General features: G+C 40.9%; 1 protein-coding gene and 1 long non-coding RNA gene across 5 annotated transcripts; one reads left to right on the forward strand and one right to left on the reverse strand.

The window, feature by feature from the left end:
• Positions 1-9,816: 9,816 nt before the first annotated feature.
• On the reverse strand, positions 9,817-85,045 carry LOC110016249 (uncharacterized). Its single transcript, XR_002291565.3, has 4 exons — positions 84,614-85,045; positions 84,472-84,533; positions 10,670-10,912; positions 9,817-10,274 (listed from the first exon to the last, which is right to left on the reverse strand). It is a non-coding gene; the product is annotated as an uncharacterized LOC110016249 (long non-coding RNA).
• zbbx (zinc finger, B-box domain containing) lies at positions 20,802-77,096 on the forward strand. 4 transcript variants are annotated; one of them, XM_020708420.3, is made up of 18 exons: positions 20,802-20,966; positions 23,727-23,840; positions 28,249-28,345; positions 28,435-28,492; positions 31,242-31,348; positions 43,531-43,732; positions 50,017-50,161; positions 53,002-53,102; positions 54,898-55,019; positions 55,206-55,261; positions 55,954-56,108; positions 56,626-57,195; positions 58,346-58,557; positions 60,417-60,573; positions 66,131-66,217; positions 72,917-73,144; positions 73,228-73,300; positions 76,953-77,096. In XM_020708420.3, exons 2-18 carry the CDS (start codon positions 23,731-23,733, stop codon positions 77,029-77,031), a joined length of 2,559 nt encoding a protein of 852 aa, XP_020564079.1. In that variant the 5' UTR covers positions 20,802-20,966; positions 23,727-23,730; the 3' UTR covers positions 77,032-77,096. The 4 variants fall into 4 exon arrangements, with proteins under 4 accessions (XP_020564079.1, XP_020564078.1, XP_078785747.1 ...); XM_020708419.3 differs by having other exon boundaries at positions 20,803-20,966; positions 60,360-60,573; XM_078929621.1 differs by lacking the exon at positions 66,131-66,217 and having other exon boundaries at positions 20,803-20,966.
• Positions 85,046-144,179: the final 59,134 nt, after the last annotated feature.

Here is a 144,179-nt window from a genome sequence, read left to right on the forward strand (position 1 = left end):
CTTTACTCAAAGGTTGAATTTAATGCTACAAAGAAAATACTATTCGTCCATTTCATTTGTCCATTTGGGGTCATGAGGTTGCTGGGGCTTATCCCAGCCGGAATAGGTGTGGTACACCCTTGACAGGTCACCACTCTATTTACAGGACTAAAGAAACACGAGTTAAAATAAAAATATTTTACTTTAAACATTGTCTGTCACCATAACTTCTGCTAAAGTCGTTGGGATTCACTCCAATGATTAATCTGTCCATCCATTTTCTTAACCGGCTGTATCCATTTTGGGCTCACGGGGTTACTGGAGTCTGACTGGGATACTGTTGGGCGAAGGCGGGCAACACACTGGACAGGTCGTCAGTCTGTTGCAGGGCAACACAATCACTCCCACACAAACTCACACGTACACACCTAGGGACACCCATAGGGATCAGAAGAAGAAATTGTTCTTTTCATGAAGACGCTTAGATGTTTGTTCAAGAAAGAGAACTTCAATTAATTTAGAGCATAAGAATCTTTGTACCACAATTTTTCCAGCAATCAAGTGTTGTAATATTTCTTCCAATGCGTGAGTGATTGAGAGGCATCGACATACAAAGGATGCTTTTTTATTGCAATCAGTGTTTCCACTGTTTTAGTGGAGATTAAAGTGTTCTTCAGATTCACATAACTGAAGGAATTCTATGTCCCATAAATGTGTGCTCTTTAGCTGCACTGTTATTGTGATAGAATTTGACTGGATTGATGGACGATGGCCTAAAACAAGAAGGACACTGGCTGTTTTTGTTAACTCAACAGATGTTTAGTTGAGACATTTCTTCAAAAAAGGCATCAGTTTCAGATAAAACCAGTAAACTTCTGTAAGCGCTGGAAAAGCATCAGAGGAAAGATGGTATTCTTTGAAGTTTGGCCGCATCAGACTTTTATCTTAGGGATTTAGTGCTTGTACATTTTCACTGAATAGAGACACGTGTGGAAATGTTCGTTTTCTGAATACCAGCTTTACTCTACTACCATGTTCCTGTTTAAGTGTTTGTGAGCATATTCTGAATAATGAAGCAGCAACAGGGCCTGTTATGAGGCAGTACTTTTTTTCATCATCAATCCCAGCTAAGGGAGCTGTGTGGATGTCACTATTCTGAACTCATAAGGCTGTTAGTGTGCCATTTATTCCCACAGTCCACATGAGTGTTAGTAAGAGTCCGAATTTATGGAACGTGGGGGAAAATGTATTTTTTTATATCAGCTAGCTGTGTTAAAGCGAGAGTAATCTGTCATGTACATGTCCAATGTCACTGGTGTTACATGCTGGAATATGAAATGAGCTCATCAAAAGGCTTTAACTAATATTTCTTTCATTACGGATTTAAATCCATTCAGGCTAAAGCTGAAGGTCTTCATCACCTGTAGCTATGTTTGGATAAAAACAAAAACAAAAAATCAGTGTTACCCCTTATACAGAGCTTTTTAGCTACAATTCGGCTTTATCCTTTGCAGTGACAGTACTGTCATTTTTTGCTCCTTAGGCACACTTAAAAGTCCTAAAATATTTTTTTAAAACAACAGTGCACCTAATAATCCAGAGAGTCTTCTATATGGAAGGTTGTGGTTCTAATGTCAAAGCGATTTTGAGAGGTTGACGGTGCTCTGACAAAATGCCCGGTTTTTTTTGTTTTGTTTTTTTACCAGCTCCAACCAAGGTTGGGAGTTATGAATATGCTAACACGGCTAACATGTAATGCTGTCGGACAGTGATTTTTTTACATTACCAACAAAGTTGGGAGTTAGCATAGTCACAATAACCTTTTTTTGTGTGGTATCAGTCTGTTTTTTTACATAGTGCAAACAAGGTTGGGAGTTTTTGTTGTTGTGAAGCTGACGCAGCTTGTGTTAAAGGTATTGTGAATAGTCTTGTGTACCGTAGCTTGTAACGCTTGTAACATGGTCACGAGTTCTGGAGTTACTGTGAACGCAGTTAACAAAGTCTGACTGATTGAAAAACGTATCTTTGACTGTTTTGTTTTGCCTTATGCTCCTTATAGTTCGATACACCTTATGTATGAATAAAAGTATGAAAGCAGAGCATTTATTGATGGTGCATCTTATAATTCAATGCAACTTGTTGGGCGGAAAATATGGAAGTCTTTTTCCTACACCTTTCATTTTTCGTTTTAGTGCAATTTTGCATCCTTTTCTTTTCTCTTCTCCTGTGAACTGTGTTCTGCTTCGCTTTAGATCTCGTCGATCAACCTCCGTGTCTCCTGTACAGAATCTTCGATTATGATTTGACGTTTGGTTTCATTCTGCAAGACTGGACTTATTTTTCTCAGGAAGTTTGAAATTTAAGAGATTAAACAAGAGAGCATTGTGTGACAATTTAAATGTCTGTCTAAGAAAAGTGTAAGAAGGGGTTTTACAGTACTAAACAATCTGTAATTATTCTTTATGGATTTCATTTATCGTGTTTTCTTTTTAGAACGTAACCCCCAACATAAACAAGGAAAAACTGTACATTCTGTTCCCTTATACCTTACATCTTTTTTGTATTTGGTCCCATAGGATGACTTCATAATAAAAGTAGAACAGATGTTAGAAAATGGTCTCCATGTCCACCTTAAGTTTGCGATTTTAATAATAGCACAAACTTTGAAGTGTGAATGTGTTTTGTTGAAGAAAAAAATTGAAGTATGCAACTCCAAATAGATCTAATCATGATCTAATTTCAACCATGCATACCGATGTATTTCCCTCCTGTTGCTGTCTTGCTACAGGTTCCCGGCCAGAACTTCTCATCTAACAGAAATAAAAACTATTTCCAACGCCTTCTCAGTTGCTGCAATTGCTAAATTGGCCCCAGTGGTTGAGGAAGATCAAAAATATAAAAGATTCAAAGTTACAAACACTCTACTGGAATGTATGGTGTTTGATGTTGACGTCCGTTCCTCAGATCATTGAAGCGTCCGTGCAGTATTCATCTGTCGGATCTCTGAGGGTAAAGGTGAAGAGCAGAGCACACGTAAAGGTCAAGCGTGCTTACTGTACTCTTGTGCACACATGGAAGTGGAGCACAACTGTGCAGTGTTCACTGCAGAGAACGTGGCATTCATATTCATTTATTTGTACTCTGGTTTCACAGAAAACTTCTGGAGTTCTCTACAGAGGGAGTTTTTCAAAGTGAAAGGATTTGTAAGTGCTTTATTATATCATAAAGCCATGCACTGTGTTTTCAGAGTGCACACAGTGCATGCACACGCACTTGGAGAGAATATTGTCTTCTCTGAATGTTAAACCCTTCTGAAGCTCTATAGTGTGAAAACCTATAGAATAATGCATGGGGAAGGAATGTAGAGAAGCTGTAGCAAACTGTGCACATCTAAACTGCTGCAGGCTGCCGGCTTAACTCCTTTCATTTGCTCCAGGCTCTCCCGACACAAACGCTCACTTTGTGTTTGCTCAGAACAGAGTGTGACAGTCTGGCCCTGTGGTCGCAACCCATGGCTGATATCCCCTAATAATCTTTCTCCGCTTCCCATTCAGCTGCTAACTGGAAGCATGTGTGGTCCATGAAAACCTCATAGGTTTGGTGTGTGCGGCGGAAATAGGACAGAGCTTGTTGTGCAACAGAACATGAGAGCAATCATAAATATGCAGTGTTCACAGATTTTAGTGGGATTTGAATTTTTTATGTGACTAAAATATTGAAGGCCTGCACCTGCCCGCAGTGTATATATTTTGCAGCCTCCCTTTTCCCCCATCTCCAGTTGGAGGATTTGAAATTCTGGCCAAGCCCTCAGATCTTTCTCTTTATTCGACTCACTTTCTTTTTCTCTTTTATCTGCCTTTTGCTCTGCCTCTTTCTCTGCCCTGATATCCTTTCCATCTCTGCCTCAGTAATCTCCCTCTTCAGCCGTGCCCCTCTCTTTCTCCCCCCATCTTCCATCCATCATTTCCATCTCCTTTCCTGCTGTGGTTTGCTTCGTTCTCTGTGTGTCCATCAGCCCCCCCCCCCCACTCCACCATTTTCCCTCTCCCGTCCGTGCATCTGTTGCCTCTTCTCGCGCTCCCTCCCTCGCTGTCTGTTCTTCCATGAAATTAAAGCCCTATAAGCTGCTGTTTAATCAGACCCTGTTTGGGGAAGTGCTGTGATGACAGAAACTGTCCAGCCCAAGTGCTGCGCCAGTGTGTACATGTATGCATTTTGCAGCATGTGCACATGGAAAGCTGTTTCTTTGTAAATATTGCAGGCATTGGAATCTCTCCAGGTTTCCTTTTGGCACTGTTTGTGTGTGCTGACAGATTTGTGTTTAGTTGGCCATTACTCAACAAATAAGCAGCGTTGTTAGGTGGTATCGCTTTGTGCTAGGGATAATTTAGCAATAGAAATCAGGAATACTAACTGTCTAGGGTTGACTAAATAAACACATATGGATCAAGTCTATTAAATACATCTTTATCATCACAAATATGAATGAGTGTTTGGAGGGAGAGGGAATTAGCAGCACAAGAAATCATCTTTAAATTGCTCTTCTGTTACATCTCCAGCTCAGCAGCTGCAGTGGTGCTAACAGAAATGGTCTGACATTTTGACAAATTCCCTTCTGGGAAACAAGGACTGATGCTGCCCTTATTGCCATCAAGTTTGAACAAGGTGATTATTTAGCTTGTCCTAGATTTTCAAAATAAATAGACCCATCACCTGGTCAGAAAATGTGAATCCCATTTAATGGCCGCAGAATGAAAATCCCAGCATTATTCTGAAGTGAGGTTACATTTGTGCAGTAAATTACTAATATTTTTGGAATAAATTCTACATTTACAAAATGTGGTAAAAAAAACCCACACAATTTCTTTAACACATTGATTTTGCTAATTTCCAAAATATGACAGACCCTGTCATGGTGCCTCTGTCAGCTCTCCTCCCCCTCTCCTCTCTGCTTGGCTCCTGATTCATCTCAGCTGTGTCCACTCACCTCATCATCCACCAAACCTTCTTGAGGAGATCCAGAACCAGCATTCATCGCCAGTTTGTTGCCCCAGATGGTGCATAGTCTGGTCTCATGTATATTCTAGGCCATGTGTTCTAGTTCAAAGAGTTCAAAGAGTTTTTACGATGGCGGCGGCGCGCGCGTGTGCAGCGGCTCTCAGCTCTCCAGCATGGCTTTTTGTTCTATTGTTTGTATTTTATTTACTTTTGGATTTTTGCTACGCCGATTTTAAATACCACCGCCAGTACCTGATAGACCTTGGTCTGAGACAAACCCAGTCGGTAACAAAGAACTTTCAGCAGCGCCACAACATCCCAAAGGAAATAGCGAGGCTACCGGGATCTCCGTGGATGGTAAGCCCACCCGGCAAGCGACGAAGGCGGAGGAGAGAGAGGAAGCAGAAGCGAGGCTGCCGGGCTGGCCCAGAGGCTAAGCTACGTAAACAACCGCACAGACCCGCAATTCCAAGCCTCCTCCTCTCAAATGCAAGGTCCATCATCAACAAGATGGACGAACTGGAACTACTAACAGCCAAAAACAGCTTCACAAGGAACTGCAGTCTGATTATCATCACCGAATCATGGCTTCAACCGCGTATCCCCGACGCCGCGATCGAGCTAGCGGGACGCACGCTACATCGTCAGGACAGAGATCACAGCTCCGGTAAGAGCAGAGGAGGGGGGCTTTGTGTTTATGTACACAACGAATGGTGTAGCAACAGCAGGATCACCGAAAGACACTGCTCTCCGGACCTGGAGGCTGTAGCCATCTTATGCAGGCCCTTCTATCTCCCGAGGGAATTCACGGCTGTTCTGGTGCTAGCTGTTTACATACCACCAGATGCTAACACTAGCACGGCTCTCAACCTCCTGCTAACTATCATCAACAAGCAACAGCTCGCCCACCCTGATGGACTCTTGATTATTGCTGGGGATTTCAACCAAGCACGTCTTAAAAATGTGCTCCCCAAATTCACACAGTATGTGAAGTTTGCCACCAGAGGAGTAAACACTTTAGACCAGGTTTACTCAAACATTAAACAGGCTTACAAAGTCACCCCCCTCCCCCATCTAGCAGGCTCAGATCACCTCTGCTTGTCCCTCACCCCCACCTACACCCCCCTAAGAAGGAAAACAAAGCCAGAAACAAAGACCATCAGGATCTGGCCCGAAGCTGCCCTCACACAACTGCAGGACTGCTTCTCAAACACACTCTGGGACACTTTCTACAGCCAAAATCTTCAAGAACACACGGACACAGTCCTTTCCTATGTAAACCACTGCGTAGGCAATGTGACTGTGAACAAAAGGATCAGAATTTTCCCAAATCAGAAACCATGGATGACCAGCGAAGTAAAATCTCTCCTAAAAAAACGAGACACCGCCTTCAGGTCAAGGGACAGTGACTGGCTCCAATACAGCACAGCCAGATCCGCCCTAAAAAAAGGCATAAAGAAGGCCAAAATGGCCTACAAAAAGGAGATTGAAGAGCACTTCGCTGACAACAACCCCAGGAAGATGTGGCAGGGGATAAACCACATCACAAATCAAAGGAGCAGCAACACAGTGTCCACTGGAGCGGATGCCTCCTTGGCAAGGGAGCTAAACCATTTCTTTGCCAGGTTTGACACGCAGAGGCCCCCAGCAGACATGCCACAATCATCACCACCCCACACCAACAGTACCCTAGTACTCCAGGAGCATGAAGTACGACGGGTGCTTAAATCAGCCAACCCCAGGAAGGCAACGGGACCAGATGGAGTACCAGGCAAAGTACTCAGCGCATGCGCCGACCAGTTAGCAGACGTTTTCACCAGAATCTTTAATCAGTCCCTACAACAGTGCAGCATCCCAGCCTGCCTCAAAACCTCCACCATAATTCCGGTTCTCAAAAAGCCAGCAGCAGACAGCCTCAACGACTACAGGCCAGTCGCCCTCACGCCTGTAGTCATGAAGTGTTTCGAAAGACTGATAGCAAAACACATCAAAGATAATCTCCCACCCACCCTCGACCCGCTCCAGTTTGCCTACAAACCAAATCGCTCAACAGATGATGCTATTTCCACCACTCTTCACTCTGCCCTGAGCCACCTGGACCACCCAGGGAACTACGCTAGGCTGCTCTTTCTGGATTTCAGCTCAGCCTTTAACAACATCATCCCAGACATCCTGACAGAGAAACTGCTTCACCTGGGCCTTTCTTCCCCCATCTGCTTATGGATTAAAGACTTTCTGTCAGAACGACCACAATCTGTTAAACTTGGACCCCACCTTTCATCCACCATCACCATCAGCACAGGATCACCACAAGGATGTGTACTGAGCCCTCTCCTCTTCACACTCTACACATCGGACTGCACGCCGACCCACCCCTGCAACACAATCATCAAATTTGCTGATGACACCGCTGTGGTCGGGCTCATCTCAGGGGAAGATGAGACTCTCTACAGGGATGAAGTCAGCAGACTGGAAAAGTGGTGTTCAGGAAACAACCTCCACCTGAACACCACCAAAACCAAAGAAATAATCCTGGACTTCAGAAAGGGGAGAGTGGACCCGCCCCCGCTGTATATAAATGGGGTCAGCGTGGACAGGGTTCACTCTATCCGCTACTTAGGTGTGCTGATCACAGAGGACCTCTCCTGGACTGCAAACACCACTGCGGCAGTAGGGAAGGCCCAGCAGCGTCTCCACTTTCTGAGAATACTCAGGAGGAACAACCTGGACAAGAAGCTGCTGGTGACCTTCTACAGAGCCACCATCGAGAGCATCCTCACGTACTGCATCACAGCCTGGTATGCAGGATGCTCGGCCGCAGACAGGAAGGCGCTGCAGAGGGTGATCAACACAGCCCAGAAAATCACCGGCTCCCCCCTGCCCAGCCTAGAGGACATTGCTGGCTCTCGCTATACGAGCAGAGCCAGGCAAATCATCAAGGACTCCCACCATCCCAACCACCACCTGTTCCAACTGCTACCGTCAGGCCGACGGTACAGATCGCTCAAGGCTCGCACAAATAGACTCAAGAACAGTTTTTTCCCCAGAGCAGTCAACCTCATAAATAAATGTGAATCCCACAAAAAGCTGTAACTTCGTGCAATAACTGTAACCAATGTGCAATATTAACAATTCCCAGTGCAATATAATGCAATTTAAAATAGTTATTTAGCTTTGTACATATGTATATTTTCAGTGAAACACAATTTTATTGTGTTTTACAAGATTATCTATTTTTATTGTTTAAGCAGCTGGAGAGCACCGGTAATCTCGTTGTCACAAGTTTCTTGTGTAACAATGACAATAAAGGCTTTCTGATTCTGATTCTGATTCTCGTCTAACGGTTTTTTATGCCTCGCCTTCAGGTCTTTCATACCACGAGTGGACACCTGAGTCTCCTGTTTACCGGAGCCGAGGAACCTCACAGAATTCCAAGAACCCTCAAGCTACGCCACGAGCCAACTCTGACCTCCGGCCAAGCCACGAGCCATAGGTACCTCCAGCGACATCACCTGTCGCTCTCCAGGCTTCAGCCATGTCAAGATCTCAGCCTCCAGCCACGCCAAGATCTCAAGCAACTCCAAATAATATAAAATCAATTACTTACCATCTTACTCAGTCTTATACCATCTTATACCATCTTACTACTTCCTTCCGGGTTCCAGCGCCTGGGTCTGACTCGCCTATAGCGAGCCATGACAGACCAATTCCGATTAAAATTGTGTTTTTATGTTTTTAATATGATCTCAACAAAAAATGCATTTTTGAAAAGGTGTATTTGTGACATTCCTCCTACATTCTGATCCATATACTTGGAGACAAATAGATCCATGTACGTCATAGTTTTCTTTGTCTGAGCTGGAATCGGGCTCGAAACTGTACAGCTGGATAGCTCCAATATTGCTCGCCATTTTTGTTGTACTGGTAAAGTTAATTTGGGGCTGTGAGAGGCTGTAAACTAGCTGTAGAGCATGTAAACAGAGAGCTCTCAGCAACAGGGAGTAAAAAGGGGGTGGTGGGGTTGCTCTGTGCCATCAGTTTCGACCACAACTCGGAGTCAGATTATTCACAAATTCCTGCAGCTTCGCAGAAACTACGTCCTTAGCTGGTAAAAGAGCTGGTACATATGTGCTCATGTATATATACCAGCTCTTTTACCAGCTAGTTCAGAATTGACAAAGCCTCTAGGATAAGAGGTGAAACGTCTTCTAACTTTAAAAACTAAGTCCAGATGATGGCCCTTAAACCTACTACTATGATGGAATCAACTTGGAGGAATGAGAGTCTTCATAGATATAGTCCTAGAAGACAACACAAGTTTTTTTTAGATTTTGGCCAAAAACAGCATTATAATAATTAAAGACCACTGGGAACACTTTAAATATATCAAAAGAGGATCAGAGTGGAATTTAACAAGTTTGAAAAACCTGATGAATGTTAGATTTCTGAATAAATTTGACTTTTTTAAACGACTAAAGCAACAACTGGAAAAAAGCGCTCAGGAATAGTCAAAGAATAACCCCCTGAGTCTAAGCTGATTCCTTCATTAAGCAGGTCTTACTTGATGTCACACATTGCAGTTTTATTTTTTTATTTGTATAGGAACTAAACAAATATAATTTGTAAACTTGAGCATCAGAGGTACGACCAGCGGGATTCCAAATCTTTAAAGCCAGCCAGGTAAGCTGTTCTTCCCCGCTTTGAGTCTTTACATTAATCCATGAGCTGCGCTATAAGCTAAAGCTCTATGTGATTTGGGTTCAAATTCAGGCGAAGAAGACGCAGGCGGATGTGTTTATGTATCTCTGCAGTGACTGCATTGTAAAGTTTCAAATAAAATCCCTGGTAGATTTTAGCTTTAATACAAGAAACAAAAACAAGCGAATCACTCAAATATTTTCTCTGCACATGTAGATATAGCCATATTACATACAAATCATCAGGCAGCGGTCTCCTGCTGATGGCATGGGACTTTATTCTTATTTATGATGGAGTTACACACTTTTTTCCCTTGCCTCCTAATCTTCATACGGGTCTGTTGCACATCACCATGATTGAACCATAGTTTTATATCAGGAGGAGAGTTAAAAAATTAAATTCCCCCAAAACAAAGATTTCTCCTAAGAATGAATAGTGCTCCCATCCCACCATGCAAAGCTCCAGCCCTCATTTTTTTAAGCTCAGGCTGTGGAGTTCTTTGACATTCGTCCATCTCGTTTTCCACCGATAACCCAGAGGTGGCAGTAGAGGTGCAGCCAATGATGTGAGACTTGATGCACGTCTGCAAAGTTGTGTCTCTGAAAACAGAGGAAGGAAAAAGGGTGCAAAAGATTGATCAAGAAAAAAGGAAGGTGAAAAAACTGATAGGTAATAGATTTTTATTTTAACTCTACAATCGTGTGCATCGTTTTACAATCGCTAAGGGATAGGAGAGGCATTGTTGGCTGTAAATCTCGTTCACAATGCCATTTGTTTCCATGATCTGTGGCAGAACAATAAGCAGATGTGATCAAACAGAACCAACTTGTTCCCTTGGTTATGAAATATCAAGTCTGACCCAGATTTGCATGCAACAGTCTCAGCCACGCTTTTCTGGAGTTAGATGTAATGAAATATAAGAAGCAATAGAAGAAGTTTGTCATTATTTGTTGATATTTTACACTTTCTTTCTTCTACACAGTTTCTACCTTACCTCTTCACTCTTACTTAATATTTGATGTGGCTGGATAGCTCAGTTGGTTGTGTGTTGAACTGGAACGGGGCAAACCAGGGTTTAATTCTCAGGGGGTGCGATGAGCTTTATCCTAACCATGTAGCCACATGGGGGGGGGGGGGGGGGCGAAGTCTAGGTCCGCCCTATGCCGGTCCCCAGCCCGGAGAAAATACAGGGTTGTGTCAAGAAGGGCATCCATTGTAAAAAATTCTGCCAGAGCACCTGTGCGATAAATGAAAGGTCATATGCCGAAAGGTGAACGACAACTCTGTTAATTATTACATCAGATTGTAACAACTGCTTGCCACCAGAGACACTCATGATCCAGATAACTGTGATCATCCACTTACCTGAACCTCGGTTGAGGTGTCAGTCTCCACTCGACGTGCTGCTGTGTGAGAGCCTGTCTGGGGCGTGACATAGAAAGACCAGCTTGTGCTACTCCACATGATGGAGAGCCTCTCACGTGCATTCCTCTGTGTTCCTCTCCCTTCTTGCCCTTTTGCACTGTCATCTCTTATACCCATCCGTCTCCCTTTCCTTTCCGCACTGAGCCTCTCAATTTTTCACTTGGCCTTTGCATCCAGGCCTCTGGCCTCTCTCAGCTCCACAGCAGCTCTCATTACCTCTCTGTCTCTTTCTCAATGACACGCAATGACCAGCCATCACTTATTGACACCTTGATATCCCGCAAGCACCATGGCAGCTTGCTTCGCCAAAGCTACAGCTCTCGCTGTCCCCTCTTTGACTTTCCATCGCCGAAACTCAATCTGCCTTTTATGTCGTCTTCTTGTCAGTTTTGCGCGAAGATAAATTGTCTTCTTTGCCCGTTTTTCCTCCCTTTCACTTGTTCTTTGCTCACAAAATCCCACTTTAACATGTTTTCATGACGGAAATGTCTTTTTGTTCTTTGTTCTGGTCTTTAGCTCCATTAATTTCTGCATTCTATATTGTCATTATTGGCATCTATATCTGACAAGCTCTGCTCTTGCATAGCCATCAGATAACCTTGTGGGACTACCTGCCAAACGGTTAAAGGATGGTGAGGTGTGTGGGTTAGACTGCCCCGATAGTGCCAAGGACCTGAATAAGTATTCTTGTCCATACTTCCCATCCCAGTGTGGCTTATAATGATCGCACTGAATCTCATTCTCGGCACTTGGCTGTCTGGCCCTGGTGCAGCTATAACACTGTGACCACCTGGCCCATTGAGCAGATCCTCCTCTTGTCACTAAAACAGCTCTGATCAGGGAAACAAATGACAAATGAGTGTGTACTGACTGGTTCTACGAGTCTTGTAATTGAAATTCAGGTTTATGTGATTTGGGTCTTTCCCTTTTACACAATTCAATATGCATCTCAATGTATGGACCACATATCGAAACATACAAGAATGAACTACCGTATTTTCCGGACTATAAGTCGCACTTTTTTTCATAGTTTGGCAAGGGGTGCGACTTATACTCCGCAGCGACTTATATTAGAAATAAATTGAAATAAATACATTGTTAACCCTCCTGTTATGTTCATTTGTGAGGAACAGAGATGATGTTCCTGGGTCAATTTGATGTATGAGGTATGTGAAGTGTTAAGAGGATGTTAAGTGACTCAGAGAATCAGCAAACTTTTTTTTACAGTAAGATCTTGAAGGCTAACAACATAATATTCTATTTTCCAATGATTTCATAGATTCAGAAATGCAATAAAAGTGAAAACTGTTTCTACAAATACAGGATGAAAACAGAGTAATAGTTGGCCAATGATGCTTCATGAAAAGAATAAATAAATAAGTTTGAGAAAAAATTACTGTGAAATTATTAGATAAACAGTCTGCTATGATTGTGTCATATAAGGTTGTGAAAGTTAAAATGCGACTTATAGTCCAGTGCGACTTATCTGTGTTTTTTTCTACTTTATAATGCATTTTTGGGCTGGTGCGACTTATACTCCGGTGCGACTTATAGTCCGGAAAATACGGTAACTTTGTGGCGATATGATACAGTCCAATTATTTTACCTAAATGAATTCAATGTGTTTAGTGCACACAACATGCATCCTTCACTCTGGTTCACCTTCAGCCAGTTGCAATTGTCAGTTATAACTGACTTGGTAAAAGCGAGCTTGTCATTAGACGTTTTCTTGTTTGCATCACATGTACATAAAAAGGCAGTTGAGAGAACAACAGGAAGAGTATCTAAATAAGTTTGCCAGAAATCGATTTTTTACTTAATGATTGATTTCATACCTTTTTACAAACATAATCGTGTTCATATCTGCGGTTTTCAACCGATACGGCTGCTAATCTCAGGACTTTTTCTTCGGTTTTTCGATACATATCTGTTATCCTTTACATTTCAAGTCTTTTCAGATCAAATGATCACCCTTTTTTAGTAAATTTGAGTCAATTTTGAGCTCTTTTCAAAGAGCTAACTATCATGTTTTTGAGGATCCCTCTGCAGGTGTCTATTTGCCCCATGCTTGGAAGATCATAATGGTTATTTGAGAGAAAAGTACCGGTATATTAAATCTACATGGATACAAGTTTTTGAATTTCTGTGCTTAGATGAGTTTATGACCTGCTCCAATCATCTTTTGATTTATTGTAAAAGCGTTCCCAGTAGTCTTTCAATGGTGATTATACAGTTTTTTGTTGTCAAAATACAAAAACTGTTGTTTTCTAGGACATAGTTTCTACAGAGCAGCAGTGGTTTATTAGAAATTCATCTCTGAATGACATGTTGTGGGTGAGACCATCGGCGTAGAGTAAGCCTGCCACCACTTCACTGCCCCCATCTGTTTGACAGGAAAACCAAGACACACATGGATCTATTTGTCTGCAAGTGGATGCATCCAAATGGAGCGGAGCAGGGACCTTATGGCATGTCAGTAGGTTCTACGTTCTAAGGCTTTTCAAACAGCTTTTTTTTGTGTCTGCTCCTGATTCACAATAATTTGTATAAAGAAATACTTAGTGTTGCAATTTTGAGCCTAATTTTCTTTAGATATGCTTTCCATCGTGAGAAAAATGCCAAAGGAACTTGCTAAAAACACCAAAAACAAGATTTATATCGGAATGGGACATTAAAGCCTGATGCCTGGGTTTTAAAGTCATAAAAAAAGGGACTTTCCTTTTTTCTGTTTATTTGGGAAAATCTTTTATAACTTGTGTAAAAAAAATACATTTTTGCCATTAGAAGCACAGTTGTAATTCATGTTGAAATTTCTTTTTTGCCTCTCAGGAAATGTAATTAGTTTAAATATTGTTCTTCACTGAGAAAAAGCGTTTTATTGATTGACAAAAATTAGAGTCCAAAAGGAAAAGCTCACTTGGTGTTAGCAGCATGACACACCTTATCTGTCTCCCACCCAGATGATTGACCAGCTCAGGATTCCTCAGTTAGGTATGGTGGGAAAATCAACGATAAGGATGCTTTAAAAGCAGGACCCAAAGATCACCTGGTATATCACTTTATAACTATTTATTGATCATTAATTAGACCCTTTCTCAGTGTTGTGTGTTTTTATATAGAATAGTTTAGTGAGTGCTCCTACATAATCCTGCCATTTTGTGCAGGATAATTTTTATTTCACTTTCAGGGTTTCTGAAAATTTCTAATTTTCCGCTTTTAAATAATAGTATGCACTATTGTAAACTGAAGTTGGCTGTTGTGTTCTGCTTTTGTTATGAACATCCTTGCACTTTTTAGAGGAGTTCATGCCTCCTTTTCGAAAACTCAAACTACAATCTGTTGACATCATGTCATGGCTGAAACAACATGAGCAGAATTCATAACTGAATTCTTATTTTGACTTACCTAATCATAGTCCGGTGCGCTAAAAAACCTGCTTTCATGTTCATGTTTTAGTTTCTGATGAAGCATCGATGGAGAGGAGGTCACTGAACAAGATCTTATCCATCATGGACAACTTAGACCGTCCTCTCCACCCGGTTTTGGACAAACAGCAGAGCTCCTTCTCTAGGAGGCTCAGACAGCTTCACTCCAAAACTGCCCGGTACTGGAAATCCTTCATACAATACAACAACCCTGTACAATAACTCACAATGCAACAGATAACCTTTGCACATTTTTCCTTTTTTTGCACATTTCTTTTGCAAATCTTTTTACCTGCTCTGTCTGTAAATAGCTTTTAAAATTATACCACCTTATTGATGGCATTTATGCTACATTTTTAATGTTTTATGTTATTCTTATTCTTTTTTCTCTCTTATGTTTACAAAGCTGTCAGTTGCTATGGTAACGAACAAATATCCCACGTGCGGGATCAATAAAGTAATTCTGATTCTGATTCTAATTCTTACCGTTGGTATGACCTGATGATGTGACCAAGCACAACTATTTCAAAAAATTTCTTAGTCTTGGCAGGTAAAACCCTGATTGATGATCAAGGGCAGAGAAAACTGTCTGATGTCTCATCCACCGAAAGGACACTATCACTTTGAACACCATAGGTTGCCATGGTTTTCCTCAAATGAAAAAAAAAAAAAACAAAACAAACGGCTCCAGATCTTGATATGTGCACACAAGTATCTAAGCACCTTTTGATCCTTTTCAGTTAGTGGATCTGTCTCAGTACTTGTTCCATTAAATGTGGCACTCTGATGGAACAAATGCAGAGATTTCTAATGAGATTCTAATTAAAGCAGTAACTCATGACAATGCATTAAACTAAAAACAAAGGGATCTACTTTTATTTTAAGTCTATAATATTAAAAAAACCAGAGGGATTCTCTCTGGGTAACACCCTATAAATAACTAGAGGGTAAAAGAACTCAAATACTCAACTGGATGACTGTAAATCATCCCTGCTAAATTTAAGCTGTGGAGATCCACAAGAGTTAATATTAGGTCCCACACTGTTTATCCTTTTCATTAATGACATACACACACTTGGTATCAAATACACTCAAATACTTTTTATATGCCGACAACACAAGTATAGTCTGTACAGGGGAGAATTTCAGGGAAATTGAAAAAACAGTAAATACAGAAATAGGGAAACTAAAACAATGGTTGGACAAAAATAAACTGTTACTCAGTGTTAACAAAACTAAATTCATTCTTTTTGGAAATCGCCACATTCCTGCAGATTTAGAAATAAAATTTCCCATTGATAATCATGTTCTGGAAAGAGTGACTGAAATCAAGTTTCTTGGAGTAATTATGGACCACAAAATAAACTGGAAACCAGAAATAAAGCAGGTCAGAGCTAAACTTGCTAAAAGCATAGCAGTGTTGGCAAAAACGCGCCATACACTCACTCACAAAGCCCGTTTACAAATGCATTCATTTATAATACTACCATATTTACGGTACAGTGTAGAAGTTTGGGGAAATACTTCAAAAACAAATCTAAAGTGCTTGTATATCTTACAAAAAAAGCTGTTTAAATTGTTCAATAAGTGGATTATGGGACACATACAAACGCTGTATTTTTAAAGTCAGGTTTATTGAAACTATGGGATCTAGTGAAACTGAAAACAGCTCTCATCACATATAAAGCCAAATACAACTAACTTCCAATACAGCAAATGTTCACAGACAGAGACGGGAGTTACAATCTAAGAAAACAACTGAATTTCAAAAAGCAGTGCATTCGCACAACAAAAGAGAAAATGTGTATATCTAATTGTGGTGTGGATTTATGGAATGGATTAGATGAAGGTTTAAAACAAAGCAAAAGTTTACATGTATTCAAAATAACCTACAAGAAGTCACTAATAGGTCTTTATAAGAAGCGATAAAAAAAGTCACTTTGTACAGTTGCAATGCAAAAATTGTACCATGAATGTTTTGTACATACCTGTAAATTGAAATATGCGCATCATCAGGTGTTGTAAAAAGGGGTGGGATCAGACAAGATTTCTCTTCAACCCACTCATTTTGAAGCGCACTGTGTTGTCTTATGTCTTTTAAGCCACTGTTTTGATTTTTCATTTGTGTTTGTGTTTCAAAATAAAAGAAACTGAAACTGAACTGAAATAAAAGTGTTTTCTAAGGTCTCATCAAAGTAGCCAGATTGAACTTCCTTTAAGATTCCAGCTTTATTTTTTTGTGACAAAATCTGTTGTAGTTAAATAATCTTTTTTTTTTAAAAACTACAATCTTTAAAAGACAGAATGTTCCTGTGAGTGATGGTTGAAATGTTCAGGACTTTTGATGCAATAAGTCTGAAACCACATAAGCACTTCAACCCTGTTCTTCATTCTGAGTCGTTTCAGTCTGAGCTCACTGGCTTGATGGCCTGATTCTTATTGTTCCCAGCATTTAAATTCAATGGAAATAGGAATAGTACTCTAACAGTCCGGACGGGAAATTGCGTTTCCTTGAAAAAGGTTACAGTTGCTTAACTAACCTCCTGGAGCAATCATTGTTGCAGAAGAGCTGAAGAAGCCTCAGGCTTTTCTCTCTTGTGTAGAAGATGTAATATGCAATGCATTATGTTTATCAGTTCCTGCAACTTTTCTCTTGGTAAAATCAGCTGGAGGAGTCAAACCAAGCACATGTCCAGATTTTATTTCTCTTTAACTTTATTTAGCTGTTGGTTTCGATGGTACCATCCCAATCAAAACTGTACAGTCAAAAAAAAGTCCAGCAAATACATGTAACACCTGCTCCAAACAGAACCCTAATTTGATTTTGGTATTGCAGATGAAAATATTTTGACTAGTCCACTTTGCAGGTTGACATGCTTTACCAGCTCCACCAGTTTTCCTTGGATTTGAAGTTCTGAAATCAGCTTGAGCCTAAATGAAAGACCACTGGGGCATCTTCATAAACAAGCAAACAAACAAACAAACAAACAAACAACTAAATAAATAAAAACTACCTTTATGCAATAAATTCACCATTATCCTTTTTGCTTTTTATTTGTTATTGTATATCTAAACAAAACACAGTTATGTCTCATGTCATGATCTGTCTGTAACATGGCCACTTTTCAGTGCATTTATGAAGGTTCAAACTTTTTTCTCAGTGATGCACGTCTCTATAAAATGTTGTTGATGTAGAGCGGTCAACCTCTGAATGGACTATTAGAGGTTTGATTCCCGCCTTGCCTACCTATGTGTTGAAGTGCTTTTGAGCAAGACAGGGAACCCCTTTTTGCTCCTGGCGGTTATAGGTTGGCGCCAGTGTTACAGATTTATATTTTAAAGCGATTTGTAGTTGCATTGGTCCAGGGGCCATTAGAGCGGAATCACCCCGATTGCTGGGGAATGTGACACCTGCAGACAACATCATCGGCAACTGGAGTTGTACGCTCATAGTGCAGTCGCCTGCAAATTGAGCCTACATTAGTATTAACCAGACCAGGGGTGGGCAGACTACGGGCCAGATCTGGCCCGCCTTTATGTTTGGTTCGGCCCCCAAAACAATATCAGAGCCGCATGATTTTTTTTTCAGTCTGGCCACGCGATCGAGACCCACATTGAACATATTTTATTCCACCTTTCTGCAGTCTGTGCCCCAAGGGGTGGCCGTGGTGCAGCGGTAGGGCGGTCATCCCATGATCGTAATTTGCAGGTTCGATTCCCACCTTGCACGCCCTTGCACGCCCATGAGTCCAAGTGTCATTGGGCAAGACACTGAACCCCACCTTGCCTCTGATGGTAGGTAGGCGCCTGTGTTTGGCAGCGGAGCCGCCACCAGTGTGTGAATGTGTGTGACTGTGTGTGTGACTGGGTGAATGAGTCCATGACTATAAACGCTTTGTCCTTGTAGGAAGAAAGGCGCTATATAAGTATATATATATATATCCTTATAGTCCTGTAGAACCAATAAATGAGGTTGTTCCGGTGCCAACACCTGTTGCTTAAACTTTTACCAAAGTCCTATTATTAATGTATTAATCATTTTTACGGTCAAACACAGCAACTGTCATTCAGTACTGCCAAATATTCATTGGGTTCCAATAATTTCAAAAGGATTGACACATGACTGTACTATGCTTGTCCTTCTCCTATGACCGCTCCGCTGTTTCATCATACACATTGTGTGGCTCTCTTGTTCTTGCTCTAATGTTGCTCCTCCATGTGCCCTCTGGCCTCTCACGATGCCCTACCACTCTGGTCCATTTCTGAACTGCTCATCCCTTTCTCCTCTCCTCAGCCGCCCCACTCATCGGTATGCCACCGCACGTCTTTACCGAGCTGAGGGAAAACGAGGGAAGGAGGGAGAAACTGTTTAGTAACTCAGACAGAAACCAGCTGGAGGGTCACAACCCTTAAATGACCATCAACACACACACACACATCCACACACACACAGAGGCGTGCTTGATAAGTCATACTCCAACACTTGGCTGATGGCAGGAGCAATAGGTCATATGCCAACAATGTTGGAAGAGACAGACACAGGGAAGGCATGGACAGGATTTATGACAGGGCTGTGCTTACTGAGCTGTACCGCAGTGTGATGTGCAGAAACGCTGCTGTATAGGAAGTAAGGACACAAAAATGTCAGTAAACGTGGGGCCAGTCCTTTTGGAACCATCACTTTTTTTAGTTGTTGAATACAAAACCCAAACTGGTTTGATCTTAAATGGCGCGGAGGAACTGTGGAAGACAGTTTAAAAGCCACCAACTGCAAAGATGTTGGAACGTATTAGTGCACATATCAGAGAAAACGTTGACATATGTGAAGCCACTGTGGTGTGAAAGAAGAGCCTGCCAATCTGTGACTCGAAGGCTTGTTTATCCCCCCCACTGTTAACTAAAATACCACATAGGTTGCCTCAGCGTGCTGTGCAGCTGAAATCCCTTATCAGGCAAAGACAGTCAAATCTTTTACATTTAAAACAATTGGCCTCCTGAGTTCCTGACAGCTGTAAAACAAATGCACCTGAATGCCTTAGCATTTGAATGAAGACAAAAACACTAAGCATATTTTTTGCAGCATATTTTTTAGTCAAACCATGTAAATTTTTTGATAATTAGCTTTTAATGACATAAAAGAAAATAAAGAAATAAAAACAACAGTATTTATTTCATTTTGATCCACAATAAAGATAATGTGTTTAATATTTATCCGCACATTGGTCTTTATTATGGGGATTTATATTTTGGAATGAGTTTGCAATAATTCCTGAAGCCAAAAAATATATACAACTTTTAACCTTGAATTTGCGCAGCAGGAAAAGAGATGAGCTCATTTTATCAGTCAAACTGTTTGTCTTTGTAATTTCCCTGACCTGGAAACTGTTTTGCTTTGATATAGACTGATTATTCTGAATGCCCTGTAAAAAAAGGTTACAGCTTTTACCAGCCAAACCCATCTTTTAGGGGTACAACGATTAATTGATTTATCTACTAAACGGTTTATCCAACCAGATAAATCTGTTTGTGGCAAACTTAATTAAATTGACCTACACCATTAAAAAAGTGCTTTGAAAATAAAATAAATTGATTATAATTTATTTTAAAAAATACCATTTGGATTAAGGCCCTGTGGGTTTATTTCATTATAAGGTAAAAAGGAAATCTAATATACTAAATTTATATTCAAGACGGTTTAACTTCTATTTCAAATAAGAAAAAAAAGGAGTAGGCCTGTTTTTAAATTTACCGTTTAAAAATTAACTTTCTTTTAAATACCTAGACAAATGCTTACACTAAACGTATGATTTCACAGTGATATTAATAAATGAAGTCACTTGAAGGCAGATGAACGCGCAAACCCAATTTGATCATTCCCACACATGCGCTCTTGGGGCTTTAATGAGGAATAATCCCGTCTCTGATCTTTAAAGCTTTGCTACATTAAATATCAAGAGAGTTTTATCTGATGACTAAATCTAAAGTGTCCGGAAAAGCTAAATAAATAAACAAAAAGAAACAAACAACAGTTCAAAGCGTTAATCAATGCTTCATTTTAACGCTGCAGGCATGATAATTGGAAGGATATTCCCTCTGCTGACGATTATTATGGCGGAAAGGGAATTTGATGCCTTTGATTTAGATGTTTATCCCCCCAAATTTACAAAGCCTTTGTGCAATAATCCGTAATTAAAAATTCAAGACTCTTTAAGAGATGCAGAAATGCCCGCAAACACAAAACTCCAACACTAACTCCATAAACTTGTCTGCGGAGTATCGCGAGAGCCACGGGTTGCCATGGTGATGACATCACAACAGAAGTACCGACAGCCTCTAAAGTGTCTTTTATACTCTTTAGAGGAGACATTACGAAGTATTTTGGAATATAGAAAAGCAAAGGTGAACCATCCGGTTAAGTAAGAATACTTTTGAAGTATTCAGGTAAGTTATTCCTAAAATACTCTATTTGTAAGTCGAAAAAACAAGAGAAGTTTCCGTTTAAGTAATTAATTAGATGCAATGACGTCCGCATCATGTCCGCGCTGCCACTATATGGCAACCACACAGAGTAAAAATAATTTAAATCCATTTGTACGGCTGCTCATGTACTTTCTAATTTACAAGTAAATGTTACTTAAACTACCTATGGGCTTTATATGTTGCCCACCAGCGGCTATTTTAAAGTAGCGGAGTGATTAAATGGCACACAACAATTACAATAAAAGTCTTCGGTTGTTTTTTTTTTTTAGGTTAAATCTGCCTAATCTCACAATAAAGAACAGAACAGCTATTTTTTTATGATGTTAATTTTTAGAGAGTGGGTTTGATAATGGAAACCTGGGATTTGGGGCTTTGCATCATCATCTGCTCAACATTAACTCTGCTTATGTTTTTTAAAGAAAACATTTGATAACAGAAAAGAAAAACAGGACAGGTGACACAAAATGCAGCCGCAGAGAAGAGAGTATCACTAAATCATTTTAGCTGTTTTCAAAATTCAAGAGATTAATTCTCATCATTAAAAATGTGACAGTTTTCCTTAATGTTTTTGGTTTAAATCCATTTAAAATAAATACATGACCAAAAAACTAAAATAAACATGCTACTGCAGTTGGAGGGAATTCGCGTTTTGTGGTTGTCCATGACGTTTGTGCGTTTAAGGCTTTGTGCTGCAGGGGGCGCTTTGACTTTACCAGCTCTGGGGAAAATGCATTTCCTAAGTCTCCCTGTCTTCCACACCTGAAGCTCCCTCCTAATGACAGTGGTATAAAAAGTGCATCACCCTTTCTTGCAGCCTTTTCTGGATTCTAGAAGAATTCCTTCACTACTCACTACTGTACTTAGTGCACCATATAGTGTGTTTCTCATTTTGTGGTTCAAATCCACAATTCCAAAATCCAGTGCCCCCAGAAATTTCCTGTCTGTGTCTGCGGGAAAAAAAAAAAAAAAAAACAGTGAGCATGGATGCTCTCTAGATATAGACCACAATGCATTGCATTGCACCAACTAAACTCAATTGAACAGGTAAGTTGAATGTTTATTGATCACGTTACAAATGTTTTGAAGCTCATTTGTTTGATTTACGATTTATTATTGTTTTATTTATTGCTTGGTGGTTCACATGATCTCTGCAGCCCGTTGATGAAGACATCTGTATGCCTGCAGCTGTCAATCCTTTCTTTCTCCATCAAAAAACCAGATCTCCACGTTTGTGTGATAATTCCATATGAGGAGGAGCACTTTCTGGCATTTTCGACGTTCTTCTGCTAATATAACAGACTATTTTCATTCATCTTTGTTGTTCTATGTTGAAACGGGACGTATCATCTGGAGGAGGGGTGTATACAGTTCACACATTGGTCTTCTGCGCATGACAGGTTGATGACGTAGTGAGAAAAATGGATTTCTGGGTATGAGAATAAGAAGGAAAATAAAAGATTGGTCCTTTTCACCCAAATGTGTCTCTGAGCTCTTTATTTTACATATGAAACTCAGATTTACCGGCACCGAACCCCGGAAAGCCGGCTACACTGACAATAATCTGATTTTGAGTCGCCAAAAGGTTCAGAATTTCTTTGTTTTTGAAACCTAAATAAAGCTTCACAAAACGTCCACATCTTTCATCTTCAAGCATGGCTCTGATAAACAGCCAGACAACTTTGGTGTTTTTTCCTCGTTATTTTATTACTTTTTTTCTTGTAAATTTATGACTTAAAAGTCGGAATTAAAAGAAAAAAGTTTGTAAACTGGTCCTGCAAAAATCCATCGTACAATAAAACAATTTTAACTGTGAAAAAAAAAATTTTAACTTTTTTTTATTAACCATCCAATTTGTCTTTTTTATATCACAGTAGATTCCTAAATAGTCTTCATAAAATATTGATATTTATTAGGTGTTTACTTTGGAAACTCTGTGAGGTCATATTATTTGCCGTTAAAAATAAAAAGTAGTGAGCATGTCGGAAGTGCTTCTATTTGTTTTGTCGTTAGGGAGTAGGACACTCTGAATTTTAGCTCTGTGAAAGTTCCTGAAGGTCTGAGAAGCAGGGCATGATGGGATCAAAAAAGTCATTAATTGTAACTTGTTATAAGATGTTGTTTATCACCAATATTCCTAAACATTTATGCTTTTTTTTTTTTAAATCTGGTCATTCACCTTTTTAACCCTTGTGCTATCTTAGATAACCCCACCCTTACATTGACGTGTTCTCCCTACCATGACAAAGGTGGATAAAGGTGGAAAGATTTCATGTAATCCATGGACACCAGTGAAGATCACAAATCATTGAAGAAAAAAGGTTCAGAGCACTGTCTAGTGGGTCTAGATGACCCAACTCCCAATGGTAAAGTGCCTAGGAGAGCACAAGGGTTTATAAAGGAAAGGCTGGTTCACTAAACTAAGCTTGAGGCAAGATAACCCATGTGAGCTTTATCCCAACGTTTGAATTTTTCTCATTTGTTTGTTTACAGTTGAAGTTTCAGTCACTCGTCCGTCAATTTTCTAACTTCTAAACGGTTCATCGATTGAGTTTACGTCTGTGGAAGACTGATCCATTAGCTGATTGACTTAAATATTAATTGCTCATAAAAACCAGGGATCCGCCGGTGCAGAGGAAAGCGAACAGCCCTGCAGTTAAACTGCTGCATGATTGACTGTTAGTAATTGCTTATATCTATTTGATAGTGTTTTTGTTTCCACAGGAACATGCAAAAATTGAAGCTGACAGTTGAGAGCCTGGAAAATGACAGCAAAGAAATGGAGGAGAGACTGCAACAGCTGAAAGAGCACATGAGCAAAGAAAAGGAGGAGAGAGGGTGAGTGGGATAGAAAAAGATAGTGAAACATTGGGAGTGAATAAATAACAGTGTAAAGGGTGAGTTGTGGCAGAAAACATTGATTCTGATGGAGATTTATATCCCAGATTTAAGTTTCAAGTTCAATATGTTTGCTGTTGGTTGTGTCGTCTGCCCTTCCACATGAGTAAAACTTTTGCTTAAATGCTCAACAAACTTGTTTACCTCATGAAAAAAAGGTTAATATTGTTCTACAACCACATTTTCTGAACATATATATGTATAGATATATAAACAAGTGGGGCTTAATGTATTGATCTTGAGTGAGCTCACATAAAAAAATCATCAAGTTTGAGTTTTTTGTAGAGTCTCAAAAAAATTGTGGCTGTGAACAGGATAAATATTAGTAAAATATAAATAATGATGGTAAAAAACGAACTGAAGTAAGTAAAAGAAAATGAAATGGGTTTGACGGAAAAGGCTAGCATGAGCAAACTGTCTTTGATCGGATCAAAGATCGGATGAGAATTGAACTGTGTACATGCTCCCAGAAAACCTTTTTCCGATTATAACAAACGTTTACATACGCCACACTTTCAGTCGGAATAAATCATTTGGACATGCGCAGAACTCTCTAAGATACCGGAAACGGGAGTAGCAAGTGAACGAACAGAGCTGCTACATAGAGCAAGATGATCTTCTAAACGTGCTTTTGTTATTGTTATGGTTATCATGATGCGCCTGTTCGCTCATAATGTTTTTTTTTTTTTAAATCCGTTTGGTCAGTGCTTTTTTTGTGGCGGAACGGAGCCGGATAAAGGGCTTGGAGTAGGTTAATTTGCGCTAACATCCATGAAGGCAATGCCGCACTGTGCATCTTGGCTTCACGTAAATATGTGGGAATAACATCAGCCTTAACGTTGTCTGGACACGACTGGTAACACAAATCCACGTTTCCATGGTTTCTAAGGACTGAGCGGCATTTCTGCTTTGAATAGCTGCGTCCGCCAGCTCACACACCGCCCCAAAGCCGCTCCTTTGCTTGGGGAGACAGTTCTACCGGGCCCCCCCCCCCACGGCTTAGAAACACGGTTTGCATGCGTGCAGCAGCCGGCCGGTCCTGTTCATGCTCCAAAGCCTCCACACCGTCTATGCATTATGCAAAGCCAGCGCAGTCGTGACTCACGATTGGAATGAACTGTTTACATGCAACAATCGGCATAACCCACCTCTCTTGATCGGAAAGAAATTTTGATCCGAATGAGTCGGATCGGGGCAGAGTATTCTGAACGGCGGGTTTACATGATGCCTTTTTTTCCCCCATCAGGCTATTCCGATAACTTTTGTCCATGTAAACGCAGCTAGTTTTTCTTTCGTTTTAGTCATAGATGAAAAGTGGCCAAATATACCATTTAAACAGTAAATATCAGTGTTTCTGACCTTTTGAATATGCTATAAAAATTCACCAAGTTATTATTCTGAGGGGATAAATGATGGCCCAAACTCTACAAATGGGAAGCGCCAGAAAGATATTACTCTCAAACACACAAAATAAAATTTCATTAAATCACCTCTTTTGGATGCAGGTGGAGGGGGTGACGGTTCTCACTTTATTAGAACAAAACAAAAGTCTTTATGTCAGGCTTAGTTAAAAACACTGATAAAGAAAAAAAAATTACTAACTATTCTGTTTATTTAATACTTTATATTTATTATTTTGACATATATTTTAATACATTCCAAATGAAACCTTAACCTTCCCTGATCTTAATACTCGTTTTTGCTTGTCATCATGTCATGAGCCAGTCCACCTTAAGCCCATCAAAAAAGTAGCCAAAAGTGTGTAGTGGTGTGTATACACAACCCATATCTCCCTCCAAATGATGTTTTATGTTTTGATGTTTACATTTAAAAAATACCATCTATTGATATTTTCACGAAAAAGAAAGTCAGTTTGATTCCCACTTTTCCTTGTTTACCAGTGTTTTTGCACACTTTTTTGTTAGGTTTAATGCTTTAAGCACACATGCTGAATGTTTACAATGATATGACTGTTAATCAAAGATCTGGTTAATGTTGGTTGTAGATGCAGTGACAAGGATTTTATTACAAAATATCAGTCGTGGCTTTAACATTGTAAGAAGAAAAAAAGTTGAGTTGATGAAATATAATTTGTCTGCCTGAATTTACTTTAGCTGCTATCATGCTGTTGCCGTAGTAACTTCCAGGGAAAAAGATTTATGGCACTACGACATGCCCCAGTTTAAATTAGGGTCTGTCCGTCTACTTTCATGACTCTCCGCAGTATAGTGTGTAGTTCTTCACATGCTTTATCAGTGACTGGCATGATTTTTACAGCACATAGATGGAACTAGTTCTTTTATAATGTTTTAACTGGAAGACAACAAATCTTTTTTTTTCCACTTATTTACCACCATTTTGCCCTTAAACTTCCAAACCTTTGCAACGATGGATGTGCATATTGTGCAAGTGTTTTGCCCACAGAGAGTGTGGGCTTGTGTGTTAGCCCGGGGGGCTGTGCTGACAGAGTAGACTCATCCTGGAAGGGGACATTCCCCACTTTGTGATGTCACAATGTGAGAACCCACTCATTTTCGTGGGTTGGGAGGGGCTGATGCTAAGAGCGTAGGTTTCTAGAGGAATACTCAGAAATACGTGAATGGATCAAAATAAGGCTTTGGGGTTGTTTTTAGTGAGGAAGTAAGCCATTGACTAATGTAATTACTCATAATAATACACTTGAAAGCTGAAAAAAGTTGAGTTTGCATGCTTTAGGTCCTGGGAATGCTTTAAAAATAGATTAAAAGATGATTGGAGGGGGACTGTAAGTGCAGATTTTTAATTGGAAAAAGGAAGTCAGCAAAAAAATGTTTGTAATATTTTAATGGAACAGCTTTGATTCAATGTCTAAAAGTTGTCTTTGCAACGTATTTCAGCTATTCTGGGCGCTGTTTAAAAGTTTTGCCAGCAGTTACTAACATTTAAGTAACTCATCAACACTTGCATTCTGAAAGATGCAAAAAAAAAAGATTAAAAAAAATAAAAATAAGGGTTTTATATCACTAGCTTTTTAAAAAAAAATCAAAAAATTCCTTGTGACTGTGTCCATGGTACACAAACTACTTTCAACAAACACAGAGCAAGTACACACAGGAGCAGTGGCATTGCTGTAATTATAGGCACAAGTTTGGAACAATAGCTTTGGTTCTATTGATTGCATTTTAAAATGGAGGACACTGCAATGTTTTGAGACTAAAGTTATTATCCGTACTTGTGTGTGCATGCGTAACTGCGCTTCTGCGAGCCATTTTACCCGTTATTATTGTGAAGTGTGTTTACTCATCTTTTAAGTGGGTGTAATTCAGTGCGTGCCAGTTTGTATTAAACTCCTTAATCTTTGCAACTGCATTCTAAACACATACGCACAAGCCTCACCAGAACAGACACACTCTCTATATCGCCTCTTTTTGCTTGTCCCAAGGCCTCCTGTCAATGCGCAATGACAGGGGTGTGCCTCAGTTGTCACCCCAGGTGACAGTCCAGTTGCCGTGGTGACGTGGGTAGGATGATTACCTGACTCCTACCCTCAGTGTCAGCATGGTGCAGCGGCAACATCAGGGTGCAGGCATCTCTCGCAGTCACATAGTTTCTTACATATTCAGAGCCTGGCTTCCTTTGCCTGACAGGCTGCCAGCTTAATCTAAAATAAACTTCTTTCAAAGACAGGCCGACATAACAATAACATAAATACCATGAAAAATTCAACAACATGAGCCTGAATGACTCACATCTAAATGAGGATCCCTCTGTACACGTTCACTTTTTACTGCTGGCAAGAGTTTTCCCACATAACTTATGTGAGAACTCTTGGATTTTTACATTTTATGACATGTTTAAATGATGCTCCTACATTTTTTAACTTTGCAAACTGTTGTTTTTTTGTTTCTTTAAATTTATGTTGATCCTTTTTGTAGAAAATCCGGGTCAGTAAGTATCCTTCTACCATTTCAGGGCCTTTCGTAAAATTATCCTTCCCATTGATTCAGTGAAATTTATGTATTCATGTATGTTTTTTAAAGTCATGAATAACCATATTTACAGGGTTGTTTTGAGTATCCCATCCATGCTCACTGTTCAGTTATGCAGTGTCTTTAGAAAGGAAAGCTCTCAATGATGATAGTTTCACATGCACTAATGCATTGCACAAGTTAAAAAACAGAGAAGAACAAATCTGGGCGCTTAAAAATAAATTCAGGAGCTTACTTGTGTTTTTATGTACAGAATAATGTAATAAATGCTTTTATGTTACAGGAAAAAATTGCGACAGACCTACTTTCTTGGCCAAACTATGGAAATTATATCATTCTTGATTAGAAAAGTCATAATGCATTTGTACGTGTCTTTTAAGGCTTTCAAGAGGATTTAAATGGGCGTCTGGACAACACATTCCCTTCAACAGCAACTATCCAGCAAACAAGAAAAAAAATGAAAATGTAATCTATAAGGTATCTGAACATTGAACTTTTTTGCTGATTTGTAATTTTGCATTTTATGCAGACAGAAACCCTGCCATTTACTGTATAACTCTATGTAGTCTCAACAGCAAACAGGCAAAGTAAGGATTCGAGTACTGAAGCGCGAATCATTTACAGGTGAGCAAATGCAGCTTCATAAAGTTCAAGGAAAAGACATCTGCATCATAAAAAAAGTCACTTAATAGTTAGATTCAGTCATGTTAAGAGAATGGGTTTCGTTAGATATGCCCTGATTTTTTTAACCTCATGCTATTTAGCTATTAGCCGAAATGCTAAAAAAATGATCTAGCAATTCTGAACACAATTTACTGCACTGAAGAAAATAAGTATTTGGTCACTTGCTGATTTTGTGGGTTTGCCCACCTAAAAGATTTGACAGTCTGTCATCCTAAATCTAAATCACTAAAGTCACACAGAAAATCAAGAAATTTACTTTAAAGATTGTCCATAAATGTATTTGCATTTGGAAATTTGACCTCCTTGTCCTTGACTCACACATCAATTTAACTCCTTTTTTACACACAATTATGTCTTCTTTTGCATTAATATCTATCTATCTACTGTATGTATGTATGTATGTATGTATGTATGTGTCCGTCCGTCCGTCTGTCCGCAGTACAGACCAAAAGTTTGGACACACCTTCTCATTCATTTTGGTCTGTACTGTACATACCGTAATTTCCGGACTATAAGCCGCTACTTTTGTCTTGCGCGCACAGCCCTGCGGCTTATTCAGTGACGCAGCTCATTTGTGGATTTATTTGGCGGCCGCCTTGAACGCACTTTTGGTCTAAGAGCATGGGTTGAATGAATAATCCAACTACAAGCAACTAGCCAATTATTTTCAACACACCTCTCAGCAGCCAAACAGCATGGACGTGACTTCAGGTCTTAGGCACTTCAGTCATGGTTCAACGAAAAGAAACACGCATGCCCAGCCGCATATCAGAATCCTTTGGTGCCATTAGACCCAACGCGCACGTGATCGCCACTACAATATGACGCAGCTTTCAAGTTAAAAGCAATTGTTAAAAGCAGCGTGAAAAAATCCACCATCACTTGGAAAAGCCGGTCAGCTGCGTGACGGAGAGAACAGCGCATGCTCAGTAGTAATTTTACCTCAGAGTAGTAGTGACACTAGCCCATCTTTTTATTAGCCCATCTATTAGCAGCTCCGTAATATACGAGAAGATCTTCTAAACGTACTTTTATTATTGTTATGTTATGGTTATTATGAAGCGCCTGTTCGCTCATTTTATTTTTAATCTGTGTGGTCAGTGCTTTTTTGTGGCAGAACGAAGCCAGTAGAACGGTTAGGTGAAGGCTAACATGCGCTAACAACAACATCTAGCCTGGATGAACATGAATCGATGCGGGAAATGCCGCAATCTGCAGCTTGGGTGCACGTAAATATGTGGGAATAACATCAGCCTTTATTTTGTCGGGACACGACTGGAAACACAAATCCACGTCATTATTTGAACAGTTTCTAAGGACTGAGCGGAATTTTTCTTTGAAAAGCTCACACCGCCCCAAAGCCGGCGTGTGAGCTGGAGACATGTTCTCCTGCTGCCCGTTCACATAGAGCTGCGGGACAGATGGCAGTCTGAGGGCTCCCACGCGTAACAATGCATCCTCTTTCGCCCCTCATCCACAAAACGTACAGCATTAAGTCCGATTGCTCTGCACGGACATGATTCGCTCCATCCACCGGCAGCCACGCGCAGCGATCGGGCGCAATGGGGACGAAGCGCTACTCTCTGGAGCCGCCCTCGCGAGGCGTGTCGGAGAAGATAAGAAGGGGAGACAAGTATCCCACGGGGCGAGGGCGGAGCGCATAGGCGTCCGCGGAGCAACAGTGTGTCACTGTTGTGGAAGGAAACTTCTGGCACACGCGCGCGCGTATCGCGCTTTTCAATCGCCGCAGCTTTATTTTACTGGTATGTTTTTTTAACCAGCCCTGTGACTACCATAATGCTGCTGCGACACAAGCGGAAGGAGAAGAGACCTGCTCTCCCGTTCTCCTCTCCATCCACTGCTGCTCCTTGCTCATTCTTTAAACACGTACAACGGTGTGGCGTCCCGGGGCTTAGCCCCGCCTTAAGCCCCTAAGACTCATCGGAAATGGGGAATCGCGGGTGTAAATTTCCTCATCATAACTGAGGGATGTAATGTTGATTATATGGTTACTGTTTGTAATTTTATGTATGATACCTCGATTTTCAATAATTAAAAAAAACAAAAAAACAATAACCATAACTGAGGAACTTGTGAACAGAAGTGAGGTGCATGCTGTTTGGCAGATGTGGGTGTCTTCAAATACACGAGCTGACGCTATGATGATTCTTTTCCACAGTGAGGTTTAAAGCTGTATCCATTCTGTGAGTTAGGACATGCTTTGTCAGGCTGGCCACGTTGCTTAATGCATGCGGCTTGTACGCTGATGCGGCTTATGTATGTAAGAAGGAAGCTCAACACGTGAAAATGTGCGGGTATGGCTTGTAATCGGGTGCGCTCTATAACCCGGAAATTAAGGTATATATTCTTTAAAGTGGATTTCTGGACATTCTTTGTGATTTTATATCTCTCAATGTTGAAATGAACCTATTATTAAGTTGACAAATACTTATTTAAATACTTATCCTCTACTGAGTGAGGCCATTCAAAATGTGTGCGTTAGTGTTATAAGTGCATTGAGTTGACATGTAGGAATTTCAGGACGCAGTAGAAACATGGACAATGTTGTTTACACAAAATGCCCAATGGTTTTAAACTCGTAAGTTTTACAGTTATGCCTTCAGTTCCCGTTTCATGAAATCAGATCTTTGAGGCTGCTCTCATTTTGAATATACTCGTCCATTTTCAGACCTGCTTCAGCCCCCCCCTCCACGTTCTGTTGGTCAACTGACAGTGAGAAGAAACAGAGTAAAGGAAACGATCTGTGGACCCTGTGAGGTGAAGACTGCAGGGTTGGTACGTGTTAACAAACTGTACACAAAACACTGAAGGTTTTATTCTTAGGAGCAACATTCGTTTTGTATTTTACTTCAGTAACTTTTGGTTTTTGGATCATAACCGAACATTTGCTTTTGAATCACTTTCATGTCTTAATTGACTGAACTTCAGCTAAACAAACACTGACATGCAAATGGCGTTCCATTTCTGGTTACAAACACTATAACATAAAGATGAGAGCAAGTCCATTCATGTTTGTCCTCAATATGTGTTATATTACCCTCCTCCCAGGCAAAGTCTAGCACAGGAGCCTTCGTCGTGATTCAGCTGCCATTTATGTCATGTCACCTGTTGGTCATTAAATTACCCATTTCCACCTTTCTGTCCTGTCCCTGTATTTCCTTTAGACTCCCTCTTCAGTCGCCATGTTTAGCTGTTTTTTTTCACTTCTCTGCTTCACGTTCGCTGTGCCTCACTCGTCCTATCTGATTGTCTGTCTCTGTGTTTGTCTTTTTACTGATAGCAGTTTAGTTGGGGCCATTCATCAATGCTTGAGGCTTTCAAAGCTGCTGCTCAGTCTTGCTTACTCCTGAGTCACTTCTGCTCAAGAAGAGGAACCCTGCTGTGTAACTGTATTTGTGAATAGAAAGGAAAAGGGTGTATTTTATAAACTGTCGCTAAAAAAAAGACAGCATTGTTCTCTTTGCAATGCTGTGTAGTTCTTCAATTCTGAGAAGATAAAACTATTTTCTTAAAATATTATATTTTGTAGAGATACTTGATTATATATGTCAGATGATTAATGTGTAAAAAGGCAAATTATCCATGAATTTAAATAAAACATCTAACGTTACTCTTACTATAACACCACAGTGCCTGTAAACACATTAACCTGATGCCGTCAGTTTAGTTGCCTGTTTGCACCATATACACACTGTAAATTTCTGCCTCTTTTACTTACAAAGCATGCTGTTTACCTTTAAAGCTAACATTTACTCACAGTTCTTGATGTTATGCGGACTGCTAGCTGAGGATTGCATGCCCTTGGTTTTTATATACGTCTATGGTGTAGTAAGCTCATGCTGTTAAAGCAAAAACACAGTTTGTTGTTTGCGCTGCAAAAACCACCAATTTAAAGCCACTGAAGGCAACATGTAGAAAACTTAGTTGATTTGCATGCAACTTCAAAAATCACTTGTAAGCCTTAATCTTTATGCACACATTTGAAAAGCTTCCTTTGCAAAAAAAACAGTTTATCATATACTTACTTTAAAACATTGACAAATACTGAAAAGACCGTTTTTATTTTACTGTGACTTTTCCCAGATGCATAAAGCCAAGTTCTGAATAACATGAGGATGAACCTCTCTAAACACCTTTAAAATGAACTAGAACTGAGATATAGGCCAGCCTTTTTCATCCATCATCACCACCTGACTTCAGCAGTTCCATTGAGCTAGAATTTGTCAAAAAAAGTCAATAAATATGCAGCTTTATAGCAGAATTAAAATCTGTCAAAGCTGCAGAGGATATTAAAACCTGAGTTTAACATCTGCCTGGAAGTGTGTTGGGATTACCGTAGGTCTCACAATAACTGTTTCTAGACGGTGTGTGTCATACTTAACCAAGTACCAAATGCGTGGATATAGGTTTGTCCTATGTCACCATGACCCAAATCTCCCAGTAAAATATAATATAAATCTATGGAATTGACTGACTTATGATTCAGAGAGACTGCAAGATTAAGAACGTGAGCGGTTGGCAGAATAGCAAGACAAACACAATGCAGAGATGAAGGATAAGGAAAGTTAACCAACAGGTTCAAACTTTTCTTCTTTGTTCTAGTTCAATATTTTATATAATTGAGGACTTTTGATTGTAATAAAATGTGACCATTTGCATGAGAACAGCACTGAAAGGCTAAATACAAGCACACAGACTGCACACACAGCAGTCACGAAAATAACTTTACATGAATCCGTAACATGTAATTTAATGACAATTACAAGAGACAGTCACAGGAGTTGTTGCTGTTCTATGTAAAACATCTCTTAAGCTAGCGTTCGACAAAGAACAACAACAATGACCAAGATCCTTTCAGCAAATGGGAGCCCACAACACGCACCAAAACACCACACGCTGCTTGCGGCGTAATTTGGATCTAAAGTGTATTCAAGGCTCTTCAAAAATGATTATTTTTTGTTTGAAGAAGAAAAAAAAAAGCTTTACAAAACTCCTTTATCTACTTTTGTTTAATTTGCTTCTCCATGTTTTCATCGCACATCTGTTTTTGTAAGAACTAATCAAGTCCAGAAGCAGAATTTATCAAATGAAAAAAAAAGACTTCAGAATCTTCAGAACAACTAGAGAAGTAAATGTTTTTTGGTGGTACACCCCACCATTTTCATACATTAAGACACAAATATATGCTGCAGAAAAATAGAAGAGAATAAAAATGAGTATACGTCACTACCAAATCTGAGTCCCTGTTTGGTCAAAGTTCAACTGGTGTAATTTTCAGCGCGATTAAAAACTTGCGTAAAGGGTCAATGCGAGACTTTTGAATGTGGAAGCCCAAAACGCGGATATACACGTGCTTACATAGACTTTTCATTGAAAGTGGTTGCTGTAATGCAAATCTCCGAGCCTGGTGTGAACGTAGCATTAGTCGAACTATGTGACACATAAAGGTTTTTCCCAGTAAAAGACATCTGATGGTAAATGTTTCACATGGACAGATAAAAAATACTTTTATCATTTAAGATTTTAGAGTAAGAATGGTTACAGACATTGACTTTCAGAAAATGGGTCCTCATTTTTTACAGGTTAATTGTAAAAAAAATGACCAAAATTGCCCACAAAATGTAAATCTGATGAAGAACCTACAGTGTGACAGAAGGGGCTACAGCATTTTGTGGTAAACAAGTGCAGCATTGACCTGTTATGACACAAATAGGGCTTTTTTTAAACACTTATTTCAACAAAATCTGATGCATGACTGACATATAATTTCCTATTAAACCGGATCAATGGATCAACCGCATGTTTGCATTTTTACAGAGAAGTTCTCATGAAAGCATAAACATTTTTAAATCTGAAAATGTTTTGGTTTCTTCCCATTTTCAGATTTGACCATGTTCTTTACTGAAATCCCCAAACAGTTTTATAAATGAGACCCCTGTTCAGTTCAGCTATCCTGTCTTTGGCTTTTTGCTCCGTCCACTAAGGCTGAGCACATTTCCTAAACTTGCTGATACAAGTCCTTTTTTTTCTCCCTCTGCTGAGACTTATAGATACTTTATATATGAATTATAATAAGTTCCCTTAAGATGCATTCAGTCAGTCACAGTTAACTGTGCATGACACACACACACACACATCGCTTGTGCAAATGCACAGGTTTACACAGGACCTTCCTTCAATGCTCGCACACCTTGCATTAGAAGAATCCCTTTCAACACTACCTATTCCTGTCAGAGCTGGTTGGGATTAAAGGACAGAAGCTATTTATTTATAGTTTTAAGTCTTTACAAATACAGTCTCCACTTCCCTCTGTAAGAAATTGTAAACTAGCACATTATGTTCACACTGACCAATTCAAGATAATGCTTGTTGGAACCCACACATTTTCATATTTATATGTACTGTAGATGTGTTTTTAAAGGAATTTTCTTCTCTGTCACACTCTTACACATACTCCCTTCTGGAGACTCTGATAGTGCTGTCTCTGCTTCAAAGTGTGCTGAATGTACTAAAATCCACTGCTTTGGATGTTTTATCAACTTCCACCAGAAGGGGGCGTTAAAGCTCCACAACACAATCGCTGCTCAGGTGGGCAGTGTCACTTTGGAACACATCTCTCCTTACTTTGTCTTTGTCTCTCCCTTTTTCTGTTCATCAAATTCCTAATTATATATTTGCTGGCCATTTTCCTTTTTGAACCAGTCAGTTTTTTCCCTTTTGTCTTCAAACATGAACATAGAGTCCGTTTTTTAACTTTACTTTCGCCTAGAAGCCCCTCACCACAGCAAGATATTCAAACCCATTCACACAAGGGCTGGGCGGGGAAAGTTCAGTACTAATTTCAGTTCTGAAATGTCATTTTGTTGGATAAAAATATTATTGCATTGAAGGACAGGCTTCTCTGCAGTAAACAGATTCTCAGTAAAATCGGAATTCTTTAAACTAAAGTTAATAGTTGCAATCATGCCAATGCACGTCTCTGGAGGGACTGATGGGCTGCAGACCCCTCACATGCATTCTGGAGAAACTCATATCCATAGAACACTTAAGTTTATCCCCTTTCTGATTTAACAGCTGTGAGAGTAACTATAAAAAATGTAAAAGGACTATTTAACACGGTTGTTGGTTGTTGTTTGACTTTTGGCATATCCCTTTAGGGGTCGCCATGTCATAATAACCTTTACTGATTCGCACAGGTGGTTTGGCAGAATTTTTTATGCCGGATGCCCTTCTGGACACAACCCTGTATTTCATCCGGGCAGGGGACCAGCACGGGGAAATCCAGATTTGGGCCCCCTTGTGGCTACATAGTTAGGCAGTCGTGAAGGGTCTTCCCTGAGGACCCAGACTAGATGAAGCTCATCATACCCCCTGGGAAACTTACCCTGGTTTCCCATGCGCCAGTCCTACATGCAGCCATTTAAGCTAGTTTGCATGGTTCTTAGTGCTTCTGTCAAAAAGCAAGAAAGTAACTGAGTTCCCTTGAAAAAGACTTTTCTCCTTTATGCACCTCTTGTTCTCGCCAGTGAAAGTTTGAGCTGTGAATAAAAAAAATAAAAAAAAGATGAGCACTGCCACTTCTCCAGGCACTTTTTCCAAAGAAAAAAATAAACTGTTTTGTAACAATATTTTCAACCCAAACATGCAGTAAAAACTGACAAATTCCTAGCTGATGTTAAGTATTGCCAAATAATGTCCCAGTTCTTTATTTGGTTTTATTTTGAAAATGTCTGCATTGGTCTTTTATTGTGCACACATCAAAGAATTAAGATGGTGAAAAAGTAGAGTGTGCCATAATAATTAAAAAGAATGCAGGAAATGACCTAGAAATCTGCTGAAATCTAGTATCATACTAAAAAAAAAGAAAAATAATAATATTAGTTTATTTCATCCCATGTATTCCAGAAAAAAACCTTAAATGCAAAGCAGAAATATTCTGCATTACATTTTTAAGGGTTATTTGTTCTACTTATACATCAAAAATGTTTTTTAAAGTGTCACATAGACTATTTGCGAAAACATTAGAAACTTCATGTAATATTAACCAATTTTACTTTGAGGTTTATTTTCATCTTTACTGTTATGCTTTCCAGAAGCCTCCCAATGTAATTCCGTGTCAATGCACTCATGCGTCGTACTGACAAATGACATGTTCGACAGATCCATCTTTGCATTTAAAACTATTTTATTTTGAACTTTTGCACGAACTTGGTGGCGTAGCCTTTTAAATTTAAGTGTACTATACATTTTTGGAGTTTGTTTTGGCTTTAATGTTTCCCTGTTCCATTTTTTTTCTTTGGTAATGGTTTGTAAACAGATGCATGCCCATTATCAGACAGCATACATACATTAGCATTGCCAATAATGCACTAACTTTTAATGTGAATAACAACTGAAGATATTAAGAGAGCAATAAAATAGTGACAGGTGGAAGAACATGAACTGATTATTTTATAATTGCATATATAACAACCATAAGTTACTGTGTAACCATTGAGTTAGCTATCTGCAAGATTATAATATATCACATTAGAGCCTGAGCAGTATTCAAAATACTAACAATCAAAATTCTACTAATAACCCATTTCTAGGATAAATCATGCGGTTGGCAAAACAAAAAGACTACATAACATAAAAAACTGCAATGTTATGATTATGCAAGATTATTGCTTTACAAGGTAAATCTTAAAAAGAATGTTTAACGGCTCTAGGTCCAAAAGAGACATGATGAAGTAAAGCTGTTTATCATCAGCAAAGATGTGAAAATCGCATTTGTCTATTTTAATTAACTCCCTAACAGTCAACATATAAAAGTATTGGCCCTAAAATTGATTCTAGAGGTTTTTCCCAAAGTGTATTTGTTGGATCCAAAAGCGTAGGTATTCATGCTTAAAAAAATCTTTAATCTGTTTGACAGAAATAAAACCATTTGAGACATATACCCTAGAGGAGAGTTTCCCAATCTTGGTCCTCGGAGAACACTGTCTTGCATTTTTTTCAACCCTACCTTGTTCAAACACACCTGCCTTTGTTGACAGTCATTGTCAGGCTTCTGCAAAGCCTGATAATGAGCTGAGGTGTGCATAAGCAGGGCAACATGAACAACATGCAGGACAGTGTGCCTCGAGGACCAGGGCTGGGAAACACTGCCTTAGAGGCCCTCCAGACTTCTAAGAGTCTGTTCTCAAAATGGTGTAATTTACTGTATGAAAGGTATAAGATCTGTATTGGTAGCAACCGGACAGAAGCGTCTGTGAGTCCTTAGTTACCTCTGAGGTATTTGACATTTTTAGAAGAGCTGTGGTTTGTCCTAGAATCAGTTGAAGATTTTTCCAGTATACTGTATATTATTTGCTTTAAAATTCATGTAATTGAAAAAAAATAACTGTTTCTATGAAATTACCTAAAATCACAAGTTGGATATAAGTTGATAACTGTCAGTATGAGATTATTCCAACTTCAAGACAGGGTGTCTTATCTGGAAGTAGCCATCAGAAGATGGTACACTGTGGTCATAAAGGGATGGACATGGTCAGCAACAATACTTCTGCTAGACTGTTGTGTTGTAATGATGCTTAATAGTATAAAGGGGGCCCAAAGTGTGCCAAGAAACCATCCCCCACACCATGACACCACCAGTCTAAACGGTTTATACAAATCCAAATGCAAATACATGCTTTCAATGTTGCTAACGCCAAATTATGACCCTATCATATGGATGTCACAGCAGAAATGGAGACACATCAGTCCGAGCAATGTTTTTTTTAAATGTGCTTTAGTCCAAATTTACTGCTGTAACCCATCTGCCTCAAGGTTGGACGTGTTTTGCGTTCTGAGATGATCCTCTGCAGACCTCGGTAGTAACGAGTGGTTATTTGAGTTCCTGTTGCCCTTCTATCAGCTGGAACCAGTCTGTCCGTTTTCCTCTGACCTCTGGCATCAACAAGGCATTTCTGCCCTCAGAATAGCCGCTCACTGGATATTTTCTCTTTTTCTGTCCATTCTCTGTAAACCCTAGAGATGGTTGTGGGTGAAAATCCCAGTAGATCAACAGTCTCTGAAATACTCAGACCACAACCATACCACGTTCAAAATCACATCAATCACTTTTTTCTACATTCTGATGCTTGGTTTGAACTGGAGCAGATTGTCTCGACCATGTTTACATGCCTAAATGCATTAAGGTAATGCCATGGGATTGGCTGATTATAAATTTGCGTTAATTAGCAGTTGGACAAGTAGGCCAATAAAGTGGCCAGTGAGTGTGTATTAGTGTTAATCCATCACTTAAGAAAAAAAAAAAAAACTTAAAGAATGAAATAATACTTTCTGAATGATGTCTTCCTCGTTACAAATCATATAATATAGGAACAAATGTAGATGTACATGGCTAAGTTTTCACAAAAAGAGTTCATTCTCTGTTCTTCGCAAAGATGAATCAAAATTATCCCTGAAAGAAATTTCAGTAAGACAACTCATGCAGTAAATACATTTATTTTCACATTCATTTAGTTTAGCATAAGGCTCCGTTTAATTACATTAGACAAGATCTCCATAAAACGTTTAGGTAGTAAACTACCCCAACGGAGCTCACAGGTAGAAGCCGGGGAGGAGGGTGGGGCGACGAATGCAGCGCTTGCGGTAAAAGAAGAGACGGGAAAAACTTGCACACCTGGACTTAAATAGGACACTGTACCGGTGAGTTGATTATTGAACCGCCCTAGGGAGGAGTAACCAAAATAAAACGCACTGCTTGAGTAGTCTGCCTGAAATGCTCCCAAGGTCGCTCACGTCTACAAGATCTTTCATAATACTGCCACTTCTGTGCTTTTAATGTGTTTTTATTATCCCATTGAAATATATAATACACTAAGAAATATCTGTCTTTGTTAGAGAAAGAAAAAAAATATCTTCAATTTAAGGGCAACTAAGTGGCTTTTATTTTAGAATTTCATACATTTACCAGGGAGTTTAATTTTTATGCTGTTTTTGTTACATTTTTCATTCAACAAGTTTCAAAGTATTTCTTGATGCCAAATGAAACATTGCTTTTATCCATGAACATATGAAAATAGTTTTGAATATCCACAGCATAAAGTAACAGATGAACTACATTTCACAACAGTTCACTCGCTGTGACAGAGCAGTAGAAAGATATCAAACAAGCCTCTACATTGTGTCAGCTCCATCTCAGCACCTTGGGAGTCAGTCGAGAAGACTTCAAACACACCCTAATTGACACGATATCCACAGGCTGTATCTACAGGCAGGCTTGTGAACTGCATGTACCTTGGACTAAAAAAAAACTCCTTCCAGCAGAGCAGGTCTGGTAAGAACGGTTAGATTGACATTTCAAACTTCTTTCACAGCAGATCTCAGTTGACCTCCTTCACATGCAGTCATTCAAAACAGAAGGGGCTGAAAAATTCAAACTAGTATTGAACTTACTTGTTTGACTTCAAAGAAAAGTACTTTTTAGATCATACAAAGTTAGGATAACACAAAAAATGTTTGTTTTTTTTACAAATTTTTACATCTTGGGTATCTGAAAAAATGATTAAGCATTTTATTAACGTTTTCTATCTTTAGTTTCTTGTGTGATTTAATGAAACAAGGGGAAGACCACTATAATGTGATCTATTTTCTTTAAAATACCACAATTGTTATTTATACATAAATTTACTATAATGTACATTTGTAAGGCCACAGTTTAGACAACATCTTTTATCATTTTAATTAAAAAGCAAGAATTTTCTTTGACCTGGAATTTGTTTGACCTTATTTCTAGAAATTGGTATTTTAGAAGGGAAAAAAAATGTTGCCAGTGTAGCAGGTTGGATATTCACGTCATTCTAAGTCAGGTGATGGAGGGGGCCTGTGTGTGTCATAAACAAAACTAGCAATAAATAAATAAAAAGGTCTAGCCATATTCAGAGGCATATATCTTAGTGATACTCTCAAGAACAGGTGAGAAAAAAAAGGAGTGGCTCTAAAGACCAGGGGCCTCATTTATAAACGTTGCGTACGCACAAAAGAAAGCGTACGCCACTCTCTACGCAATAGCTGAGATTTACAAAAAGCAATACGCCAGAGCATACTTGACGGGAAAATGTGCGGTCCTTCACGCAAGCTCTGACCCAGACGTACGCACAAAAACGGATGAAATGACAAACGGCGACGCCGTCGGCAGATGGAAGAAACACGTGAAAGTGAAAATGACAATACTGCCTCTCATAAATAACATGAAGACTTCACAAAGCAAGTCTTACAATTAACAGCCTACACGAACACCCGTTTGATCAATCAGCAGTGAAACAAAAAAAAAAATCAAACAAAAACTACAACAGAAATTCAAATGAACACTTATTTGCAAAAAGAAAAGTGAAATATGTTCTGCAATATTGGCATGTTGTGCAATTCATCCTCATAAATAATATAGTTAACAGAACGAAATAATGTATAAAACACATATTCCCGTCAATGTGTCCGTCTGGCGGAGCAGATATAGGTGCAATTAGACAGACAGACAAACGGACATATTAATTGTCCCCTGGGGAAAGTTGTTTTCATGGTAAAACATTTCTTCATAAGCTACAGAATTATGGTATTCATGCATATGCCTTTAGTTTGTTTTATTTTTGATAAAACAATGGCGTATGTCTCAACCATTCAGAAAGCAACAAGAAATTACATATGCGCTGATCAATTTCCCATTTCCACGTCGATTATTACCGACATCTGTAGCTTGTCAGATGTAATTAAATGGATGGAAATCAAATGCCCCATCACAGTGCGTAATGACGCACAATGGCTGATCTTGCACTCTTAGAAGATGTGGCAAATGGAAGATTTTGGAGTGAACGCATCTTTAGACAGCAAGAAAACTTGCTGGCAAACGAGGACGAGTGGCTTATGAGCCGGTTCCGACTTCCTCGAGCCGTACTGTTGGCGCTTTTGGGGGTGTGTCACCCGGTGCATCTGGCGCGTCGTGTCCCCCTCCGCCTCAGTCACCACTCCACTTAAGGGATTCCCCAATTATTGCCGCCAGTCTGTCATCAAGAGGGGTCAGCTCCGGTGTTCCGCCCCCCCCCCACACCCCCACACGTGGCAGACACACTCTGGCGATGCAGCGCCAGACGTTTTTTCGCCTCGACTTTGATGTCCGACCATTTCTTTTTTATTTCGGCCACGGTCCGAGGTTGTGAGGCTACAGCATTTACGGCGTCTGCCACCGTTTGCCGCTCACGTGCCTTTTTGCCATTAGTAATGCCCACACTGTGCCCTCCAAACAACACTTTTCTCCTCTTTTCCACCTCGCCAATGATAACTTCTACTTCACATTTTGTGAAGTTACGTTTTTTTTGATTTCCTTTCTGTGTTTGCCATGGTTTCGCAATCAATGAATATTCATTTGTGGGCGTTTCATGGACTATTTATGGGCAACTATGGGCGTGTCATGAAGCCGCAAAAGCTGCACTACATTTAGGATTGGTTGTGATTTATTAAGGGAAAGATGCGTAGGATGTGCGTGATTGTTCTGATTTATCTCTTAAATTCTCTCAGTTCTAACAAAAATACCAGCTAAAGCTCGTCTTTAGCGGTGTAGCTTTCCACAGAGTCCGGTATCAGACCGTGGAACAAGTGAACAAAACAATGAAGCTCAGAGACGCGAGTCTGTCTGCGTTCGGCGGCTGTTTGCACTACATCTCCCATGATGCATTGGGTTAAACTGACAGCGTCTCAGCGGACAATGAGTCTCTCCTCTTAACGTCTTGAAACAACATCAAACAGTTTTGAAATCTTTTAACTCAACTTTTATTACATCTTTTAGAAAAAACAGCTACAACTTCCAGCTTTTTCTGCCACAATTATCACATAAATGCATGTAAGATTGCAGAGGGGCTGTAGATCAATACAGACTATGAGTTTCTCTGTTTTTTTTACATTTTTGGATGCTGGTGTGCCGCAGGATTTTTGTCAAGGTTAAAGTGTGCCGTGGCTCAAAAAGGTTGAAAAACACTGTTCTAGCTGACCTCAACAGAATGGACAGAACTGCAACAGGAGTTTGGCCTTGCATGGAAATGCAGGGTCTGGCATAAATAACTGTAGTAAAGAACTACCACTTCAACAGGGAATCTCTTGCTGGGTCAGGGTTATTCCACCAGGAAACAGTGGACTCTTAACATAACTGACAATAAATGATGACTTGACAGACGATTGAACTCAAATGCGACAGAATCAAACAAAAAACAAAAAAAAGGAGGATGACAAACCGATTACGTGACAGAGATGGACTGCAAAAACACTCTTAACTGTGGGATCATTAACTAACACAACACAGATTGACAGCTTAAACTATCTGGGTTTGTGACATAACATTCACTTATGGGCAGCAATCCTCAGCCAGGGAGATGAAACAGACAAAAAAGAAACAAAAAAAGAAAAGTAAACCCTACACAAAGTACTGATAATTTGTTTTGGTGACACCAGTAAAATACATAAATGTTCACTGAACAGTGCTATGTATTTACTGTACAGATTCAACTGTTAATCTTTTTGAATCGATAGGACTATGAAAAACTATTTTTTTAAAGCTGTTATTGTGTCTTTAAGTGTCAAAATAGTTTATAAATGAAGATTTATAAACTATACTAACTGATATACTAACTGATATTATAATAGGGTTTTAATGTTTTGGCTTCCTTATTTAAACCGAAAATGTTTAGAATATTACATATTTTTGTAAAATACACCCAAGTTCTACATAATATCCTCCATGACTTCAAGAACAAATTTTTGTCAAAACTGAAAGGGAAATTTTAAGTTAAAAAAAAGAACCCTGTCAAATGAACCCTTGAATATTCACATTTTACATTTGCATCTGTTTTGATAGAACACATGTTAAAGCTTTTTAGACTTTTTTTACAGAGTCGTGACTCGTTAGATTCCTTTGGTAGGTGCTGATGGTGAGCGATGAAGAGGAAAAGGACATGGAAGTGATTGAAACTGCAGTTAGAAGACAACCTTCCTGTCTTCTTGATGGAAACTTCAGTGAGGAGGAGTCGGCTAGATATTTTCAGGAGGCTTTGAAACAATGGAGAAGAGAGAGGAGGGATGGAAAAGTACAACCCATGGATGCAACTTTAACTCTTCAATCAGGTAAGGATTTTCCATCAGTCTCATCACTCATAGATCGTCTTTTCATATTAAATCTACTGTTCAAATGAAAACTGCTATGTCCCACATACTTAAGACAAAAGACTAAGGAGGCGCTCTGTTACAGAACTTCCGGTTTATATCTGCATTGTTAAAAACATCAATCCCTTTTTAATCAAGAAAAAAATATGTATAAAGCTAAATATATGAATGTGTTTTATTCATGGTATTTTACGCATTTTAGTCATGCTGTGTTCATGCAGTGATGGCTCTTAACATATGACCTTTTGTCAAGTCCATTGACTGTATAGGAGAACTAAGTGAGCGAGTGTGACAACACCTTTAGAAAAAACATTCCTTCCGGCTCCAGTCAACGTTTCTATGTTAGCCAATCATGAGAAGGCTTGTTTGAAGTCCACACCCCTTATGCTGCAATCACACCGGATGTGATTTGCGCATGACATACCCGTCTGCTGCCTCTCTTTTGATGTTTGTCCAATTTACTGCTTGACACCCCGGCCGCGGAGCAACCGTCAAAGTTTTTCTTGACTACATTCGTTGCCAGATCATAGAAAGCATTGATGATGTTGAGCAGGTAACTTGGATTTGTTTTGGAGAGCTCTACAGAGGTATAGGCAAGCATGTCGCTGCGTCTGGCTTCACCAGATCCTTCAGTCCCTCCTGGTGCAGTGTACTCCATTCTGAGTGGGAGCTCCGCTTAACGGCTGGTTTAAACGTTACTTCTGTCTGTCTGTGGCCCAGTTTGAGCATTAATCAGAGAGGGGAAAATGAAAATAAAACTGGAGGATCTTTTTTATTATTGTCTTGATGAAAGTAAGAAAAACATCATAAGCCCATGAAGCTGGAGTGATTGCGCCTGCTATGACAGCACCCGTGGCGGCCAGGGCAGTCTCCGGCAACCCCGCAGCCACAGCGGGTTATGAAAATGGATGGAAGTTCAGGAGGAAAATCCTCACATACAGCAGCCATATTGGATTTCTTTTTCTACCCTTTGATCGAGTCACTGAAAATGTCACATGCCCAAAACTTTGTCCTTGATTGCACGTCAACTTCTCTGTGCCCGACACCCAAATCGTGCCGCAGGATCTCAGATTGTGTCTGTACTTTGACTTAACATTAAAACTCGATGCCCCTTGGCCTTTTTGAGCCATCAGGCACTCCCACTGAACACGAGGGCCAAGGGGTCACTCAGTCCAATTATACATTTAATGGCCAAGTCATAGTCCAGTGATGATTATTTTTCTCATTTAGCCCAAAGCAGGTAATATTTATAGTTGTCACCAAGAATGTCATATTTTTCTTTCAGGAAAAGGCAAAAAACCTTTAGGCACTTTGAGGGAAACTGTGTTTTCCAGTCTTACTGAACGTACCAGTCAAAACATTGGTAACACTGTACCCATTTCATTAAATAAATGAATATTACAATTTGATTAGATCAGGTTTGACCTTCGCCTCACCCATAAATCAAAGTAATCAAATGCAAAATATCAGTCGGAGCAAATCAGTGCCTTGTTTTTTTTCTTTCCCTCATTCAGATTTCTGTTCACGCTGTTCCCGGTTCTTTCTCCCCTTCAGTGAACACTTTATGGTTGGGTAGTTAGTGACAGCATTTACATGAATTATGATTCTTGAGTAGCTCTGAAAAGGAGATCAGGATTCTAACTTTGTGTCTCCTTTTATGACATTGCAGTTCATCAGTACTGTTGACAAATTTAACTAAAACTTAAAAAAAGCCTAAATGTCATATGTCATCGACCATAAGGGGCGGCCATGGTACAGAGGTAGAGTGGTCGACCTCAGATCAGAAGAATGCAAGTTTGGTTCCCGCCCTTTGCGCCTCTGTTAAAGTGTCCTTGGGCAAGACACCGAATCCCACATTGCTCCTGGTGGTTGGCGCCAGTGCTTGGCAGTGGAGCTGCCATCAGTGGGTAAATGTGTGTGTGAATGGGTGTGACTGTGGAAGGTAATATATATAAAAGTATAAACCATTAGGGGCAGTAAAGAAAGGAAAATAAAGATTTTTTTAAAGTTTTTTTTTTTAATTAAATTACACTGACCAAAAATATAAACGCAACACTTTTGTTATTGCTCCCATTTATTATGGTATGAACTCAAAGATGTGAAACATTTTCCACATACATAAAATAACCAGTTCTCTGAAATGTTGTTCACAAATTCAAGATTCAAGTTTTTATTGCCGTTTGCACATGCGGTACATCGGAATTTGTCTTTGGCATCTCTCATGTCAGGGTAGGTTAAAAAAGGACAAAAGAAAAATTTGAAGAAGAAATAATAAAGAAAATAAAAAAATAAAAAAATGGAGTTAAAAGTCAAAATTAGACGACAAATTTACATGGTGTATAAAAAAATATAAATATCAGTAAAATATGATAATGAATATTGCAGAGACCCAATTTGTACAGAAGCATTATTGCACATAGAATTATTGCACATATTATTGTTTATTGCACTTAGTAATTTAGTCCAGTTTTCCCTCTCTGATGTCCTTTGCCAGCATTCTGATTGCTGTTGGGAAGAAGCTGTCGTGGAAGCGTGTGGTGTGTGCGTGGATGCTTTCAGGCCTGCGGCGTCTGAGGTTGTGGCCTGAGTCCACACATTGAATCAGTCCATGAGCAGGGTGGTGTCTGTCTCTGATGATCTTAGTCACTCTCCTCCTGCAGCGCTGTTTGTAGATGGTGTCCATGGATGGTAGGTTGCAACCTATAATTTTTCCAGCTGTATTAATGACCCTCTGCAGCATCTTCTTCTCTTTTAAGGTGGTGTTACCGAACCAGGCTGTTAGTCCGCTTGTGAGGATGCTTTCCACAAGCCCCCTGTAGGCTTGGGTGAGGGTCCGGCGCTTGAGACCGGCCTTCTTCAGCAGCCTGATGAAGTACAGCCTCTGCTGGGCTTTCTTCACTGTGGCAACAGTGTTTTTTCCCAGCTGAGGCTGTTTGTGATCTGCAGACCAAGGAACCGGTGGCAGTCGGTCCGCTCCTCCACAGTCCCGTTGATGATGAGCGGTTGATGTGGCGGTGCTTTCCTTCTAGTCCACGATTATTTCTCTCGTTTTCTCTACGTTGAGAACAAGGTCGTTGTCCTCTCCGTAGATGGTGATCCTGTGCACGAGGTCTCTGTATGCAGACTCGTCCCCTCCTCTGATGAGGCCGAGGACTGTTGTGTCGTCTGCATACTTAATGATGATGTTGTTGGAGTCGGGGGAGGTGCAGTCGTGGGTGTAAAGTGAGAAGAGCTTTGGACTGAGGCAGCACCCCTGTGGTGTACCAGTGCTGACTGTCAGCTCAGCAGAAACCTTCTTTCCCATCCTCACCACCTGTGGTCGGTCAGTGAGAAAGTCAAGAATCCAGTTTCTGGTGGGTGTTGGTATTCCCAGATCTGCGAGTTTATCAGTCAGCTTCAGGGGCCTGATGGTGTTGAAGGCAGAGCTGTAGTCCAGGAACAGAATCCGGGCGTATGTGTTCTTGGTGTCCAGATGTTGCAGGGTGGAGTGAAGTGCCAGTGCCACCGCATCTTCTGCTGATCTGTTGGGGCGGTAGGCGAACTGGTGGGGGTCTACTGATTCGTCGACCAGGGAGTTGATGTGGGACAGAACCAGCTTTTCCAGACATTTCATTGCTGCAGGGGTGAGAGCCACGGGTCTAAGGTCGTTCATCACTGCGACGTGTGTTTTCTTCGGGACCGGCACGATCACAGAGGACTTGAAGATACGGGGCACTGTTTCCTGCGATAGCGAGAGGTTGAAGATGTCTGTATACACCTCTGCTAGCTGCTCCGCACAGGCTTTCAGATCCCTTGGTGAAACGTGGTCCGGTCCCGTCGCCTTGTGTGGGTTCACCTGCTTCAGGGCCCTGAGGACCTGTGTGTGAGTCACCTGCAGCGCAGCCTCTTCTGGGGCCCATGAGGTCTTTTGGGGGACCTCTTTGTTGTTCTGGTCGAACCTTGCATAGAAGCTGTTAAGGCTGTCTGGCGGGATGTTACTCTGGAACTCTGATCTGCTGGTGTTTGTCTTGTAGTTGGTGATGGATTTGATCCCCTGCCACAGGCCACTTGTGTTGGTTTCCCTGTGGCAGCTCTCAATTTTCTGACTGTAGTTCCTTTTGGCAGCTTTGATGGACTTCTGGAGGTCATAGCGGGCGTGTTTGTATGCTGTGCTGTCTCCAGATTTGAAGGCTGCACGCCGTTTGTATATTTTTGTTCGCACATCTGTGTTGAACCAGGGCTTTTGGTTAGGGAAGATGCGGATGGTCCGAGTTGGAATGCAAATGGAGGTGCACCAGTCTATGTAGCTGCTGACTGTGTCCGTGTATTCATCAATGTTTGGTGAAGCTGCTTTGAAGATGCTCATGTCTGTGGCCTCCAAGCAGCCTTTCAGTTGTTCCACAGCTTTGTCAGTCCAAGTCATTACAGTCCTGGTTGTGACTGGATCTGCTTTAAGCCTCCTTGTGTATGTGGGCTTCAGCAGGATGGCTAAGTGATCGCTCTTTCCGAGGTGAGGCTCGGGGGTGGCAGCATATGCATTTTTTAATGTTGCTGTAACATTTATCCAGAATGTTTTTTCCCCTGGTGGGGAAATCAATAAATCTGTGGAATTTTGGAAGACTTTTCCGGAGATCACAGTGGTTGAAATCTCCTAGGATCACAAATGCAGCACCAGGGTGGTTGTTCTCATGCCTGCTGATCATGTTGTGCAGCTCCTGGAGTGCAGCTGCCTCGTTAGCTGAGGGGGGAATGTAAACAGTGCTCAGAATAATGCACTGCAGCTCCCTTGGTAGGTAGAATGGCCTACACTTAACAGTCAGATAGTCCACGTTTTCAGAGCAAGACTGTGAGATTACGGTGTTGTCGGAGCTCCAGGACTGTTTGATAAAAATCGCAGTCCCCCCGCCGCGCGTTTTGCCGCATTCAGCGGCGCCGCGATCGGCTCTGCACTGAACCCGGCCGGTGTTATGGCCACGTCGGGGGTCCCTTGTCCGAGCCACGTCTCACAGAGACAAAAGATGGAGCAGTCCTGGATGTGTCGCTGTGTAGCCAACCTGCTGATGAGATCGTCCATCTTGTTCGCCAGAGATTGTACGTTGGCGAGGAGAATGATCGGGAGTGTTAGCCTCCCGCGGCTAGCCAGTTGACGTAGCCTTCGTGCAGTCCCTCCCCGTCTTCCGCGCTTGCGAGGCGGCAGCTCGATTCTGGGAGACGATCCTGCTGCGGCCTGTTGTAGTGAGATTCCAGCGTGGGGGTGTAGCTCCGGGTGGAGGTTCAGGATATTTGTGTCGAAATATCCTCTGTGATTAGTTTGTTCTAGCCGTAATAGGGCTTCCCGGTCGTACTTGATGTAAGCTAACACTTTGTGGACATTACGAGATAGAAACACATCTAACAAAAAGAAACACTTTTTTTCTTGTGGCCAGTCTAAGGCACACCTGTGCAATAATCATACTGTCTAATCAGCATCTTGATATGGCACACCTGCGAGGTGGGATGGATTGTCTTGGCAAAGGAGAAGTGCTCACTATCACAGATTTAGACAGATTTGTGAACAATATTTCAGAGAACTGGTTATTTTGTGTATGTGGAAAATGTTTCACATCTTTGAGTTCATACCATAAAAAATGGGAGCAATAACAAAAGTGTTTATATTTTTGGTCAGTGTATATCAATCAAAGAACTTCTGCTGTCGGTATTTGAAAGAATCTGCATCCTTTTGTTCACACAAGTGCATAGAAGTACATCAGTTTTTTTTACTATTGTTGGGTTGGGTTGTTTTTGTATCTGTGGAGATGTTTATGGTTTTTATTTGACTTACAATTTTCGGTTTAACTGCCTTGACAGACTGTTTTTCTTCATTTACTCGGATCTGCAATTAGCAGTTTTCCCCTCCAGTCCTAATCGTTCCTGTCAGACCAGTGGCAACGAGGCCCATCTGAAGCTGCCACTATGAACTGCCAAACTGTCTGGAGTCCTCTCATATCATTCCCTTTACTTTCTTCTTTCTCTGGTCACATGTGCTTTCTTTTTATTATGTTTTTGTTCTCATTCTCATAAAGTCCTGTTGTTTTTATTTCTGTTTTTTGGAACAGTAGCCATGGTGACAAGGTATTTTCTCACTTCATAGGGAGCAGTGTGTTGTTTTGCTAACAAATTTTGGGGGGTTTTGCCTCCTTTTCCACATTTCACAACCTTTTCTATTTTTCTTTCCTCTCGGCTAAGTTGTACCTTTCTTGTCTTAACTTTTTTGTACAACCCTTTAGCTATGGCGACCCAGGTCGACCTCCTTCCAGACAGAAAAGCTGAAAAACGAAGAGGAGGGGAAGAAGAGACTCCAACCGTCAGCGTTCAGTTCACACAAAACAAGCTCACCTACATGGACAGATTGCTTCTCAAGAAGCACCGCAGGTGTGGCCCATTATTCTCAGCTATTTTTAAACATGCATCACAAATCTAAAAATTCTATAACCTTGTTCACAGAAATAATACAAGCATGAAAAGAGAAATACATTTTTCTGCTGATGTCTGCTATTTATGTTTGTTACCTAGATCGGTTGCAATCTGTGTTTTTTACCCACTTTTTTCTTGCAGTGTGTACTTAGACCAGTCCATGTATTATAAATATTACTAACATGTTTAGTAGGTTGTCTGCACATTTCCTAGCATTCAGACAAAACAGTAAAGGTTTTCTCTTTCCTTCTTAAACTGCCTCATAGTTATTCATTTCAGACCTTTTTGTACCTCTCTCTAAAAGGTTGCTGAGGTGCAAGTCCAGTCAAACATTTTAAAAAGAGATTTAAATGGCTGAAATAGATCAAAGGTTTTTTAGTCAACATTTATAAGAACTGATTATATAGCCTCGTAATGGGCTTTAAGGTAGTTTGACCGGTCAGAGACTGAACTGTGATGCAGTAAGATGCTACATCATTATCAAATTGTTTCAAAATGAAAAGAAAATTGATTTTAATCTCATTCATTCATCAAAAAAAAAATGAATGAATGAAAAAAAAAAGGATTTTAATCTGTATTGGAAAATACTATTTGAATTGAGGCATGCTAGATTTATTTTACCATAACTTAAAATGACCAAGTGCATCCCAGTACAACACACATGCTGGCAGAAAAAAAAATGATCAAGCCATTATTCCAGTCCAATGTGTGGAAACACTTGTTTAGATTTTGCAACAAAGTTTTTTTTCCCCCCTGGAATCTGCTTTTTTTTTCCAGGATTTTTCCCTTGCAGAGAAGGAAGGTCTAAGGGCAGGGAGACCAAGTTTAGTTTAGTTAAACAATCAGCTATTGTGTTTTACAACTGATTCTATGTTTTGTACAATTAGTAACGCCCGTTGAGACAACTATTGGGCTATATAAATAAAACTGGATAGGACTAAATTCAATGTGACCACACAGTGTGGTGGAATGTTCCCTTTAACTTTGGATTCCTTTGAAATGGAAAAAGAACAGTGGGCTGAACTTTGGGAAACTAATATGTGAATGGATTTGCCAATAATATTGTTTACTTGTGTTGGTTGTGCACATATTTAATTTACGCTGGATTATCTTGCAAGAAATACAAGAAATCTGGAAAACTTTTGGTAAAGCTTTTGTGCTTAGTTCAGATCAGTAAATCAGATTTAATCAGATTGTTTAAGATAATCCAATATTGATTATGAATCGTATCCGCAGCCAAATTTTGATATGTATTGAATTGTTGTTAAGATGAATATTTACACCCCAATTAATTTGCCTTTTTTCTTTCTTTTTACGTTGCTATTTGGGATGGCTTTTTCCATTTTTTTCTTTAGATGCATGTCAAACCTTTTCAAACCAACATTATAAGAGATTGGCATCAGATAATGACCAAGTTATTAATTTAAATCATATGCTTGTCATATGTTTGTTAAAGTGCGGTAAAGTATAACCTTCCCTTGTTGGCTTTACACTAAAGCCAAAAACATGTGTTACTCTCAATGGAAGCTTTGCTTTTCAAAAAGACTGCTGGCTTCCAATATGGTGGATGATTACGACAAGAAGGGCCCTAACAAGGTGACAAATACAATACATGCTCACCTCGCTGTTATCACTAAAGATTCCTCTGCTGCTTTTCCATAGTTCTCCTACATAAGTTACTAGTGTAAAAGCAATTTCTTTGCACTTATTGTGTGGTACTCTGCCTGAAGGTTTGGCTTCAGCAGGTTCCATTATTACAACCTTTATTTAAGCAACTCCTTTTGGGGAGAGTTGTTCACTAGAGAGCACGTCGGTGGAACAGGGAGCAAAGTGCAAAATTAGGCCCACTCATTCCTGAAGCAGGAAGGCTCCAGTCCCCAGATGGAGCTGCCTTTAACTGTGGAATAGAGCAGAGAGCTAATCTGGAGTGCAATAAGCCCGCAGCAGTGATGGTGGCAGAGCTTAATGGGGAAACAGAGAGACTTGTTGGCTGGCAGGAAGGAAAAACGAAAGACTGAATTTTAACAAGCTTCAATAATAATTGGAAAAAGGAGCGGAGAATGTGAAAGAAGGGAGGAGATAGAAGGTTTAAAGAATTTGCCAGGAGTATTCAGATACATTGGAGTCGCAAACTTTATCACAAAGTAGATCTGTAGGAGGTCGGAAGGTTATAAGGAGTCACTTGCACACTTGGTCTTTCTTAGCCAGATGTTTAGGACTAGCTTAGAAGTTTGGACAGGTTACACAGAGCACAGGTGGGAAACTGGACTTGAGACTTGGACTTTAGTCACTACTAAGTCTTATGGGCAGAGACTTATAAACAGTGTTCATTTGAATACTTGTGTTATTTTAGCTCCAAGACATCACAGTCAGGTCTGAAAAAAAGAAGAAGCTTTTTTATGTTTTGGTAATGCAACACCAAGTGCCTGTGATTGTGTCCCCACAAGTTCTTTAAAAGTGCTTTTAACTATAAGATTTGGGACTTGGACTTGGAAAAGGGGACTTGTGAGCATCTCGCACCTGAATGCTTGTCATTCTGGGGACGGCAGGCTTCTGAAGAAGAACATTTGATTGATGCAGCGGTCAGAAATAGTATTTTGTTTTGTTTTAAAACTTCAAGAAAAGCCTGGAATGGTTATAGCGGTGATTAAAACACCACAGGCTGTCACTTGTTGCATTCCTTAAAACAGGTGATTGAGTGGACCTAGTGGGGATTGTTCACAGAAACAGATGTATATAAAGGGAGGACATTTAAGAAAAGTCTCATTTACTTAGAAGGAAGTGTTTTGTATTTGCAGGACACCAACTGAAAATCCAACTCCCTTACTGAATGATGAAACTAAATTAAAATTACTACCTGATGAAGATCCTGAGGAAGACGCTGTTTGCACCTTCACAGGTAATCCACACAAAAAAACATTTATTCTTTCCTCCATGTTTATCTTTTTACTTAATTGAGAACTTAACTCTTGCTGTACATGCTCTTCTCTTTAACTTTTCTGGAACTCCTTCAGATAAAAAAAAACATGGAACAGATACCTGCAGAAGTACACATAATTCCAAACACACCATTCTCAGATAAACAAACACAGAACTGCAGAATCTTGTTCTCTCAGTGGGTCAGACATATCAGTGCTTGCACATCCATCCGTGGCAATGTGATGGGTAATCACTTGCTGTGATTGTGTGGACAGAAAGCTGTTAGAGGTGGCTAAAGCCTGACATGGTTTGGTATGGGGGATTCAAAAGCAGAATGGAGCCTAGTCTGTACTCTCCAGGTTTGCTATCTGGGACTCATCAGTCAGTTGTAAGTTCTGATTTTTTTTTTTTTTTTTGTCCCTTAACTGTGGCTGGAAAAGAGATGTGTGGACCTGGATTCGTTTTCTCCTTCAAAACCTCTTGACCTAGGAACTGATAAGTGACTCTCATCACAAAATCTAGACAAACTCAGTCTGACTGTTGCAATCTGCAGGCTCTTGTCTTCCTTCATGCAGCACTGCTGCTGTAAACACTTGCTCCTTCCAAATGATCTTTGGTAATCTCAGTAAAATAAAATTTCTCTTAATATCTATTCATTGATGTCTTCTACAGCAGAGGTTCGCTTTTGGGGATCTTTCTTTTAACTCAATTTAGATACCTGATGTTCTTTAAGCCTTAGTCAGAAGAATTTAGGTTGTCTAGACCTGTGGAAGGTTGGAGGGAGGAGAAATCACATCTTAAACCACTGTGATCATCTTTTGATCTATTTTCAAAGCGTTCTCAGTGATCTTTTACTTATGATGATGCCATTTTTTAGGAAAATTTAAAAACCTGTGTCGTTTTCTAGGACATAGTTGCTGCAGAGCGGCATTTCTACGCTTGCCCGTAGAAAAATGTGCATGAACATTTTATTCTACAGACTTACCAAGTGGTCTCAGATCTTGATTTATGTGCGGGCCATCTGCGAGCCCCATACACGATTTTCTGTTTTTTGCCCGCAGACAGCCAGTATCCACCCATAAGGGCAGTTATGACTAAGTTGTGACTGGAAAGGTCTTTCCTGTGAAACCATGTTTGGGCATCATAAAGGGGGGATATTTTTATGATTAGCCAAATTCATGAAATAGCTTCTTCTCTTTCATGCATTTTGTCCTGTCCAACAGCTGAGCAAATAGATGAGAACTGAAGGCTTATTGTGTTGGACATATTTTACCATTGCAACATGGTGTTATGAATCTTCTGACAAACAAGGTGTATATGTGTATAAAACCCTTTTGTAATTCAGGCTATACTTTTATTTTTTAATATTATTATATTGATTCTATCTTTAATCATTTTTTGTTCGACCGGACGGAAAAGAAGAGAAGGGAAGAAGAGAGGGGGATGTTGGGGGTGGGTGGGTGGGGTTGTGGTAGAAGGGTGATCATAGAAGGAGGGGAGGGTAAAAACATGTAACAGTTTGCTTTACTTACAAGCATATGTGAATTGGGTTTTTTTTTTGCACTCAGTCTCTCGCACCTTCTATCAAACCTTAAAATCCCTGATTGATGCCGCTGCAGTTTTCAAAATGTCTCTCCTCTTCTGTCTTTGAATAGTCATTCAGTTTCATGTGTTCTTCATTATGGGGATAACCTTAATAATAATTTTATTACTTTTATGTCACATTGCTCTCATTTAAACTGATACCAGTTTCATTTATGTGATCTTATTCACAGCCGAGGAAGAGGATCTTCATATCTATTTTGCATCACTGTTTGCTCCCCCTGACAGCAGCAGCAGGACAAAGCCGCAGATTGTTGCACCTGAACCGTGCTTTGTCATACAAATCTTGGATGAGGTAAGAATTTGAAAGGATTTTACTTAAATTTCTATTACAAAAATAGACAATGCAGCAGGAAGAGGTAAGACATGTAAACTTGCACAGGTTGTCCAAACACAAGGGATTTTTTCCCCTCCAGTATCATGTTAATTTTGCTGATTTGTGTGTTAACAATAATCCGTTTTCTCTTTTCTTTTTTTTCAGACAAACATAGACACAACTAGAGAATGTGTTCAAGAGCAGAAGACAGATAATAGAATGCAAGTACAAAAAAAAAAGAATTACATGTTAGGGGCTGTACAAGAGATGTTTCATTCTTAACCACTCACATACCTGTACATACATTCTCACTTTCACATACATATATATTCCCTCACACACATACATTCTCATGCTTGCATCCCTACAATGATGGCTGCATGCGTTTCTTTGCAGGTCACCATGGTTAACAATGGAAGAACAATGATTACTTATAAACTAAGACAATCCAACACTTAAATGTTTAAGGCAGAACAATGTTTAATTTGTAGTTGACTCCTGCTGTGTGTGATTCAATAAAAAGAAAGTTTAACCTATATGAGTGACCAGTCTCTTCTGTTTATGCAAGAAAAACAAAAAGAAATATGGGTCAATGTCAGGTCTTTAGAATATGTATTTATTTTTAAACCAGTGTGAGTGAATGTAAGTGAGATTGTATGTATGTGAGTGAGAAGGTCTGTAAGTGGTTCAGAATGAAATGTGTCTTGTACAGCCCGTTATATTCTAGGACTAGACTAGACTTTGTTTGTTTGACACTGTTTTACCAAAACATTAATCACATTTTCTGTTCAGAATATGCCTAATCCATCCGTTCATTTGTGTCAGTGGTTTTAATAGCAGAATAGACTGTTGTAGGGGGCAGTTTTGTATTGCACAGTAGTTGGGTAACTGAGTTCTATGCTTTTCTTGACAGGGTTTCATTGGTTCATCAGATCTCTGAGACAAGTTTGAAAAGTTCGGATTCCGAATCAGCTCAGTCTTCCTCTACAAAACAGCCATTCAAAGCTGTCACACCAACACAACACAAAACAGGAAGGAAGCTCAATCCTACACAACTGCAGGATGTGGGTAAGCAGTTTGTCATCAGTATGTTTTTTTTTACAGCACATAGAACACTGTTCTTTAAGATTTATCTATAAGTGATGAGAAGTGTTGGGTTTTAAATACAAGTGTAAACCTGCTGAGAAATTGACTTGATCATATCTGTCATATAAATACTAGCTTTAAGACACAGATGGGAAGGTGGATGACTTTAATGAGCCCTCTAAAAGTCCAGTAGAAGCCCACACTCCTGAGACTCATTATTTTAAGTGAATCAATCAAAGCATCTGCTTGAAGCCCACTCACTCCATTGGCTCTCCCACTGTTCTCAAAAGCTCCAAAGCTATCTGTTAACCACTAGAATTGTTGCTGCAATCATCACACTCACAGCTTGTGGGCATTGGTTCTTGATTAATCCCTACATTATTACACATTCCATCTGTGTGACCATCCATCTATCCTTCATTACTTTATTCTCTGTAGGGTCACAAGGGTTGCTGAGGCCTATGCCATACTGGTTGCTTGTGGTTTTTGTTTCTTGCAGCTTTTGAGTACAGCAAGTCACACATCTCAGAAGATCGTCTTCTACCTTTGACACCAGGATCTTTTCCCCTAAGGTCTACTTTCACAGTCTCACCACCAAGTTCCACTGAGTCAGCCTTATTGCCCAACATTTTCTTTCCGAGCCCGCAAACAAAATCTGAATCTTATGTCTTCCAAGAACTAGCCTCTCCTACGAAGCTTTTGGAAGCACCAAGAGACAAGCTTATGTCCCCACGCCATGTTAAACAATTTAAGAGTGGCCCTGAAAATCAACTTTTGGAAGATCAATTAACACATGTGCCATGCATGCCTGCCGGAATAGACCCAACCCCCACTACCCTGGAACCAGTTCGATCAATAACAGGTCCTGTGCCATGTCCGTTACACAAGCAATACTTCCCTAAGTCCATCCCTAGATATGGAGAGTCTCCTCTTTGTACATCATCTACTCACATTTCTGATGACTTAAAAACTAATCAATCAAGTCAGAACACAGACTTCATTGCATCACCTCTTTTAAATATCGGCGCCAATACTGTCAAAATGGAAGAAGAATTGGAGCCATCAGCAGGTAAGCCGATATCTTCATTAATCTATGTCCATGTTTTTAATTCTCTTCAAATATCAACGAGATCCTTGATTTAAAATTCTATTTTTAAATTTCCAAATGAAAAACTTGCAAGGATTACCATTATTAACTCTTCATAAGACACAACTGTGAATTATGTTTAAAAGATAAACCAAACCTAAATACAAACATATTTTTTCTTACTTACATACAGAGAGAAAATCAAATCTGTAGTAAAAATAAACAAATAAATACAACTTAACACAAAACAAAAGTCTGGTACCAAAAGGAGGTTAATAATTTCTTACTTTGTATACTTTAAAAAACTGTTTGATAATTATCACTTCAAAACTGTGATTTTGAAATAGAACATTTCTTCCCAGCTCTCTGGCCACAGACCTAAAAAAACTGTCAAAGTGGAATACCTCTATAATTATATTCATGGCCAGGGTGCAAACGGAAACTTGCAAGTGTTATACATGCGAATTAGTTTTCTACTATTCAGGTTAATAAGGGTTAGAAATACTTTTAAGTAAGCAATGATGAAACGTTATTATTATGTGGATGGATGTGTTAGCAATTAACTAAAGCTTGGAGGATATTTACCTTTAACTGCCTTTTGAAAGTTAGCAATTCTTAGAAATTTGGACGCTAATGGGTGAGTTTTTGCATTAAAATTAAACGTGACATTAAAACAAATGGAAACTGATATGGATTTCCCCAACTGTCCTTAGTCTTCTCTTGCCTTCTCTTGAGTTTTTTATCTTTATTTACTTGTTTTAACTTAATACTTGTCACCTCAGAGTTTATCTGTCTATCTTTTATTTCCACCTTTTTTTCTTTTTGTCGAAAAATACTGAATGCCAGCTCCAGCAGTTCAAAATAATTTAATTCACTGGCAACCCACTGTTTTTTTTATGTATAAGAGACTTAAAAACTGCTGCTGCACTGGTTCAATTGGTGAAAAGTAAGGACAGTCAGTGTGCTTTGCTGTTTACTGTTTAACATGGTGTGAAACACAGAAACATTATGTTTGATTATTGAACATCAATCTGATTTAAAAAAAAAAAGTTTTTTTACATAGTAAATCAAAACGTCAAGATTTTTTATCTTTTTTTTAACACTTGCATGTGTATTTGTGTGTCTTGCAAAGACAGTGGAGATGAATTGTCCAGTGATAGCCTGAGTCTGGCTTTATTTGAAGAAGACTCCTCAGGCGTGGAAACACAGATCCAAGGACATTTAACAACAAAGAAACTGAAGGAAAAGCAGAGCTCTGCGAGTTGTTTTCAAGAAGACTCCTTTATTCCTGCAGAGCCTGAAAAAGAGAAGGATTTGCTTACGGATAAGCCAGAACGACTCATGGTAACATAAACTGTTATGGTTTTTAGTTTTGAAATATTGGACCTTAAGATGAAATGCACTTGTAGTTGTGAAGGGAACATCCTTCCTCTTTTGAGTGAACATTACGGATTCACTGCACTTTGGTGATGCCACATATTGGTCTGATGTGAGATATTCTTATCAGAAAGCAAAGCTAAATGAATCTAATTAGCAAGAAAATCACCAATCAGAGCCCATTACCTATGACTTTGGCCTATTTTTGGCCTTTTTGAAGTCCCCTTTAAAATAAAAACTCTTGCATGTCTTTACTTAATATGTTAAAAGTTGTGCTTTTCATTTCCTCTCTAATCTGTTGGATAATATTTATGTCCACGATGTCTTTATAACATTTATCAGAATGTTTACAGTTGTGATGTTAAAGTCCCACTCCAACCCTCTTTTGATTTGTTTTCAAAGCATTCCCTGTGGTCTTTTAATAATGACTATGCCATTTTTAGCCAAAATAAAAATAAAATTCCCATCATCCATCTGTTTATATCTTTTTCTGCTGGCTTACAGCCCATCCCATCCCCAAACTAACATTGCCAGTACAACAAAAATAGAGAGCAATATTGGAGCTATCCAGTCGTTTTGTGTCTGCTCCTGATTCACAATGAATTGAATAATAAATACTCAGAAATGCAAGTTGCATCTTAATTTTCTTTACATATATTCTCCATCATGAAAAAAATGCCATAAGAGAATGTTAAAAGCACCAAAAACATGATTTTCATTGGAGTGGTTCTTTAAAACCACGAAACATAGACTGGATTAAAACTAAGCTTTCTGAATGGCGTCAAATGATTTATTAACCCTTTAATCTAGTAAATACTATGTAGATTGAAAGAGGAATGAACACATTAAAGTTTGGGGGTGATCTACAAAAAAAAGCTGGAACAAAAAGATATCCATGATATTAAATATGTTGGAAGTTCTTTTGATCTTCTTTAGTTTTCACATCGTTCTTTATCTCTTCTTCTTTCTGCCTTCTGCTTTGCTTTCGCACTGACGGCAGTTGTTAACTAGTTCATCTGTCATCTAATGCAAAGCGTTTGGTCTCACCAAAGACATTTTTTCCCCTTGTAGCACAACGTCATTGTCTTTGGTCTCTTGCCATTGCTTTCTTTATTTTTTTCCCTTGTTAGTCCCTTGTCTGTATCTATTCTTACGCCTTCCTCCTTCGGAGCAGCTGCATTCCCAAATGTTGTTCTCTCCCATATTCTCCAGGCCTATGTACTCTATCTCACAAGGTTATGCATTAAATCTAAACTGGTCTGTATTTTTCACCTCATTCCTGTCTCACTGAATGACACTTGCATGGAGGGAATAACTCACAAAACACACCATTGTAATGCGCCAAGGGTTAATTATAAATCGATTAATCAAGTGGAACAAAGAAAACGTAGCCGAAGGGGAATACTCTCTTGTCAAAGACCTTTCCAGTATGCATTTACACACTGACATTGAAAAATTTACATTTGATACAATATCATGCATTGAACATTCATTATTTGGATTTGAAACAAACAAATTATATAAATTTCTGCCACTAATCTATTTTTCTGCTATAATTTAGTTCACTTCCACATTCTGTTTATTAAATCCTTTTATTACTCGTGTTCTTACACGCCCCGATCACTTTCCTGCTTGATCTATTTCCTCTTTTCCTTGTTTTACCCTCCTGCTGTCTTTCATTGTGAAGCATCTGCGCGTTTGTTTTGTATCTGTTTATGCCATCCTAACATGACCTGTTTTCTGACTGTCTTAATTTTTCATCTCACCAGGCTTCCTTCCATTCCCCCTTCTCCTCAGTCCCTCCATCCGTTTCCATGTCCCCTCAGGTGATGCAAAGCCAGAGTGTTGGGACTGGATCACAGCACTTCTGTGATCTGAATGGGTTTTCGCCTCTAGGTTTGGATGTGGATACTTGTTACACCCATTCACCAGAGCAGCCCTTCTGCAGCAGACAGTCTTCACTGCATGACTTGAACCCAACAGGTTGGTTATGCAGGAAAAAAGTATTTTGGTATGTGTTGTTGTGTGCTTGAATATTTATTTTCCAGTTTCAATACCTTTTGTGTGTTTGGATCATGTTTTCCCAAAGGCTTTATTGATAAAAAGTGCCAATGCTGTTTTTGAGCTTTAGGGGATTAAATTTTGAAGATTACCTCTGTGTCCAACCTAGACCTGACAATACTTTCCAATTTCCAAGCGCTATTCATACCATGAGAACCTCATAATAGGGTTTTGAACAAATATGTAAAAATATAAAGTGAACAAGAGACTTGAAAATGAGTTTAAACCCTAAGGAGTGCTGTTTGCGTGGCGAAAAATGAGAAATGTGTGACAACACAATCTACTTCTCATGGGTCTAAAGGGGCTGTGTGTCTGCCTCTGCCTGAGCCTGCGTTTGAATCTTCATACGTATTTGTATTAAACTTCCTAATTTTATTTACAACAAACAAAGACCAAATTCTTTAAATCTAATTTGATCAATCAGCACTGCTTTTATCATTAAATCAAAAATAATTATTAACACAATATAATACATTGTGTTGGAGCTAAACGATTAAGTCTAATACTTAAATTATAGACCAGTTAAACCATCTTTGAACCCCTCTTAGAGAGTTCTAAATACTTAAAAAAAATGAAAATTGACCAGACAACAAGAGACTTGAGCTAGAGATTTAAAATTAAGTCATACTTTAGTGTCACATGCAGAGAACTGAGACTTGACTTGGGACTCCACTTTAATGGCTTGGGACTTGAGGTTTAGGACTTGGAAACATGTTTATTCTTAGGTTTTAGCTCTAGGAAATCCCTTTCAGGTCTAAAAACAAAGCTTTTGGATTGAGACTGTAGAACCATCAACTGCCTGTTTGTGTGAGCGCTAAAGCTAAGTAAAAGTAGTTTCATGAAAATTAGAGACATCCATCCATCCATCTTTCTCCACTTATCCGGGACCGGGTCGCGGGGGCAGCAGTCTAAGCAGAGATGCCCAGACTTCCCTCCCCCCAGCCACTTCCTCCAGCTCCTCTGGGGGGACGCCGAGGCGTTCCCAGGCCAGCTGACAGACATAGTATCTCCAACGTGTCCTGGGTCTTCCCCGGGGCCTCCGCCCAGTGGGACATGCCTGGAACACTTCTCCAGGGAGGCGTCCCGGAGAGATCTGAACTAGATGCCCGAGCCACCAAAACTGGCTCCTATCGATGTGGAGGAGAAGCAGTTCTACTCCGAGCTCTCCGCGGGTGACCAAGCTTCTCACCCTATCTCTGAGGGAGCGCCCAGCCACCCTATGGAGAAAGCTCATTTCAGCCGCTTTTATTTTGGACCTCGTTCTTTCGGTCATGACCCATAGCTCATGACCATAGGTGAGTGTTGGAACAAAGATCGACCGGTAATTTGAGAGCTTTGCTTTTTGGCTCAGCTCTCTCTTAACCACAATGGATTGGTACAGCGACCGAATAACTACGGACGCTGCCCCAATCCGCCTGTCAATCTCACGCTCCGGTCTTCCCTCACTCGTGAACAAGACCCCAAGGTATTTAAACTCCTCCACCTGGGGTAAGGACACTCCTCCCACCGAGAGATGGCAAACTACCTTTCTCCGGTCAAGGACCATTGCCTCATATTTAGCGGTGCAGACCCTCATCCCAGCCGCTTCACACCCGGCCGCAAACCGCCCCAATGCTCGCTGGAGGTCCTGACCTGATGTAGCCAACAGGACAACATCATCTGCAAAGAGCAGAGACGAAATCCTGTGGTCCCCAAACCAGACCCCCTCCGGCCTAGACATTCTGTCCATAAAAACTCTGAACAGAACCGGTGATAAAGGGCAGCCCTGCCGGATTCCAATGTGGACCGGGAACAGGTCTGACTTACTGCCGGCTATGCGAACCAAACTCTTACTCCGGTTATACAGAGACCGGACAGCCCTCAGTAAGGCTCCGCGTACCCCATACTCCCGGAGCACCCTCCACAGGATACCACGGGGGACGAGGTCGAACGCCTTCTCCAAATCCACAAAACACATATGGACTGGATGAGCGAACTCCCACAATCCCTCCAGCACCCTAAAGAGGGTGTAGAGCTGGTCCACTGTTCCACAACCAGGACGGAAACCGCATTGTTGTTCCTGAATCTGAGGTTCTTAAACTCCCCCACCACGTTAAGGTGGCGGTTCATGGGGGAGAAATTAAAGACAATAAAATTTTATTTTACCTAAGTATTTCACTTATTTCACCTATGTCTTGAGACTGCAATTTACATACACATTCCATCTTGAAAAGCATGTCCCTTTTCCAACTTAAACTTACTACCCTGCTGTGGATTTAGCTGTATGTTAAACAAGCACATTTTTTAAATAGATTTGAATAACTGCAAAAGACTGGTCCTTTCTTTTTTTTAAAGAACAAGGTTCATTGGAAAATCTTTTTTTCTTTTTTTACCATGTCTAACCATTAATAATCAAGCTGTCTGGTTGGCAGGCTGATCTACATCCATGCTGTAAATCAGACCCTGCCTGACCTCATAGTTCTTATTGCAGCTCTTTCTCCTGTCTAAAGCTACTAAATATGTGCATTTTAAATAGCGGTTATTATTTTTGAATTTGTAAACGTTTTAAAATTGTTGTTTTTGCAGAGCTCTTAAAAAGGCTCATCAGCGTTTCCCTTCATCTTCCATTAAAGACCGCCTTTTGATTGTTTTCATGCCCGTGGTTAATGAATAAGGTTGACAGTGAAATGGCTCCTACAAGGGCACTCCTACCCTGCTTACATGCAGCCAGTAGCTTGTCAAACTCTGCACCGTCTCCTCCACCATTGTTAAAGCTTCACAGAAAATGAGAAAGAAAAGTTAAAGATGAGAAATATCACCTTGACAACACCTCACACTCATTTTTGTTCCTCCATCATTCTCCTCTGTTTTTATCCCATGTCAAAGCAAGAGCAACATTCAACGAGACCAAGTCTGTTTCCAGCTTTTTCTTTTACTCTCTGTTTAATGCTAATTTCCAGTTGTTGCATGAACATTTTCTGTAAAAAAAAACATATAAAAATGGTGAATGGCGTATACTTATATAGCGCTTTTCTATCTTCCTTGAAGGCCGTAAGCGCTTTACAGTCACAGCCCCATTCACACACACAATCACACACTGATGGCGGCTCCACTGCCAAACACTGGCGCCGATTTATAAAAAACAAAAGGCAACATAGAAAGCATGTCTGTCTGTGAGCTTAAGGCCTTTTTATTAATAATTCAAGAAACAAACATGGCAAAAGTATGATTTGCTGCAAAAGCATTTCAATTTCAATCATTAGCCTACACAAGTCTTGACATTATTATGCTAATAAATGCCGTCTAAATTAAGGTTCATGAATAAAATATCCTTTTCATGAGTAAAATATGACATTTTCTGACCTGTTTCCCTCTAATTCTTGCAAGGAGTTCTTTTCTGGGTTGCAGAGTCATGGCAAACTATACTTTAAAAACATACAGTGCTGCGACCTGTAAAGGCAGAACTAATCGAATGGTTCTTCAATATATTTGAGTAAAACTAGCAGCACATTGACATTATTTGATCTGTGCTCTTTTGAATGTAGTTATCTGAATTCAGAATGTTTCAACTTGTTTTTATACTGGGAAATCCTACTTTCCAATGACTTACATTATATCCTTAATTGTTTTTCTTTACATTTTAATCTGTCTATATGCCTTTTATGTCACAAGCCACGTATTGCAGTAAGTTCAATTAGTTTAAAAGCCAGAAAAAGTAAGTGCTTCTGGTGCTCTAAAAGGACACTGCACTTCATCTGTAAAAAGTCAGTTCCTTTAAACTTGATGCTGTGGTGTGAAAAACAGCTCTAAGTGTGAACACTGTCGCATACATTTAGTCTTCATTCACATATGGACCTTTGCTGGATCTTTGCCACAATAGTGCTTGTAAAATCTTCCATAATATACATTAACAAAGGCAGTTGACTGACTTAAAAAAAAAGTCATTCATTTTAACATCTTTTGGGTTAATAAAAAAAAAATAAAAACTATTACGCAGCCACTCCTTTTGTGAGGACAAGCCTGTAAAAGTATTTTTAGGTCACCAATTCAAGCACTTAACTGCTCTTATTCGCCATCCTGTCAATAAAAAAAGATTACATGAGTCCTGTTGATGTGAATGATAGAAGACTCACTGCAGTTTAAACATTGACAATGATTCCTGCTAACTCTGTTTAGTTGGCCTTTTTTATGATTTATTATCATTTTAGATGACACTTAAAGGAAGTCTTATTTACCTTTTCAGTTACTATAGTTGACATATTGTTCTCTCTCTACAAATACCTGTGTTTCAAAGTTTGTTTTATATTTTTTCATAAAAAAAACATAATTGGAGGTACATTTTTTCAACTTTATACTTGTTATTTATCTTTGAAATTTGACTTACATTGGCTTCAACAGATGCACGTCTAATATACACATTTAGTTCACAAATACTGTATGTGCAGGTGTGGGAATTGTAGCAGGAATGTATTCTCTCGTTCATGTCTCCATCCATCCATCCATCCATCCATCCATCCATCCATCCATCCATCCATCCAGGCCTTTCTCACAGTGTATCGCTGCTACAATGACAATAACATTTATGGATAGGAAGGACAGTGGAGGAAAGGTTTCTAGTAAAATAAAAAAAGAGCCAAAATGCCTTGTGTTATCTAAAATGACCCTTAACAGTCTTCAAAATAGGAGGTTTTCCTTCTATTTTAATAAACAGAGATTGTTAGGAATTAGTATTACTTCCAACTACCTCTTGAATGAAGAGTGTCTGGTGGCTTGTCTGTATGTTGCTCAATAATAAACTACCAGCAGGCAAAAAATGTACCAAGACAACATCTTGGAGTTTAGACACAGATGTTTGCCATGAGGCTGAAGATGACTAATATTGTACAGGGGAAAAAGTAAAAGGGAAGGTTTGTGCAATTCAGTCATAAAGAGAGAGAAAGACTGTTCCAAAGTTGCAAAAATTCAAAGAATAACAGAAAATTGGCTGAGTGAAAGATTGACAGGATCTCATTGGCCAAGAAAAGTAAGGATAATTGTGAAAAAAAGGTGGATTTAGCAGGTGGAGACATTACAATTGACACCAGTTGGCAGTGTAAAGCCTGCAGATGTGACTGTGTGGAGTTAAGTGGTATTTGTCGGGTACCGGGGTCCAGGGCGGTTAGGTTCACCTTCCCTTCCGGTTTGGGGCTTTTATTTTGTTAGGTTACGGTTCGGTGTTCTGTTGTGCTTCTGTGGACTTGACGTCTTCATCGCCAGCACCTGTTTTACTCACCTGTTGTCAATCACTGTTGTCTGTGTATATATACCTTGTGTTCCTCCTCACTTATCACCGGATCGTTCTCTTATGACTGTTACTAGTTTACGAGTCTCAGAGCCTTCCTCAGGATTAAAATCCTTGTGTTTCTCAACTTCTGTCGTCCTGCATCTTGTGTCCACATCTTCGTTCCCTGACATTACGATCCGGTCCCCCTCCCTCATCCTTCTTCGGTTGCTTCCACAGACTCTCCTGTAGTTCCGTTGGAGGAACCCATGCAGCTGGGTCGTGGTCGTTTATCCCCCTTTGAGCGCAGACGACGGTTAGCGGCGGGTGAGTGTCTTTACTGTGGTCAGCGGGGACATTTCTGTAAGCACTGCCCAAATGTCTCCGTTCGTCATTAGGAGTGGGCACACTGACGAACGGAGGGCAGGCGCCCACCTGTTCAAAATCCACCTCCTGTTTTCTGGAGGGTCATGTCATGTCTAGGGGGTGGGGGGTTTCCTGTTCAGGCTTTATTGGACTCAGGGGCTGAACAGAACCTCATGGATGCCGAGCTAGCCAAACGGGTCGGACTAAAGACCGAGTTACTCCCCCGTTCTTGGCAGGTTATCTCCCTTAATGGAGAGGCTGTCGCCACTATTGACCAGATTACTGAGCCAGTCCACCTCATACTGTCTGGGAACCATCACGAGCATACTCGTTTTTTTCTGTTTGACTCACCACATAATCCGGTGGTTCTGGGGTTTCCTTGGCTCCTGGCCCATAATCCAGTCATTGACTGGCCTAACAACCGTATAAACAGTTGGAGTAATCACTGTCACAAGGTCTGTTTACGCTCAGCTCGGCATCCAGGGGCTGATTCCGCTGACCCAGTAGGACAGCCGTCCTCACCCAACCTCTCCAAGGTTCCCTCTGAATACCACGATCTGGGAGAGGTGTTTTCGAAATCCCGGGCTCTCTCATTACCTCCTCACAGGCCTTATGACTGCTCCATAGAGTTGCAGCCCGGTGCTACACTCCCCAGGACTCATCTTTACAGTCTGTCTAAGCCTGAGAGGGAGGCCATGGAGCAGTATGTGACTGACTCTCTTCGGGCGGGCCTTATCAGACCCTCTTCGTCCCCTGTGGGAGCGGGGTTTTTCTTTGTAGGGAAGAAGGACGGTTCTTTACAGCCATGCATTGATTTTCGTGGGCTAAACGCCATCACTATTAAGAACCGTTATCCTCTTCCTCTCATGAACACTGCATTTGAGTCTTTGCAGGAGGCCCGGGTCTTCACTAAATTGGACTTAAGGAATGCGTACCACTTGGTGCGTATGAGGGAGGGTGACGAGTGGAAGACCGCTTTCAACACACATCTTGGACACTATGAGTATCTGGTGATGCCGTTTGGTTTGTCCAACGCTCCAGCTGTTTTCCAGGGCATGATTAATGATGTGTTACGAGATAACATTCATCATTTCGTGTTTGTGTACCTGGATGATATTCTCATCTTCTCCAGGACCCCCAGCGAACATAGGCGGCATGTTCGTCTGGTTCTCCAACGGCTCCTGGAGAATAAACTGTTTGTGAAGGCCGAGAAATGTGATTTCCACTCCTCTAGTGTATCGTTTCTGGGTTTTGTAATCACAGGTGGGGAGGTGCGACCTGATCCGGCTAAGGTCAGTGCGGTGGTGGATTGGCCCATCCCGGCCACTCGCAAACAGCTCCAACGGTTTTTGGGGTTTGCCAACTATCTACGCCGTTTCATCCGGAATTATAGCTCAGTCGCAGCCCCCCTTACGGGTCTGACCTCCGCCTCCTCTCCTTTTCTTTGGACAGAGGCCGCTGAGGGCGCTTTTCGGGACCTTAAACGCCTTTTCACCACGGCGCCGGTCCTTGTCCAACCTGATCCCTCCGCCCAGTTCGTTGTGGAGGTTGACGCTTCGGACACTGGGGTTGGAGCTGTGTTGTCCCAGCGTAAGGGTGCGGACAGCAAGCTCCATCCTTGCGCCTTCTTCTCCCGCCGGCTTAATCCGGCGGAGACGAACTATGACGTGGGTGACAAGGAGCTTCTGGCCATCAAGTTGGCGTTGGAGGAGTGGAGGCACTGGTTGGAGGGGGCGGGTCAGCCTTTTGTGGTCTGGACTGATCATAAGAACTTGTCCTATATCCGGACCGCAAAACGGCTTAACTCTAGACAGGCACGGTGGTCACTGTTTTTTGCTTGTTTTGATTTTGTGGTGTCTTACCGCCCTGGCTCCAAGAACGTCAAACCGGACGCTCTTTCTCGGCAACAGGAACCGGTGGTGGAGAGGCAGCAACCTAAGACTGTGATACCTGCCTCTTGTGTTCTGGGTTCCCTCTCCTGGCAGCTGGAGAGGGATATCAAAGCTGCCCAGACCCGGGAACCTGACCCTGGTAGTGGGCCACCTAACAGACTCTATGTACCCAGGGCCGTAAGGAGTCAGGCCCTTCAATGAGCTCATGCTACTCGCCTCACTTACCACCCCGGTGTACACAGAACTGTCTCTGTCAGATAAATGCATCTAGACATTAAAGAAAAACACAATTATAAACAACAAACCACAACAAGAATCAAGTTTCTCATGCACGAGGGAGAGGAGCAAATGTGTTGGAAAAGGTCCACCACGTTTCTCTTCTCAAAGGGCTGCCCCTCCCTGTGCTGCTTTTATTAAGAACACAAGTGGGAGGTAACAATTCAAGACAAAGACAAAAAGTTCATTAGGGGGTGTCGTCAAATGACCCTTTTGGTTGGATTCTAACTTCAAACAGTATCACTTATCAGCTGAGGACAGTGTGTCGTAAAACCCCCCTGTTCCTGGCTGGGCATGAGAAGCAGATGACCAAACACACAGAACTGTTTTCAGAAGAGGTAAAAAGGTCAATCTGAGTTAACATTTAAAGAAATACATTTAAACAATGATAATAATAAAACAAATTCCTTCACAGTCTCCTTCCTGCGTCGCTGTTTCTGGTGGCCCAGCTTGGCGAAGGACGCCCGAGAGTTTGTTTCGGCCTGCACGATCTACGCCCAGAACAAGGTCAGCAATCGACCACCAGCAGGTCTGTTACACCCCTTACCTGTCCCGAGCCGCCCGTGGTCCCACATCGCCCTGGACTTTGTTACCGGTCTGCCATCCTCTTCTGGGAAGACTGCAATCATGACGATCGTGGACCGGTTTTCCAAGGCAGCCCACTTCGTGCCCCTGAGTAAGCTGCCTTCGGCCGTTGAGACCGCCAAACTCGTCATTGAACACGTGTTCCGGCTGCACGGCATTCCGGTAGATATCGTCTCTGACCGCGGCCCTCAGTTCATTTCACAATTATGGAAGACTTTCTGTGCAGCCTTTGGCCCCACGGTCAGTCTCTCTTCGGGGTTCCATCCACAGTCCAACGGGCAGGCCGAGAAGACCAATCAGGACCTTAAGGTGGCTCTCCCGAGGAGAGGTCCTGGGAGCCGACATCGAGGATGCTGGACAAGGACATGCTCCGGGAGTTCCACCGCCGCCATCCTGACAAGCCCGGTGGTGCGCCCAGAGGCGCCCCTTGAGGGAGGGGTACTGTCGGGTACCGGGGTCCAGGGCGGTTAGGTTCACCTTCACTTCCGGGTTGGGGCTTTTATTTTGTTAGGTTCCGGTTCGGTGTTCTGTTGTGCTTCTGTGGACTTGACGTCTTCATCGCCAGCACCTGTTTTACTCACCTGTTGTCAATCACTGTTGTGTGTGTATATATACCTTGTGTTCCTCCTCACTTATCACCGGATCGTTCTCTTATGACTGTTACTAGTTTACGAGTCTCAGAGCCTTCCTCAGGATTAAAATCCTTGTGTTTCTCAACTTCTGTCGTCCTGCATCTTGTGTCCACATCTTCGTTCCCTGACAGTATTGTTGTTGAAATTGTAACAATGCTTACAACAATCCAGAAAAAAGAGTGGATCTAAGAACGTTTAAAGGGACTATATCATGCAAAATCTATTTTGGGGGCTTTTGAGTGTATTATAATGTTCAGACCTCACAAAAATAAACCCCAAAGTGGTATTTTGTTCCTTTCACGCTTTTCTGATTATTCCTCTAAAAACCTGCGTTATGGACACCAGCCCCTCCCAATCCACAAAATCAGTAAGGACAACCCCTTCCAGGAAGAGTCCAGCACCGCCTACAGACTAACACACACACTTTCTCTGGAGAGCTAGCTGTGTTTGGCAGAAATGCTTTCCTTTTATAAGACTATGCACAAAATGCACATCCATCTCTGCAAAAGTTTGGGCATTGTTTGTTTTGGTGGGCGAGACGCAGACACGCTGCATAGGCCGGCTCTGGGTTGACATCATGAAATAGACGGCACCCACTTCAAACGAAAGCCAGTTCCTCATAGATCAAGTAGTTTTACTTCCGGGGAGAAAAAAGAACTGAGAAAATAACTCATATTTCTTAAAAGAAATGCATTATTCTTTATGCCAAAGGTAATATATTATCATATACACAGATATTTAATATAAATGCTTAAAAATAGCTTCATATAGGCTATTCTAAAATAATATAGCAAAATGATAAAACACAGAATCTCCTCAACCCTCGCCATCTTCTGCACCCAACATAATGAAACACAAAATGACATAAAACTCAAAACATAAATAGAAATGGAAACAGAAGAGGTAATGCGTTCTCATCCTCACTGACTTTTGATTCAAATTGATGTTACATTAACAGTGGGGCTAACTTCATACACCCTTATTCTAAAGTTATTACATTTTAAACAGAGCAAAGGATGCAACCACTAAGATAAATCAAAAATGTATTTCATCATGGGAGTTCAATATATCCACAAGTATATTTGCGTTATGTGAGCATATCCAAAATTGTTTTCACTGCATGCGTCCTTCCTCCCAGGCTGCCGGGTTTGACAGATCAGGTGGTTGAGAGGCACTAAGTGGAGGTTTTGTGGCAGCTTAAAGACAGAGCCAGACGCAGAGGAGGAGGAGGAGAGAAGGAGGGCTGAGGGGATCAAATAAGATTGAAAGACTGAAAGATTTAACACTGTGGCTGAAACTGGTTAGACAGCGAGCAGCATGAGGAATCAGTGTGCTGCAGACACACATGTAGTGATCCACACCATCATAGCTTCTCAGCAGGAGCCTTGATGTGATTTACAGTGAGCATGTGGGGATGGATGTTCAATCTGATTCAATTTGATGTGGCTCGCAGTGGACTGGGATGAGACAGCACTCGTCCCATTGACCATTGAGACCATTTCTGTATCTCTCACCCTTTTTCTTTGATTTCAAAGTTTTCCTCTGTCTCCTTTTTGCCTTCTTCTTGGCATCTTCTCTTATTTCCTTTTTACACGCGCACCTTCTTCATGGGCTTGGGGCATGGGCATGGGTTATGAAAATGTCTGTCTTCACCATGTCCATCACTGCATGCATTACTTAGTAACACTGCTAACCAAATAGTGGACACTTCACTAATCCAAGGGAAAAAAAATATTGATCATATCATCTGTTAAGGGACAAATACAAATATTGTAATGCATTAGCAGCCAGGTCAAAAAAAATCTTTACCTCCCTTTCCTTGGCTGTTTTTTTATGCGTAAAAACATCTTTCACAGTCTTGCAGATTTTGGATTTCAAATCATGAGTCCATTCCTTCAGAGTCATGGGGTTGCTGGAGCCTGGACAGGTTGCCAGTCTGTTGCAGGGCCACACACACACTCACATTCACACCTAGGGATGATTTAGAGTAACCAAGTAATCCATGACACATGTAAAGTAAACACAAATGCACATTGAGAACATGCAAACTACACACAGGTAAGACCCAGCTGGGATTAGAACCAGGGTCTTCTAACCATTGCAACCACAATGCAACCTACTTTTATATTGTGATGTTCACCTTACAGACCATTCTCTCAGGGTTTGCCACAGCGCATCAGCTTTCAAAGATTTGCAGAGGTGGTTGGGCAGAGAGTTTTTACGCCGGACGCCATTCCTGACACAGCCCTGTATTTTATCCGGGCTGGGAACTGGCACAGGATGACCCAGACTTTGGCCTCCTCGTGGTGACATGGTTAGATAGAAAGTGTAGCATGAAGGGTCTTGCCTGAGGACTCACACTGTATGACAGTCATTGTGCCCCCTGGGAAACACACCCTGGTTTCCCTTATGCCAGTCCTACACACGGCAAACTAAGCCATCTAGCTGCCCTACTTTTAAATCAGGTTGTACTTTATTATTTATCATTTGTTTGTAATCTGAGATCTGCATGTTCAAGTCTAAGAACCCTATTAGGGGCTGTGACAGTAAAATACAAAGTTTACCACACTTTTTTGATGTTATTAAGAAACTTTCACATTTGTAATGAGCATTAAAGCACACGTATATTTGTCAAATTCATCGAAATAAGCCATGTGACTTGTTGAACATTGTAGAAAACTGGACAGATGACAAAAAACAAGAGCTGTTTTGTTCCCCTTTTTTTCTCAAATCCCTGTTTCACAAAGAAACATTAATTCATTCATCTTCTTCCGTTTATTCCCTTTCGGGGTCATGGGGCTGCCGGATTCTATCCAGACCACTTGTGGGCGAAGGCAGGGGAAACCCTGGACAGGTTGCCAGTCCGTCTCAGCACAAAAATGTTTTAAAAAAAAAAGTTAAACACAATTGTTATTAGGGTCTTTTGGGTGCCATTTTTGTATAAAACTGAGTTACCAACCAAGGTCAATATTTATGAAATGTTCAATCAGGAGTGTTTTTATTCTCTTAGTATGTAATTAATGGAAAACCTTAATAGTTATTGTTTGAAATCCAATTAGCTCATCACAAACAGTTTTCTGATTGTACTCATTTATTTGATTTTGATTTTTTTTTTTTACTAAGTTAAAAGTAATGTAGTATTTTTTGAGTTTATTATCTTCTCTGTTTTATTTGCACTCCTTTTTCGTCATGGAATACATCCGTAACATAAATTAATATATACTACCTTCATCTTTTTTTGTTTTTTGTCTCTTTTTATCTTGTTCTTTCTTCAGTGTCTGTGACTGACGTGTTCAACAAATCCGCACCTGTTCCCTCTGGAACTGTAATCACAACCTCGAGACCTCCTTCTGTACCAACCCATTCATTTTCTCAGGCAGCAAAGGAGATCATGGAGATCAGTAACATGGACCTGACAGGATGTGAGGATCCAGATGTAGATGCTGACACCGTTGCACGTATTCTACAGAGTCTGGAGCAGGAACTAGAAGCTACAACAAAGGGTGCAGCAAACATCTTACACTCAGCTCTGTGACCTTTAATCAGCATATTACATTGATCTTCATTATTTTCAACCTCCAAACAGGCACTTATTCTTTGTTATTGGATATTGGAAACAGTGGAGGTCAAAATCAAGATTCCAAGCCCTGCTTCGTTTGGTGAGTACTGTGCAGACACATCAATTACCACAGCAGCAGGTGAAATCACTAAATCTCTGAGCAAAATCCACATTAAAATGCAAATAAAAACATTTTTTATAGAAAACACAGATTGTTTTTTTGTTTTTTTTTTAATCTAGATGTGTTTTATAGTAGAAATAATGATAATGAAGTAGCATTTTGTTTGCATGTTTGAATGCAGTTTCGAGAACACTGATAATTCAAACATGGCTACAAATGAGAAGCTAGATAAAAGACGACATCAAAATACAAATGTCTGCCTTTGGTTTGATGATGCTTTCACACAGACTTATGCATCGAATTTGCATCTGCTAGTGTCATTACATATGTGTCCAATTCACTGATGGATGCTTGTCCAAAATTCTGTTCCAAGACCTGCCTCTCCTTCTGTATGTGGGCGGAGCTACTGTCAGAGGTTTTTAGCCTCATAGCTAGCTGGAAGTATTGACTGTTTATATGTATGTACCGGTATGTCATATACAGTCAATGCATGTTACACACCGATGATGTTGAGAGATTACATATTTTGAAGAGTTCTATTACAGCATCTGTTATCATGTGTCCATGCCTGGATTCATGAGGTCATTCAGAGACTCTCCCAGTGCGGTGAGCTTCACCATCTACTGCAGGAGCTGCATCTGAATGACAGTCTCAAAGCTGAGATCATGATTGGTCGACACGACACAAATTCTTCTCTAAAGTTAAGATTTTTGAACTCTGGAAACATCGTGGCAAGGCACGCTGCGCCTGAAGCTCAAAACGCACCGCAGAACCTGTCAGCTTGTCTTTACATTGACTTAACATTGAAACTGCCACACAAATCACTTTCAGTTTGAACATAACATAAGAATTGTAGTGATTTAAATCATAAGCAGAACTGCACCTGCCCTCTATACAGTGTTGCAGTTGCTGGTTAAAAGAAACATTTTAAAATCTGCCCTGTTGAAAGTGTCTTATGCTATTTATGTGCAAAAATCTTTGGAATCTGTAAACATCTTTGAACCATTCCTACAACCTTATGGGGAAATATGTTTTCTCCACCTTAATGGGAAGACACTTACAGTTGTCTTGTTCCACCATTGTTCAGCTCACAAAACAAAATTTGTTGTTTTCAAATTTAAACCTTTAAACTTTTTCTCCTATATCACAGACGACAATAGATCTTAATCCAACCTTTGAAACACTTTAGTCATGTTCCCTGTGAGATATCTGAAGAGTTTAACCATGTTGGTTATAGACCTTAAATAATACTTTATCTTCTCTAGATATGAGTAGTTCTGTGTCAAAATCTCATTGTGTGGTAGAGGTAAGATCTTAAGCCCGAGCCCGAGTCATTCGGGTCGGGGACTAAAATGACAATCATTATGTTCGGGTCGGGTCGGCCAGGCTTCTCTCTCGCTGACTTTTTAATAAATATATTGTAATGGCTGCAAAGAAGCTCCTTAGGCAGGTGGTTGTCAAACCGCTCTTTATTAATCCTGTACGTCAGAACGGTTACCGCACGAACCGAAAGGCACAGCCAGCTTCTTCTTACTCAGAGGGAGAACGTTCACCGAACGCACAAACACACACACACACAGGTAGACCCTGCTCCCTCTATCCAACCGTTGATTGACACACACTGTGGTCCAGCAACTGGCAGAAAGAAGGGGGCGCCGGCCACCCGCAGCTTTGTCCCAACTCTGGGTCGTTACAATATGTTTATAAAGATGTAAACTAAAACGATGTGTGGATACTAAACTAAGGAATACTTGTTATAAATAAATAATTTGGTTAAAACAGAGAAGGCGCTGTAAGGTCATTGCTACATAACTACTACTAAACAGGAAGCGCAGACGCAGAGCCAGGGCACGCTTTGCGCACGTGTCGTGAATGTAATCTTCCCTCCGCAAATCCGCATCTATTTTGTTTAGGTATCGCCGATATGGAGCAGCAAGAAGTCAAGGATAAACTTGAGACAGGGGACTGAAAAGGCAAACACGCACCGCCGCGGCTGCAGTATTTCTCCGCGTAATGAAGCGAGTGCGCATCAAGATCTCTCTTTCACTCTCTTTGTCTGGCCTCTTATTCTGTGTTCCAGCATTATTTAGTTGTGCAAATGCATTTATCATGATCATAAAATATGTAGATTATTTTAACTTTAAGAAATCTTGCATTTTTTTTTGCCAAAAATACTTTGGGATAAATTGAAATTTCGGGTTTGCTTCGAGCTCGGGTCTGCAGAACAAGTTAATTGGTCGGGCTCGGGCCGGGTTCGGCTTTAAAGCGGGCCTGGGTCGGGTCGGGCTGGATTTTTTTAGGCCGATCTTACCTCTATTGTGTGGGTGTTCATCGCTCATATTTTCTGTATGTTTATAAGCATCATCTCTGCCAGAGGCGATGCAATGTGAAGTGGTATTTCATAAATAAAGGTAGTTTACAGCAAGCCATCATTACAGGAGTGCAGTTACCAAATAATTAAAAAATCAACTCAGATTACACTTCAAAAATATAAACATCTACACTCACATACACAAACAGATGCAGCTAATAATTCCTCTTAAAAAATAAATACAAGTAGGTCTATAAAAAAAACACTTTTTGGTCTCCACCAATCAAAAAGTACGGATTGAAGCTCAAACACCACCAGATAATGTCAACTCTCATTATAGTAAACTGTAAATTAGTTTAGGAATATTTGGTAATGCATGCTGTGACATTTGTTATTTTCATTGTTCATTTCAATAATTTTATTGTTATGTTGTCATCCATTGGTTCTGTTAATCTTTGATTGTTGTGTCATGTATTCACAACCTGATGGTTATATATATTTTAGTGAAAAAAAAATATCGAACAAATCTGCCCGGGAAAACTGGCTCAGAGCATCTATCTCAACTTAACTCAAACTTTATTTATATAGCGCCTTTCATTTCAGTTAAAAACACAAAGCGCTTCACATAAAAGCAGATAAAACGGTCATAAAAACTGAAGATTGTTAAAAACAGCAAACAAAGGACAATCACACAAAGATGGGACCCCTCCCTCACCCCCCAACCCCCCAACCCACCCACCCACACCCCACCTACCCAGTTCCCCCCGTAGAACCCTGAACAGAACCAAAGAACTGCAGCTTAAAGAAGGTCTGGTAACCATATATCTATGCAGCTATATGGTTTCTTGTTTCCTTTGTTCGTTGTTGTTGGAGACATAACTTTAATAAATAGAATTCAGCTAGACTGTATGCGTGCAGGTCGATTATCTAAACATGTCCCAGTGTTTGTTTGTTTTTTGATAAAGCTTGAATAACCTCAGTTATCCGAAGAAAAAAAGTAGATGCTTGATAACGCAGTGCAATATTTTAAATACGTGGCTAAAGAACGGCTAGGTTACCACAGCAGCTGTGTGCCAAACACGTACAAATGTGTTTTCTGACAATAGTATCACAATCTTAAGGTGGTGCAGATGGTACTGATATGTTTTCTGTCTTAATGGGAAAAGAAAACATCCTGTGCCATTTGTGCTCTTGTGTATATAAAAAAATAAATGGCAAAGTGAAAACCTCAGCATATCAAATTTTTTTTAATCTTTTGTAAAGTTTTAATGTTGCGGTTGTTGAAATATCTGCCTTTAATTCATGGATTGGTTCTTGCAGGGGTGGGGTCAGCGAAGAAGAAAAGAAGAATGAAGAGGCTGCAAATAGAGACAGAGAGAGTGTCTTCCTGCTACCATGAGTAATGTGCACTCATAAAAGTCATCCAAGACAAAGTCATAAGTAAAGTCACATTATAGGGTTGAATTGTGTTTATCCAGAGCGAATGTCTTTCTATATTAAAACTTGATCTATCAACAAATGGTTGTTGTGCAGACAAACGAGCATATAAATGTAAGAATTGGAAAAAAATATATATATATTGCTGAAAAGCATAAAAGCTGTATTGATTCATGATTTGTCTTCTTTATTATGCTTTCCGTGCTCTGTGTTTGTATTAGTCATATAGGAGCAGAAGCTGTGAGATGCAAGCCGGTGGGTGAATTAAATGAAGGTATACACCAGTGGGACAGGAAGAGGATGAGGAGGGGAAGGGGAAGACAAATGGGGAATTTGCCCTTTGTCTCAGCCGGATTCTGCTCGAATCCCCTTAATGGAGTGTATGTGTAGTCTGTGAGACACAACTTTAAGGGCAGACGATCAGGGGCAGCTGGCTGTGGTGCCAATTTTACCTCCAGGGGTTTGGGAAAAACATTTTTCTTGGTCGATGCCAGTTTGTTTCTTAATAAGGCTTGGATGTCACCAGATCAGGTCATGCTGTCTCGACATGCATGCACTTCTAGGAGGCTCCTGCCGGTGACAAATTACGGTTGTAAGGCAGGGAAAGGCCCTGTAGTCGCTGCTGCCATGTCTAAAGATGCGTGTGCAGATAAAGAGGAGGAGAAACACCACATCCTGCATCTGGCTTGTTTGCGTCTCTGGTGTGCATGTTTTCCTCAGTCGGAGTTTGTGTTTTCCATTATTTCCCACAGTCAGTTCTAATCTATTATGGCCACCAATGTCCTCAACTGGGATCATAACCTAACATCTGTCTTGTTTTATCCAACTAATTCACATTTGACTATTAAACAAATGTAAACAAGTCAAAAGTCCCTTTTTAACTCATAATTAAACTCAAAACAAAACTGGAATTTAATCCAGTTTAACTAGCTCCAGTGTTCGTCGCTTCCGATGAGCAGTGGAGGAAAAGTCCAGGCTAATGTTCCAGTGTTGTGTGTGAGATTTCCTACAGCATTGGTAGGTAGTGGTGATAACCTGGTCAGGCCAGGCTCTGCTTAGCTCCCCATTGAGAATTGAGGAAAATCCCCAGATGGAAAAACACCTGGCCAGTGTAAACAAGACCAACATATTAATTCCATTATTATCTTATTCTTGAAAAAATATTAAACTAATTTTTCACAACAATATTGTGCATATTCATCAATAATAAACTTCATCTGATTAATCACACAAATTTCAACGCTTCCTTTGAAACAAGCTTCACAATAGCACTCATGTACACGATCAGAGTTCATTATCAGAGTACTCACAAGAAGAATTCATAAATAAATACAAGTTTTCAACTATTTTAAAGCTCACTAACAGACAGAGCATCAGTCACCAGTTAACGTTTGTGGCTAACCTTGATGCCTCCATGGTAATCAGTTGTAAATCAGTGGTGTTTTTTCCATGCATTGTTTTTGGAGACAAATACACCCAGCAAGTTGATGGTGACGTGTCAAGTTATTAAACGGAGATCGCAAGACTTCCCAAATGCAAGTGGGGTGGGGGGTTAGGGGGTATACCAAAGGAACAGTGCATATAAAATGTGTGGGTGACATCTGCGAAACAGCTTCTTCAGTTGGTTTTGTTGAGTGTCAGTGCCTATGTCCATCCCCTAACTTATTGACTGCAGGGATATAAGGGCCTTTTATTTGTCCAAACGTTAATCGCTTAAAGTCGACAGCAAAATCCCTGAAATGCACCAGCAATTACCACAAGACTGATTGATAGCACAGAGACAAAGTGAAACATATATAGAGTGAAGAGACAAGAGACGGGGAGAGATGAAAAGGTAGATCATTGTTACTGTGTCCTTCACTGAGTTTATCACTTAATGTTTAGGAGGGAGAAACAACAAAGACATAAATCTGATGGATCTCAAACTACTGGCTTAAGCTTAAACAACTCTACAGCTGTACCTCTTCATACAGCTAAGCACAAGAGGCGCACATGCATGAAGACAGGAAACAACCTGAGCACTGATATTCATTAGATTTAATTTTGTGCATTGTTGATGTTGTCAAGAAAGTAAATCTGTAACTATTGATCTTTAACTGCTCTAAATATCTCTAGTTTTCACTTGTACTGGAATTCATATTTTATGTTTTGTGCAAAAACTCAGTCCTATCCATTGTGTGTGTGTGTGTGTGTGTGTGTGTGTGTGTGTGTGTGTGTGTGTGTTTATTGATCATGTTGTTTTAGTTTTCAGCCATTTTCTAAATCCACACCAAGTAACCCTAGTGGCAAATGAAATACTCCCATCCTGCTAATGATTTAAATTAACATTGCACAATTGCCTTTGGCAACGGTGCACAGACCTGTGTGCGTTCTTTTCTTGAAATGTGTCCAAACCTAATAGAAAACCCCTTTAAAGTTGCTTTATGCATGCATTTATTTTTGGGGTTTAACGATTAGGTGACTCAATCAATTAATCAACTTGTTTTCCATTGATCCAACCAGATTGCTCTGCCTGAGGTAAGTTATTATTTGAATCGATCTATGGTATTACAAAATCATTTCCCAATTCTATTGATCGTGGGAAATAAGACACAGTAGGTTTATTTTACTATATCAAAACAAAAAAAAAAAAAAAAGGACCAAGTACATCTCAACTGACAACACACGTGTGATGGCAGCAAAATCTGATCAGTTCATCATTACAGTCCAATGTGTGGAAACACTTTGAATTTAAATTTAGATCCAGTCGTCTTACTTCTGGGTTCTAAAATCAGCTGTGAAAATAACTTGTAATTCATTAAAAAAACCTTTCTGTTGTGTGCCAAAGGTAATATATTGTCATATACATGAATACTTTTTATGTTAAATAAATATGTTAAATAAATAGTATATTTGTCCTTTAAACAGCAGTAGTATTATTGTAAAATGAGGAATACATATATGTACTTATCTTGTTTTCTTTCTTTACAGACTCCCTTTTTTCTACATTATCTTTATCCTTACAGCACATAGCGCCTCAGATAGCCCTTTTCCCTTTCTCACACTCCTGCTCCGATTCTCATCTCCATAGCTACTCCTGTGTGCAAAAGGCTTCTCCCTTCTTAAACATCCGCTCCCCCTTTACTCTGTTGCATTTCCCCTTTATTTCTTGCAATCATTCTACCGTCCTTCCATTCCCTGCAGTCCGGTGGCAGACTCGTGGTGCTCAGTTTTAGCCACCAGTGTCTATCGACAAATCGATACATCACTGTAATTGATTCTGTCGGGTCTCGTGGTGTTTAATAAGAGTCCCACCTTCTCATATCCTCTCTATCACACATGAGTGTTGGTGCAGTCCAGCTTAATGGCTAATGGAGGCATCCATGTGCAGTAGAAAGAGCTGGATGATACAGGTGCTAGTGGTGGTGGGGGCGGGCATCTGTGTGTTTGTGGGCTGTTGGAGCTAAAGATCCCTAGGGTTAATCATAGCAGTTCTCAAGGTGATAGAGTGGTCTACCTGTTTAATTAGAACAAGTATTGCTACACTGATGCACAACATGTGTCCTTGAAGGGAAATGTACATTTGACTCACAGCATGTTTGTGTGTGTGCTTGTTTACAGCACACTTGTATCATACAGTTGCAATTTGCCAAGGGGCACAAGTTTGGGTTATTAAAGAAAATACATGTTAGGAAAGCAAATTGTTTACATTGCATTAAATAAACATAAATTATTGGAGTCACACACATTTCTGACTCTAAAGAAAACTGTGTAATCCTTAATTCCTTTACCACTTACCTACTAGTTCTAGGGCCAATATACCATACCAGGCTAAAATGTAAAATTCATTCAAAAAAGCAAACTGTCTAACGTTTACATCATTTTGACAAAAAAGCCTTTTTTAATTTATGTAATTATGCAGGATGACTCGTTTGAGCCTTCAATAGAAAAAGCTGTCAAAAGATTGTCCTCACATGCAATCTTGTTTCAAGTACTTGCTAATGCCAACTGAGTTTTATATAATTGCTATAGCTATTAAAAAGAACTATGGCTGTTTTACTTTGACTAAAGTGCATTTTGTTATTTTTATTTAATTCTGGATTTTTCACATATTTTAAAAATGCTTGCATACATATTACTACATACATTGAATATTTTGCATTACTCAACAATTTAGGCAAAGGATTACACAACATACTTGAGTTGAATCTAGAATTTGTATCCTCGTGGGATTCCGTAGCTCATACTAAATGAGTATGCTTTACAACAATTACTTATTGTGGTTGCATGCAATCGCTTGACACAAGGCTGTTAAGTAAATATACAGAATTTTCTTTTTGAGTGTTCATTGCTAAAAGTGGAGGCTTTATAAAACTATTAAACAAGGCAATTGTTAACTAACCCACAAAGCAGGTTTAGTAAACTGTGTTAAGAAAATGAACAGGAAAACCAAATGCAATGAAAAAATCAGAAGCCCAAACACATTCTTTATTTGAAACTCTGCGGAAGTCTAACGAGAAGAAGAAATGTAAAGAGTATATATGTATGTTATTGTCCACTCTTTTTTTTTTTCTTTAGTTAATTTCCTTGAATTTTAAGGGTTTCCTTTTGATGTGGATAATAATGTTTCTGTCAATATCCTGTGCAACACTTACAAACACATTTTTTGAAGAAAAAAAAGCATGAATCCATTTTTTCCCATTATATTTTCTTTTGTTTTGGGACATTAACAGTTTAACATACTATTTGGCCCCCTTCGACTCAAACTGAGTCTCTTGCCACCTATGGTGTTTTTTGTGTCCTGATTGTTTATGGCCTTTATGAGTCTGTTGTCTTCTTTCCACTAGAGTGACCAACACTGCCATTTTGGTATGAGACTTCCAGGGAGATGATTGATGACTTGTTTGCTTCTGTTACCATATCAGTTTGTTCCATCCTAATAATTGAGCATATATTTATCGTATTGATGGGTCCTGCACATAAGAGACTGCTAAGACAGTTTTGCTGATGTTACATGAACTGAGGCTCCACCATAATTTGCTGAATACATTTAAGCTGTCTGTTTGATGGCAATATGACTAGTTTTTAAAATGTAAAAAATGCTAAGCGTATAAATAAAAAATGCTAAGCATATAAACAGAGCTTTGGCTAACAGGCTTTCCCTTTATTGACATTTCCATGATTGAAAAAATTGAACTCTAAAGACTATTACTTTTTCCATCCGTAAAAAATACATCCTTTTTGTTCATCCCTGCTACGTCTGAGTTTTCTTCCGGGTTCCAGCATCTGGGTCTGCTTCGTCATACATATCATGACAACTGTAAATGAGAACTGGACTGGGTTAGTGGGATGTCACCCATAAAAAAATGGTTTACTTCCTGCTACAGTGAATTTATGTAAATTCAGTTTGACATTTATTCACACTATGGACTTTGTCTTGTTGGAGCCAGATGTCATCAATATGGAGTAGTTGGTCCGAATCATTGTTTCTATGGCAAAATCTCTATCTAAGAGTATTTGTGTTGGAAGTCCACACTCCTACCAAAGCATGTTTTTGGACTGTGGGAGGAAACTGGAGTGCTCTGAGAAAACTCACATTAATGCGTGGAAGAACATGCAAACTCCACACAGGAGGGCCTTCTCATTGTGAAGTGAGAGGGCTTACTACTACAATAATAGAAGAATGAAACATGTATGTTTCTTCAAAATGTGAAGTAATAGAAAACAAATTAATTTAAAAACAATGAAATGTGTGTCACAAAAAATACCAAGGAATTTCGGTTATTTAACAGTTAAATGATTCTGAAAAATAATAATAAAAACATTCTGTTTAGCTTAGTGCGACCTTAGTAAAAACTGAGGTTGACAAAAACTAAAAACTGGTTACATTTTTAAATTTTTTCAAAAATGTAGCACTGAATTTGAGATCAATAGCAGGATGACTAAGAACAGCTATGTCAGAAAAAAAAGAGAGAGGCTGTTGTTCTTCTCAGCATAATTGCACCACAGTATGATGGTGGATAAAAACAACCAAAAGAAAAACACAGAAGTGATCTTCTACAACCAAACCAAAGGAGGTGTAGATACTGTGGATCAGATGGTTGGCAACTACACCTGCAAGTGCCAGATGCAGAGATGGTCCATGGTGCTGTGGTACGACATGATTGACATTGCCCCTCTGAAAGCCGACACATACATCTTGTTTGTGCACAGTTCATCAAACATGTAATAATTTGTATTTCATCTTGTAGCATGTTATATTTGAGTTATATGTTAAATATCGTTATATTTGAACTTAACTAGAATGTTTATATTTTTTGTTGGGGAATTATTTGCCAATTTATTATAATTCATTTAGCAAATCCTTTACAGCGTCTGGATGGCTGAGTTGGCTGCATGTAGGACTGGTACATAGGAAACCAGGGTTCAATTCTTTGGGGGCACGATGAATGAGGGGGCCCAAGGCTGCTTGGTGCAGGTCCCCAAACCCGATGAAATCCAGGGTTATGTCAGTGAATCAGTGAAAGCAGATTTGCACATTTGCTGAAAGGTGAACATTTGTTTAAAACAACACGGTGATATGATATAGTAATGCTAAATGTTTTATTTTTTTAAATAGTATTGTATTTAGTAAGGGTTGGTAATGAACATTAGTTAACTGCTGATATTTAAATTAAATTCTTAGTAACTGTAGACAAACCTAACACATAAGAACAGTATTTTGTTATATACATTTAATGCTTAACAATACACTAAAAAAACATTTGGGGCCCTTTTTGTTTTACCTGGTAAATGTAAATTACATTTGTTAAAGATGCTGGAGACCACTCCAAGTTTAAATGTTGGTAAAGAGAATGCTGCAGAGCCAGGATAGCTCTAGGGTGTTCACATTTTGGAGAAAAATGTACTTAAAAGGCCATCGAAATAGGAAACTTATTGTTATTACTGCAGTTAAACACAACCAAAGACAGAGTTGTGGCTGAATGCAAAACAAAAGAGAGCCTATGTAATTCACATTAGCTGCTGCATTCTAATGTGGGACAGCTGTGAGTGGAATCCAGTATGTGCAGGTGTGTGTGTGTCATTTGCACATACTCACATATGCACTGTTTAGACAGGCTAAACACACTTAAGGCTAAGCAGTAAGTAAGTTTCCCAGCCGCTGTCATTAAAGCTCCACATAAAAGCTTAAGCTGCTCTTATCCTTTCAAGGAAGAAAGGGAGAATGTCAGCACATAATTAAATTAGATGAAAGGAGGGGAATTAGAGACTTCTTCCTCTTTAAACATAAACGACTTAATCAGAACCTTGGGCAAAATAACAGACAGACGGCTACATGATCATGGGCAGGATAAACATCCCTTTCCTTGCTTTATCTACGTGGATGTATCGCTTCTCTTCATCTCGTCATCAGCTTTCTTACCTGCTATATGTGTCCTGCTGTCTGTTCCTTCACTCCTTTGAATCTTGCTTCCTTTGCTGTTCCTGCAAAATTATGCACAAGTTCAACCTTGTATTTTCTGAGTCATATCCCCTCCAACTTTTTCTTAGCTTTGTATCCTTACCTACTTATTTGAATTCCCCCTTTGCTCAAACGCACCCACAACCTCCACTCCCATCCGACTCTTAGCCTTGCCCTGAATTCACCGTCCACAGCAGATAAGGTTTCAAGAGTTTAAATCTGTTTGAGAATGATGTCTAGCCTCCATCTGGAGGGGATTTGCTTTCCATCATGCCTGACATTGATCTGTTGCATCATGTATACCCTCAGACGATGACAGTTTATTTTTGTATGATTCAAATAAACACTGTTTTAACTGTTGGCCATGATGCAAGCGACTGCATCAAAGAAAGAAAACACTCTGGCTGCCTTGTTAGAGTGAGTTTTATTTTAATGTAAAAAAAGAAAAAAAAGAAGTTCTTTTCTCAAATCAACAAAACATTTGAAATAAGATATTCCAATAAAGTTTTGGGAAAACAAAACAAATAAAGTACATTTTGAAGGTTTGCAACATTTGTTGTTAATGAGCCTAAATTCAACCACTTTTCTTGTTTTCTTTTAATAAGCCCTGAACATACTGCTCTAATTATATCATTGCAGCTGTAATTTATCACTACTTTAATTTAAGGAACCTCTGGAGATGTTTTGGAATTTTCAACACTTTTGTTTTATGTCACTTATTTCCATAGAAAGCGGTATATATATTTTCCAATTTAGAATCATCATGCCTAACCGTAACCCATAATCCTAGCCATAACCCTTTCTCTGGGTCCGTGTGGCCAAGAAAAAAGTTCAGCACCGGCCGCACGTATTTGGAAAATTATGTGCAAATAGTCACTTTCCTTATGGCGTTTCATTTCAACAATCTGCACGTGCTCGTATCAAATCAGTTCTGAGGCACAGCCAGTGCTGCTCGCTGGTGCAATGTAGCTTAAATTATAATGTAATTCGAAGTATTTTTCATGGATTTATCAAAGTTCTTTTTCATGTGTAATTTGATCAAACAGCAGGGTCTGGTACACACATTTGTTTCATCATTCCACACATTGTTCAAAAAGTGTCGATTTGGAACCAAATTATGTCACTTTTCACCATTTCTTTATCACTAAAGAGAAACGGGGCGGAGCTACTCAGCTCGGCACAAATGGCCACGCCCATGCAGAAGAGGTTTTGGAAACAGAGTGTCATGATGCGGACGTGAGTTCAGAATGACCCAGATGCTGGAACCCGGAAGGAGGCTAGGACTCAATGGTAAGTTTCAAGTGGTTTAATCTGAAATAGGTCTTGACAGGTTTATCTCTAGTCAAAGAGCTAAGGCTAGCTGGAGAAATCTTGAGGAGGAATTTCCTTGAGGGAGTTCTGCGGCGTGGGCGAGGCTTGAACCATGGCGAGGAGAGGCGGCTGGCTGGAGGTTTCTTGAGGCGGATAGACAGCAGCGTAGGAGGACAGCGACCAGGTGAGGATCCAATAGGTTTAAGTCCTGAGGCAGAGCGAGAAAAAAACACTATGAGCGTGAGGCAATGAGACGTGAGACATAAACATGAGCTGACCAGACTATGCACCATAGGAGGAACAACGAACTGGCACCGGCTGATGATCCAGGAGGAGCTTATGAAGGAAGGTGTAGATGAGGTGAGTGAATCCAGCTGGTCGCGTCCAACACAGGAAGGAGGGGGGAGGAGGGAGTAGCTGCCAGGCCATGACAGTACCCCCCCCTCAACGACCGCCACCAGGCGGTCCAGGGCGACGATCAGGATGGGCAGCATAGAAGTCGTCGATGAGGGTACGGTCCAGGACGAGCGAACGCGAGATCCACGAACGTTCCTCTGGACCATACCCCTCCCAATCCACCAAGAACTGGACCCCGCGACCCCGACGCCGAACGTCCAAGATCTTGGAGACAGTGAAGGCGGGGGCCCCATCGATGGTACGGGCGGGCGGCGGGGAAGCGGCCGGCGGGCACAAAGGGCTCTCGGAAACAGGCTTGATCTGTGACACATGGAATGTGGGGTGTATCTGCAGAGCCGCCGGCATACGAAGTCGAACACAGGTCGGATTAATGACCCGGTCGATCGTATAAGGCCCAATGAACTTGGGCGACAGCTTGCGAGAGGACCCCTGGAGAGGGACATTACGGGAGGACAGCCACACCCTTTGACCTGGTTGGTATTCGGGACTCACCCCCCTGTGACGGTTGGCAATCTGGCGGTTATTCTCAGCGGTGCGGACGAGAGCGGCCTTGGTCTGCAGCCAGATCTCCTGACAGCGCTGCAGATGGAGCTGGATAGAGGGAACCGCCAGATCCAATTCCTGGGAAGGAAACAAGGGGGGTGAGTAGCCCAGCGAGGCTTCAAAAGGTGACCGTCCCGTGGCTGTAGAGGTGTGGGAATTATGGGCATATTCTGCCCAAATCAGATACTTGGACCAGTCAGCATGGTTCTGAGCTGCCAAGCATCTGAGGGCGGCCTCTAGCTCTTGGTTCGCCCGCTCCGCTTGACCGTTAGCCTGAGGATGGTACCCTGAAGTCAAACTGACCGTGGCCCCCAGGGCGGAGCAGAATGCTTTCCAAACTTGGGATGTAAACTGGGGGCCACGATCTGACACGATGTCACAAGGGATCCCATGATGTCGGAAGACGTGGTTGACGAGGGCGTCGGCGGTCTCAGTGGCCGTGGGAAGTTGAGGGAGTGGAACAAACTGGGCGGCTTTGGAGAATCGGTCTATGACGGTTAGTATGACCGTATGGCCCTGTGAAGGTGGGAGTCCTGTGACAAAGTCCACAGCAATGTGGGACCAGGGACGGCTAGGGATGGGCAGCGGCAGCAGGAGACCAGAAGGAGGTCGGTTAGACGTCTTGGAGCGAGCGCAAGTACTACAAGCAGCTATGTACTCCTTGACGTCACGTTCCAAGGTGGGCCAGAAAAAGCGACGCTTAAGGAGTCGAATAGTCCGAAAAACCCCTCCGTGGCAGGCGAGACGTGAGGTGTGACCCCAGGTGAGGACCTCGGACCTGAGGGAGTCTGGAACATAGAGGGTGCCAGGAGGGTTTGTGATACCGGCGGGGATCTCGCTCTGGGCCTGCTGGACCCTGTTCTCAATCTCCCACGTGAGATTGCCTATAAAACAGGACGTTGGTAGAATGGTGGAGACAGAGTTGTCGTCAGACCTGGAGTATTTGCGTGAGAGGGCGTCTGGCTTGACATTACGGCTGCCTGGACGATATGTGATGGCGAAGTTGAATCGATCAAAAAATAAGCACCACCTGGCTTGACGGGAGTTGAGCCGTTTTGCACTGCGTAAATATGCCAAGTTCTTGTGGTCTGTCCAAACTATAAATTGTTGTTCCGCCCCCTCCAGCCAGTGACGCCATTCTTCCAACGCGAGCTTGATGGCTAGCAACTCACGATTGCCCACATCGTAGTTCCGCTCAGCCGGACTTAGTTTGCGGGAAAAGAACGCACAGGGCTTAAGTTTCCCCGTGCCGTCCTCGCGCTGGGACAAAACAGCGCCCACCCCCGAGTCAGAGGCGTCGACTTCCACAATGAATTGCTTAGCCACGTCGGGTTGGATGAGGATAGGTGCGGAAACAAACAGGGACTTTAAACGTTTGAAAGCGGCATCAGCGGCAGAGTTCCAGACAAAAGGGCGATTGATGGAGGTGAGTTGCGTGAGAGGGGCTGCAATACTGCTGTAATCACGAATGAAACGGCGATAGAAGTTGGAAAACCCCAGGAATTGTTGGAGCTTCTTGCGGGTTTGTGGAGTCTCCCACTGAGCGACAGCCTCGATCTTAGCGGGGTCAGGACGGATGTTGCCAGCTTCGATAATATAACCCAAGAACGGGACGGAGGACACATGAAACGCACACTTCTCAGCCTTGACATACAACTGATTGGCGAGAAGCCGTTCTAGGACAAGACGGACATGATGTTCGTGTTGTGTTTCATTGGAGGAAAAAACAAGAATATCGTCAAGATACACGAAGACAAAACGATCAAGAAAGTCCCTGAGGACATCATTTACCAAACGCTGGAACACTGCGGGGGCGTTGGTAAGCCCAAACGGCATCACAAGGTACTCGAAATGGCCCAACGGGGTGTTGAAAGCCGTCTTCCACTCGTCACCTTCGCGCATGCGTACAAGGTGGTAAGCGTTCCTGAGATCAAGTTTCGAGAAGATTTTAGCATGTTGGACAGAGTCGAAAACAGATTCTAATAATGGTAGGGTGTATTTATCCTTGACCGTGATCTGATTCAACTCTCGAAAATCGATGCATGGTCGCAACGTCTTATCCTTCTTCTCCACAAAAAAAAACCCGGCAGCGACTGGGGAAGAGGAAGGACGTATGTGACCCAGGGAAAGAGCCTCCTGAATATAGGCCTCCATGGAGCTCTTTTCAGGACCGGAAAGATTGTACAATTTACTCTTTGGAAGAGGAGCTCCATTTAGCAATTCGATAGCGCAGTCGTATGGTCGATGTGGCGGTAAAGCACTAGCCCTAGATTTACTGAATACGGAACGTAGGTCATGATAACAGGAGGGTATGTTAGACAGATCTATTTCTTTATCGGGTCCAGAGTCAGGTAACTTGGTGAGGGGAACAGCAGACTGCAGGCAGTTTGCCATACAGAAAGTGCTCCAGTTGGAAATGCGAGACGAACTCCAGTCAATACTGGGATTGTGCTTCTGAAGCCAAGAAAACCCGAGAATTAACGGCGTCTGCGGACATTGAGTGATAAAGAAATTATGGTATTCCCTGTGGTTACCGGAGGTAATAACGAGAACCGGACCGGTGCGTTTGGTAATGCGTGAAAGTTGTTTTCCCCCCAGACCCGCAGCATTAACAGCGTTATCGAGGACTTCAACCGGGAGAGAGAGTTCATGAACGAGACTTTGATCCATTAAACTATGTTCGGCCCCAGAGTCAACAAGAGCTTTAAATTCAAAAACTTGGTTCTTATTGCAAATCTTGACAGGAACGAGTAAAAACTTGGAAACGTGAGAAGGTTCAGGGTCACCCCCCCGTGGCCCGTCCCTAAACGAGGGGCTTCTGGAGTCCAAACGAGCGGTGCATTGAGAGACCTGATGGCCCGCCTGACCACAGTAAAAACATAACCCCCCATCACGACGCTTCTTTCTCTCCTCTAGAGAGAGCTTGGAGTGGCCTATTTGCATGGGTTCATCAGTTTTGACGGGGGGCGAAGCTAGGCTCGCTGGAGCCGCCAGGGGTAAGTCGCGAACGGGATAGTCAAGGGATGGAGGTGGCTTACATTTCTGCTCAGCGAGGCGTTCCCGGAGGCGGATGTCCGACCTCAGGGCGGCCGTGACAAGTTCTTCGAAAGTGCCTGCTTCGGGCTGGGTGCAAAGATGATCCTTAATGCGCTCATTCAGTGACTGGTAAAAAATCCCCTTGAGTGCGGGATCTGGCCATCCAGCCTCGACAGCAAAAATCCGGAAGTCAATGAGATGTTCACTCACCGGACGGTTACCCTGCCTGAGACCTAGCAACCGTCGGGTGGCTTCCTCCTGCTTTCGAGGCCGGTCGAAGACGAGGCGGAACTCTCCCAGGAAGCGTTCGAAAGGGAGATGCGAGATAGGATGGGAGGCCAGGAAAGCTTGAGCCCATTGCAGCGCCTTACTACGGAGAGAGTTCACGATTAGTGAGATACGAGTGTGATCGGCTTGATAATACCTGGGGGCTTGTTGGAAAATCAGTTCACATTGCAGAAGGAACCCTCCGCAGGCAGAAACATCCCCGAAAAAAGGTTCCGGCTGTAGTCGAACATTTTCCGGGATGAGGGTGGAAGCGGATGTAGCGTTGTTGCCGGAAATAGGAGGCGGAGCAGAGACTGTGGGCCTTGAAGTTTGACCAGAAAATTCATTAAGAGTCCGAGTGATACCGTTGATGCGAGAAACCAGATCCTCTTGTACAGACGTAATACGAGTGAGTAAGTTAGACTGAAGTCCCAGAAAAATACCTTGTTGGGTAACTGCATGGCGGAGCCCTTCCGGGTCAGCTGGGTCAGAGGTTTGGCCAGTTCGTTCTGTCATGATGCGGACGTGAGTTCAGAATGACCCAGATGCTGGAACCCGGAAGGAGGCTAGGACTCAATGGTAAGTTTCAAGTGGTTTAATCTGAAATAGGTCTTGACAGGTTTATCTCTAGTCAAAGAGCTAAGGCTAGCTGGAGAAATCTTGAGGAGGAATTTCCTTGAGGGAGTTCTGCGGCGTGGGCGAGGCTTGAACCATGGCGAGGAGAGGCGGCTGGCTGGAGGTTTCTTGAGGCAGATAGACAGCAGCGTAGGAGGACAGCGACCAGGTGAGGATCCAATAGGTTTAAGTCCTGAGGCAGAGCGAGAAAAAAACACTATGAGCGTGAGGCAATGAGACGTGAGACATAAACATGAGCTGACCAGACTATGCACCATAGGAGGAACAACGAACTGGCACCGGCTGATGATCCAGGAGGAGCTTATGAAGGAAGGTGTAGATGAGGTGAGTGAATCCAGCTGGTCGCGTCCAACACAGGAAGGAGGGGGGAGGAGGGAGTAGCTGCCAGGCCATGACACAGAGGCTCCAAAAAATCATGAAACATGGCTTTTAAAGACGTTTAGGTTGTGGGATTTTGGTTAAAAAAAAAATTAAAAATTGCATTTAAAAAAAATATGTCATAGGGGGACTTTAAAAAAAGATGTTTGATTGACAGACAGATGTGGACCTGTCGTTTAAACTTCATCATAGTTACTCCAAGGCTAGTATCCATTTTTTACTCAACCTTAACTCCTAACAGTAAGTTGCTGCTAATAGGTCTATAATGACATGACTACAGAAGTAGGTGATTGTGCCTTATTTTAATCTTGTGGCTCTAATAGTAATTGTTGAGCTTGTACAGCTATCCTCTCTGTTTCACACCGTTGCCTCTTTGTTCCTCATTTAATTTCATGCTTCGTCCTTTTTGTGATTAAATTTGCCGTTGTTGTTCGTCTCTTTCCAGTCCAATGTAGCTTCAAAGCAACATGTGACCTCTACACGACATCATTCATGGGCTCAGCTTCCTGGGCTCAGAAGAGTGCACACAAGCTCATTTGGGTTTATTGCATGAACACAATTTCAAATGCCAGTGCGGGGTAAAGGAATGCAAACAGACTTTTAAGTGGTCTCATAAATTTCTCTGTAAAACAAAAGACGTACATAGAAACAGTCTAGTGTGACAGTGAGCCTGTTGATTCACACATTTAAACAGATAGTTGTCTTACCATTCTACCTTCTAACATACCCATCTAATTGTGTAACTTTAATTACATAGTAACTGTTAACCTTAATCCTAAAGTGAACTCACTTCTACCCTTCAGTGAGGATTGGTTCTTTTTTAGTGGTTTTAGGGTCTTTAAAGCAACTTTTATGTTTTTTCATCTCAGTCATCAGCTTTTAGTTTCAATTCTCCACTCTTTCAGTTTACAGTCATTATATGTAAGTTCTTGATTCTCAGTTGTTCATAGTAAGATCTTTTTTCTCGCTAGGCTTGTTACATTTTTTTTTTTTCTGTTTAAGTTTGAAAGAAATAAAGAGTTTAATTTTCTCCGAGACTTGAGTCCCACTCCAGACAGTCAACTTATTTCTAACACTTGAATGTCCTTATGACAGTCATTACCTCAAATGCGAAACCTGTTAACCCTTTAACACCAGAACTTCAGCTTCAGTGTTTACATTCTTTTGACTACTGTAACTTTGCAATCGTTGACACAATTAATGCAATTCCAGAAATTTCGGAAGCAGAGAAAAGCAACTTTGCGCTGACATGCAACACTTGAAATTGAGGAAACTTGTTGATACTGTAAATGTGTGTTATTTAGGTGTCACCCATGACATCTCCAGTGTTAAAGGGTCAATCACTGCCATCTTAATTGAAATAAATAATAGCATTTTGCCATCTCTAGTTTGTTTTATTTAGCTTTTTTTTTTTAGTAGTTTAATGCTTTAGTTGGTTATGAGAGCTCAACTGTTACCTATTTATGCATCGAGGAAAATTCTTTAAAAAGCTTTTGACAAAAATTACAAACTATATATATATATATATATATATATATATATACAGTATATACAGTGGTGGACAAAATTGTTGGTACCCCTCAGTTAAAGATAGAAAGTCCACAATGCTCACTGAAATGACTTGAAACATTCAAAAGTAACAATAACTTAACATTTATTGAAAATTAAATAATCAAAATCAGCCATTAGTTTTGAGTTGTTGATTAACAGAATTATTAGAAAAACAAACTGATGAAATAGGGCTGGACTAAAATGGTGGTACCCATAACTTAATATTTTGTTGCACAACTTTTTGAGGCAATCACTGCAATTAAACGGTTTCTGTATTTGTCGATGAGCCTTCTGCACCTGTCCACAGGTATTTTGGCCCACTCCTCATGAGCAAACTGCTCCAGTTGTCTCAAGTTTGACGGCTGTCTTCTCCAAATGGTATGTTTCAGCTCCTACCATAGATGTTCAATGGGATTCAGATCTGGGCTCATAGAAGGCCACTTCGGAATAGTCCAACGCTTTTCTCTTAGCCATTCTTGGGGTTTTTTGGCTGTGTGTTTTGGATCGTTGTCCTGTTGGAAGACCCATGACCTGCAATTGAGACCAAGCTTTCTGACAATAGGCAGCACATTGTTATCCAGAATGCCTTGATAATCTTGAGATTTCATTTTACCTTGCACAACTTCAAGATACCCTGTGCCAGATGCAGCAAAGCAGCCCCAAAACAGAACTGAGCCTCCTCCATGTTTCACAGTAGGGACAGTGTTTTCTTTTCATTGTATGCTTCATTTTTAAGTCTACGAACATAGAGCTGGTTTGCCTTACCAAAAAGCTCCAGCTTTGTCTCATCTGTCCAAAGGACATTTTCCCAGAAGCTTTGTGGCTCATCAACACGCATTTTTGCAAATTCCAGTCTGGCTTTTTAATGATTTCCTTTCAACAGTGGTGTCCTCCTTGGTCGTCTCCCATGAAGTCCATGACGAATGGTGCGATCTGACACTGATGTACCTTGATCTAGGAGTTCACCTTTAGTGTTTTTTGGAGGTTGTTCTGGGCTCTTTGGATACAGTTCCAACTATCCGTCTCCTCAATTTGTCATAAATTTTCCTCTTCCGGCCACGTCCAGGGAGGTTGGCTACTGTCCCGTGGGTCTTAAACTTCTGAATAATATGTGCCACTGTGGTCACAGGAACTTCAAGCTGCTTAGAGATGGTTTTATAGCCTTTACCTTTACGATGTTTGTCTATAATTTAGTTTCTAATGTCCTGAGACAATTCTCTCCTTTGCTTTCTGTTGTCCATGTTCAGAGTGGTACACACCCTTTCACCAAACAACAATGTGACTACTTGTCTCCCTTTAACCCTTGTGCTATCTTGGGCACTTTAACATTGGGAATTGGGTCATCTAGACCAGTGGTCCCCAACCACCGGGCCGCGGCCCGTTACCGATCCGCGGGAAATTTTGGCAACGGGACGCACAGAAAGAAAAAATAATTTCCATTTTATTGTTTTTTTCGAACAAAGCGTTTTATTTTGAAAAGTAACCGGATTTTCTCTGTTACATCCGACACACTTAACGCACGTCAAAGTCGCGACACCAAACATCACGTGATAAACCCCTCTAAAATTAAACCCAAACAACCAAAATGAGCAAAAAACAAACTTCTTTAGAAAGTTGCTTTGACAAGGTGAAACGGTCCAATGAAGGGACAGAAGAGGAACATGCACCCGCTAAAAAAGGGAAATCTACCTTTAACAGGCAGCGGTAAAGGACATACCTGAGTTCTTCATGACCCCCTGGGCAATTGGTTCTCAGTCTTTTATGGAGGTATCATCATTTTTGTCCAGCCCTGTTTCATTAGTTTGTTTCTTTTTAAATCATTCTGTTAATCAACAACTCAAAAGTAATGGCTGATTTTATTGTTACTTTTGAACATTTCAAGTCATTTCAGTGAGCATTGTGGACTTTCTTTCTTTAACTGAGGGGTACCAACAATTTTGTCCACACCTGTATGTATATGTATATATATATATATATATATATATATATATATATATATATATATATATATATATATATATATATATATATATGTATATATATATATATATATATATATATATATATATATATATATATATATATATATATATATATAATTCCATACTGAGACCATTTTATGGCTTGGCCTTAATCATTGTGGATCAGTCTTTAACATAGCTTTTCTATTTCACATGCAGGGTTTTTTAATGGTTACTATTACCTTATCTTCACCTGAGTACTATATTTGTCTTTCTTTTAAGGCCAGATGAATGTAGAAATTCAAGGTTTTTTGCTATTCATTTTTGTGTCACACAAAAACAGCTTCATAGAGAAGCAGGAGATGACCAAGAACTGTAGAGCATAGAAAGAATGAGGTTCGCAGGGAGATTTTTCTTCCTTTTTCAATGAATATAGCAGGAATTGACAATAGGTGCATGTAGCTTTATTTTTGTATTATTCTTCCAAGCATAGGCTATGTGTGTATATCTGTTGTCAACTGTTTCATCTAGAGTAAAAACCTGGGGGAAGCTGGGAGTGATAATTAATAGTTCATGGGGAAGCAACAGACGATCAAACTGATTTTGTCCTCTTGGAACTGTTCCCTCTGGGACATCATGGATGACTTTTTTTCTTAGTTTTTGGTTAAACTGTTAAGAATGTCTAAGATGTAAGCAGTATAACATCAAAGGCTTTAGTCACAGTATTTTTACATTTTTCTTATGATGCGAAAGACTGATTTTTCTCACTTCCTAATAAAAAGAAATGTTTAAACAGTAGTTCAAACGCATAGCTTTAATGCAGTTTACTAAATACTCATCCCTCATCAGTTTTAATGACTACCTGAACATAATTTTGAGAAAATTAGAGAAACTTGGCAGCATCAGGAGGGGGTTTTAGGATATGAGTCAGTGCGCCCTAGCTTTACGAATTTAAGGATTCCTTAGAGTTCAAGGACAAAGAGTTGCACTTGTTTTTAATAGCCAGCGTTAATTACTACTTTTTTGAACGTCTGACCTTTTCTCACTTACAACACTAGAAGAAGACTGGTCTTATTTACTGTTGTTTATCATTGCTAAACCCTCAAATGCTTTAGACAACATTCTTTTGATCTGATATAAAGTCACTGCAGCCAGTCACTTCTGCATTTATGTTAAGAATATCAGACTTAGAGTGACTTTTGTTATCATTCACTCATCTTCTGAACCTGTTTTGTCCCTCACTGGGTCACGGGGCTGTCAGAGCCCATCCTGGCCACTCGTGGGCGAAGGCAAGAAACATCCTGGACAGGCCGCAGTCTGTCGCAGTGCACTTTTAGATGATTGATATAAATACAATGTGTTGCCTAACCCTGCACAGAAGGAAGTTCACCTGAACAGCTTGCCTGTATTATGCTACGTACACGCAAGACATGTGTTCAAGATCTTGCTGAACGTGGGTTTTTTGCTCGCACGTTTAGCATATGGTGTTCACACTGGACGGTCGCTACTCAATGCTAGCGCAAATACGTACAGTTGGAAGAGGTTTGGTGTGTAATGCATATCTATGGGGCAAATTTTGCAAATCTTGCTCCAGCCTTCTTTTTCACACCAGTTTTCTGATATGCGAAAGGCTTGGTGTCGTATAATTCCGGCCAGTCACAAAACTCAATTATTAATTTCTCCTGTGTGATCACTTTTCAGATGATTGGAACTTCTGTGTTTTGAAAAGGGCGCTACTTGTATGTCCCTACAAAATCAGAGCCTGTGATTGGTCAAAGCTCAACTAATTTAACTTTCGTCACGCGTTCAATGGCAACATGTTTTGTACGTAGAGCCCAAAAACGGATTAAAAAACTTGTTTTTTAATCCGTTCAACGTTGAATGTGGAAGCCTGTAACTCATTTGTGTGTTTCCATAGACTTTTCATTGAAAGAGGTCGCTCAATTCTAAGCCTAGTGTGTACATAGCATTAGAAGATTTTCTAGCTGTTGGTCTGTGGTGGAGTGTATGCTGTCATGAATGGTGCTCAGAGATGGTCTGCCAGCACCATTCAAGCGCAGAATGCAAAAATATAGAGACCATGCATATTTATATAACAGAGATTTGTTGCTGCCAAGCTGGTATTTTACCAATTTTCACAGAAAACTATAAAAGTTGCATTAGTTGAGATGATGCAAGTGTGAATGCTGTATCCTTAAACTGGTTCATGAGGATCCTGAAGAAATTTGCCAAATGCTAAAATTGCTGAATTTGTATCTATCCAAGGATGAATAGAAATTGAAACGACAAAACTAACTAACAAACAAAAGAGCCCAAGATTATTTAGTGTCTTTGTTCCTGTTCAGACAACTTAGTTGCCTGATTTGATCTATGATGATAAACTAACTGCAGGGCCCTCGAAGGAGCTTCTTTGTTTTCTATACTTGATCATTGGGAAGTTATATCTGATGTCTGATGATAGGCAATGAAAGCTGTTGTTGCCAGGTCAGATAGATTAGACTGTTTAGCGGAACCAAGCAGGTTGCCTTCCATAGCCCTAGAACCTTTCTCTTTGTCTGTTAGATCCAGGCAGTCTGGAGAAGGAGGCCGACACCTTTCTAATGTTTGAGATGATTCATCACCACTAAGATCAGGTGTCGATACTGAGTTGGAGGATGAGGCAGCTAAGGCCTAACAGCAAAGCTGTGGGTCAGGGTGGGATAGGATGTCTCCCAGGCTTGTTCCTGAAATGAACTTATTGAAGAACATTTTCTGTTTATTGGCTCTGTCCAGACTTCATCCCATTGATCTTTCTTCTGGTTAATTCTCTCTCTCTTCCTCTTAAAGTTTTTTTTAAAAGCTTTAAGTATTAAATGTGCTTTCAAAGCAGAAAAGTGCTTAAAGCGTTTTTAGTTTAAATGCTCAAAATGGCTAAAGAAATATCTAAATGGCTAAGCTGTAAACTCAAATGTGCTGATTTACATTGAATATACTTTTTGATAATTCCCGTCGTCTCCATTTAAATTATCTTTAACTTCTTTGAGAATTAAAGAGGCACAGAATTTTAAATAAAATCCTGTAGAGATGACTGAAAGTATTTAAAAGTTTGAAAAATAGACAGAAATGCCTAATAAAACTTGAAAAATGGCATATACTTATATAGTGCTTTTTTTTTTACCTTCTTCAAAGCCTCACAGCGCTGTACAGTCACATTCACACACACTTTCACACTGATGTCGGTTGCGCTGCCGAACACTCACGCCAACCTTCCACCAGAGGCAAGGTTGGGTTCAGTGTATTGCCCAAGGGGCACTTTGACAAGTGCGGACAAGACGGGAATTGAACCTGCAATATTCCCATCAGAGGCTGCACCACAGTCGCAAAAAATGTGAGCTGTGACCTTAAACCTACAGAATTAAAAAAAAAAGAAAAAAAAAAAGCCCCGTGACCCCGAAAGGGAAAAACGGTTAAGAAAATGAATGAATGATGAATGAATGAATGAAAAAAAAAGCCAAATTATTTAAATAATGCCAAACACATGCTCATTATCCTAAAACATCCAAAAACATTCAGAGAAGTGGAGATATGGCAGAATAAACAGCATTTTGATGAGCCTTAACTGCTTGTAATGTTTAACAACATTAAAAAATAAATCTATCTGGATATATCTTCTAGTCCCACTTAGTCCCATGCAGGATTCACAGGGGCTGCTTCATCGTAACACATAGAACAGGCCAGAGGTGGGAATCTAGAGCTGCATTCCTTCTTTTTTTTTTAAGACACTCTGGGTTATCAGCCATAAGAAATACAAGGATATCTGGAAAACGTGCAAACAAAGGAGTGGAATTGCCAATCCTTGCCTGGACAGTCTGCCAGTCTATCACAAAGCCAGAGACAGACTCAGTCTTAAGCAACAATTTAGAATTATCAATCAATCTCTGAAGCATGTTTTTGATCTAAAGCCTGAGTTCTCAGAGAAGGCCTAAATATACACATGGAAACTCCAAACAGAAAGGACCCAGCTGGGATTTGAACCAGGGTCCTTTTGTTTTGAAGGGACAGTGCTAACTACACCACCATTAAGTCCTATCCTAAAAATTTCAACCAATAAAAAAATTATACAGTTCGGGGTTTCAGTTGTGGCACTAAACTCCCTTCCCTGTCATGATCTTGAAACTTGTCTGCAGTCAGAGATTCTCTTGCCTTCTTATCTTTGTGTTTTTAAACCTCTAACACCTGAACTTTAGATCCAGTGTTTATATGCTTTCAACTACTGTAAATCTTCAACTGTTGACCCTAGTAACGTCGTTCCAGCGGATTCTGAAGCTGCACCATTATGCAACACTTGACATTAGATGTGTAATGTGTCCCAGTGCAAAGCCGATATTTCCTCCTCGTCAGAACTAGCCGATGTTCGTTAATCTTGTAAAAGAGCTAGCCTGGCCCGTCATTACATATATCAGACTTTAAGGTGAGACCATGTCTTCATTAATGGAATACTGTATAGATTGAAAACATCCTGATTTTGGTGTTATTATTAACTATGAATGTGAGTGGGAGCCGGTTTAGCTCTTGCTGGTTTGCGGCACCTTCCGTCCGTGCAACCAGGGTTCGACTCCGGGCTGCTCCCTGTTCCCTTCTCCACCTCCGTGCCGGTTCCAAGCCCGGTTTGAGAAGGTTGCGTCAGGAAGGGCATCCGGCGTAAAACATTGCCAAGTTTACCGTGCGACTTGTTCGCTGTGGCGACCCCTGATGGGAGAAGGCGAAAGAGGAAGAAGATTAACTATGAATGTGAGTCTTTAGACTACAGACTCATTACATCAGATTTACCAAGCTCTCCAACCGTTGAAGAAATTCCTTTCTTGCCAGCTCTAAGCAGTGTGTGTCTCACACACCCTGACACTTCCCACCAGACAAAAAAAAAGAAACATAATTGTCAAATTATTTTGCCCCACTTGAAGGAGGAAAGCATCAAATGGAGGAAATGCCATGACTCAAAAACTCCATGAACTTGTCTCTTTTTTTAATTTGCATTTGGCTTTAGACAGAGAACTTTTTCCAGTGAGTTAATGAGTAGGTTGAAGAAACAAAGCAATGTGAAAAACCTGTATAGAAATAATGCTTTTGAAAATATATTCTGTTTAACAATTCAATTACAAATAACTATAATTTAATTTCAAATAACAAAATAGCATATTTCAATAACAAATGATCAAATTTCAAACAACAGCAATGCACCATGATCAATTAATCATCAAACATACAGGAAATACATTTAAAACAATTCACGGTTAAAGCGCTCTGATAATGCAATAAACAGTTGAACTCTAAAAGCGCCCCTGAAAATGCCATAAACAGCTGATCAAACCCCGATCACTTCCGCATCTTACCGGATGCCTCTCCACTTTTTTAGATGCCTTGGTAGGGATTTTTCTTTCATCTGAAGTCGGCCGGAACGTCTGCTTCCTTCAGCTCGCCTTTCAGATCCGTGATCACTGCTTTTGCGCGACACGTTAATCACCATGCGCACACAGGCGCGCTGATGCAGGTTTAATAATCTCACCCGTTGTGGTTGACCTATTTTTTGCAATCCTATTTTTCTTTTTAAATACACTGACCAAAAATATAAACGCAACACTTTTGTTATTGCTCCCATTTTTTATGGTATGAACTCAAAGATGTGAAGCACCCGATACTAACAGGTGCGCACCTGTGACTAGGTAATTTGCGCACAGAGAAATGTTCCCAAGTTACCTGGAAATGGCATTAAGTGAACTAATTGAGTTTTACTTTGCTTTTTGACTCGTCTACAAAGAGACTGCAGCTTTGCTTACTTACTGTCACAATGAAATCATCTCTGAACGTCGTCTTAAACAAGTTTTAAAGTCAAGTGTTTTGTTTCAAAAAAGAGTCCAAATTATATTTGGTATTTGGATTCCTACGACAAACTACAGCCATTTGTTATTTGTATTAATGGCTGTTAGTCACTGGGGAAAAAACAACAACATTTGAAGTAAAAAAACAAAAACAAACAGGTGCGCACCCGTTACTTTTTTTTGCTTCAAAACTTTTTTCTTTTAATGACCCTTTTGGGGCTCTGTATAATTTTTATATACACACGCTTTTTTTTCACCCCGAGTGTGTGTGAGTTTTGACCTAACAGTAATAAAAGTGGAAAGTAGCCTACACAGTGAGAAATAGCATAATCTCTTTGTAAACATCTATGCACCTTTATATAATTCCTGGTGTGTATGAGATCTAAAGGTCAAGCAGAACCAAAAACAAAATCTAATCCTGTACACTAAATTGAATAGTATGTATTATCCATATACTGTATGAAAAAAATCCTAGACCTGCAACTTTCATCACACATGAAAAGTGCAGTTTTGCTTACAAACAAACAGATTGAACAAAACCTATTGGGGGATCACATCAGGTAATTGTACAGGAAAGCAGGCAAACAATACATCTCTGCAGCGTAGAGAGAAGGACGTGTTCATTCATTATGAACATCACAACCTCTTAATGTTAATGTGAATTAACATCTGCATGCTGTTAGAAAAACGTAATGCGGGTTTTAGGGCAAGGATTTGGAATGACATCGTATGCTTTTCTTGCTACGTTTTAATCACCAGCCCATCCTTCTATCCCCACCACAGTTGCAAAGGTCAAACTGGCCTCATGTGCTGCACAGACAGAAACTCATCAAAAAGTGATAAAGGACTTGCTATGCTGGAAACGATGTACTTTGCAGGTTTTAGAGTTTAATGCCAAATTGCCAGTGAAAAATTAACTTGCTCACTTGCAAAAAGCAGATGAAACAGGGAATCTCTCCGCAGGGTTGAGAGCTAATGGTTAATGACAACATTCCACCTTTTGAGCACTTATTCATTATCTCAGTGTCCTGGGAGATAACTAGCCGTCATGTAGCACTTCTTCTATTACACAGCTTTTAACATTTAACCTAACAGTTATTCGCACCTTCTGTGTGACACTAAGTTCCAACATCGATGTAATTTGCTTGGATTTTCACAGGTCAGAGTTCAATTAACTGGAAGGAAGGGCAACAAATTTCAGACTCCTTTTCGTCAACTAGGGGTATAGATTTTCCCAAGCATTAAAAATATCTCAGACACGCATGCATAGGTTCATGGATCACTTGTGATTCTTAAAAATCCAGTCCCTAAAGCAGAAAAAAACTGCTTTCCTTTCCAAAAATGCTTCTCCCTTTTTCTCAATATTTTGAAGTCTTCTCTTCATGTGTTGAAAATCACTGAGGCTGGAATTAAAATAATCAAACCTCTTGCACTATTTTGGGAATAAGTTCACAAAACTCACTTATCTAATAAAGTACAGACCAATTTAGAGAGAGTGCAAACCAAACTCCATAAGGCACCCAAATGATTCTGCCTGTGATGACACGCGTGGCAACAGCTAATAATAAAAATGTTCTTTTAACAGGCGTGGAAGCAGTTCCAGCAGTGTCACATTTTAAGTCAGAGCACCACCGATGGTGGCATCAAATCTACTTAATAAAAAATGACTTCTTTCTTAGAGCACTTTCATTAAACACAGTTTTTACACCTAAACTTTCTTAATTAAACTACATGAACCTTGAGGAAGACCTCGATGTCTGTATTTGGTGCCTTTTCTTATAAGGACAGCATCCTATTATTATGAAGACCGCATACATTTTTTATTAAGAAGACGGCAATTACTCACAAGCCAGAAAATCTTTGCAGTTTTTACCAATTTAATATGAATCAATAGTCTATGAGTTAAAATGCATTGAATAATATGGGACAGATTAGTCTACTCAAGATAAAATCTAAGTGCTAATAATAAGATGGATGACACGTGTCACATGACATGAACATAGTCCTCCAACATCAGTATGTTAGCTAAGCTACATTAATGTCAATGCCAGCCTCATATACCAGATGGATTAATTGCCAAACATCAATCCAATAATTTAACCACTTCATGCATGATTTTTTTTTTATAATTATGTAAAAAAAATAGAATAGAAGGAATAGTTTGAATTTAGAACAATAGGGATGATTTCTAGTCAATAATGTAAGCTGCGCTTAAAAAGACCAGCAGCTTCAGTCGTGTTCAGTTTATTAAAAAGTTCCTAAACAGAGTGGAATTCAGGAAGGGGGGGGATTGGCTGCCTTCATTTTTACATTTTTTTGAAAAAGAACAATATTTAGTCATTTCAAGATCAAGTCTCAATGTTCAGTGTGCTTTAACTTTTCACTTCCAAGGTTTGTTGGCTGTTGGTGTCTTCCACGCTGATTCGTCTGTGGAGTAAATGGGGAATACCTTTATGACATCTATGTGTGGGCTCATGTGAAGAAAGTACAAAATGTGTGCAACTGCTGTCAAAAAATGCTTGATGACAAATTCTTATCTGAAAGGTTGCTTCACATGAGGATGAAATGTGTGTTTTTAGGTGGTTGTTAATATGTTGTAAATGTGGCGAGGTTTAACAAAACCTGAGTGTTTGGAAATGGTTTTCCCTACTCATATCCCCACTTTCACTCATTTCTTGAAGGAGCAGTGAACTGCAGTCACAGTAGTGCTTGGGAATCTTTTGGTGGTCCTTTTCTAGCCTTATATGAGTGTCAAGCAAAGAGGAGTCAAGTCCTACCTCTAGAGCAGGGGTGCTCATTACGTCCTACTAGATTGCGGGCCATCAGAGACAAACCACCAAAAAATATATTTTAAGAAAAATGTCAGCGAATCATCATCCTCCCTGAAAAATATTTGACTGACATGCAGAATGGCCAATCAAACATCTTCTGATACGTCACTGCTCATGCATATCTAAATACACTCAGCGCAAATTCTTTCTCCCATCAGAGAGCCATTTGTGGACCCGCTACACGCTAAGTTCCCGGCGGAAGACCAGGCACTCTGGCCTGCAGAAGTGTTTATTGAGGCAAGGGTCACCCCACATGCCTCCTCGAACGGGAGCAAGATGGAGACAGCCCGTCTGACACAACCACCCTACCATGGCGCCTGATGCTGGCTCTGCGGTTCCAACCTAGGGGATCCCAGTCTAATTAGGCAGCAGTGTTGTCCTGAAGCACGGGCTTTTCGAGCGCTGCCCATGGAGCAGGGGCCGCCATTCGCTTAGTCATCAGAATCAGAATCACTTTATTTGCCAAGTACAGTGCATGTACAGGGAATTTGACTTGGTTACTTCTGCTCTCGTGCAAACTAGCAAGGTAAAAAGGATAAATAATAAAGATAAATAATAAAAAGAAGGTAGATGTAAGGTGGCTGTATAAATAAATAAACATAACTAAATAAAGGAATGGATTAAATCAGCCATGGTTAGCCACTGGCCCTTCAGAGATGTCATGCTCCCCCAAATATACGGTTTACAGCATAGCATGAAATGCGACTGTGGCTGCTTTCTGTTTTCATAATAAAAAGCCTTATCTCTGTTCTAATTATGCCTTACGACAAAATAATATTAATACACACAACAAAACTAACTCCTCGCAAAAATGCGTGTACTATTACTGTGTAGTTTTTGAATTCCTAGTACATAAACCTACTATTTTAGACTTAAAATACTGTATAAGTGGTCAACTTCGGAATTGTTTGTACATAAAACATAGTATTTTAAAATGAAAATACTGCATGAGTTGTCAACTTTTGAATCATCAGTACATAAACGTAGCATTAGACTAGACCCAAAATAGTGTGTACAGTATATACTGTATATAGGTAGATCTTTTGGAGCATGTCATCTCAAAAGTAGCTTGCATGCCAAAAAAGTGTGGGCAACTCTGCACTAGAGTCAATGACCTGACAAACCTCTTAGTCTTAGCGCAGACACTGTATTGCTGGGCCACTGAGCTGCTTCAGGTGCTTTCACAAACACTTCTGGATCCCCTCCAGGTAGCTGTCTGTTTGCCTGCTTTCGGTGGGACATCATCACAGGACAAGCTGTGTGAGAAGAATGATAGTTCCTTTTGCCAATACTAATTTGATACTGGTATGATATTGTCCCAACAATCAGATCAGTAAAAGTGAATTGACCTGAAAGCACATTTTGACAGACTCAAGTTAAGTGTCCTTATAACAACATTATCTGCACTATAAAAATCTTTCATTTTCAATGTAACAAGATCATCATCCTCATGCACAGCAGATGCTGCCTCTGTACAACTGACAGTATAACAGGCGCCACTGCCAGGATCCAGTTATTGATAGATAGTCAGTCAGTTCATCTGGCAAAACTAAAACTAATGTTGAGTGTTTCTGTTACAAAGCAATAATGACAGCTCTAAAAAATGAGTGACTATCTATGTGTGCCACTGGTGGTTCCTGCGCTTGTTTTCATTGGTTTACCAGATAAGGTTTGTTCAGAAATGCTATATCTTACATATGGTATGAGTGTCATTGAAATGTAAAACATGAAATAATTCAAGCCTGAAGTGCTGAAATGGAATAAAAAATTTGGTGAGTGAAAATTTTACATAATGATAAATTGCCTTTTTCACAGAGCCTCTATTTCCTAATATACTTTTACTACAACAATAACATTTAGATATGAAAGTTTACTCTTCATTTTGCTTCAAATGCAAATGAATGGATGCTAATTGATTTTAATAACTCAATTACCTTTTTTCTTTGACTTTAAGCTTACATGGTCTCCTGGAGCCTTTCTCAACGTTTACTGATTTGCAGACTATCACATCTCCATAAGAAAATGAAGACTTTTACCTACTTTTGAATTTAGTTTAATTACAATGACAAGTACCTGGTCTGTGTTTTTTTGTATTGACTGTACGATTAGCACTGAAAAGAAAGGACTGTGTTGACAAAAAACAGTAAAATTTAGAGAAAAGGGGCGGAGACATCAAAGCAAATGCAGTTCGATTAGAAAGGCTTTAGAACCAGCCTGGGATTTCTCCAAGCTGTTGACAAATTGATTATTCATTTAGAAAAGTTCACTGCCAGTTTTTGCGAATCAAATATTTGATAGAAATATAAACCAATGTTGCACCAAGTTTATTTTTTTATTAACTTTTATCAGTCAGGATACAATCAAATAGATCAACTTCGTAGTTGTTTTATCTTGATTCAAAGGTAAGAAATGCAGTCATGTATCCTTGAATGCATCAGTAAATATATCTCTTTTCTGTTTCATTTTCATTTAACTTTTAATTCAATTTGATTAGAACTAAAAATATTTCTAGAAAGTATCATTTAATGAGAAAAAATAAATCAACCAAACCCTGCAATTTTTTTGAATGATTTTTTTTTTGAATATCACTGTTCCCAGATTGATATGGTTATTGTTATTCCTTTGTCCAACAATGACATGCAGTCAGGGAAGGCAGCAAAATATAGCGTATTTCACCGCTCATTGCAACAAGGTTGGGCTTTTTTCAGAGCGTTGTACACATCATGTCACGGTGCCTCTGTCAGCTACCTTCCCCCTCCCCTCTCTGCCCTGATCGCGACCAGCTGGTTCCACTCACCTCATCAACCTGCAGCATTCTTAAGGAGCCCTCGGATCATCATTCGACGCCAGTTCGTTGTTCCTCTACGGAAAAAACCTCCACGGGTGCTCCTCTGGTCGCAGTCTGCTGTTCATGCTCCTCGTCTGTTCCTGGGATCCAGCTTCATCCAAGCTCACTGGTTTCTGCCTCAATACCCTCCAGCCTGCCGCGCCTACGCATCAAGATCCTTCTTACCTCAAGTCTGCTCATTCACTGGCTATGAATTAAATCCCTCATACTTACCAGACGATTCTTTGAGTTTTCTTCCGGGTTTTCAGCATTTGGGTCTGCTAAGTCTCACGAGATCATGACAGAACGAACTGGCCAAACACCCGACCCAGCTGACCCGGAAGGACTCCGCCACGCCATATCCCAGCAAGGAAACCTCCTAAGCCGCCAAGCCGATGCGCTCACCCAGATGTCTTCAGCGCAATTAGACCTGTTTCGCCGCCTTGACGGTATCACACAAACACTCATGGAATTAACTGGACAAACTGCTAACCCCACTGTTTCTGCTCAATTCACCGCTTCTGGCAACAGTCTGACTACTTCCGGCGCAATACCGGAAAACTTCCGCCTACAGCCTGAACCTTTTGACGGAGATGTTAAAGCCTGCGGGGGATTTCTGCTCCAATGTCGGCTCATTTTTCAACAAGCACCCAGGTACTACCAAACTAACCACAGTAAAATTTCATTAATCGTTAACTCTCTCCGGAACAAAGCATTACAGTGGGCCCAAGCTTTTCTAGCGTCTCATCCCATTACTCATCTCCCGTTTGACCGCTTCATTGGTGAATTTCGCCTAGTGTTTGACCAGCCGCGCAAACAGGAAGAAGCCATCCGACGGTTGTTGAGTCTCAAACAACGCGACCGTTCGGTGAGTGACCACGTAATAGACTTTCGTATTTTGGCGGTCGAGGCTGGCTGGCCAGACCCCGCTCTCAAGGGAATATTCTATCAATCATTAAATGAAAATATCAAGGATCATCTATGTTCACAACCGGAAGCTAACTCGTTTGAAGAACTCGTCTCCGCAGCGCTCCGCTCGGACGTCCGGCTACGTGAACGTCAATCTGAGCGTTACCGTAAGCAAACTACCAACACTTCTCGTAACGCCTTAATGAATGTTTTTTCCCAAACTAGTCATGAATCTGTTGGACCCGCCACGGAGGAACCCATGCAAGTGGGTCATTCTAAACTCACAGCAGAGGAGAGACAGAAACGAAGGAATGAGGGGTTATGTTTTTATTGTGGTAACTCCGGACACTTAGTTTCTCAGTGTGACCTTCGTTTAAACTCCAGAGCCCCCGTTAGATGACAGGCCACGGGGGGATAATTCCAAAGAAAAAACATTTTTGTACGTTCCTGTCAAAATCTCCCATCAGACCCGCGTGTATGAATACAAAGCCCTCATCGATTCAGGGGCTGAACATAGTCTCATCGATCAGCAACTTATTACTGAGCTAATGTTACCCACCGAGCCTCTCGATTCTCCTATCAATGCCGCCGGCTTGGGTGGTCAACAGCTTTCTAGGATCACTAAACGTACTAAATCTATTCTCATTCTCACCTCTGGAAATCATAGGGAATATCATAGATTCTTCGTTACCCAGTGCCCCCAGACCCCCATTATTCTGGGGTTCTCCTGGCTTCAAACTCACAATCCACATATTGACTGGACCACTCCTCGTATTTCCAACTGGAGTACCTTTTGTATGGCTAATTGCCTCCATTCTGCCATTCCATCTACCAATACCTCGGTGTCTGATTCTAACTCCAGCATAGACCTGTCTAAAGTACCTTCGTGCTACCATGACCTTAGTTCGGTGTTTTGTAAAGCCAAGGCCAGTGCTTTGCCGCCCCATAGACCCTATGACTGCGCTATCGAACTACTTAACGGCGCACCACTTCCCAAGGGGAGATTATTTAATCTCTCAGGCCCTGAAAAAAGTTCCATGGAAAATTACATTCAAGAAGCCCTCTCATTAGGTCACATCCGCCCCTCGTCCTCTCCAGTTGGCGCAGGGTTTTTTTTTGTTGAAAAAAAGGACAAAACACTTCGACCCTGTATTGATTATCGTGAGTTAAACCACATTACGATAAAAGACAAATATTCGCTCCCTCTTATCGACTCTGTTTTTGATTCTGTTCAAGAAGCACGCATTTTCACCAAGTTGGATTTGCGTAACGCCTACCATCTGGTTCGTATCCGTGAAGGCGACGAATGGAAAACAGCATTCAATACTCCCTGGGGGCACTATGAATATCTAGTCATGCCGTTCGGCCTCACTAACGCTCCTGCTGTATTTCAAAGGCTTGTTAATGATGTGCTCCGTGACTTCCTTAACAGATTTGTGTTCGTCTATTTAGATGACATTCTCATTTATTCTCCTAATCTGTCTCAACATGAACATCATGTCCGTCTCGTCCTGGAAAGGTTGTTAGAAAACCAATTATTTGTTAAAACTGAAAAGTGTGAGTTTCATGTTTCCACCGTTCCTTTTTTGGGTTACATCGTTGAGCCCGGCAACATCAGACCTGACCCAGCCAAGATTGAAGCTGTTACCAACTGGCAGGTTCCAGAGACACGCAAAAAATTACAACAATTTCTGGGCTTCGCCAATTTTTATAGGCGATTTATTCGCAATTTCAGCAGCGTAGCGGCACCCCTGACTCAACTCACCTCTGTCAATAGACCTTACGTTTGGACACCAGCTGCTGACATGGCCTTCTCCAAACTTAAAAAACTCTTTGTCACCGCTCCCATACTTATTCAACCAGATGTCAAGAAACAATTTATCGTCGAGGTTGACGCCTCTGATTGTGGTGTTGGAGCTGTCCTTTCCCAACGTGAAGATGGTTCCGGAAAACTAAAACCATGCGCCTTCTATTCACGCAAACTCAACCCCGCGGAAAAGAACTATGATGTTGGTAACCGCGAATTATTAGCCATCAAACTTGCGCTGGAGGAATGGCGCCACTGGCTGGAGGGGGCAGAACAACCGTTCATTGTTTGGACAGACCACAAAAATCTCACCTATCTACGCTCTGCCAAACGGCTGAACTCTAGCCAGGCTCGTTGGTGTCTGTTTTTTGATCGCTTTAATTTTCAAATCACTTACCGCCCAGGGAGCCGCAACGCCAAGCCTGATGCTCTCTCAAGAATGTTTAACACCGCTGAAACCACCTCCGAGTCGACCATTATGCCCACCTCCTGCTTTGTTGGCAGTCTTACCTGGGACATAGAATCCAAGGTCCAGCAGGCCCAAGGTGAGGTTCAAGATCATGCACCATGTCCACCTGGAACCTTATTTGTACCTGACTCCCTTAGGTCCGACGTAATCACCTGGGGGCATACTTCCCGGATTGCCTGTCACGGAGGAATCCATAAAACCATTAACCTCATCAAAAGACGTTTTTTCTGGCCCACCTTGGAGAGGGATGTTCGAGAATATGTTGCAGCCTGTTCCACCTGTGCTCGCTCTAAAACTTCCAATTCTCCGCCCTCTGGACATCTATTGCCACTGCCTACGCCCAGTCGTCCCTGGTCCCACATTGTCTTGGACTTTGTGACTGGACTGCCTCCTTCCCAGGGTAACACAGTTATACTTACCATAATCGACCGTTTTTCCAAGGCAGCCCACTTCATCCCCCTTTCTCAGCTCCCCTCTGCCACAGAAACGGCTGAGATCCTGGTTAATCAGGTGTTCCGTTATCATGGGATTCCCTGCGACATTGTGTCTGACCGTGGACCACAGTTTATTTCCCAAGTTTGGAAAACCTTTTGCTCCGCCCTCGGAGCCACAGTCAGTCTCTCTTCAGGGTATCATCCTCAGTCGAACGGACAGGCGGAAAGGGCTAATCAGGAGTTGGAGGCAGCACTCAGGTGTCTGGCAGCACAGAATAACTCCGACTGGTCCAAATTCCTGGTGTGGGTAGAGTATGCCCACAACACTCACCACTCCACGGCCACGGGAATGTCTCCTTTTGAGGCCTCGTTAGGGTACTCACCACCTCTGTTTCCTTCTCAGGAGCTCGATCTGGCAGTGCCCTCGGTTCAACTCCATCTCCAACGGTGCCAAGAGGTTTGGCACCAAGCCAGGGTGGCTCTCCTCCGCACCAAGGAGAGCAACTGTCAGATCGCTAATCGTCACAGGGTGGTGGGGCCCGACTATCAACCCGGCCAAAAGGTTTGGCTTTCATCCAGGAACATTCCCATCCAGGCATCTTCCCGTAAGTTAGCTCCTCGTTTTATTGGCCCTTACGTCATTGACCGTGTTATCAATCCCTCCTGTGTCCGCCTGCGGCTGCCTGCTGCTCTCAAGGTTCATCCATCCTTTCACATTTCACAAATTAAGCCTGTTAATGAGAGCCCCTTGTGCCCGCCGTCCGCTTCCCCACCACCCGCCCGGGTCATTGACGGCGCGCCTGCCTTTACCGTCAGTCGGATTTTGGACGTCCGGCGCCGCGGTCGTGGATTCCAGTTTCTTGTGGACTGGGAGGGTTATGGTCCAGAGGAACGTTCCTGGATCTCCCGCTCCCTCATCTTGGACCATACCCTCATCGATGATTTTTTCCGTGCCCACCCGGACCGGCGTCCTGGACCGCCTGGAGGCGGTCGTTGAGGGGGGGGTACTGTCACGGTGCCTCTGTCAGCTACCTTCCCCCTCCCCTCTCTGCCCTGATCGCGACCAGCTGGTTCCACTCACCTCATCAACCTGCAGCATTCTTAAGGAGCCCTCGGATCATCATTCGACGCCAGTTCGTTGTTCCTCTACGGAAAAAACCTCCACGGGTGCTCCTCTGGTCGCAGTCTGCTGTTCATGCTCCTCGTCTGTTCCTGGGATCCAGCTTCATCCAAGCTCACTGGTTTCTGCCTCAATACCCTCCAGCCTGCCGCGCCTACGCATCAAGATCCTTCTTACCTCAAGTCTGCTCATTCACTGGCTATGAATTAAATCCCTCATACTTACCAGACGATTCTTTGAGTTTTCTTCCGGGTTTTCAGCATTTGGGTCTGCTAAGTCTCACGAGATCATGACACATCACGCTGATCCAACAGGTCGCTGAAAAAGAAACTATTGTTGTGAGGTTCCGCAGAACTTTGGCCCGCTTTGCCAACAGCATTTTGGCTGTTGTTCCATGCATTAGCCGCTGTGCAGCTGCACTGCTTCACTCGTTCTTATCTGAGTCCGCTAAAAAGCACTGCAATCCGTAGTTTACATGATACTGGCAGCAACGTGGCACAGAGTTTTGATATGGTAACCATTCTAAGTAAAAACTAAGTAGCACATGTCTCATAACAAAGAAACAAGCTGCTTCTACAGTAGCTAAGAAATTGTTTTGTGCATGTAGAGCTGCTCGAAGATTCTCATGGGGTGGTGCTGCCAACCAGCGGTCAAAGGTTTAAGTGGAAAACAAGAGTAAGACACTGAAGGACGCTCATAAATAGTAAAATAAATCTCGTCTTGACAGAATTTTAAATCAGTACAATTATCCTCAAATGAATTATCGCGATATATCTCTGAATTGATTTTTTTCCAATACCCCTATAAAGGACGCTTTATTTGTAATTACTTTTTTTTATTACCAATTTATTCTTTTTATCCACTAAAAAATGTGCATTAGAAATATACTAGGTAGAGGGCAGAGGGCACTGGTGATCCCAGAGAATGTGACACTGTGGCTAGAGAATAATAGTGGTTGCAAGTCAAGTTCAACCGTCCAGTTAATCTTTAATGTGGTTAATAATAATAATAATAATAATAATAAAAACTTAGGGGATGGGGGGGCCTGGTCGTCGCTGCTCCTTGCCCTTCTGCCGTGGGCTGGGGTGGGGGCCGGGGCCTCCGGTGCCTGGCGGGGGGTGGTGGGGGCTCCGTTGGTCGGGGGGTCGGGTCCGGCGCCGGGGTGGGGCGGGCTGGGGCGCTGCGTGGTCCTCTGGGCTTGGGTGTGGGGGTGCGTGGTGGGGGGGTGGGGTGGTGTTCTGGCTTGGCTTGGGGGGGTGGTCCCTTTGCCTGTGCTGGGGGGGGTTGGCGGGGGGCGCTGCTGGGGGGGGGGGCCCAGCGGCACTGGATGGGCTTCCCATCTACGCCTGGGGCTGGGATCAGCCCTTCCCTGGCTCTGGGGCGGGACGGGACAACCCTCTTGGGGCCCCCGGGCGCTCTGGGTGTCATCCGCTTCGGCTGCGGGGTCTGGGGTGGGGTGGGGTGGGGGGTCTTGTCGGCCCGGTCCTGTGGGGGGGCATTCTGGGGGAGGGGGGGGGCCGCTATTGGTACGGGGCAGGGGGGGTTGACGGGTCGGGGTCTCCGCTGAGGCCATCGGCGGTTTCCCCGGCCGGTTGGCTGCCTCGGTCCCGTCGAGGCCTGACCAGAGCTCTTCTAGGGCCGGCGTTTGGGGGTGGGGGCCTGGGCTTGCTCCGGGGGGGGCCGGCGCTTTCTGGCTCCTCTCCCTCTGTGTGGGGTGGGTGGTGCTGGGCCTGGGGTGTCGGCGCCTCCGGGGGTGGGGCCCCTGGGCTGGGTGGGCCTGGCCCCCTTGCTGGGGGGGGGGGGGGCGGGGGACAGCTGTTTGACCACCGGGGGACAGTCTACCAGCTGTCCCCAACTTACCCCCTTCCTCATATAACCTCATAATAGGGTGAGGGGGTGGGGGGATTAGCCTGCGATGAGCCTTGGGGGGGGGGGGTTTACTAGGCAGTGGCCCCCCCTCCTATGGTTGCCGTATGGAGTGGTCCCCCCCTCTTTCGGTTTTATTTGCACCTTAGACATGTAGGGCCCTTGGTAGGGGGGGTGCTTGGACATCACTGCCAGCAAGCAGCAGATGTCCTCCTAGCACCCTACCCGCCAATTTTAACCACACCTTAGACATTTAGGGCCCCTTGGTGGGGAGGGTGAGGGGACATCACTGTGAGTAATCAGGAGATGTCCCCTTAGTGCCTTACCCGCCAATTTTAACTGCACCCCCCTTAGTACACACACCCCTCCCCCCTCAATATATACATCCCAACATAAACACACACACATGCACACACACACCCTCTTAAACACACATATACGCACACACATTTTGCAAGGAAGGTGGGACCTAGGACCATCTGTCCCCTGCCTCTTCCCTGGTGGGGGGTACGGGCCCCTTTGCAGCGGCGGCCGTGTCCCCGGGGTGCCGGCTTCCTGGGCCCGGCGGTGCTCTCTCCGCGCGGTGGGGGGGTTCACATTACATCTGAGCCGGGGGTGTTGGTGTCCCTGGGGGGTGGGTTCTGGTCCTTGCTCCTGAGCGCTGGGCCCCGCCTAACTTCCAACTGTGGCCGAGCCTGGTCGGGCCATATTTACAACACCCCTTGTGGGCCCTCTTTTTTCCCCGGGGTTCCCCCCTCCTGGGCGGGGGCGGCGGGCCCCTGCCTTGCTCCTCCCTGGACCAACCGTGGGCCGGGCGGATGGCTGCCTGGAGTGCGGGGCGGGTCTCCCTTGGGGGGTCCTGGCTCGTACCTGGGGTTGGGGCGGGGGGATGCCCGGAACTCCTGGGTGGTGGTGGGGTGCTCGTCTGGGGCTGTGGGCGTCCCTCTCCGGTGGGGCCCTGCGTTGGGCTCTCCCGGCGCGGCGGGGGGGCTGTTCTCCTGGTTGGGCTGGGGCGGCGCTCTCTTTCCCTCTGTGCCTCCCTGCTCTCTGGCTCTGGGGGGCCTTGCGGCGGTCCTGCTGGCCCTGGCCTGGGTGGCGGGCTTGGTCGCCCGGGCGGCGGTTGTTCCCTGCCGGTTTCCGTGTGGCGTGGGGGGGATTCCGGCTGCCGCTGCTGCTGCGGTGGGGGTCTTGGGGTGGGGATGGCTGGGCGCTCTCCTTCCTTCTTTACACATTCCACCATCCATATTAGAAGAACATGAGCACTCACCTGAGCACGGGTGTTGGCTCACCTTTGCACTGGCGGTTTGCGTGACTGAATGACTGAAATGTTTCACACTAGTTGGTTTTAAGGCATAAGTATGCGTGTGAGCACTATCTGTTTTGTGTACATGTCGACAGATGGACATTTTTGCAACTAGCAGGTGTGTTTGACACTTGGGTGTGTGTGTGGACAGGCTCCGCCCTTTTTGTACTGCATTTGAGCCTTACCATGGTGATTAACAACCAGTAAACTTGTTGCTCTATGCTGCTTCATGGTCTTATCCCCCTTCCCCTCCTACTATCACCCTCCTTCCCCCCCTCTTTCTAACGTCCCTCTCTCTTCTTCCCCTCTTTCCTTTTCCGTCCGGTCCAACACCAAAGATCTTCAAACATGTTTGAAATTAATAAAGTTTGGCCTCCATTACAAAAGGGGTTTATTCAGACATACCTTTGGTTTGTCTGAAGATTAATAACCCCTCTTGTTAAAGTAAAATATGTCCAACACAAGAGGCCCTCAGCTCTCATCTGTTTGCCCAGCTGTTGGACAGGACAAGGTTAAAAAAAAAAAAAAAAAAAAAATAAAAAAATAAAAAAATAATAATAATAATAATAATATTGGAATTGATTTATCTACTGATTTAGCTACAGCTGCCCTGGGGCAGACTGACAGAGGCGTGGTTGCCAGTACGCGCCTATAGTCCCTCTGTCTATCACCGGGACATTGATGCACATGTTGTGATGGAGCAACACTGAAGGCAGGGAGGCTAAAGTGTCTTGCCCAAGGACACAGCAATAGTTGACTAGGGGGAGTGTGGATCGAGCCGCCGACCCTTCCATCATCAGACGACCTGCTCAACCGCCTGAGCCACTGCTGCCCATCGACTTCTAAATGAAGGATTACATGACTAAACTTAGGAATTCCTTTCTAGACATCACTGGCAGTGATCTCCATTGAGACAGAGATACTTTCAAAACCGAAGAAGGAAAAGAAACACTTCTACAAACAGGTTATCCATGTGTTTCGTCAGAAGGAGTAGCGCACAGACTTCATTAATAAATAAAAGTACGTCAAACATGAAACATTTTGGTGATTTTTTTCAATGCTACAGTTTGTAAACAGAAGAAACATGTTGAGATGAAAATTAAAACAACACACTTTAACTACTGCCTGTCAAATGGTGAATAAGTTACTCTGTTGGGTTCATATGCTTGTAAATCTGTCTGATGACGTCAGTGCCTCACTAGCCGTGAACCTCACTGCACGTCACTGGTGTCTAATAACTGTTATTGAGACCTACATTTCTCTGACTAAACCAAAGATGGTGTGAAATGATAATGAGTCCAAATCAGAGACTAGTATGATTATCCGACTGATACTGCAGACTGTTTCCACCATAAAGTCCTCAAAACTCATTCCTGTTGGTGAAATCGATATCATGTTTTTAATCTCTTTCTGTATCATTCCTGATTAAGGATGACAACATGTCACTGACATGCTGTTTTGAAAGCGATGTCCCTTAAATTGGCAGTTGACGATGTTTACAGTAAAACATCGGGAAGGACGATGATATCGCTCGGGGGGTAGGGTATTTTAAATTTTTTGTTATTATATAATTATTATTCGTTTTTAACTTTATTACTTTATTTATTTTTATTTCCCAACTAATGACCCATTCGCGATTTCCCACGACGGAGTTTTAGGGCCACGAAAAACAAAACAAAACAAAATTTAAATTACGAGATTTTAAACCGTAGATTTACGAGAAAAAAACTCGTAATTTTACTAGATTAAAGTCGAAGTGAGCATACAGTGCAGCAGCAAGTGAACGCCGCGCAGTGGCAGAGCAGACCGACTAAACTCAATTGAACAGCTGAGCTGAATGTTTATTGATAATGTTCCAAATGGTTGGAAGCTCATTTGTTTGATTTACGATTTATTCATGTTTTAGTTATTAATGGGTGGTTTGCAGGTTCTCTACAGCCAAATGAAGCCATCGGTATCCCCGTAGCTGTCCACTTCTTCCTCCATCAAATACCAGATCTCTATGTTTGAGTGATAATTCCATCAGAGGAGGAGCACTTTTTGGCATTTCAATGTTCTAATGCTAATATAACAGACTATTTTCATTCCTCTTTATTGTTTTATGTTGAAACAGGACGTTTCATCTGGAGGAGGGGGCGTATGTAACACTGTTTACTTCCGCATTGGTGTTCGGATGACAGGTTCATGACGTAAGGTGACAAATGAGCTTCAGGTTATGTGAATGAAAAGGAAAATAAAGGCTGCAGCGGTCCTCTACACCCCGAAAAGCTGGCTCCAATGAAAATAATCTGATTTTTAGTCGCAAAAAGGTTCATAATCTCTTTGTTTTTTTACACCTTTTCGGAAATAAAGCTTCACTAAGGACTCCACATATTTCATCTTCAAGCACGTTTCCGATAAACATAAAACTTTGGTGTTTTTTCCTCGTTAATCTATGACTTTTTTCTCTTAAAATTGCGAAATTTTAAATCGTAAATTTACGAGAAAAAATCTCGTTAATTTAACAGTTATGACTTTTTTCTCATAAATTTACGACTTAAAAGTCGTAATTTAAAAAAAAAAGGTTTTGTAAACTGGCCCTAAACCTCTGTCGTAATTTCCATTAGGTTGCATGTAAGGGGGAAAAAAGTAGCGTACTGACACTTAAGAAGAGTTAGTGAACTTTTTAATATATCTTTTTACATGAATATGTTTTTTCTTCTTAAAAACTATAATTTTGTCATCCGGGCTTTCCAATAGGTTGCACGTGAGGGGAAAAAAGTAGCGTCCTTCCACTTAAAGAGTTGATACAATGGCGTTGGTTTGGTTGCTAAAAAGGGTACTACTTCACCTATATGGCAATTTTTTGGATTTATACCTGATGAGAGTGGGTAGCCAAGGGACCTGACTGAAGCTGTGTGCAAGATCTGCTCACGTGTGATCCACACAAAAGATGGGCAGTCGACCAATCTTCATGACCACTTGCGTGTTCGCCATCCAACAGAATGTGCTACCTGGCCTGCACATGCTGGACCTAGCAAAAAAGCTAGCCAGGGTCTACAGACGATAACTGGGGCTTTTGCAAAAGGCACTAAATATAAAACCGACAGTGACAGATGGAGGCAGTTGACAGATGCGGTAACTCGCTTCCTGGGCAAAGAAATGGTTTTGTTCAACACAGTGGAGAAGCCGTCGTTCAAGGCCATGCTGCATACTTTTGATAAACAGTGTGAGCTGCCAAGTCGGAAATATTTCTCAAAGACGGCTATCCCAAACCTTTTCAACAAGGTTGGAAATAACATCACGAAAGAGCTGGGTGATGTAGGATATTTGGCCCTGACAACGGACATGTGGTCCAGCTGCAACATGATGCCCTACATGTCAATGACAGTGCATTATGTAAGTAAAGAGTGGACACTGCAGTCCAAATGCTTACAAACTTGTTTCATGGCCGAAAGCCATACAGCAGATAATTTGGAAGAAGCACTGCGCGAGGCAATTAATGACTGGAAACCACAGGAGAAACAAATTGCCTGTATAACTACAGACAATGGTGCGAATATTGTTGCAGCCATCCGGCAGTTGAAAAGGCCATGGTTAAGTTGCTTTGGGCACAACTTGAACCTGGCCAGAAACAACTCGCTTGCGCAACAGAGGGCCAGCACAGACCGAACTTTTGGGGTTTGCCGGGCAGTCAACACTGCTTTTCGCACAGTTGGCTAAGGCGACGTGGACTGCAGAAAGCACAAGTGGGAATGAAACTCCCTGAGCACTTGCTGATCACGGTAATTTTTAAAACAGTTATCTAACAACGAACAAATTATTTAAAAACTATAAAAAAAATAATTTTAAATTACATTATTGTTTAAATTATTTAATATGTATTTTATTAATTACTGCGTCTTTACTGACAGGACTGTGGGGCTCAAAACAGCAAATGGTGCTGAGAATGCTGGAGCAGGAGCAAGCCATCAAACGTGTGTTTGCCCAGGACAAAAGCCGCCGCCCACTCCCCCAGCTGACATGGGAAGACATAAGCGTTCTGGAATCTGTGAACAATGCGCTGAAGCCAGTAGCAGACTTCACAGACATTCTCTCTGGAGAAAATTATGTAACGGTGTCCTCACTGCTGCCCATGTTGGCCCATTTAGAAGGTGTGCTGGAGGAGTCAGGTGATGATTCCAAACTGACAGCCGACCTGAAGCGTGTCATCCTGGAGCAGATGGAAGGCAGATATGGTGATGACACCATCCAGAGGATGATACGTAAAGCAACACTGCTTGACCCATAAGGTACCGAGGGGACCTTATGAAACCTCCCGAACTTCACTCTACAAAATCTGAAATAATGGAAGAGATTGTGAGAGAGATTGATATGTCGCTGCCAAGGCCAACACCAAGTTCCTCACATGCTGGAGAAGATGGAGAGGAACCAGATGCCGGCGTCGCCATCGTGCCTAAGAAAAAAAAAGTGGTCTTTAGCCAGCCTTCTTGCGAAGAGAGCAGCCACTGCAGCTGCAGCCACAGGACCATTTATCTGCAGGAAATGGCCATCGATGGGGAAGAGGACCCACTGACTTGGTGGATAACGAACAAAAAAAGGTTTCCTTTCATGGCCAGATTAGCATGGAAATATCTGTGCATATGTGCTACCAGTACTCCATCAGAGCGGGTCTTGAGCACAGCGGGGAGTGTAGTTACTCCAGTTAGCAGCTTATTAAAACCAGACAAAATGAACATGTTGGTATTTCCTGGCCAGAAACATCATAATTTAAACATGGTCTATGTATGTAAATCCATGGGTATAGCGACACCCTCAGGTGCCTCCCATTACATATGGAAGAGACTAGGACTAGTGTGTATATTTTTTACAGTCTATGGCGTCGACTCGCAGCGGGGCGGGGGCGTGGCATCACGATGGTGTCTCTCCATTGTGATGTCAGTCAGCTATCACTATGGACGATGATATCGTTCATCGGCACAACCCTATTTTCAATGTTCTGCTTGCTTTCCTCTTATCATTTCATCTGAGTCCATCTTGGTCTGTTTTAGTTTCAGCGGGCAGCAGTAACCCTGCATGCTCCACTGAGTTCTCAAGAGCCTGAAGAATGAGTTAGTTACTTCTAAAAACCATGCATTTTATTCACTTCCAAGTCACAAATTAAGTGAATGATTGGATGTTTTCCATCTTTAAAAATTTGATACACACTTACACTAAAACTATTTTTTATGTGCACATATAGTCTGTCTGCCTTGTTAGTCTTTTGTCATTTCAAATTTGCTAAGTTTTTATATACTTGTATTTCCGTATTTTTAAATAATACTTTCTTTGATTATATTTTGTGTATTTGTGGGTATCTCTCTCTATTTATCTATCTATCTATGATTACACAGTAGTTCTTGGTTTAGCCAACAAAGTGCTGAATTTTCACAGTCTGGTGAACAGATACCTGCAGCAGAGTGGGGTTAAGGGCCTTGCCCAAGGACATATTGATTTGTAGACTGCCAAGGCTAGAAATCTATTAGCAGACGACTGCTCTACCTCTGTTTAAAGACTATAAAAAAGAAAAATAAAGAATCACTAAAGCTTTTAAAAGGCGCTTGCAGCCTCATACTAATTATGCTGGGCTATTTTCAAGTGTTTGTTTGTAGAGTATTGACGTACATTAATGAACAGCCTTTTATAGTGATGGACAAATGACACACTTGTCTCCTCTTACTGGTGTGAGTCACTAGAGTACTTCATGGATCCCAATGCCATGCACTGACAGTAGTACTATATAAATGCAACATGATTCAAAGTAAGTCCTTTATTGGCAGCTTTTGTTCCAACAAGGTGGTTCTATGAGTCATTATGAATGTTAGCATAACATAAGTGATCCTTAACCCTTGTGCTATCTTAGATGACCCCACCCTTGCATTGATGTGTTCTCCCTACCATGACAAAGGTGGAAAAAGTACTGGTGAAGTACTGGGGAAGCTCGTGTGGGGTTGAATATCTGAGACTGTTTAAAAAAACATGAAGCATTTTGTTTGTATGTTTTTTTGTTTTGTAATACTTGGATGAAATTGAAGAGTGTTACAAGACTGAACACATTTGGTTCACCTAAAGTGAACCTGTTTGTTTCCCCAGACAATCCGGAAAAAATTCTCAGTCTAAATACACCCAAATGGACCCTGGTCAAGGACCAGGAACCGCTCTCTGACCCATCTTTTGAGCTGGTTTCGTTTCATTTCCAATTGGACAGAGCTCCGGTTTGCTCTGAGTTTTCTCATGCTCAGAACCTGGAGCGGAACAACTGAATCAAAACGGCCACCGTATCATTATGGGATGTAAACCGAGGAACGGAAGAACAATGATAAACAGGAACTCATTAAAACGTGATCAGATGAATACAGCCTCATTAAAACAATGTTTAACCAGATAAACATTGCTTCTCACACTGTTTTCCAGACAATGTATATGTTATAAAAACTTTTCAGCGTATCAAGATTGCCACCTTGCAGCATGCCTCAGCTGTACCATGGTAGCAAGTAAAAAGTGTTGTACCTGACGTTGATACAAACATTCAAAATTTGTCAGTTTATCCCAACAAGGACTGCAGAGAGTAGGACTTCCATTATTCTTTCTCTTGTTGTTTTACTCTGCACATGCAATTCTTGGCCAATAACTGAAGAGACATATAGTCGAGTAGTTTTGTTTGCAAGCTTTGGTTCGAAACAGAAATGTCCATTAGACGGCAGTCTAAACAAAAACCAAATGCAAGGTTCAAGACTCTGTCCGGACTAAATTAAGCAGATTTGGTCTGGACCACTGAACTTTTCCAGTCTAAAAAGAACCTTTAAAACAGAAACCTATAACTGTGTGCAGGCAGAAAACACACAAGTGGGCAGAGTCCATCTGGTAGCAGCAAAAAAAATAAATAACAAAAATTACTTTTTAAGGTTGATGGCATTACATCAAGAAAAAATATATTTCTTGGGAGATAAATATTTCCCCAAAGTTTATAGTTGTACATAAGATGCATTTAAGGCCCGTTTCCTAAAGACAAACATCCTGCTACCAGTTGGTGCTTTGCAAATTAGTGCTTTCTATATGGAAAAGGTTTTAAACCCATGATGGTTGACAACAAAGGCACTTTGTTGACGAAAAAAACAAAGACATACATTATCTATTTGTATGAAAGTGGATGTATCAGAATGGAGTAGAGCAAGACGTGTATGTGTTGCAAAAGTAGCCTCTTCGTGACAGCTACAAGAATCTTCCAACAGCATGTTTGTGTTTCCTTCGGATTCAATATTTGAATAAATAAATACCCATAAATACAATTTTGAGCTTAAATTTTTTAATATATGTCTTGCATCATGAGAAAAATGGCACAAAAACATGTTAAAAACACTACAAACATAATTTTTATTGTAGTGGGTCTTTAAAGCCATTAAGATAAGATAGTTGGGTACACTCAAGTCTACCGAAGTCCTCTCAAAATTAAAGCATTGACCCAAAAAAGGAAAGTTCCAGTACAAATAGGTGCCAGTTTCATCTGTTAGTCTAAAAAAACTTTGCCATTTACCTTCAACAGCCATGATTTTGAGGACATTTTCATTCTATATGCCCTTTTTGGATGAATTGACATTGTTGGCATCAACTTTGCTTCTTTAGAATGTGCTTAGGAAATGCAAATGTCAAATAGAAAGAAAAAAAAGTTTTAAAAAATGGCATTGTTTTAGGGCAATGTTGTTGGATTACAGTGCAGTAATGAGTCATTTGAGGAGAGTAATTTTGTGATTTGTGTTGAATGTAAGAACCTGTTTTTTCCCAGCAGAGAAATTAGCATTTGCAGCATAGCTTCCTGACCTTGTACCAAAGATTGCCAAAATAGTGCCTCTTGCTTCTAATCAATAAATCAAATTTTGGAAAGAAAAAAACACAGAAGAATGCTGGACTGAATGCTGCATGAGGAGGTCTTGCACCTGATTGACTGATGTAGGAGGTAAAGCTGTAGGGCTCACTGAAAGCTTGTGCTTCTTATTCATGTATTTATTCATTTTTAAGATTTATTTTTGCAGCTAGTTTTACAGTATCAAATCACCCAGAGGAGTTTCATCCAGAGAGTCTGATGGTTGTAGGCATTTCGCAGGGTTGTCATTAATGTTGGATGAAGGTGTATGACAAGACCTGCATACTGAAAGTCCAAATCCTCCTCCGGAAGATAGGAAAGCAGAATCTTTGTTACTTTACAGTATCACAGTCCCCCTGGAAACGATTAGACAAAAAGAGTAAAATGTTTGGTTATGAATTAAATTGGCATTAAATATGCAAGCCAAGATCAGAGACTACTGCAGCAATGAAGCAAATGCTGTTGGAATCACTGTATATGTGCCAGACTTGTAAAGAACTACTAGCAAAAGTACCCCAAAAGGAGACTTTTTGTTTATATTACAATTAAATGCAATGGATTTTCACAAAATAATATTATAAAATACTTACTAGATAAATTGAAACTATGGTTGACAAATTCATTACACCCCCACAGCATCTTTAACAGCAAAATAGCCATTATAAACGGTAATGTCAAGCACTTTACCAAGTCTTTTCTTTTTACCTTTTCTCAAACTAAGGCATGAATCCAGAACTGTATAAATACTACAGTACTCTCAGGATCAAATTTTTCCTGATATAATCACCAACCATTATAGAGACCACCAATCGGCAGGGTGGAATAATTCAAAACCCCGAGGGTGTGACTAGTTTCAAGGAGCGCTGTAAATACACATATGAAGTGTGGAAGGTTTGAGACTTCAGGCTGGATGGATGATAGGATAGACAAATGTCCTGATGGACGAAAGCCACTCACATGAAAGCTTTAGTGGGGATCAGAACAAGACTTTTATGTATGCAAACCAACGTTTTCTCTCATCCAAAATCCAACCCATCAATATGCATCTACAGATCCATATTACTGTTCTGCTTCAGTTGCCACTGATGGCTATCCACAGTTTTAAACAAACGCGCAATGTCTCAAAAAGACAAATCTATTCATCAACTTGTCTTAAATCCGGCTCACAAAGTCAAAGGATGAAAGTAAGTGCCAAAAAAGAAGGCAAATTGCATCACAATTGACCAAACCACAATAAGCCTTTGCAGCACTGCAGTCACACCCATCAGTCCTAACTAGATTGTATTCAGTTTGTCAGTTGTCACTCACCACACACACATCTTTTTTGCAGCATCCATTTTCCTGTTTGTTTTTTAATGAGTTTTTAGGGCATATTCTGACCTTAATATATCCATCCATTTCATCTTGCTCTTTGCTGGAGCCTATCCCAGCTTTTGGTGGTCGAAGGATACACCAGGATGGTACACAAGTCTTTCCCAGGGCCATAAAACCATACACTTACACAAAACACCTAGGGAAAATTTTGAATCATTTATAACCATATATCTTCCAATAGTAGCCCTGGTGTTTGTTCCAAAGATTTGGCAGCTGGCCCAGCGTTTTTTAGAGACAGGCGTCTATTGGAAACTGGCGTTTATTCAATCATAGACAGAATGGTGATGGCTAATGGGTTTGTGGGGAAATTTGGTCACAATATGCAGACTACAACACCAGACGAATATTTCTGGACTTATTGAAATGATGACAACATTGTATTATGTTTTAAATAGCACAGGCTGTGAACAATTTCTTTCTTTTTGAAGCATCATTAACCTACATACCAGAAATCCTCTCTGCTATCATGCATATCATTTTCCTGGAGACACGCGCAACTTTTTCTGCTTCACAACTTTAATCCATGTCAAAAAGTAGCAGTTCTTTTTTCTCTCTCGCTTTCTTTGCTCCTCCACCAGGGAATCGGTTTGCTGGTTGTTTCTGCAGCCGTCTTCTCAATATCATCCATCTGCTTGCATTATTCTCTGAAACATTTAGGTTCTACCCCAAAATGTTGTGCAGATGCCTCATCAGAATGTTCTTTGGCGTATGCAACCCCACAAAGTTCAAAAGCTAAAAGGAATAAGTGTTTTTTGGCCTGATCGCTACACCGGCTCACAACATCACAGACACCCAGCATCTGCGCGACTGCTCATAAGGTGGGAGGGATTGGAGGGAATGTAAGAGGAGACCGGCCACTATTAGAAACTGGCGTCTAAAGTAACAAGCACCTGTTGCACTCAGAATGTATTGGAGATCGGCATCAATTACAGACAGGCCACTACTGAAAGCTATACAGTAACCAATGAAGTATGTTTTTCGACTGTGGGAGAAAGCTGGAGTGCCCTCCAATGAACTCAATTTTTATGTCAATTAAGACAGAAAAGATATAATATTTCCTACTAAGTGAGGTTTCTGGTACAAAAGTGGGAGGCCTTTCTGATTTATTAATGCACCAATCTTGGATTCATTTTGTTTAAAAAGAAGCTACAGTTTAAATATAGTACGTCTCTCGATTCTCCTAATACAAAGCTCATAAATAAGTGTAATTTGTTCATGCTTTAAAAAAATTGTTTAATGTTGGCCTTTGGCAGCAAACTGCATTTAGTCATCTGTAATGACTGGAACAGGTTCACAAGACCAAAGACACACACAGGACAATAGACACACACAGGACCAAAGACACACACAGGACCAGAGACATACACAAGACCAAAGACATACACAGGACCAGAGACACACACAGGACCAGAGACGCACACAGGACCAAAGACACAGACAGGACCAGAGACACACACGGGAGCAGAGACGCACACAGGACCAAACACACACAGGACCAAAGACACACACAGGACCAGAGACGCACACAGGACCAAACACACACAGGACCAAAGACACAGACAGGACCAGAGACACACACGGGAGCAGAGACGCACACAGGACCAAAGACACACACAGGACCAGAGACGCACACAGGACCAGAGACGCACACAGGACCAAAGACACACACAGGACCAAAGACACACACAGGACCAGAGACACAGACAGGACCAGAGACACACACAGGACCAAAGACACACACAGGACCAAAGACAAACACAGGACCAAAGACACAGACAGGATCAGAGACACACACAGGACCAAAGACACACACAGGACCAAAGACGCACACAGGACAATAGACACACACAGGACCAAAGACACAGACAGGACAATAGACACACACAGGACCAAAGACACACACAGGACCAGAGACACACACAGGACAAAAGACACAGACAGGACCAGAGACACACACAAGACCAAAGACACACACAGGACCAAAGACACAGACAGGATCAGAGACACACACAGGACCAAAGACACACACAGGACCAAAGACGCACACAGGACAATAGACACACACAGGACCAAAGACACAGACAGGACCATAGACACACACAGGACCAAAGACACACACAGGACGAGAGACACACACAGGACAAAAGACACAGACAGGACCAGAGACACACACAAGACCAAAGACATACACAGGACAATAGACACACACAGGACCAGAGACGCACACAGGACCAAAGACACAGACAGGACCAGAGACACACACGGGAGCAGAGACGCACACAGGACCAAACACACACAGGACCAAAGACACACACAGGACCAGAGACACACACAGGACCAGAGACGCACACAGGACCAAACACACACAGGACCAAAGACACAGACAGGACCAGAGACACACACGGGAGCAGAGACGCACACAGGACCAAAGACACACACAGGACCAGAGACGCACACAGGACCAAAGACACAGACAGGATCAGAGACACACACAGGACCAAAGACACACACAGGACCAAAGACGCACACAGGACAATAGACACACACAGGACCAAAGACACAGACAGGACCATAGACACACACAGGACCAAAGACACACACAGGACGAGAGACACACACAGGACAAAAGACACACACAGGACCAGAGACATACACAAGACCAAAGACATACACAGGACCAGAGACACACACAGGACCAGAGACGCACACAGGACCAAAGACACAGACAGGACCAGAGACACACACGGGAGCAGAGACGCACACAGGACCAAACACACACAGGACCAAAGACACACACAGGACCAGAGACACACACAGGACCAGAGACGCACACAGGACCAAACACACACAGGACCAAAGACACAGATAGGACCAGAGACACACACGGGAGCAGAGACGCACACAGGACCAAAGACACACACAGGACCAGAGACGCACACAGGACCAGAGACGCACACAGGACCAAAGACACACACAGGACCAAAGACACACACAGGACCAGAGACACAGACAGGACCAGAGACACACACAGGACCAAAGACACACACAGGACCAAAGACACACACAGGACCAAAGACACACACAGGACCAAAGACACAGACAGGATCAGAGACACACACAGGACCAAAGACACACACAGGACCAAAGACGCACACAGGACAATAGAAACACACAGGACCAAAGACACAGACAGGACAATAGACACACACAGGACCAAAGACACACACAGGACCAAAGACACACACAGGACCAAAGACACAGATAGGATCAGAGACACACACAGGACCAAAGACACACACAAGACCAAAGACACACACAGGACCAAAGACACAGACAGGATCAGAGACACACACAGGACCAAAGACACACACAGGACCAAAGACGCACACAGGACAATAGACACACACAGGACCAAAGACACAGACAGGACCATAAACACACACAGGACCAAAGACACACACAGGACGAGAGACACACACAGGACAAAAGACACAGACAGGACCAGAGACACACACAAGACCAAAGACACAGACAGGACCAAAGACATACACAGGACCAGAGACACACACAGGACCAAAGACACACACAGGACCAAAGACATACACAGGACCAGAGACACACACAGGACCAAAGACACACACAGGACCAAAGACACAGACAGGACCAGAGACACACACAGGACCAAAGATGCACACAGGACCAATGACACAGACAGGACCAGAGACGCACACAGGACCAGAGACGCACACAGGACCAGAGACACAGACAGGACCAGAGACACACACAGGACCAGAGACGCACACAGGACCAAAGATACACACAGGACCAAAGACACACACAGGACCAGAGACACAGACAGGACCAGAGACACACACAGGACCAAAGACACACACAGGACCAAAGACACACACAGGACCAAAGACGCACACAGGACAATAGACACACACAGGACCAAAGACACAGACAGGACAATAGACACACACAGGACCAAAGACATACACAGGACCAGAGACATACACAAGACCAAAGACATACACAGGACCAGAGACACACACAGGACAAAAGACACAGACAGGACCAGAGACACACACAAGACCAAAGACACAGACAGGACCAAAGACATACACAGGACCAGAGACACACACAGGACCAAAGACACACACAGGACCAAAGACACACACAGGACCAAAGACACAGACAGGACCAGAGACACACACAGGACCAAAGACTTTCACAGAACATCACACACCAAGCAGAAATGAACCTATTGCTAAAAAGGATGTCAGGAGTTATAAAAATGACAAAAGAGCAAAGAAAATGGAATAAATTGATTTATTATTTTTTAATTATTAATATTTCCTGCCTTTGTTTGTTCATATTTGCATAATTTTGACAGAATATATTTATTTTTCTGGATTAATATTTCTGTCTGTTTTTATTTATGTTTAAAATGTTAAAGTTAAGTTAAAGTTTTAAAGGTTTAAAAGTTTAGCTTTAGTGTGTTCACTAAATGCTTATCTTGTTCGGCCCGCAACCTAAAGTGTGTTTTGGATTTTGGCCCCCTCTGCAACTGAGTTTGACCCCCCTGTAATACGAGTCTAGAAAACGCATGCATTTTTTTGTGTAAAATGAGCAAATAAAAATAGGGCACCCAAAAGGAAGTCGTCAAATTGGGTTTATGTGTGTTTGTGTGGGGGCGGGGCTAGGAGGTTTTTAGCAAACAGGTCCTGCTGCGCCCTTCATACCACTTTGTGCCCATAAAATAGCCCTCAGTCTCAAAAAGGTTGGTGACCCCTGCCCTAAGCTATTGAAATGCCATACTTTTCAAAAATGTCCATAGCTTAGAAAATAAAGCTATTTTGTTGTCTGAATGTTTTTCTTTAAAGAAGCAATGAGAGTCAAATTTGAAATGAAGATGCTGTGAAATACCAGAAAAAGAAAAATACATTTGAAAGGACAGATTTCTGTCAAGCTTAACACCATTTTAATCAAGACAGTTAATTAACATTTAGTAAGATGATGTGTGGATATGAGTGTCTTTCTGTAACCATGAATTTTTGATGTCCAGAGTGTCTCTACATGCTCGTCTCTCAGAAGATCATGACATGTTGGGACCACAGATGATGTCTGCATAAAACATGAGGTCACTTCCTCATCAAATCCTTTTATGACTTATTCAGCTCCTTTTTCTTCTGCATCTCTCCTAAGGATTTGGAAACAGTCTAACCGTTTTCTTGATTATTTATCGTCTGAAGTTCAAATTACCCAACTTTTTGACTGCAAAAGCTATTGCAGGGAGTTCTGTACCTTTGCCATGCACTTTAAAAGGGAAGAGCAGGCCTTAGCAGTGACCCCGCTGAGGCTTTCATGGCTAATCAGGCACCAACTTCTCTGGAGGCACATTATAGCTACAAAAACTATTATAAAAATCTTCTGTCTATGTTTTTTAAATGTGAAGAGTACTTCTTTCTCTCTTTCACTCATACATACACACTTATACACAAATACATATATGTTCATCCACAGAGTAAAGTTGGGTTCACCCATGGATTCATCCATCAAGAAATGAAAACGCTACAATAAACAAATATGAGCTTTATTAAAATAAAATTAGTTGATTAAAGCAGCAAAAGATCCTTGAAACCCGACTGTGTATTTGTTTCTTTCTTGCTGTTAAACCAGATTGTTAAACCTAAAGCTGCATTGTGAAAGCAATTCGCGCACCAATTTTGTGTTTCGGGGTCAAATTCGCTGCTTGAGGAATGTGCCTGAAAATGACTTCATAAGCTTGACGCCTCAGACGCATGTGGGAGGAGCTACTGCCAAATGTCTTTAGCCTGATCGCTGCATGGAGCAGTTTCTGTCTGTGTATTTTTCTCATTTACATTCATGGAAGACACGTATGTTTAGAGATAAAATGTATTTATTTTGAGGAGTTCTACAGTATTCACATCTTAATGTCTGAGTTCATGAGACCATTCAGAGACTCTCCCTGTACGATGAGCTTCACCTCTGCTGCAGGAGCTGCGTCTGAATCACAGCAGTTTCCTGCAGTGTTTCCGTGTCTCTGTGACCTAGTTTGAAGACTTGCTGTCCTGCATTTGTTCAACAGGGGAAAAACAAAAAAAAAAGAATAAAATTAGAGGACCTTTTTATTTTTGTCTTGATGTAAATAAGAAAAATGTCCTAAAGTTCACCAGGCCCGAGCAGACAGAGAGCCAGTGGGGAAGCCACAAGCGGCTCTTTGTCTGCCCGCCAGTCAGCTTCCCGGGGGCCAGCGTAGCGGGCACAATCATTACAGTCCCATGTGCTTTGTGACAGGCTGGAGACCTTTGCCCAACAGTGGCCGGGATGGGCTCCGGCAACCCTGTGGTCCCAAAAGAGATCCAGCAGTTTAAGAAAATGGATGGAATTTCAGGACGAGAACAGTCACATTTATCCTCCATATTGAATTTATATTTTGCCCCCTGATCAAGTCATTGTCATTGTCATTGGCAAAGTTCAAACATTTGAACTCCGCACCGCCACCCTCAAACACACTGCTGGCGGACCGATGTGCCACGCCCAGTTATCAAATTGCGCCTCAGGACCTCATATCACGTCTGTACATTGACACGACATAGAAACTGGAAATGAGAACTACAATATACTAAGAAGACTGCTTAGATGGCTGTTTGGTGTATCATTTAGTCACAGATGTCAAATCTATCTTACTTAGAAAATACATAAAAATAGAATTGTTTAAATTCAGGGGCTAATAATCAACCAGGAATCACAAAACAGGAGTACAGTAAACCCTTGTTTTTCCCGGGGGTTACGTTCCAAAAAGACCCCGTGATAGGCAAAATCCGTGAAGTAGAAACCTTTATTTTTTTAAACTATTATTATACAATTAAATACTCTATTATACATTGAAAAGAAAGAACAAACCAATTTACAGGCTCAAGCATTTGTTTCACAAATAAAAGTACTTTAGAAACCTTTTTTTCAACAAATAACTTCTGTACTGTACTGTCAAATAATAATTTTAATCATCGATGTGAACAGAAGGCTTCAAATCGCGGAGATTAGCCCCGCCCACCGCGACCCGAGTATTGGATTAAACGGGAGAAAATTTAAAATGATTATGAAAAAAATACAAAGTACAGTGGGAAAAATAGTGACTCAGGTGTATTTCACTGCTCTACAGACTGAGCTGCTGCATCCTGACTCCGCTCTGCAGTGTTTTCTTCTTTTGAAGCCCGCGGTGCAGCAGTGTTTGTTCGGGAGAAGAGCATAGTGATAGGCAGTTGTTGTCGCTCTTTTTTCTGCTTTGCAAAAAGATCCTTATACACCGACATGCCACCATCAAGAGAAATTGCACGTAGTAATGAAAATTTGGCAAGCTGATTTACGTACGTGCACATATTAAACTGCAACGTTATTGACGCACAGGTAGAGAAGAAGCGGAGTGACTTTTTAGCCAATCAGAATGCAGAACACAATGCACGATGCAAATCCGTGAAGTAGCGAAACTGTGAATAGCAAACCGCGTTATAGCAAGGGATCACTGTATTCTTAGATTGCAGCAGACAAATCCAGAGATTTGGAGAACATGATGACTCTGCTGATCATGATTAACAGACAAACTTTTACAAATAATATTCTTTCTTTTGAAGGTGTTTGGTGGGATTTATTCATTGAACTTGCTTAGTTCATTTCTTCTCTCTATCGTCTCTGCTGCCAGTTTTGAACTGTACAACAGAAAGAAGCAAAACTATTCATTTCAAAGATGAAAGATGAGTCAAGACACCAGAACAAAAGCTGATTAGCAATTACTGCTGTGTTTGTTTGTGTGCAGACTGGTGGCAGAGACCCCCAACTGAGAAGCACAGAGGAATTTGTGAAGCTGCCCTGCCTACTTCCTCTTTACACTTCAATATGAGCAACCGGTAGGAGTCTGACTGTGAAACAGTTGAGGAGGAGGAGCAAAAGAGAAAAAAAAAGCAAAAGGAAAAGGGAAAACCAGGAGACACAGAGAGAGCGGGGAGAGCATCAAACACTCTGTAATAACTGGCTTTAATTAAGGCCAGAGGGAATATGGGAGTTATTAGCTGTCATAAGCAAGTTTATCAAACCCAGAGAGAGCAGATACAAGCATGTTTGTGAGGGTGAGAAAGAGGGAAACTGCTTATATGGCGTGTTAATATGCTCCTACTGTATGTGGGTACGCAGATGTGAGAAGGAGATGGAGATAGAGAAGAAATCATGTCTGCAAAAACCTTCCCAAGTGTGTTTTCATGCAGAAGAGCTGTATTGGCCCAGCAGTGGTTCCACCAAAACACAACAAATGTTAAAGACCCACTCCATTGAAAATTGTTTTTTCATATAGCATCTTTCTCATGATGAAGGACATATAATTAAGATTAAAACTGCATTCCTGAGGAATTCTTTATTCAAGTTGTTGTAAATCAGGGGCAGACCAAAAAAAAACAAAAACTGCTGGAATAAGCAAATAGCTGTGATGTAGAAGCTACAATCAGTGGGTCACAAGCTCCCTGCTCTGCTCCATTCTGATACATCCACTTGTAGACAATTAGATCCAAGTACATCTTTGTTTATATCATCTGAGCTGGCATCTGACTTAAAACTGTACAGCTGGTATTCTCCAATTTTGTTCCCCATTTTTGTTGCACCGGCAATGTCAGGTTGGTTTTAGGGGTGGGCGATACTAGGAATTTGGGTATCGATCTCATTCCAAGTAATTACAGGGCCAGTATCACTGATATCAATACTAGGGCTGCATGATATAAGGAAAACTCGCCATACAAACAACAAAAACATTTCCCTTTCACTGCGAATGTTTAATTTAAATAAGTGTTAATACATTAAATTGTTCTCCAAATGACCCTCGTCTAATTAGCAGGGCAACGTCTAACATAAAAGCTCCATCTCCTGTCCTCCTGGACAGGCTAAAAAATTGGGTTGGGGTATCTGGTTCCGCTTTATACTGGTTCTCCTCCTATGTGACTGGTAGATACTTTTCTGTTGTTTTTTCAAAGTTTAAGTCCTCTTTTGCATCCCTCACTTCTGGTGTGCCACAAAAATCAGTTTTGGTACCTTTACTACTCATTTTATATCTATTGCCTTTGCAGCATATTTTAAGTTCTTTTAACGATATTTCTTATCATTTTTATGCTGACGATATTCAGCTTTATGTTTTTTTTTAAACAGCAGGATGTTTATAAAATAAAGATTTTACGCAGGTGTCTGGATTCAGTCAAGAGTTGGATGAACGATAATTTTCTCCAACTAATTGAAGCCAAAACTGAGGTCCTAGTCTGTGCTCCTGACAGTTGCCTCCCCCAGATAGTGCAGTGGCTTGGTCCTCTTGCTTCCTTTATCAAGCCCTCTGTCAGGAACCTCGGGGTGACCACTCGGCCTGGTTTTATCCCTTGACTCTCATGTCGGGTCACTTGTATGCTCTTGTTTTTAAACATTGCAAAACTGAGTCCAATTGTGTCGTGTTCTGAGATGCTCATCCACGCTTTTACATCTTCTCGTCTTGATTATTGCAACTCCATCTTCACATGCTTGAGCAAAAATGGCTCCAAGTTGTCCAGAACGCTGCTGCAAGGCTTTTACAGTAATGTCCCACTCTGGTCATCTATTGATCTATTTCAAAGTGTTCCCAGTGGTTTTTTAATTATGAATATGCTGCTTTTAAAATAAAAACAATAAAAATAAAACTGTGTCGTCTCTAGAACGTAATTTCTGCAGAGCAGCAGTAGTTCACTAGAAATTCATGTTGTGGCATCGTTGACGTGTAGCGACCCGCCCCCCCTTCCTCTCCCCGTTTGCAGAGAAGATAGCGTGTACTAGTCACAAATCTCTTTGTAATTAATAATGAAAAACTTTGATACTTCTTAACTGGTAATTAATATTGCTATGTTTTAATAAGTGTTAATCATCTTCTTTTGTAAGTAAAATATTCAAGTGTTATTAGTCAGACTATAAATTGATTTTTAGGGAGACAATAAAGAGCAAAATTACAGCTAAGGTTATCTAAAGGTTTTTCAGAGAAATCACAAAATAAATAAATAAAAAAAGATTAAATGCATCATTACAACATATTCAATATTGGACATTCTGTCTGAATAATTTCAAAATCACCAGTGTCTTAACTGTATTTTAAAAAACAAACTATGACAAAAGAAAATATTTTTAAGTGTTTTTGATGCAATCCCAAATGAGCTGCAGCAAAAAGGCATGGTAGGTTTCAGATAGACCCCTACAGGGATTTACGCCAAAATTCCAAGACATGCACTGTTAGTGACCCAAAAATCATTAGACCTCATGGGCCTCATTAAACTTTTCCACAGAGCAATAATCACTTTCCCAAGCTTGGTTTCTGTGGATGTCCTAGTAGCATGGCTACACTGGTGGCTGGACTTGAACTTTATGTAAAATCTCTGGTGGGATCGGAAGAAAATTGTTTAAGCATTTAAAATGTGATTGAACTGGAGGCCATTGGTCATAAAGGGTGGGCTGAGGTTTTACACAAGTGCTGGCAGATGTTGGCGTCATACTGTACATTACATTTGTCATGCAAAAACAATTGAAATAGTTTATATAACCTGATTTCCCTTGAGATCAATAAAGCTCTGTTTATATTATTTGAACTAAGAACCGTGTCCAACAAAAAAATGGAAATGATTGTCAGGTAGGCGTTGGATCACTTTGGGACTGCAGCAGTCAGTAATTCTGGCATTTGTTAAAGAAACCTCTTACTGTAGTTGTGCTCAAATACTTCAACTACTCTTTGATTTTTCTTTTTTGTTCCTAACATTTACATGTCAATAAATTTACCCAGTAGACCCCGTTTTGGTGGGGTTCGATCCTCTTGATTTAAACTGTAGGCTCACTGTAACACACGGACACTCATGTCAGTAATGTCAGCTAAAATGTATTTACTAATCCAGACACACAAACTAATGTTTGCATTTGTTTTTCAGAAGTAAACATTGTGTGTTTTCCTGCTGCCGGTCAAGTGGAGTGGAATAGATTTATCTTTTTTTGGAGCAGCTGGGTCATCTAAAGCTATCCGTGTTTGGTTGTACTTTTTTTTTTTCTGGAGTAGGAAACAGACGCACAGTGAAACATATCAATATGACATAGTGCTAATGTTTGACTTCCTTTATGAGATACGTCTTATGGTACTTAATAATAATATTAGCATGTATTTAGATCTAAGAAAATTTGCGGCTACTCTCCTCACCTGCTGTTATAGTGCCCCCTGCTTTCTCCAGAGACCTTTTAGTTACTATCTGTGCAACATGCAAGGAGTCCAAGCCTGAAGTTTCAGCTAATTTTCTGAGTCGCCATTAATACTGCTGGTTGGAGCAAAATGCGTATCTTTTATTTCAGTGAGTAAATCTTTCTTCACTTGTTCTCTTTCTCTCTTGTTTTTTTTTTCTTGTTTCCTAAGGACCCCTTTTAGTGAATTGTCATAAATATGTTAACTGAGGAGTATTTTGTTCCCCAGTCAAATCCATGTAAGTGAACAGTGACAGTCACATAGAATTTCTTCTTTAGGTTATTATAAAACATGTCCCTCAGAACAGCTTAAAGACCCAATCTGATCATCTTTTAAGCTGTTTTAAAAAGGTTCACAGTGGTCTTTTAGATATGATTGTGTCATTTTTACGCTTTTTTTTAAAAACTGTGTTATTTTCTAGGACGTAGTTTCTGTGGAGCGGCAGTAGTTCATCAAATATTTGCCTCTGAGTTGTGGGTAAGACCACTGGCATGGAGCAGCGCAACCCCCCTTCTCATCCGCCATTTTTTACACACTCCTGCTAGCTTTTCATCAGAGTGGGTCTTTAAATGTATACATTTTGCACTTTAACTCAGTGATTCTTCAATTCGCTCCTGTAATTAAAACTGTTCCTCCAGTAATGGCTGAAAGTGCATTTGACATATTGAACTCTGGCATCTGTGTCCACTGCTTCAGAGGCATATCAGGGTAATGCTGAGCCAAATGTCAAAAGGGAAGGGTGGAGGTGGTGGTGGGGGTTGTCAGATAAGTAAAATGTCTGTGATTTTAATGTGGTTGACAGGATTCTTGCACATTTGCTCCCTGAGCCATGAAGATAACGTGCTGTGTGAGAATGAGCATTGAATGTGTCGTCAGCCTTCAATGAAAGGCCCCTTTTTGCAAGGGTAGTCATGCAAGTTAGTCATGTAATTAAAACTCATCTTGGCATTTGGGGGAAATGTACTTGGAAACTCCTTGAAGGAATGACAAAGCAGTAATATAAAAAAGGAAAAGAAATAATTATCCAATGAAAAATTCTACTAACAGCTGTTTTAAAAGCCTGCCAAGCTTCAAAACACAAGTTTTGCATTACAACACGCCCCCTTTTTTGAAAAACAAACAAACAAAAGAACATTGAAATTCATTCACTATTTAATGTGATCTCAAAGAGGGGTTGACATACCATATTATTTAACTATGATGATTATTGTAAAAGCAGCATATAGGCTATATGCTGACAAGCACAGATTCTTTGGGTTTTTTTTATAAGTCACCTTTAATAAAGGCAGTCTCTCACAGTTCACCCCATACCAGAAAGACTCCAATAATTGAGAGGGCAGGAGCTACAGCTGCACTATATTGGTGTCAGCAGCGTTCATGGGTCAGGTAAGCATAGAAAAAAGATAATACCTTCCAGAAGGTAAAGCTGAATTCAGACTCAAACATCAATTTAACTCCTTTTTTACCATTATGTCTACTTTCGAATTAATATCTATCTATCTATCTATCTATCTATCTATCTATCTATCTATCTATCTATCTATCTATCTATCTATCTATCTATCTATCTATCTATCTATCTATCTATCTCTCTCTCTCTCTCTCTCTCTCTCTCTCTCTCTGTCTCTCTCTCTCTCTCTCTCTCTCTCTCTCTCTCTTTTTAAAAAGTGCTGTTTGGTCAGTGCATCTTTGCAGATAGTTAATATGCCATTAGCATACAGTGCGCTATTTAGTCATTGAAGTATAAGTCAGTTTTTTTTTTTTTACAAAGTTATTGAGTTACTCAGGTGGGACTAATATGTCAATTAAAAAATGTATTTGATTTTTTTATTTGATTTGAAATGTTTTATTTCAAGCAATCAAAGCAAGAATAATGCACAAAATAATTAGCAACAAGCAGTAGAGATCACTGTAAGTGTTTGTACCAGTATTTGTATCAGTATTTGCTACGCGGGGGAAGACAATGCAGCTTAAAAAGTATAAGTTTAACCAGTTTGAATACACCCTCAGGACAAACCGAAGTTCAGTCTGATTGGAAATTAACCGTGACCACCTCGAAAGATGGATCTGAGAGCAGTTCCTGGTCCAGGACCAGGGAAACGAACAATGGTTCACTTAACCCTTGTGCTATCCTAGGCACTTTAACGTTGGGAGTTGGGTCATATAGACCCACTAGACAGTGCTCTGAACCTTTTTTCTTCAATGATTTGTGATCTTCACTGGTGTCCATGGATTACATGAAATCTTTCCACCTTTATCCACCTTTGTCATGGTAGGAATAACACCTCAATGTAAGGGTGGGGTCATCTAAGATAGCACAAGGGATAAAGATAAAGTATAAAGTGGTAAATTTGACTAATAGGATAAATAAAGAGTGCCTCATTTGGTAATATGGTCATTAAAAACAAGAAAACAAATGTATATTATATGTATTTATATATATATATATATATATATATATATATATATATATATATATATATATATATATATATATATATATATATATATATATATATATATATATATATATTTATATCAGACGTTTGTTTCCCTGCTTTTCCTCTGCTGGCCTACATTCTTGTTTCTATTTGTTTTCACTGCACTCATTTCGCTTCACTATTTCTCCATGCAAGCACCATTGATTTGCTCTCTGGCTGAAGTGCTATTGATTACAGTACAAGCTTGACTTATACTTAGCTCAGGCAATGCCATTCTGTAAAACAGAAAAACTGTAAATCCACATACAGGAGCACGAAAAACCTTTTGAAAAACACCCACATTTCACATTGTTTTTAATCATCTTTCAGATTTAAAAATAAATCAACATTGAAACATTTGGCAAAACAGCAGTGCCCTTTTTTCTTCTTAGACTTTAATGTACATTGTATTCAGATATTTACTGGCATATTGATTAGTTTTGCCCTTGTTAAAGACACGTCCCCATGTGTTTTTCTCTGCCACAGTTTCAGAAGTGATTATTAAGAGCGCTATAAGTTGGACTTGCACTGTCGGAAAGCAGTTGCCCGAAGGGAAAGGAAGGTCTCAGAAGAGGGTTGAATAGTTCTTTAAAAGCTTTAAGCGCAAGTGACTTTGTGTGTTTGTGGACGAGTGTCTAGAAAAGAAGAATTCTGTGGAGTTTCTCATCTTGTAAGGCATGAATTTATGTATGCTAAAAAGCTGACTGCAAGTACTTTTTTATTGATAGAAAGACAGTGATGGAGATGAAATACAGGCTGATAAAGCAGGAAACATTTATTGTCACTCAAAGTTATGTATTCCTGTGCCATATAGCTGAAAAAAGGAAATTTGTTGATATAGAAAACTGCTGACACACTCATCCCAACGTATGGACAAATCTGTTCATCTGGACTTGGATTCATATGAAATATAATATATAGGCTAAGGCTTTACGTATCACACTGTACAAATACCAACATAATCCTTACTAGAACTTAACCCAACATAAATGCAAGGATGATCTTTTTCTTGTATTGCATTCCCATTTAAAGCCTGGTTGTTGACTAGACTTACAATTTTCAGCTAATTTGATACAGTCAGGTAAATACTGAGCAATAAATAACCTGCAATGTCTTTGCAGGAAATGTATCTGATTTGTGATCTGTATGGCTTAAAAATAGCCTAAGGTTGGTCTTTTTGTCATGGTATGTGGCGTATACCTATACAGTGCTTTTCTAACTTCCATGAAGGCCCAAGATCACAGTCACCCATTTACACTCATCTCCCATCTCCCACTTTGGGAGTCACCCATTTACACATATATTCCCACACGGCGGCTGCACTGCCGAACGCTGGTGCCAGCCTTCCATCAAAGGCAAGGTAGGGTTCAGTGTCTTGCCCAAGGACACTTTAACACATGGGCAGGCCAAATATGATATAGCTTTATGGTAGGACAAATGAACTAGATTCAGGGAAGGGAATAAAGATTACCTTCAAGGTATGACAAATCAAAAAGCTTAAACAAAGGACAAATCTATTAGCTTTAAGACAAGCAAAATTGTGGCCTCAGCTGTAACAGGAGCACTAATGTATGGTATAACTTTTTTTTTGAAGAACAAAACCCCATTAAGATTTTAAACTAACAGTCATATTTAAAAATGAATGGTGCAGATAAAAGGGGAAAAAATCCCCAAGATAAAGTTGTAGTTGGGCATTTTCTTTCTTTTTCTTCATTGATCCGGTCCTGTTTCAACATAAACAGCAAAAATGAATGAAAATGGTCTATTAGCAGAAGAACGTTGAAAATGCCAAAAAATAAAACATTAATAAATTGTAAATCAAAAAATGAGCTTCCAAACATTTGTAACGTTATCAATAAACATTCATCTCAACTGTTCAATTAAGTTTAGTCAGTCTGCTCAGCTGCTGCGCAGCGTTCACTTGCTACTTCTCTGTATCCTCACTTTCACTTTCATCTCGTAAATTTACTAGTTTTTTTCTTGTAATTTTACTTTTTTTATTTTGGTGGCCTAAAATCTCCGTCATAATTTGATATGTTGATCTAATTTGAATTAATTTGTTTATACAAATAAAATCACATTTTTCTAAATCATTATCCAACTCAATGTAACTCAATTAATTTTCTAACTTTGATTCTTAAATTTTTCAACTTATCTTGGTGTTTCTATTAAACTAACGTATAACATAAAAGTTTAGGCCCACATGCCTTATGAATTTAAGATATTCAGATATTGTGAACAACCTTAAATCTCAGACCATGCAACGTCTACCAGGACAAAGTGTATGGTCATCATCCTCTCCCTCTCACAAACTCATGGTGCAGAAAGAAAAGACCACAACTAGATAAAATAACGTGGCAAGAGTAAAATAGCTAGACAACAAAACACAGACAAAAATCCAAACTTAAACCCCAAACTGTGCAGACAGGCAAAGGGAACGGTATCCCACAATTCCTTCTGCTGCTGGATCTGACAGGAGCACATACATTACAATAAATTTAGTATATTCTAAGAGTAAAATTCCGGCAAAATAAACAACCACAAAGAAATTCGTGATTTAAAAAACACATTTTCTTCAAAACTATTATGATTGTAACTGACAGTTGATCGATACTCCAGCGAGAGTCTGCAGTTGCCAATGCGCAGGGCGCCCTTTTCAGGTACATCCGTACGTTATGACGTCATGATGCGTTGACGGCTTCGAAGCTACACCCACTTAATTGAATTGATTTGAACTACGTGTTTGTTTTATTTGATTGAACCAAAATAACGGCTTTATCTTCACCAAAGCAAATAATTAAGTTAGATCAATGTAAAAATAAGTCTATCTTTACAACCACAGCCTAAATACTGTTTTTAGAGTACGCCCCTGATGTACAGTGTCTTATTCTTTGTTAATTGTGGTTAGTGAAAAAGGGTGAAAATAAAGTTGATTACCAACACTCTCTCAGGCAGATTAAATCTATCTTCAAGACATTTTTAGAAAGTACAAACGTATGGGTTTTAATTTTACGTGCAGATGATTTTTGTACCTCTTGAAGTTGAATTATGTTCAACATCACAGTCCAAAATGGCATCAACAGGAAGCAGCCTCAATCACACACACAAATGCTTTCATGAGCACAACATAGACCTTTCAGCCCATATCCAACATGCACACTTATCACCAGGCAATCAATAGCAATAGTGATGGATGCTGTGCACTGATGTACGCGCTGCACTTTGACCTGTAATTGAATGTGTAGGTTTCAGACACTTTATCATGACAGGCCCATTCACTCCACAGGTCATCGGCCGCTAAATGGTTGATAAGCCAGTAGTGCACTGTGTGTCTGCTGGTCATAAGTCTGCTGTCAAAGCTGCAGGCTTTGCTTACTGATTTCTAGAAGGTGTGATAAGGGTTTGTATTTCAGATAAAAGGTTTCAAGTTTTATGAGAAAGCTTTTCCTTCTGTAACCCCATTTGCCTATAGATTCTACTCATGCACCAGTGGAAACACAAAAGAGTGGTGGACCTTTGTTTTTGCTTTTTTCAGAATCTACGGAATCTATCATGTGGGGAGCAACAAATGAAATTTTAGAAAAGTTGGGGTTGTCTGTTTTTGTTTTAATATCAGTCAAATTTTAAAACAAAAAATAAAAGAAAATCAAGTCAAACTTTATTTATAAGGGCACTTTTCACACATTTGTAGCACAATGTGCTTTACAAAATAAAAGAACTCAAAATTTTAAACTTCTCATGCTATTTATAAACGCACACATAATGCCATCAATCCTCTGACCCCACACCCCACATGTCATGTTTCAAGTCGAAAATGAACATAGTCAGGAACATAATAATTTACAAATTTACAGAATCATGGTTTTATTTGAATAAATGTTGATTTTCTTTTTTTATTCATTTTTTCTTATTATTAGGGGATGAAATGCAAATGTGTCAACTGGAAAACAATGGATTTATCAAAATCCGAATGGTGAATTCCTATATACAGTATCAGTGAAAAATACATTCAGGAGAGAAAGTGTTTTTTTATGCTTTTATTATTTTTTATGAATTAAGAAAGGCTTTCGAATAAGACATGACATGTCTTCAACTTAAAAAACAAAGTCTAGATGAATTTGTTTTTTTAAAATTCTGCTATAAATTCCTATTGTTAAAATGTACGAGGGGCACTTTTATTTATCTTGAAAAAAAAACTATCTGAGAGGCAAGCCAGGTAATTGATTTGATACCAGAATTAATTTACTTTGAAAATTAAAATTTGGTATTGGTTGATTGACTTTTTCCATTGGTCTTTTAATTAAGATTTTTGCAGTTCATAGCCTAAATCAAAAACCCTGTGTAACTTTCTAGGACATAGTTTCTACCAAGCAGCAGTATTTTATTAGAAATTCCCCTCTAAATTGTGATCAGTACTGTTAGTGCAGTGTAAGCCTGTCTACGTTTCCCACCATTGCTTTGTTTACACACTCTCTTGCTAGCTTACAGCCACGTATAGCAGTCAGCAAGCTTTTTCCAACTGCATTTTTTCTTCCTGATTCACCACAATTTGAACAAAGAAATACTTTTTATATATAAACAGTATATATATACATGTCCTCCATCATAAGTAAAATGCCACAAAAAACTCAGAAAACACAATTTTCATTGGAATATGTTTTTAACACCAGCCTTGAAACTGAGAATACTGCATACTGCCATAATTTTGTTTCATAATTTGAATAAAAACTTTGCAATAGATGAGAAAAATGGTTGTATTTAGTTGGCCTCTTTTAATCAAAAAAGTAGAAAAATACAAATGCTAACTTTTAAAGTAATGTAAAAACTTTATATAGTACATTATCAAATTACACAAGTGAATAGCGTCTTAATATATCAGAAAAATAATGTGTGAACGTTTGGTAATGACATCTCAAAGAAAGTATCTCTATCCTGAGGAGATCTTGATTCATTGAGATTATATTTCTTATACATCTCTTAAACTCAGTCAACAGAATTATGTTGTGTCCACAGATATAATAAAATGCTGCATTCTGAGCTTAAGTACATCTGTGTTATGCTCTGTCCAAACCTCATATTGGCTATCATAAACACAAACATCTCTGGGGTTTGAAGCACCGCAGTCTACCTCTGCAAAAAGTTTTCTTTTGTGTGTGTATGAAACAAACAGAACTCTAATATTCTTTGATGTAAGCGTCTCATAAAACTGCACCATAAGCAGATTTGATCTGGGATACAACTCACAAACATAAAACACAGCAGAACTGAACTCATTAAAGTCTAATTTTATGTTTTCAGTCACATTTCATGCCTTGGTTGAAGAGTCACATTCAGCCGACTCATAAAGCCTCAATAAGTTAGGTAATGAGTCTGTATTAGAGGAATTTCAAGTAATAATTTCAAAATCACTCAGTAGGAAGAACACATAATGCAAATAGTCGGTCTAATAAAACAGGTGAATTAAAAAATAAATTAGAAAGGAAAAAAGAAGGAAAATTCATGTTCCTGAAAACTATAAACTGAATTATTGGAGTAGGCATTCTTTTCAGGTTTTTCCATTGGGTCACGCACAAGTTTGAAGTTGAAAACTATCCTTAATTGATATGAAAATGGCTTTAATATCATCTTGCCTCTAAATACCCACTCATTTGAAAATAGTGTTAGGATCTATGTTAAGAAAATTAGGCTCAAAATTGCATTTCCGAGTATTTGGTTTTTCATATAATTTGAAACCAGGAGCAAACACAAAAAAATACAGTTGGTACACTCAAAAAAATTATCCAAGCCCCTCTTTCATGTAACACAATAAAATTCTGTTTGTTTTATTTAAAAATATTTATTTTAAAAGAATGTATCTGCATTTAATTGACCTAACACAAAATGTATTAATAGTTTCACCTATAAACTCCAGTAATCCAAAATAATTGAGTTCAAGTAAGGGGCGTGCTGTGCGCATGTTGAATGCTGTATTCCTGTTTGTCTTTATTTATTATTTTTATCGTATCTTCTGCCGTTTTACGGCTACAATTTTTCACCTATTTTAACCATTCAACTATTAAAATGATAAGCTCTTTCGTCAAAGACTTTTGGTCCTTCAAATCCTTCGACTTTTCGAAGAGAGAAAACTTTCGTTCTTGTTTTTCCACGCAAAAAACGTACTGAAATGCTTGAAATCGTTTCAACTCGGCTTCTCCCAATAAAACGATACACGACAAACCACATTTATAGAAATAATGATTCTATTTTTTATACTGGCGGCTTTATGTTGCCAGTAATGTGTTAGCTCAGTGGGACAGTTAGTGGGTTTGACATGCAGAGGTTCTAAGTTTGAGGCCGGTGACAGAGTGGTGTTAGATAGTTTTTTTTTTGCCTTGCCTTTCTTGATAAAATTGAGTCCGACTAACTCAATTATGTTTCATTACATGGAAGAATTTTCTTTGAGGTGGGGCTACTCATATTTATTGGATGGAAATCCTGCCCACAATTAAATTGAGTTCATCCAATGAGTTATTTTTTTGAGTGAAGAAGCTTGTAGCAGTGAAGTAGAAACTACAATCGGCAAGCCATAAGCTCCCTGCTCTGCCCCATTGCGATGCCCCTGCTTGTAGACAAATAGATCCGTGTACGTCTTTTTAAAAGTTTGCATATTTAAAAGACCACTGGGAACGCTTTTAAAATAGATCAAAAGATGATTAGAGTGGGGCTTTAAATGAATTTGGTGATCGCGTTTACAAATCAGTATTATAAATGAAGATGTGTTTTTTTATCTTTTCCATAAATCTGAATCTCTGACTGAGCTAGGAGGATCAAACCTGGTGGTGCGTGCACCAAAGGTTTCACCTAGTGAAACCACGGAAGGAACCGCTTAGGCAATTTATTGAATTCCATACTCTCCTGACTCCGACACACCATCCGCAATTCCATCAAACATTCAGGAATACCTAGAAGTAAAAAGTCAGTGGAGCAGAGTAAACAGTTTTGCTGGAATATCGAGGCGAAAAACAGAATCTTTGCATTTCGCATGAAGTGTGTGTATGTGTGTGTGCCTTCTTTGACACAGATTAGAGGTTTGGTAAATGTTTAGGGAAAGACTTTTGTCTGAAATTGCTCCAAAAAACG

Source organism: Oryzias latipes, chromosome 13 (assembly GCF_053564925.1).
Source record: "Oryzias latipes strain Hd-rR chromosome 13, Olatipes_Hd-rR_3.1".
Classification (NCBI taxonomy): Eukaryota; Metazoa; Chordata; class Actinopteri; order Beloniformes; family Adrianichthyidae; genus Oryzias; species Oryzias latipes.

Bases quoted from the DNA above. Each gene is read 5' to 3' on its own strand.
- zbbx (XM_020708419.3), top strand. From the start codon at position 23,731: ATGCAAAAATTGAAGCTGACAGTTGAGAGCCTGGAAAATGACAGCAAA. The intron at 28,493-31,241 runs GTGAGCAAATGC...GTCCATTTTCAG, and splicing joins GAAGCGCGAATCATTTACAG to ACCTGCTTCAGCCCCCCCCT. The intron at 60,574-66,130 runs GTTGGTTATGCA...TTGCTTCCACAG, and splicing joins GCATGACTTGAACCCAACAG to ACTCTCCTGTAGTTCCGTTG.